Source organism: Podarcis liolepis (assembly GCF_965112155.1).
Source record: "Podarcis liolepis genome assembly, chromosome: Z".
Lineage (NCBI taxonomy): Eukaryota > Metazoa > Chordata > Lepidosauria > Squamata > Lacertidae > Podarcis > Podarcis liolepis.
The window spans coordinates 13,082,950-13,227,128 of record NC_139570.1 but is presented as its reverse complement, the minus strand read 5'-3'; the positions used below and the strand labels follow the sequence as shown (position 1 = coordinate 13,227,128).

Sequence of the window (144,179 nt, the reverse complement as noted above, 5' to 3'; positions counted from 1 at the left end):
TGGTGCTTGCCCTGAGTGATGGCAGCTGCAGTGGAACATATCATTGCCTCTCCATAGCCACCACCGCTAGCAGCTTGTAACAGCTGCTGGAGACAGCGGCGGAGGAATCCGCTCGGGCGCCTGGGGCAGCGCACCCAGGGGTGGGGTGAGCCGTCCATAGGGGTGGGGCAGGGCAGGGCAAGCTGCCCATAGGTGCAGGGCGAGGGCTGGGTGTACTGTGGGGCCTCCGGGGTCTGCCTGTCTCCTCCTACTCAGCCGTCCTACAGCTGGGGGGGAGGCAGCGGGTGGACTGTTTGGGCAGCGCAGAGCCTATGTGTGCTCAACCCACTGTGTCTCTCCCAGGAGAAACGTGAGGCTCGGGCACGCTGCAGACCCTGCAGTGAGTACCGCCCGGCATTTTGTCACCCCCCCCCCAGTGGTGACACCCAGGGCGGTCCCACTCTTCTTCATCCGCCCATGGCTGGAAAGTAGGCAAAGAGGAGAGGTTCTGGCCACTGAGGCCCAGCCCTGTGTGGTGTTATGTGCCAGTTCTGAAGGGGCAAGTAGGGCAGGGCCACCCTGGACAAGAAGAAAGGGGGAGAGGGCAAGGAGTCTTGATTTTTTATTTTTTTTAAATGCTTTGTGTTTCCACATCTAATCTTTCCCCTTTCTTAAATTTATGTATTGGCGTGTGTTTTTCTTTTACCAAAGAATAAAATGAAATCAGGATTGAGGATTTTTCTCAGGACTTGTGTCTTGTTGGTGCTGCATCTCATCGCCTTCTGATAGAAAATGCTCTGCAGTGGGGAGGGGAGAAAAATGGCAGAGCGGGGTTTGTGTGAGAAATGTCGCTATTTTCATCTTGGGAATGTTGGTGGGTGTCAACACAATCCTAAATGTGGATTTGCTCTTAAGGTAGGTTGTTTCAAAAGTGATAGGGAGAAATTTCGATTTTATTAAGATCCTATCAAATCCGAACTTTTCAAAGTAATATGCAAACTGAAAACAGGGGCATGGGGAATGCCTAGGGGTTGTCCTGGCTGGCCCCCACAAAAGGCACAGTCCAGAGGGGACCCACAAAAATCATGCCTGCGAGTGGCTAGAAATTTGCCACCTGTCTATGTGCTCCCCAGGCCACCCCTCCGTGACTCTGGGTGTCTGGGTGGAGGAATCCAGCCACTATGGGGGACCCTCCCCAGTTGGTCAGTGGCACTATTAGTGTGATTGGAGCCCCCAGCAGGGCTTGGAGGGAAGGAAGATGGAGAAAGAGGGTGAGAGTTGCAAGAGGAAGAAAGAAGGAAAGAAGGAGGCAGAAGGGAAGGTGGCAAGTGGGTGGAGGAAGGAAGGCAGACAGATGGACCGAAGGAGGAGGAAGAAGAAGAGGAGGAGGAAGAGGAGGAGGGGAGGAGCAGAGCAGACCTGTTCCTGGTGGCAGTGGAGGAATTCACTGCTTCTTTTTTAGTTTCTGGTCCATGGTCTCTCTTGGCTTCAAGGGCATCCATACAGCGCCATGCCAAGAAGACAAGGGAACTTAGGTAAGCCTCTGATGGAGGCAGCTGTCCATCAAATTCTGCCCTTCTCCAAATTTTACATGTATTAAAGGAAAGTGCATATAAAAATGTATATTTGTAGGGGAAAGCATGTAACATGCATCATATCAGGGAAAACTGCTTTGCAAAAAATCCTTATAAAAATGTGTGAATTAGGAGAACATTGCACTAAAATGCTGATAGATTTTCATGTGGATTTTTTTTTTTTAATGGCAAACTGATGTGGAAATGTGGTGAACTGATCTGAAGACTGGAAAACTGAGAAACAGTTGGGGGGGGGGAATAGACAGATGTGTCAATCCATATAAGTGAGACAAATCAAAAGGTGCCTGTTTTCCTTGTTGATGAACAGCATGGGTTTCAGAGAGCATGAGAAGCTAATTCCCTTAGGGCAAAGCATGTAGACTGTTTTCCAATTTGGGGCTCGATTCAGTGCTTTGGAGTGACCCCAAAACTAGATCAGAGTCCTGAACCAATTCAGCGGTCTTGTACAGTTAGGTGGTCAGAGATGGGGGAGGTAGGTTGTATTCAGCCCGATTCAACTATGGATATGAGATTCAATCAGATCCGGTGCACTGCCCAAACTTCCTGTTGCAGAGTGAAAAAAGGATAATGGTATGTGAAGACCAAAAAAAGACTAGTACCTACTTCAGGCAATTAGCCACGACACATGTAGACAAAAGTATCCAAAGTCTCTGAGTATGAATGACATTTCTGTCTCCACCCCAAATAACTGGGTAGGCCTTTTCCATTCCCAGCTTTTGTGTGCTTAACACAAAGGTCCAAAAGAGCTCCTAAACATGAAAAGGTTGAGCAGAGAGGTTGCATTCAGCAGCAGTTTTACAGGAACAGTGTGTGTGTGTGTGTGCCATAGCACTCACTCCCTACCACCACAGCCCAAATTCTGAAGAGAGTCTCTGATAGGTGCCATCTGCATTTTTAGGAAAGTCACTCTTCAGATCTCTTCAGATCGTATAAATCTTTCGCCTATTAAACCACATTTCTAATGCCATGTGTCATTTGGCCCTGAGTCTTCCTGAAAGGAGGTAGAGTTCCAGGTCCCGGACCAAGCATCTCTTGCCAGAAGCTCCACTAGGAAGGAACCTCTCTAAGCTGCCCTGAGTCTATTCAAGAGGATACTTATTTGAATAAAGATACTTAGCCAGATGAAAATCTGCGGTTGCACAAACCTTGTTTACATGACAAATCAGATTCCTCCGATGCTTTGCAAACAAAACCATCAATTTAGTTTTGCAGAATAGTCAGAATGCCATTAATTAGCAAAAGAGCTGATGAAGCACAAAACATAGATCTCTCCACAATGTGAAGATGACAGTAAGCTGATCTTGCAGGTTTGCTGTGTTTTTAATTGTCGGCTGGTGGCAGGTTGGGCCAATATTGCTGCAGACGATACACATTGTGCAGAAGGCATTTGTTCTATTAATATATTAAGATGAAACTTGCCGGGAGAGGTGAGTATAACTATGGTGCAACTGGTACTGCAGACAAGCTGTTGCAAATCTCATTGGCTTGCTGTTCCTTTTGGGTAACCTTGGCAGAAGGTGTTAGACGGCTAGGAATTGATCAAGCAAATCCCATGCTGGGTGAATACCATTCCCTCCTGGTGTTGTACTTTCAAAAATCCACAGGTTTTTTTGCTGACTTGCTGCTGTGAAAAGCCTGCTATAATTTGGTGGCAAGCATTCAGATAATACCTTATTATGCAGTAGTTTGGAGTGTTTCATAAGTAAGCTGCTAAGCACAAAATAACAGGTAGGAGCTAAGCCAATAATGCAGGGCCACTCTAAGGCATATGCTCAAACTGACCCTTTTCCCCAGGAGCTGCCCTTGTTTTCTGGTACCTTCCCATGGAAAATTGCTGTCCCAGTGGTGCCTTTTTAAAGTTTTGCTGGAGCGAGATATACTAAAGTCTTCATTCTTCAAAGTTTAGGCCCTCCTCAGAGTTCTTAGAATTTTTTGTTGCAAGCCTATATGCCCTTATAAAATAGGATTGAGTTAGGCAAGCATAGGATTGTGTAGGTTAAGTGTTTAATAGTGTTTAATGCATATGAGCTAGTAGCCATATTCTACTCTGATTCAGTTGTGTCCATTAATTTCAGTTGTTCTACTCTGAGCAGAATTAGTTTTGGATACATGCAAATGCATGCTAAAAGATGGCGCAGCACATTGCTGCCATTGCACAGAGTGCAGCTGTCAGGGGTGGGGAAACATTTTTCAGCCCCAAGAGCCACACTCTCTGCTAAACAACCATCTGGGGCTCACGTGTCAGAGGTGCGTGGTGTTAGCTATGTTGTATTTATCTGTCTGAAACAGAGGTGAGGAACATTTTCCAGGGACACATGAGAAATCTTAAGTGAACAACTAAAAGCTGTTAAAACAATTAAATCACAATTTCAGTTTCAATGTTTGCTAAACAGATGTTGTCTGCAGATGTTGGAGGAACACCAACACTAAAGCAGCCCCTTGTATTCCAACATCGAAGGCATTCCTCAACACAGGTGCCCTCAGTGAAAAAACTCACTTCTGTGTTACAAGAAGCCAATCATCATCAGGCTGGGGCAAAACTAACTGAGTTTCATTAGCAAAGAGGAAGTTCCAGCAAGGGCAGGAAACCTGCAGCCTTCCAGATGTTGTTGGACTCCAACTCCCAATAAACTCTGGACAGCATGGTAATAGGGGTAATGGGAGTTGAAGTCTAACACCTCTACCCTGGTTTAGAGCCCTGACCTCCAAAGTGGAAAGCACCCAGGGATGCTGTCGCTTCCACACATGTCAATATTATAGGAATGGCAGTAACTCTTTATTAAAATGCAAGGATGGGATAATGGCCTTGCTCACATTCAGTGCATGTACCAATGGATTTGATGGATTGTATCATTATTCCTGGAAGGTACCTTAAAAAGTGACATTTAAGAAGCACTGGATTAGCTTTTATAGCATGGAAATGTCATTTGCAAAGGCACTATGTTTTATATGATGGACATGACTGTGTCTTTGAAGAAGATGCTGTCCAGGCATTGATGTGGGTTGCAAAATGCCGCCAGGTTTTCCTGAATACTTGTAGCCCTTCAGTTGTTGATTGTGTTGCATTTGCTGAGTCAGCTGCTGACTGTGACACATTGGGGTGTCATATCACTAGCGCTTATCAATAGGAGGGGCGTCTTACCCATAGACGTTAGTGGCACGGGGCGCCAGATTTTGGAAGGCGCAACAGGCTGAGTGTCCAGAGAGGAGAGTCAGGGCGTTCCCTCCTGCTGGGGCTGCCTGGGTGCCTGGGGGTGCAATCGGGGGTGGGCACGGAGCAGGCATGTCTGCCTGATCTGCTTGCTGGCCCTGGAAGGGGGCAGGTAAGGGGCGCCAGGCGCTTAGAAGGAAGCTTTACGGGAGGACGCAGGAGGCCGTCTTAGCTGCGATCCGGGCACCTCTTACGTGCAGCGCCGAGCACACGTTGGATCATGTGTTGTAAACGAGCCGGACCGAAGTCCCGTCTCCCTCCAAAAAAGGTTAACAACTCTGGGAAACGGGGGGGGGGGCGGGCGCTGGAGAGATATTTGCACCACGGTGTCTGATATGCTTAAGATGGCCCTTGTTTTTGTTTGTAATTTTTGTTATAATTTTGCACTGAAAATAAAATATTTTTTAAAAAGATGGCCCTGATCAATAGACATCCTTCAGCTTGTTCCAGTGCACATTCCCAAACCCTTCTGAGCCCCAAAGATTCTGATCTCGACATTTTATTTTATTTTGCAATCTTCAAGGCTAGCTTCTCTTAATATACAGATTTTTATTTGCAGTTTCCACTAATATAATGAAATGTTCTGTAAGCTATTTTCACAAATACAGTGGTACCTTTGGTTAAGAACTTCATTCGTTCCAGAGGTCCGTTCTTAACCTGAAACTGTTCTTAACCTGATTCTTAACCTTTAGCTAATGGGGCCTCCCGCTGCTGCTGCGCTGCTGCACGATTTCTGTTCTCATCCTGAAGTAAAGTTCTTAACCCGAGGTACTACTTTCGGGTTAGCGGAGTCTGTAACCTGAAGTGTTTGTAACCCGAAGCGTTTGTAACCCGAGGTGCCACTGTATATGCATTTCATGCACATTTTTCCCAATACATGTATTTTTGTCCACATTACTTGGCTGGAGAAATACATTGCAAAAAATGTGAATTGGAGAAGGGTGAATTTCAAAGGATGGCTGTGTTTGGATACACACACAGTTTTAGGAACTGCAAAATAGGTATGTTCATCATTGAATGTAAACTGAGCAGAGTTTCTCCTCCATCCCTAATTCTGACTAATGGCAATCATACATTAGTTGTGAGGTGTGCCTGACACTGAGGTAGGGCTGCCATATGTTCAAGAAACATGTGGGAATCGCTCACGAAAATTGTGTCCGGGCAGATTTTTGCTGAATCGGCAAAATAAAAATGAAAGAAAATAAAAGAAAAATCCCCAAAACTAATTCTTTTTGAGGGAGATGTTCCCAAATTAAGCCCAACAACTTTAACCAAAAAGGCTCTGTCCGGATTTTTACTTTTTGGAATATGGCAACCCTACACTGAAGGGAAGGCTCACCTTCTTGGCCCTTCATATAGTCATACTGAATCCCTGAGGGCCCTCAGAACTGAAAATTCCATAATTCAAAATGGGAGGTCTTCTGAAGCAACCCTAACTGCACCCACTTTGATTCCCATTTTGAATTCCTGCTCAGGTGCTAAGACAGACTTAGTCAATGAAGCAACGGTTTCTATTTTTGTACAATTTGTTTGTTTGGTGGTGTTGTGGAGGCATCTGAGGAAAGCTTTATTTCCTAGATCTCGAAGATCATTTTTGCAGGGGTGCAGAATCAATGGCACAACTGTTGCTGAATTCCCATCATACCTTTCTATTGGCCATGCTGGTTTAGCAGTTGGGACTCCAAAGTAATTTACAGCAGCGGTTTCCCATTTTTTTCAGGCCATCTCTCCCTTTGCTCCATCATCTCATCCCAAGTGCCCCCTACCCTATAGAAAGCAACATTCTGAATAGCAGTGTCCATGATCCACTGATTGCATATTTATTCAAAATTCATTTAAAACTAGTTTAATTAATTCCACAAAATTGATTACCTGGATCAATTGATACTATCTTTTCAAAGACTGATAGCCATTTACACCTCTTGCATCTCCCAGGGGGAGGTATTGCCCATGTTGGGAACCACTGATCTAGAGAGCAGAGTTTTCCATTCTCTAGTTTCATGGTATAATCCTATCTACTCCAGACATAAACCCCAGTGTTTTCCATTCTTTTTATTCCCTACTCCAAGTAAATGTGTATAGGGCTGGAGGAATAGAACTACATAAGAAAGGGAGTATACAACTATACCACAAGCTTATTCCATAGAAAATTAATGCTGCTAGTATTTTTAATCTATTCTTTTAGCAGTCTTCTTCTTGTTTATTATTTTATTGGGTAAATTCCCCCCTGCTGCCACCACACCACACACCCCCACTCCCCATCCCCGGTGAGCTGTTCTGGAAACATTTAAGTTGAAGGGTGTTACATAAATTCATTTTTAAATAAATTCATTTCCTTATGTCTCACTTATATTTGGAAAGATTTATGAACACGTTTTTTCCTTCGCTCAGAGGGAAATTGATGATGGTAAATATGTAGCATCCTTTTTTCTTTGTTTAAATAAGCAACCATCAGGATTTGCCAATACAGAATCCATTTGAGTGCAAACAACCCTTTTCTCTCTCTGTGTGTTGTGTGTGAGTGTATGTGCGTGCACACTAAAAGTAAGTAACATTGATTCAGGCTTATTTTAATACCACAACAGGGATGGGAGAGGGGAAAGTCCATTTCAGGTGCCCATTCTATTGAAACTTGTGTGATTCAGTGCAAATAGAAACTTGCTTTATTGATTCGACATGTACTATCCGGTGGCAGATTCATTGCCAGGGTATTCAATACACAATGTTTTTAATTTGACATTTGCCTCTTGGAAGCACAGAAAAAGCACTGTTAACTGATTTGCACATTTCCAGACTAGACCTTCTGTGTACTGTTGCAAATGTAAGGTTGAAGTGGGGAAGGTAGGAAGAGAAAATGCCTGGCTTTTGTGCTGACTTTCAAACACAGCTATGGATTCTTAAGTTCTGTTAAAAAGAGAGAGGAAATTTACCATCCCTGCAAGCTCTTGCCTGGAATGATTGTTAGGCTGACTATGTATCCTTCTTTATAAACAAATGTTCTTTATCTGAATAAATCCTCTGTTTGATGGACAATTCTGTCTGAGGCTGGCTTAAAGACTTGGAAAGGAAGAATAAGGAAGTGTTTGGTGCTAGCCATCAAATGTTAGCACCTAGTCAGCAGACTGAGCAATTGCAGTGCACCTGGCCACAGACCTCCCCAACTCTGTGTTACAAAAATGGGCAAAAATATGACATGAAGGCTGGCAACATCAACCCCACCGTGTGGGCAATCCCTTGCAGATGACCACAGTGCAGAGACAGACAGGTCGTGATGGCAGTGACCAGAGGAGGAATAACTGCTCAGATGAGTGCAGAGAGAAGAAATGCCATGGTGCATCTGCAGCAGCACAACCAGATGCCTTCATATACCCCAGTTGCAACAAAAAAATATGTCTCTCCTATATCGGACTCTGAAGCCCCAACCAGAGCTGTAAGTTTACAACAGTTTTGTTTGTTTTTCAAGCTTACAACTGTTTGACCCCTCCATTGTCTCCAGAGACAGACAAATGCCAACAAATGGTTCAGTGATCACTAGTTGCAATTCCAGCAGCCAGGAGTGCCCATGACCAGTTGCAATTATCAGGAGTGAGCACATTTGGGCACCTGTTCTGTCTCATGCCCTAGCAAGAGACTACCCCTGGACTTGCTCCTTCTCTTCTTCATTGCTACTTGCTTGCTAACCTGCCCTCTTAGGAGAGGTGAGCAAATAATGAATGGCAGAGGTGAAAAAGAGGAGTTGCATTTTTCCTGCAAGTCTGTGCCATGCCTTATTCCAAGTTGCGTGTCGAGACCCCGCAGCCACCCCCTCATTGGAAATAACTCACACAAGGACACAGATATTAGGTTTATGTTATTGGGCAAATTTTAGCCGCAACTTTGTTGAAATTACAGAATGTGAGTGGTATTGGCTTAGGCATTGATTGGACCTGACTATATGTGACTCCTGCCCATTGTGCAGGAAGTCCAGTAAGGGTAAGCCACTGGTAGGGAGAGCCCTGTCGATATGAACCAACTCAAGCTCCCCCTGGTGTTCCTGTCAGGGTCATGTCAAGGCCTTAGCCCCCCAACCGGGCTTCAGACTAGATCAACACTCCCGGATTCCTTTAACGGAATACCCTTAAGCATAGAGGGGCAGGTGATGGCCACACCTCCCCTCCCCCACACAAGGTCAAGCAGTGTCTAACCGCAACCCTAACAAAGTTGTGACGATTGCTACGAGGTAGGCAAAAACCAAGTGGCCAGTGCAAATTTGCCAAGTGGAAAAATTCCTACCAGGCCCCTCAGACAGCCAAGACGACCAACCGGAGTCCATAGCAAGTCCTAACCTGCAAAATAGGGAGTGAGGGCAGGTGATAGAGGAAGTGAGCCAAAGAGGAAGTCCTCTGGCTCGCTCCTCTGTTTTAACGGCCCCAGCCATGCCCCCCCCCTGGCCAGCCGGTTGGCTGGCCCAGCTCTGACGTGGTTGGGATCCCCCAGGCAATGGGGGACAAAGTCCCCCGCCCCCGGTGGGGAGTGGGTGGCCACGCGGTCCACCGCAACTCCTCCCCACTGAGAAGTGGAGCGGATTTGCCATTTTATGATCAAAATTTTTGTAGCAACAGAGTTGGATTTAGGGAAGCATGATGGCTTCCCCTGCACAGGATGCAAAGCTGAGTGGATGCCTTCCTGCACCCTTCCTAAAGCCCAGTTAGCAGTTGCCCAACTTTGGAGGAAGATAGGAGGGCTCTAGGACCCTGCCAGAGCTCTCCCGACTCCTTCCCAAAGCCTGGCATCTCAATTATCCAGCTTTGGGAATGCAGCACAAGGGCTGGGGTGGATGTCTAATTTTGGCCTCGCACAGAGTGCCATATTACCAGGGCCCTCCCCTGCTAGCAAGAAAGTGTGGATCTTTCAGATCCACTAGGCAGGGCTCAAGAAGGAATAAAAACTGATCTGGTGTGGCTTTGCTCTGCTCACAAAAGAGAGTCACATGGTAAGCAGCAAATGCATGAAATGAACCTTGTAACTCTCAAATAGGCAAGTGTTGTTTTGTGTACAATGCTGTCAAATGCACACTAGATGATTTAGAAAGTAACTCTTGGCAAAATGTGTGTGTAGCCAATATGAAGTACAATTGTAGCGTATTGATGATTAACCTTGAAAGACAAGTTGGTAGAATCCAAAAGGATGTATTCATTTTCTGACCTGAAGCTTTCCTTCCACAATTGCACCCAAAGCAGAACCTTGCTCTCTTCAGACAAATGGACTACACTGCGTTGGACAAAAGGAAATGATAACCTTTGTGTGCTGCTTCTGAAGCATAGCAGGATTAATTCTCTCCAGCTTTCCTTTTGTGTGGCATACACTTCCCTGTTTTTCCCCCACCTGAGAGCCACAGTAAATAGTTCCTTTATAACATTTGTGTGCTGTTCTTCATCAGAAGACAAAACTGTACAACAAGAATGACTTTTCATCCGCTGAGGGATGGGGGGGGGGGTGAAGTTTGACCTCTCTAGTTCTGGTCTGAATTTCCAACCATTTTGCCATAGGAACTCCCACTATTTACTAAAATAGCCTTATCAACTGGCTAGTATCTTATCATATAGCAACTGTGTCAATAAGCCCTATATTCTACCAAGCTGTCTGTGAGCAATCAAAGATAGCCCACAATTGTCCCCCAGATATACCAGGTTCTGCCCTGGCAGATCAGTATTTCCAAAATCTAAAACATGCTATGATCTGCATAAACTTTAATGCACACTGGCAGGAGACGTAGGAACAAATTCAAATCCCTCCCCCCGCAAATTGAATATGGTGGTACTTTAGTACGCATGATCACTCAACAAAAGGGAACGGCAGGCTATGGTAAAAGCAATAGTAGTGGAATTTAGCAAATTCTGGACATCCAAGCCAGAAGAAGAGCAGAAAGCAAAGGCAACCATGCCACCATATGTCCAGACCTCAGTCAGGGTGGGGCAGAGGCACTTACCTGACCTCTGGACAATGACACTGCTACTCCTTATCAGTGGGGGAAATCAGGAAATCCGCCCTGAGTGCTCACTGGAAGGACAGATCCTGAAGCTGAGGCTCCAATACTTTGGCCACCTCATGAGAAGAGAAGACTCCCTGGAAAAGACCCTGATGTTGGGAAAGATGGAGGGCACAAGGAGAAGGGGACAACAGAGGACGCGATGGTTGGGCAGTGTTCTCGAAGCTACAAACATGAGTCTGACCAAACTGTGGGAGGCAGTGGAAGACAGGAGTGCCTGGCATGCTCTGGTCACGAAGAGTCGGACACGACTGGTCATGGGGTCACAAAGAGTTGGACACGACTAAATGACTAAACAACAACAAATCAGGGGGGGGGGGCAAAATGGCAGAGAGGCCAATGCCGTGCTAACACACCAGTAAAAGTGCCATATTAGCTCTCCCCATGCATATACACACTGCTGACTTCCTCAATGCTTTACCACTCCTACTCTCCTGGTAATCACAGCAGCAGTGTCACTACTGAAGTCAGGTAAGTGCCACCATCCCACCCCATTGTCTGTTACTGTGCTCAGAACAAAGTAAATCTGAAAGGCTAAGTACAATGGGAAACGCAGTCAGGGAGATTCGGAAGCATCCTTGCATCAAGAACCAGGATGTGCAAAATCTAAAAGGATTTGTACAGTTCCTTGTTATTTTTTAAGAAGGAAATGTGGTAGTGCATTAGTAATTACTGCTGGACTCCAGATAGGAGACATATAAATGAGAATGGATAACAATTTGTGGAAACCATTTGGGCATTTTTCAGACAGCCAGTGAACCACACAGGCTTGACATCTATAATTGCAATGCACTGCTTTTCAACTCACAATGGGTAGGTGCGGCTACTTTGTGCTGCCTTATTGTATATCCAACAATAGATGACATTTCTTGCACTTGGCATATTATACCCTTAGGTCACTGACAGCAGACTTCTTGTAGATAGCGTCTTTATGGCTTTCCCCCTACCTTTAATTATTTCAAATTTTTAACCTTTATATTCATTGTGGACTTTAAGTGAACTCTTCTTCTCTCCCCCGCCACTAGAGAAAAATTTTCCAAGATAATAAGATCCTCCACAGTACAGTATAAACTTTATCCATTTAACGAATGATAGAGGTTATGCTTGTGGTAACCAGGGGTAGAAGGAACCCTGGTGTATAAATCGCTCTGCTAGGGATCCCTGTCAGGCACAATTAGTTGGGCTCCAACCCACTTGGTTTGGTTGGTTACCTGTGGAGTTCTGTTATGGGTGTCCACTTTGACTACCTGATGCTGTTTCCAAGTTCAGTTCTGCCCCATTTCTATAATGCAGATTTTTACAAACTCTCCATGTATAGGTTACCTAAATGACATATAATAAGATATGACTATGCATTTGTGAGGGACACAGGTGGCGCTGTGGGTTAAACCACAGAGCCTAGGACTTGCCGATCAGAAGGTCGGCGGTTCGAATCCCTGCGACGGGGTGAGCTCCCATTGCTCGGTCCCTGATCCTGCCAACCTAGCAGTTTGAAAGCACGTCAAAGTGCAAGTAGATAAATAGGTACCGCTCCAGTGGGAAGGTAAATGGTGTTTCCGTGTGCTGCTCTGGTTCGCCAGAAGCAGCTTAGGCATGCTGGCCACATGACCCGGAGGCTGTACGCCGGCTCCCTTGGCCAATAAAGCGAGATGAGTGTCGCAACCCCAGAGTCGGTCACGACTGGACCTAATGGTCAGGGGTCCCTTTACCTTTACCTTTATGCATTTGTGAAACCCTGAACCATTAACACATCTTTATCTCTACATATTTTCATCCCTTTTGCACTCTGACCTCTTCTATCAATTCATACGAACTAAGACTTGATCTCACCTCTTCTCCCCAATATCAAATCCCAGGAGTGAACTAATAGCCAAATAGGAGGCCCCCTGTCAGAACTGCTGCATGAATTCATGAAATTTAGCCTCTGGGAATTTAGGCAAGGTTTTCAGCCAAGAGGCTCAATTCCCACATTCAACATTGCTATAAAGTCAGTTGATGAGGGGGAGGGGAGTCTCTCCACCAAATGGCAGTAGAATTTGATTGATAGCAGTTTCCTTTCCCTTTGACGTTGTTAACAGGGTCTCATTAGGCCTGCAATGAAACTGAATTGCCATCGTAATATTACATCATAAAGGCATATTAACAAGATCTCCGTAACTTTCTACTGGAATTGTTACACACATGCAGATACCTCCTATAACCTTGAGACTCATCATGTTATCTATAGCTAGAAAAGCTCTCCATCTATCTATATATGCAACTCAATCAAAGGCTGTAATTCCCATTTGCAAAAGATGAACTGGATAAATCACAAAGCACAACTTTATTGGAAATGGACAACAGTGATCTTCAGTGGCCATTTCAGTGCTCCATTTATGGTCACAACTAGAGATGGAGCAGAATTTTGTTCGAATCACATTTTATTGTGAACTTTCCTAATCTGCACTTCCTCAACCAATATATGAACCTAAATGCAGTTATCTGTGGAAATGCACTCTTCTCTGTGTTTTGCGGTGCAGTTCTGCGACAAAAGAAGAAAAGCTTACAAAAAAATGTATATTAGGGAACCATTGGTGCAAAAATGTTTGTAAGTGTATAGGATGTACAAAAAATACAACCTATTAGATTAAATTGCTTGCAAAAATGCACATATTAGCAAAATTAGACACAAAATATGTATCTTTATTAAAGTGCATATGGAAATTTGTATACAATTTCATGAGGAGAGAACTTTTTTAAAAAACCACAAACTGATGTAGGAATGTGGAGAACTCAACTGAAAATTAGGGAGGGTATGAGCAATCACTGGCGGAGGGAGAGGAGTGCAGGGGGAGCGCATGGCCCCCGGCAGTGCGATCCCAGCGGGGTGCCATCGTGGTTGCCCCCCCCGGGCACCCCACCCCCAGGACAATTGCTACGTCCCTGCGGGCAGTGCAGTCCGCCCCCGGAACACACACCAGCTCCGTCCCCACCTGCTTTCTGCCCCCTGGTGCTGGAGCAGGAAGCTTTGCCACTGTGAGCAACCGAGAGAAATCAAAATGGATAGATTTGCCATTTTTGTTCTAATGGCAGCCTTTCATCCCATCCCTCTCACCTTTGAGACTGCAGAGAACTAGGAGTGGTGGTGATATTTTCTGACTGGTCTTGAAGACACCCATTTTTGCCTACCCGCGATTGCAAGTGTATGGGACTTAATTGATCTGGTTTAATTGGCTGCCCAAATCCACAAGTGCTGTGGTCAAGGAGGGGCTTAAGTTAGCTGTCCTGGTGAATTCTCACAGGCACAGTGAAGGGATCCTATCTGTCTATCTGTCATTATGATTATAATCTGATTGATTGATGACTGATTGGATTTCTATACCACCTTTCTGCCAAGTAACCCAAGGCTTTTTACAATTTCAAAACACTAAAAAAAATTACAATATATAAGATGTGAAGTGTCAAGAATTCTCTTAGGCCAACTGAGAGCCCGTGGTGTGCATGTGTGCTCCCTGGCCTTTATACCTTCCCTCAGGACACACAGGACTTCAAAAGCCCCAGGGAAGGTGAGGGAAGAGATGCGCCAACATCTCTCTTAGACTACTGATGATTCTGTCAGGAGCTGATGCTATGTATGGTTGCTGGCCTGGACTCACCTGCTTCTGCCTGTTTAACTGGTTTTAATATTGTGTTTTTAGATTGTTGCAGCCCAACCTGTATCCTTATGATGAAGGGTTTATGTATAAGAAATCATCATCATTCCTTGCATGGTATGGTGAAAAGACCTTCCTTCCTTCCTTCCTTCCTTCCTTCCTTCCTTCCTTCCTTCCTTTTTTCTGATAAAAACACCTTCCCATCCTAGTTTAATCAAGCATGACAAATGCTTCTGAGCATTTCAATGAAGTTACCTGCCTGACATGTTTCATTTATTTTATATTTTAAACACACACATGAACCTCTGCCATTCTTACCAAAATGGGCATCCTTCTGTATTTATAGAACTGCTTTTCTTTGATCCATTAATCAGTGTTAATTGTGAGCATTCAGGGAGGGGTAGCTTCTTAAAATATGAATCAATTTCCTGCTCCTGCTGAAACATTTCAACTTGACAAAAATATGCTGTTCAAGGGCAGAGAGTAACTTCATGTTAAAGTTAAATGTGTAGCAGGAGAAACTTCCCTCTTTTTTGCACATTAAAACGCTGTTGGCATAGTCACAGCAGGAGGTTTTCCTGTGTTTGGGCTGCTGACAATATATAAGAAGAAGCTTAGAGGCAGCTCTGGAGTTATGATGGGCTTCATCCCTTTTTCAGTTACTTATCCATTACTCCTTTCTCCACTCTCTTCCTCTCTCCTTCCATTCCTTCTCTACTGGACAATCCCTTCAAATCCACAAACAGCAAAATAAAACTAATTTAGGGGGAGTCTGAAAACACTTTATAACAAGAGCTGCAAGTGAATAAAACGTGCAATTATGAGATTGTTATGTTGTCATTGGGAGTGCAGCCAAAACACTTTGTGTGTTCTTCTTTGGAAGTAATTTTAATGAATATATTCCACACACCCTAGCTAAATATCAGTAGCATTGTCTGTGTTCTTTGGGATGTAGTGTTTTGATATGTTTCCCTATGCCCAAAGCACCACAGTAGTAGTGGGGAACAGTGGCACTCCAGGTGCTATTGAGTTGCAGCATCCCATCATCAGTGGCCACTAGCCATGCTGGTTGGGTTTGGATTTGGGTATTGGAGGTCAACAACATTAGTAAGAACTGCAGGTTCCTCAGCAGTGCACAACAAAGAGTTGGAGTATTCAATTGTCATTCATTTAAATGGGGTATACCCTAATGAATATGGAACAACTGATTGGTTCAAAATTGGGAAAGGAGTACGGCAAGGCTGTATATTGTCTCCCTGCTTATTTAACTTCTATGCAGAATTCATCATGCAAAAGGCTGGGCTGGATGAATCCCAAGCCGAAATTAAGGTCCCCGGAAGAAATATCAACAACCTCAGATAGGCAGATGACACAACCTTGATGGCAGAAAGTGAAGAGGAATTAAAGAACCTTTTAATGAGGGTGAAAGAGGAGAGTGCAAAATATGGTCTGAAGCTCAACATCAAAATAGCCAAGATCATGGCCACTGGGCCCATCAACTCCTGGCAAATAGAAGGGGAAGAAATAGAGGCAGTGAGAGATTTTACTTTCTTGGGCTCCATGATCACTGCAGATGGTGACAGCAGTCACGAAATTAAAAGACACCTGCTCCTTGGGAGAAAGGCGATGGCAAACCTAGACAACATATTAAAAAGCAGAGACATCACCTTGCCAACAAAGGTCCGTATAGTTAAAGCCATGGTTTTCCCAGTAGTGATGTATGGAAGTGAGAGCTGGACCATAAAGAAGGCTGATCACCGAAGAATTGATGCTTTTGAATTATGGTGCTGGAGGAGACTCTTGAGAGTCCCATGGACTGCAAGAAGATCAAACACATCCATTCTTAAGGAAATCAGCCCTGAGTGCTCACTGGAAGGACAGATCGTGAAGCTGAGGCTCCAATACTTTGGCCACATCATGAGAAGAGAAGACTCTCTGGAAAAGACCCTGATGTTGGGAAAGATTGAGGGCAGAAGGAGAAGGGGACAACAGAGGATGAGATGGTTGGATGGTGTTCTCGAAGCCACAAACATGAGTCTGACCAAACTGCAGGAGGCAGTGGAAGACAGGAGTGCCTGGCGTGCTCTGGTCCATGGGGCCACAAAGAGTCGGACACGACTAAACGACTAAACAACAACAACATACCCTAATGATGTGTACCAGATCTGACCAAACCCTGAATCCCATACCAAACTGGGCCAAATCAGGGGGATCAGGGCTTCAGCCAACTCTGGGGGAGATAGCTCCAGATTGCCCAAAGTGATAAGGTGCTGAAAGTACTGCTTCCTGCTCTCTGCACTTCCCATAGTGCACTGCGATCAAACTGGGGCTCAAGAGAAAGAATAACCTCATCTATTTACACAGAAACAACAATAGCACATTTTAGATGTCAATTCTGTTGGGGGTAAGAATTAATATGTGCCCTTGGACACAGCTTCTCCTCTAAGTGAAGCCAGCGTGAGATGGTGGACTTTGGACAAGGAGAATTTGTTTCAAGTGTCTGCCGAGCTCTGGAGCTTGTTAAATTACTTTCCTTCTGCTTAACCTATTTCACAAAGCTGCCATGAGAACGTAAATAGCTAACTTCATGTAGGTGCTTCTAATAATCTTGAGGATGGTTGAGAGACAAATGTGATTAACAAATGCCCATTGGCTAGATTCTGGGTTCATCAGCTAAAAACTCAGCTCAAAATCCAACTCATTCCCTTCTGGGCAATAGGAGTCCTTGCAAATTCACATACACTGTGGATCAGTGAAGGAATCAATATAACTCATATTTGAAGTTGGCGTATTGAGGATCTTGACACAAGCCAGGGGTCTGGAATGAGCCTTGAAAGCATGTAGGCTGTTTGGTGTTTTGAAGCAGTTGAGGGCAGCCCTGGAAAGGACTTCTCCTGGTCCCCAAATGTTCCTAATTTCATTAAGCTATTAAACCTGCCATCTGTTGAGCAGCCCTACAGGATGAGACTCATCTGCTGCACACAGATTTTCATTTTCATGCCTTTATGTCTCTGGGCTCTCAAAATTGATCCAAAGTAGGCTTTCTAAGCAGTAAATGAAAGTTAGGATAAAAGACAGCACCAAACAACCAGTATAGATTTCAATCTTATGGACATGTAATCCTCATTTCTTAACTTTGAACAGCAACCATTCTTTGTTGTCTCTTGTTAGAAATACAAAAGCACATTCATAATAAATAACCCAGTTCATGTTTTCGTGTACCGGACACTGGTAGTAAAAATAAAAGAAAAGACTCCTTTAACTTCTCTCATCGTTTCCAAGACATTTTGCCTGAGGACAATCCCTTAGTTTTAATGTGAAACTTGTTGTAAGAGTGGTTTATGTAGAGGTTCTAGTGAAGGTTTTTTTGGGGGGGATCTATGGCCTCCCAAATGTTCAGCTCCATCACCCAACAGTCCTGTCAGCAAGGTCAGTGATCAGGCATGATGGGAGTTATAGTCCAGCAACATCTGGAGATGAGGCAGAGTGAGGCAGCTGCCTCAGGTGGCAATTGCTAAGGGACAGGGAAGGGGCAGAACTGTGAATATCATGTGACCTGCCCTGTACTCCTATGGTAGCTGGCTGCCCTCAAGTACAGTGGAATATACTTTTCTTTCACCGGTACTGGAGTAAGATTCAACTGCCAACCCAGTTGGCTTTGGTATGTACCTTCAGGAATGGCACCAAGTTGTCTTTCGCCAACTGGCAAAATGCCTTGAGCAAGCCATAGTGGAAGGTTATTAAATATTAATGACAATAATGATAATTATCTGAATAAAGCATTATTTCCCGTATAAGTTTTTATCCAGCTAAGCATGTACAATGAGATTATGGACATGCCTAGTCAGTAAGTTTTTAACTGTTCCTTTAAAAAGTCAGCTATTTTTAATCCAAGTCCTAATGGCTAATTTTGAAGGAACTGTCACTCACTCATGAAGTTGTGATTATGAAATATGCATTGGTTTCTTAGCGGCACCAACAAAACACATGTCACAATGGGTTAAACAATGGTTAGCTTGGAACTTGATTGTTGAAAAAGCATCATGGCGAGTGGTGCTTCCACAAGAAAGCCCCAGGTTATTTTTGAACTACCCTCCTAGCTTTTTCACTCATCTGTCTAACAGAGGCTGGAATTGTCTCTCCTATTCCTTCAGCAGATTCTGCCGTCTGTGATGTTAATTAGATTTCCCCCCTTCTTTGCCTTTAGCTACTCAATATCATTCTGCCACACCTGTGATAGTTCCTCCCTGGAGACAAGTGTGTTCTAAAATGTGCGTGTTGGTTTTGTAATATAAGCATCTGTCTACCAGGGCATAGTTTGAAACACTTGGAGGCCATTGACTTGAAAGAACTGCTTAATGTGTTTTCAGAATGTGACTTTTCTCTTTTTAAAAATGCCAACTGGTTTCACTGCCATCTCCTATAGTACATGAAAATGAGAGTCCTTTTTAACATTTCCCATCTCCTACACACAAGATTGGCAAATCTGTCAATTTTATTTCTTTCTCTTTCTCCCCCTCTCTAATCTTAAGTTTGGTTTGCCTGATTTCCATGTCCACTTTTGTCTTGTGTATTTTCCCCAAAAACATTTTTTTTTTGCAGGCCGTTTTGCCAGTGTACACATTTTTGCAAGTAGCTTCCCCATATATAATACGTTTTCATATTGTTCCCCCAAAATTATTTCCACATCTCCTGATATCCAGTTACTAGCCATGTTCTACCTCCACTGTCAGAGGCTGTATGCTTAGGAATACCAGTTGCTAGAAACTGTAGGAGGGAAGAGTGCTGTTGCAGTCATGTTCAGTTTGTGGACTTCCCACAGATATCTGGCTGGCCACTGTGGAGAAAGGATGACAAACTAGATGGACCATTGACCTGATCCATGATGGCTGTTCTTAAGCTCTTATGATGTGCTATCAAATTTACATCTTTCACCACAATGAACAAATTTTATTTTATTCAGGAGGGTGGTATTATTCAGGAGGTGGTGAATGTCCTGTCTAAGTGTTTGTAGGCAGTTGGAGGATTGATGGCAGGTTGAGGTTGAACCCCAATAAGACAGAACTACTGTTTCTGAGGGACAGGGGTAGGCAGGTTGTGGGGACTCCCTGAACCTGAATGGGGTAACTGTGTCATAACTGTGTCCTGAAAGGACCAGGTGCACAGCATCAGGGTGTTTTTGGACTCACAACTGTCAATGGGGGGACAGGTCAACTCTGTGTCCAGGGTAGCTGTCTTCCAGCTCTATCTGGTATGTTGGTTGAGACACTGCCTACCGGCCCACTGTCTTGCCAGAGTGGTACATGCTCTGGTTATCTTCTACTTTGGACTACTGCAGTGCACTCTCTGTGAGGCTGCCTTTGAAGGTGATTCAGAAATGTGTAATCCAGAAATGTAAGGTTATCAAGAGTATGGCTCCTCCTACTTCCTGCTGGCTTCTATAAGGGGCAATAATATGACCGAGGAGGAAGGTTACAGGCAGTGTCACATCTTTAACCAACTGCTAAATAGAAAGGTAGGCAGATCAGGGGCTGGCTGAAGGTAGAATGAGATTGGTGGGGCAGTGCCTCATTTGCCCTATTGGACCAGCCTACAGTGTTGAGGACAACCATTTGACAAATAGTGGAAATTGCTGAGGAACAGAACTAATTCATTCCTGAGCAACCTCCTCAGTTGTCATAAAAAAAGGCTAGTCCCAAACACCTCGTTTAGATGGCTGCTTCACTAATGAAGGATTATTGGCATTTGTGTTTTATGATAATTAATTTAGGAGTTACTGGATGTGGGTGTAAAGAGCTTCACCTGAGAAAAGTGTTAGGGAATGCCAAATAGTAACAGGTGGTGATACAGACACTGTTGCCTGTTTGCTGAAATCTAATGTTCTTGCAGGAAAGACTTGTTTTAACAATTTTCTGCAAATGTTTTTATCTCAGGACATCTGGTAGTTAGATGGTAAGATACTATTTTTTTATTTTATTTTTTTATTCTTTACATTCTCCTCTTAGAATAGATGAGTGCATTTCATGACTTGGGCCTTTACATTTTCTTTCCAGCTAGGACAACTGTAGGATAAAAATGTTTTAGCTGCCTAGATTTAGCAGCTTTGGGGAAGCTAAACATGTGAAGCATCCTGCTAGAAAGAGGGATACAATTGGCAGACCCACCTCTTCAGATTCTACTACTCTCTTTCTGTTTGCCAGAGTAAATTTAATCAGTGTAACTGCAATCTGATTTAATAGTTATTGGACAAGGCAATCATGGTATACACATAACAGTATTGCCCTGCTGAGCTTGGATTTTGCTCCCCCCCCCCCTTCTTCCAAAAACAGAAATCTTACAGGAAAATAACACAATTTGGTCAAATTATGTGGTTCTATTTGGTAGACCAGTAAATTAGGAAGAGTTAGAAAACTCTGAACAGAACATTTAATGGGGCTGCCTTGTGCCCATTGGGACTGGTGAGGCAGAAAGAAGGAAGAGCAACAATAAGGGGAACCAATGACAGGCAGAGCCAGCTAATTCTAGCTTTGTCTCTATTCTCACTGAGAGCCAGTGTGGTGTAGTGGTTAAGAGCGGTAGCCTCGTAATCTGGGGAACCGGGTTCGTGTCTCCGCTCCTCCACATGCAGCTGCTAGGTGACCTTGGGCTAGTCACACTTCTTGAAGTCTCTCAGCCCCACTCACCTCACAGAGTGTTGTTGTGGGGGAGGAAGGGAAAGGAGAATGTTAGCCGCTTTGAGACTCCTTAAAGGGAGTCAAAGGCAGGATATCAAATCCAAACTCTTCTTCTTCTTCTTCTCCCTGTTGAGTTGTCCAAGGGCAAAACTGAAGCTGGTGCTTCCTTCTCTTTAGTGATTTTGAGTAGGAAGAAAAACAGGTAGGGGTAGAATTAGGATGGTGGGGCACTGCCCAGATAGGCCAGCCTCCATTAGCATTTCACTGGCTTGAATATTACTTTATGAGTGCCCAGAGATAGGTTCATATGACTGATTTCAAGGGAAACCAAGAAAATGTATTGCTGAGTGTCATAACCCGGGGCTCAGATTATGCTTATTCAGGGGATGAGATTGGGGAACCCTGAGAGCCATATTTAGATACTCACACCATACATTTAGACTCATGGAATCATAGAATTGGAAGGGACCCTGAGGGTCATCTAGTCCAACCCCCTGCAATGCAGGAATCTCAACGAGATCATCCATGACAGATGGCCATCCAGCCTCTGCTTAAAAGCTCCAAGGAAGGAGAGTCCACCACCTCCCAAGAGAGTCCATTCCACTGTCTAAAAGCTCTTACTATCAGACAAGCTGGAACATGTGCAGACCAGGGTGATCAAGATGATCAAGGGTATGGAAACCAAGCCTGATGAAGAACGGTTGAGGGAGCTGGGTATGTTTGGCATGGGAAAGAGGAGAATGGGAGGAGATATGATAGCCATCTTCAAATATCTAAAGGGACATCACATGGAAAATGGAGCAGCCTTGTTTTTCTCCTGCTCTGGAGAATAGCACCCGAACTAATGGCTTCAAGTTACAAGAAAGGAGATTCCGACCAACATCAAGAAAACGCTATCCATATTTGAACATAAAATGAGAAGCAATTGTGTGCAGCTCCAAGGGATCATACCACATAGAATAGCACCTTACTGATGAAAAATGCAGACTTATTTACCATGCACAATGACAGCTAATCAATGGAGCTTTATGCTGTTCACCTGTGCTATCATACTTTTGGGGTGGATGTTTGCAGGGGGATTAACTTTTCTACAAAACAAGGGGGGAAGAGAGGGAAATGTCTGAAAATTTCAGGAAGGGTTTGCTGCTTACAAGGTGGCCAACAGTTTTATATTTTTCTTGCTTTTTAACTTGAAAAGAGAGAGAATGTTTTCAGGAAATGGAGTGGTGGTGACTTCAGCCCAGCCTTAACATCGAGGGATGGAACATTTGCTTTCAGAGTGGCTATGGAGGAAGACCAATAGGACATCATGAACTCTCTCTTCTCCAGGGCCCCAATCTTCACACAAGATTTATAGCTCATAGATTCTTTTGCAAGAAACACAAGTGTATGCCAGAGTCTCCTGCCTTCAGTTGTGAACAAATGCAATATCAATGCCAAAGTTTTCTTTTTTATATTTCTCTGCCTTCAAGGAAGCATCTATTTCTCTGCAAGCAACAAAAAAGAACAGCTACATCTTCACAACAAAACAAGGGAAACTGTCCACTAGGTATTGATTGTTGGAGAAAGGAGAAAGGGGGAGGGAAAGATACATAGCAAGTTCATCATTGCGGGGCCTGAAAGTCTTGCAAGCTGGATATTTTGGAGAAACTAAATAAAGAAATTGCACGACCTTGCATGATTGTATATTGGGTGTTTGTGTGGTGGAATCAGTTATAACTGCTCATTATGTTGTTGCAATTTGTCTTGCATTTATTTTTAAATTTATTTTTTTTAAAAAAAGAGAGAGAGAGAGAATCCCACCCATCTGCTAGCCAGGGGCTTAAAGGTGGCTTAGGAGTAACTACAGGAATCCGTTTAAGAGAAAAGGTTTGCAATAAGAATGTCAAAATTACTTAGCTATCATTATGTAGGGTTGCCGTATGTCCAGGAAAACCCAGACATGTCCTCTTTTTTTTTGGGGGGGGGGAAGCAACATGCACATCTAGGCAAATTTTTACATTTTAAAGAAAATGTCTGGGTTTGGGGGTTTTTTGGGGGGTAGGGGGGTACGTGCATGCCCAGGAGGGCATTGTGCCCCCAAAGCAGAAACGCTGGAGTAGAGTGAGGCCATCACAGTGAAGATAAGGTAGGAAGTGGGATACTGCCTCCACTTGGGCTGGCAGCGACTTGGGCTGCTCTGCATGCTGCAGCTGCTGCCAGCCCAAGCTGGGGAAAGAGGCCCGTGGGTGTCCTGCATGCTGTGGCCACTGCCAGCCTCAACCATGGAAAGAGATGCTCGTGCTTGGTGGCTGTGACCCCATGCACCCGGACTCATGCGCTCCTTCCCCCAGCTTGGGCTGGCAGCAGCTCAGGCTGTCCACCTCATATGCTTGGCTATATATTTTGTTCTGTAACTTCCTAGACAAGTGGATGAAAATATAGCATCTTTAGATTTAGTCTTGCTTTCCTTATGTGAACAACAGTGTGGCATTTACACCCCTGAACACCTGAACCAGGCACCATTTTGTTCTCCTTCCTAAACAAGACCGGAGTAGGCATCAGTTACATGAGATAAGGAGTCTGTCTAGGGAAGTGGAGAAATTCATACCAAAATGCTGATTGCTATTAAAATATGGATAACTAAATTTAAATGAGAAACTGAGATAGTTCCTTTGTTATAGGATAAAAGAGCTACACAAGATCCCTTCAATGACTGTAAACACTTCTAAGGAAACACAAGTGGAACTGTCAACAAATTGTAATTTTTATCCTCACCTTCCAGCAAGAGTGTTCCTCTCTGGCCAACCATCCATGCCTGCTATATGATACAATGAGTTGTAAGGCATTCAAGAAGGCTTTTCTGCATACCCCTTAAATTTTCTACCACCACCACCCCAAATGACTTTCAAAAGACTGCAGCTGCCAAGCATGCTCAGTCCTCATTACCTTTGTAAGTGGGGATTTTTCAGCTTTTAAAATATTCCTGAAAACTGCAAGGGTTCCCTCAAGCTTGCTGATTTCTCCCTCTTGTTTCTTAGGTCCTATTTTGGTTCCAGTGCTGTGGGCACCCATCACCAGAGTTTTCAATTAAAGAAAGTAGTGTTCATAAGCCAACTTGTATTACGCAGACCAGTATCTGTGAGTGAAAGCCGTTCTCCAAATGGGAAAGGCTAACTTTGGTCATCTGGAGTTTTAGAGTACATTGGCAGCAATATGCTGATGACACACAACTCTACTTCTCCTTTACATCTGCAGCTGTGGCAGTGGATGTGCTGGACCATTTTCTTGCCTTGATATTGGACTGGATGAGAGCTATCAAATTAATCTCAATCCAGATAAGACTGAGGCACTGTTAGTGGGCGGTTCCCTTGATTGATTGGATGTTGTCTGCTCTCATTGGGGTTATATTCCCTCTGAAGGAGTGGGCATGAAGCTTAGGGGTACTCCTGGATCCTTTGTTTTCACTTGAGGCTGAGAGGGCCTCAGTGGTGTGGAGTACTTCCATCAGCTTCAGGTTGTGCCCCAGTTGCATTCTTATCTGGACAAGGATAGCTTAATTTATGTTGTTTATTCTCTGGTGACTTCTGTGTTAGATTATTGCAACACAGTATACATAGATGGTTTGGAAACTTCAGCTGATGCTGAATTCAGCAGCCAGGATGTTCACCAGGATAAGATGGTTTGAGCATGTAAAGTCAATCCTGACCTGAGTGCACTGGCTGCCTATTAGATTCTGGGTCCAATTCAAAGTGCTGGTTTTGACCTATAAAGCCTGAAATGACCCAGGACCGTGTAATCTGAAGGACCACCTCTCCCCATATGAACAGACCCAGACCCTGTGATCATTATCTGAGGCGCTCTTCTATGAGATGTCTGGAGGCTGGCAACACAGGAACAGGCCTTTTCTTTATTGGCTCTTCACTTGTGGAATACTCTCCCCAGGGAAGCTTGCCTGATGCCTTTGTTACATATCTTTAGGCACCAAGCAAAAGCATTCCTCTTCCTCCAAGCCTTTGACTAATTAAACAATCCACAGCCTTTTAAACTGTGTGTGTTAGTGGTCCCCCCCCTTGTTTACTATGGTATATTTTTGTGTTTTTATATTGTAAACTGCCTTGTGGTCCTTGGGTGAAGGGAGGTGCAGAAATATAATAGACAACAATAACAACAACTTTTGATCCAACCCATTGTGACCCAGAATCTAGTAGCAAAGTATAAAATGACTTTGTTTGACTTTGAAACATGCATCCATCTGTGGCACATTCAGCCTCCTTAGCCCTGTCCATGGGCGGATGCTTTCTTAATGGGATTATTCTTGTACTGGAAGATTAAGACCCTTGAAGAGAACAGCTGAAGAGTGAAAATGCATCAGCTTCATCATTCATGGGAACCATTAAGGATGGTTTTTACAGACCAGTGGCACGGTGGGGATATAAATGGCACTTATCATGCCAAAATGTTACATGTGTCGCACTGCTTGTACAATCTTTAATGGTTTCCTGTAATTATGTGGGCACAATTACATATTCCATTTTCAATAAACAACTTGGGATGCACTTCTCTGTAATGCAACCTTTTTCACCTATACCTGAGCACGATCTTTTACAGTGATTGATACATTTCTCTGCATGTCAGTTCACTGCAAATCTTCACAAATTATTTACTGGTTATAACATTCTGTAGGGATACTTTAGGCAACATTTTGATGGTAACTTTGCTGGTCTATTCATGTATCAAGTGCATTCGAAGAGTTGTTCTGGTAAATATCAAGAGATATTGACAATAATTAAGCAAAGTAGGCCCAATGACTTTGTGGTGATGCCTGAATGTCACCACTGCCACTCAGCTCTCTGCCTGCAATCCTGAGGATTCAGCCAGACTTGCTGCCATTCCCTGCAACTCCAAAAGTCATGCTTGCATCCTAGTGAGAGGCTGCGCCCACCTGGCAAGATAGTGTAGTGGGTGATGCTCCCATTTGTCACCCCAGAAGGGAGGGAAAAAGAGTCCATTTTTTCCTGATTCCTAGTTAATCTTCTATCTAATGAAACAAAACATATATATAATTTAAAAGCATCTGCATTGCCTCAGAACATCAGAAGTATGAAATCCAGTGGATACTTTAGGACACTGTCCTTCCGTTTCATTGATTGAATCCATATAACTATTCTTGCTTTCTTTAAAGAAGGAATTTGGAGGGAGGGCATACATACACACACACACTTTGAAAAGTGTTGCATCTGTCCAGTGAGCTATGAACATTGCAATTATCTCTTTCCAGCTTATACCTACATCATATTCAGGTTCCACTGTTTATTCCCTACCAAGATGTGAACCAATCTTCATACACGATTCGTGCCTGATAACATTTTATCAGCATTTATAATGTGCTTATTATCTTTAGGGATACTATGTGACTGCCTAAGCCGTTGTCTAAAGGATTAAAAGCCTAGCAAAATGTTGAAACTTTTTTTTAAAGCTGAGATCTAATAGCTTTAGAGATTAGTATTAATTGAATTAGACTTTGATCTTGGGTGTTAGCTTAAAATAAAAAAAGACAAGCTTGGTGTAAAAATAAGAGAGTGTATCTAAAGAATGATTATCTTCTCTAAATGGAAAGTGTTATGACAACATCATTTCAGAATATACTGCAGAAGTAACAATAAAGTTTTTTAACAACTCCAAGTCCTGTGTGTGTGTGTGTGTGTGTGTGTGTGTGTGTAAAAAAGAAGGGGTTCAATACAGACAAAAAACATCAAGAAACAAACATCATCTTGCTTCATATTGAGACTTAAGGTCTATGAACTGAACAGGTTTTCCACTCATGGCTCATACACACCTCCATTTGCCCCAAGGGAAAGTGGATCTTTAGTGCGGAATCAGAACAAATGGCAACTGGGTTTTCCACAGCGTTCCATTGGTTCCAATTTAGTGCTAAAGAGTGTGTTTTCTGTGGGAAAGTAGTGGGGCAAAGGCAAAACCACTGAGACCCATGCCTAGAAAGCATGGAACCGCGACTGAAAAAGTTCTCTTTCCAATCACTACCCTCTGCACTTCTGATGGAGAGTCATTCTGATGAGCTTCTTAATGCATTATCTTAAGATCCTAGTAGGTTCATATGGGAAGAGACATTCTTTCAGGCACAGAAACCCTAGTTCCAAGTCCTGTAAAGTCTTAAAGGTTACCACTAGCAACCCAAATTCAGCATAGAAATGCATGGCAGCTTTTCTAGAGAGCTATGACATGTGGGTGCTTAAAAAAAAAAACAAGTGCAAGTCCAGATTGGGTGTCATCCTCACCCAGGCATGAAGGTGCTTTATCAGCCCCAAAACAACATTCTCTTCTAAACAACGTTCTGTGGGTCGCATGGCAGTGAAGGGTTGGGCTAAAGGCAAACTGGGTGAAGCGATGAATATGAACTCTCTTCAGACACTAGGCTAATTTCTTCATGCATGATCAGGCACTACTCTCCCACCTCCATTCAGACAAGAAACAATTCAAGGACACATTTTAGCCAGACAGATATGTTTGGGGTGTGTGAAGCAAGGACAGTGAGGGGTGAGACTTAGAGCAGTGAGTTGCTTCCAAGGGCCAGGTAGAGAGGCTTGGGGGGCAAGAATTGGCTCTTGGGCCCCGGGCCAGCCCAATCATAAGACAAGGTGAGGCGACCGCCTCAGGTGGCAGGATTCACAGTGATTCCCCTTGCTCCTGATGTAGATATTCACGTACCCCTTCTCCCTTGGCAGGCTGGGAGGCACCATTTTGTGGTTTGCCTCAGGTGCTAAAATGTGTTGGGCTGGCCCTGCCTGGGCCTGAGGTTCCACCTCTGTGCTCTTGACTTTTTCTATCTCTGCGGAGGAGAGGAAAGTTTCTTACATATGAAGATTAACTTGCCAGGCAAGTTACAGCCGCATTTCATAATACATTTTCTGAAGCCCTCACACATTGTCTTTACTGTGCCATTTCTAATTGGGGAGATGTTTGCATAACATTTTCCCTGTATGAAAATCTCTGGATTCTGTATGCTAGAGAAATCACAAGGTCTGTGTTACCTCAGATATTAATGTATGGATGCATCATATATAGAAACTAACAAAAAATATTATATGGTTGGGCAGAACCATATGTTTCTGTTCCAAGTTAATTGTGAATGTGTTCCTTTATGTAAATCTTCTTCCCATTTCTGCATTATGTGATGGTTTTTTAAAAACACAAAATCCATATGAAAGTTCATATTCTAATATCTATTTTCTTACAAAATACCTATCTAAATCCATATCTTATCTCAATGTACACATTTCTAAATGCATTTTATTCCAAAATACACCTTTTTTAAAAAAGGTCCACATTTGAGCCGAGACCTGCATCACAAAACTTGCAGAAGTCCAACTCAGAATTTCTTTTGGTTACCTGTGAGGAGACTCTTGAGAGTCCCATGGACTGCAAGAAGATCAAACCTATCCATTCTTAGGGAAATCACCCCTGAGTGCTCACTGGAAGGACAGATCCTGAAGCTGAGGCTCCAATACTTTGGCCACCTCATGAGAAGAGAAGACTCCCTGGAAAAGACCCTGAGGTTGGGAAAGATTGAGAGCACAAGGAGAAGGGGACGACAGAGGACGAGATGGTTGGACAGTGTTCTCGAAGCTACTAACATGAGTCTGACCAAACTGCGGGAGGCAGTGGAAGACAGGAGTGCCTTGCATGCTCTGGTCCATGTAGTCATGAAGAGTTGGACACGACTAAATGACTAAACAACAACAACAAACCTGTGAGTTACTGTAGGAGGTTTAAACTAGGCCAATCCATTTGCAAGTGTAGACTGTACTAACTTCTCCTCCATCCCTGTATGATACTCATCTCTGTCAACACTTGAAACACTGAGCTTATATTCAGCTATTTATAAATGAACTGTTTTGCTTCATCTTCATTCCTCCTCCTCCTCACTCTAAACCAAGATAGTTTGAAAGCATAACACTTAATTGCTGAGTGGAGCCAGGCAAAGTAAAGAATCAAGCTGTGAATGCCACTGCTATCCTTAGCACTCAAAAGATAATCAACATGCCATGGGGTCTTCTTGACTGCCTGTTTTGCTACAAGGTATGTTCTTGATGAAAACTTTGTTCTTACAATTTGGTTGCATTTTATTATTCAGAAAGGCAAAAAAAAAAAAAAGAGTGGAAGCAAATGCAAAAATAGCTAATTATCGGGTGCTATAAGAATGCAAATTCCTAATCAAACACCCTTGACTGTCATTGGTGGCAGTATTCTGTCTGCAAAGGGTTACAATTACTGACACACACAAGACAAATATATTTAAAGATTGTGTTCAGGTATTTGTGGCTAGCCAAGAGCTACCTGCTGGTATCTTAGCAACTCCTACAATTTATTAAGGCAACTTTAATTATAGTTCTCAATCACTGATGTCTGTTCAAAAAGAAGAGGTTCTTCAAGCATCGCTTTGGACTCATAGGGTACTTTACTCACTGCTGTTTGTTAAATCATCTGCCATTTTGATTGTGATAGAACTATTCACTCATTACTTCTAATTATTAAGTAGCACTCCCAAATTTAGTCTCTGTCATTAAGACACAGTCAAAAACAGATCAAGTTGAAATGAAAGTGTGTAGTCAACAGGTGGATATCATAAATTTATTTTTATTTAGACAACAACTTTTCTTCCATAGGCTTCAAAGCAGTTGTATAAATGCCCATCTTAACCATGCTCTGAGACCTGAAATAGAGCATCCATTAAGAAGCCATCATTTTCTTGGGAGCATTATCTATGCATTACCTGACTTGGAATGTCATGGAATGTATATGAACATCCTAAGTACTTTTGAGACCTTCCATCAGTAGAACATTGGCACACAATGAAACTAAATTCACTAAACAATTGGTTGTTAGCAGGGAGTGGCAGTCACAAACGTTTACTCAGAATCAAGATAAGATGGAGATAATAGCCAGGTTTGTGCAACATGCAGTGAAGATTAAAGGTAAAGGTAAAGGTACCCCTGCCCGTACGGGCCAGTCTTGACAGAGTCTAGGGTTGTGCGCTCATCTCACTCTAGAGGCTGGGAGCCAGAGCTGTCCGCAGACACTTCCGGGTCACGTGGCCAGCGTGACAAAGCTGCTCTGGCGAGCCAGCGCAGCACACACGGAAACGGCATTTGCCTTCCTGCTAGTAAGCGGTCCCTATTTATCTACTTGCACCCGGGGGTGCTTTCGAACTGCTAGGTTGGCAGGCACTGGGACCGAGCAATGGGAGTGCATCCCACCGCGGGGATTCGAACAGCCAATCATGCAATCGGCAAGCCCTAGGCTCTGTGGTTTAACCCACAACGCCACCCGCGTCCCACCCGCAGTGAAGATTAGTGAATGCCATACAACAGTATTTTAATTGTTAGATGCAGATTCTGCTGAGTGATTTTATTGTACTGAGTCTTTCAATATTTTGTCTATATGCCAATAAAAGTTTGAGATCGATTGAGATTGATTTATTGTGTTGAATAAGAGAAATTTACACTCAAATGCCACCTTCCCCATACATGTCCATTACAGATGTTCTGAATGTTTGAAAAGGGCTGATATGTTCCCTGTTTGAGTCTTGTTCTCCTTTAAAAACAAAAACAAAAAATCTTGGGCACCTAGAGTTCCCACTGGGTAACAGGCACACCAGTATGTTAATACCATTAATTTCCAGTCAGAATAGAACAGATCTTTCAAACTTCAGATCAGATTAAGTCAGTCTGGGAAGTTGGGTGTAGATTTGCTCATTAGGGAGTAAAATGTGAAGACTCTGTTATCCTTTTTCCCCCCTTCAAGATAAGAAAGTGAGATTAGAGGGCCTGACCTAAGGATGCCTTTGATCATAAAATGACTTATTCTTCAATTGATAGAGGTGAAAGGCTCAACGCTGGCAAACTTCCTTCACTGATTGGCAAATATAATAGAATACACTGCAGAAAGATTGAGGTCAGCCATTGATGGATGTCCCTTCAAGGTCTCATAACAAGACATGCACTTAAGGCCCAAAAGAAAAAAGCCATAGATATCTGCAGTATACCCACTGTTATCTATTATGCTAACATTAAAGATCATAGAAGGTCTATAAGAAAAGCACATGATGCTAAAATACTCTTATTTCAACCTTCACCATAGTTTTCCTCCTTTTGGTCTTGTAAAAACTTGCCATAGTTAGATACAGAAAGTTTTGAACCAAACAATTAACAAACAAAAAATACACCAATTATGGTTTTAAGAGTCGCAGATTGTTATACCACGGGGGAATGTTGGTCCTTGCCAATGAAGTTGGGGTAATAACACACTTTATGGTATTTTGTTTTGTTTATTTATGTTGGATAGGGTCTAAAGTGAAACCCTAGGATTCAATGAAAGGGGGTGGAACCAGAAGGTGTAGGTCATTGATTTTGGCAGGTCAGGGTACAAAGCCTAGTGGGTTCTTTAAAATAGGTGCAGTGTTGGATCCCTAGCCTAAGGTTCTAACATGGAGAAGGACCATAGTTCAATCAGTAGAGTGCATGATTTCCATGCAGAAGTTCCCAGGCTCAGTCTCTGAGCAGGAATTCTGCTTGGCCTGTCATACTTCCATGTTTGATACACACGGATGTGCCAGGCAAGGCATGCCCACCTGCTCTGCACCTGACATCATATTTGAGATCAGATGTGCAGAGCTCAACTGAAAGGGGCTTTGCAAGCACCACCAGCATATCTCCTTACACAGTGCTTATCAAGCACCCAAGAGCCAGCTGACTGTCACATGGTTTAGAAACTTCCTAAGCACCAGAGGGTTTGCAAAGCCTGTGAGCAGCACTTCTCAAGTGCCCTGCAATCAGTATGCAGGGCTGAGCAAAGCCAGCAATTACATTGTATATTTATGATGTCACAAGATTGACAGGTAGGTGGTCCTGGCCATCTGCCAAAGATGCCTTGCAGAGATGAGGGGAGATAAAAAATCTGGCCCCAACCCTAAAGCAGAAGGTGATTGCAATGATGTTTTTCTTTCTGGGACTGTGGAAAGCTTCTGCCAGTCATAACAAGCAGCTGTAGGCCAGTTGGATCAGGTATAAGGCAGATTTCTGCATTTGATTCAAAGCTTTATGCACTGGAACTTACTGTATGCTGAAAAATGGGCTGGGCTATATGGGTACTACATTCAATTCAAGGCATGGCTGCGACAGTGCCTCTGGAGCTCTGTTCAGGAGATAGATGGAACTTGACCCTGAAGACCTGCAACGTTCCTTCTCTCCAGCAGCATGCTTTACTCAGCCTGATAAATGTAGGCCAGAACTACCATGTCCTGGAAAGGCATTACAAGTACAAAAGAAGGACAAAAATTAACAAGCTGAAAAACAGAGATTTAGGCCACATTCACACCATATATTTAAAGTACTACGATACCACTTTAAACAGTCATGGCTTCTCCCAAAGCATGCTGGAAGCTGCAGTTTAAGGGTGCTAAGTGTTGTTAGAAGATTCCTGTCCCCAAACTACAATTCCCAGAGCTGTTTAAAAAATAAATATTGTTAGCAGCTCAAGTGATTTATATTGAAGTAATTACTTACAGTTTCTGGAGTTCAAAGGATTTATTCATGCAGGAACTATTTACATGTGAGGGAAGATAGGAGAGAAACAGCAGCCATATTGTCTGGAGAAAACAGGAAACAAAATGTCTAAGTTTTTAGGGGGGAGTTAACTTAGAGAAGCTACAAACAGGGGATAACTAGATCACTTGTCAAACAGTGCCTTCTTCTGGTTCAAGAAGAAGTTCAGGAGAAGGAAATGTATTTGCTTTTCTCCAACAAAGACTCCCTGTCTGAAACAATGGAATACTAAGCTAGATGGATCAATGGTTTGCTTATGCATAAGGCAGCATCCTATATGCTTATGTTCCTAATTTAATACACTTTGAATTCACCAATACAAGTGTTTGTTTGTTTTGTTAGGTGGGGGTTGAACTTGTCTTCTACCACTGAACTTGTATCTCGTAAAATTATAGCTTACATTAGAAGTGTATTAATTAGTCCCCAAATCCTGATGAACATCTTACATCTTGCAGAATGCTTATAGCAGAGGGAAAGTTAATAAATTTAATAGTCCCAATCAGCTCACATGATGCTACTTTAGAATGCTAATGTTAATGCTACCTTTTTAAAAGTGCAAATCACCTTTCCTCCAAAAGTGGGAAGAAGAAGAGTTGTCATTTAGTTTGGGTAAGTCTATTGCTTGAGGCAGTTTGCTTAAACCAGAGAATCTCAATTTTCCACATGATGGGCTACTTTCTAATTTATAATGATGTTTTAATCAAGAGACTTCCATCCATTTTGCAAGGAAAAGGAAGGCAAATAAAATATATTTTTAAACAAATGAAATGGAAAAAATCATTTCTGATGAACAAGACCTGTTCAAAACAAGGGTGCTATTTCTCTGCCCCTTTGACAGGAAGTTCTATTCGGCTGCAAAGTTTCATTTGAGAGAAAGTTTGTGATAAACATTTTCAATGTGAACCAGTAAATGATAGTCAGTTGTGATTATACTTAAGGATGTTACAATCATATTTCTGGCTTACATTACTGGCATTCCACCCCCGCCCCCCTGCCCCCTTTTAAAAGGATTTCAGCTGATTACTTTGTTCTTTTCTTCTTCTTCTTTTTGATTGGAAAGGCCACATCAAATGAAACACCTTGGAAAGATACTGTGTAAAAATAAACATCATGGATTTTGATTAACGTTAACATGGGGCAAACACTTCAGAAACATAAAAGACATCTGTAATATTGCAAAGTATCCTACTGTCTATAGAGCAGGTTAAAAACAATCCTCTACATGTGTTCAGAATATATTCTCAAAACTGAATGGTAAGGAAGGTGAAGGGAGTTCACCACCAACCTGTTTGTATTGTATAGTGTCGCTGAATGCCTTCAGCTATGGAACCTTTCTGAGCTTATTTCATTCCCTGATTGTCAGCTTGCTGATGACCAGTAGTGGGGAGCTTCAGAAGCAAAAGTGGACAGAGCAATTGATGTAGCTCTTGCCCACACATCATGCCTAGAAAGCACAGCTCAGAGTGGTTTTCCCTTTACCCTGCTTCTTTCCCATGGAAAACCCGCTAAATCGGAGCTAACATCAATCCATAGAAAACCTGAATTGTCATTTGCTCCAACTGAGTGCTGAAGTGTGGTTTAAAAGGTAAAGGGACCCCTGACCATTAGGTCCAGTCGTGACCGATTCTGGGGTTGCGGCGCTCATCTCGCATTATTGGCCGAGGGAGCCGGCGTACAGCTTCCGGGTCATGTGACCAGCATGACTAAGCTTCTTCTGGCGAACTAGAACAGCGCACAGAAACGCCATTTACCTTCCCGCCGGAGCGCTACCTATTTATCTACTTGCACTTTGACAAACTGCCGCTGGAGCAATACTTTATCTACTTGCTTTCGAACTGCTAGGTTGGCAGGAGCAGGGACCGAGCAACGGGAGCTCATCCCGCCACAGAGATTTGAACCGCTGACCTTCTGATCGGCAAGTCCTAGGCTCTGTGGTTTAGACCACAGTGCCACCCACGTTCCATAAAATGTGGTTTACCCTGGGGGGAAACATCAGGACAAGAAGAAGTGTGGATAAATCCTTAAAGTCAGTTTCATTCCATCCAGGGCAAGAGACATTATCAGACACATTCCAGCCAGTAAAAATCATTCATTGTGGATGTGGAACAAGACTGGTGGTCTGGGGAGAGTGGGTGTGACTGGGAAGAGTCCTGAGGGTGGACAGAGAAAACTGGAGGGCTGTGTACTCAGCTTGAGAGCTGAATGTTCCTTATTTGTGGTCTTGGGGTTGTGTGCTAGCTGCCAGGTTAATGAAAAAAGAAATGAGAGGCAAATATAATGATGGCTCTGTATCAACTGCAGCTGATAGCTAACTTAGAGAGGATCAACCTGGTTGAAAATTGGAGATCTGGAATGAATGTTGAAGCTTAGAACTGAAGAAGAAAGCAGTGGAGTATTTCCTCTGCTTGGGTTGTTTCTCTCCCAGATTTTCCTGCCATGATAAATCTTACAACAGCATGTGTAGAGGAGTGAGTTCTAATGAACCAGGGGCACCGACTTGCCTCACATGACCCCTCTGCCGTCCTGCCCCTGCATGGCGCATGAGTGCTCACCTGGCAGCAGCAGTGGGGGGTGGGGATCATGGAGGATGATCTTCACCCTCCCTGTGTCCTGCTCCTGCCCACCACGCGAGCACTGCTCGGTAGCAGTGAGCTGTGGAGGATGGAGGCCCCCTCAGTATGGGGGGGCTCAGTCCCCTACTCACAAATATTGTGGTGGCTGAAGCCCCTTCGACCCCTATAGTTGGTGCCCCTTTAATGAATCCATTCCTAGGGATAAGGGCCAAGTATGTTTTAGTTCACACTTGAAGGCAAATCTGCATAATTTGCACTTTTAGAACCAATACATGAACTGAAAAACAGCCATCCTTCGAAATTCATAGGATTTTGAAATGTCAGGTGCAGTTTACAAAAATGATATACTGTACTGGATCAGGAATGCGTATAAATTTCGGTATGCATTTCATGCATTAAAACAGGGTCAATTGCAAAGGTGTGTATATGATTAGGCAACGTTTCACACAAAATGTATATTGTTGCACGTCACCCCAATCTCTAAGCGGTGCAAGATTCAAGGGGTTCAAGGAACTTGTCCAGAGTTTGTGGAATGAGGGACAGTGGAGATTGTGGTATCTTTATTATATATGGTTTATTCCTACATATATACAACCTGAACCCATGATGGAGGGGCTCACAGCATTAACACCCCAAGAGGATCTATCTCACATAGCCGCAGCCTTGGATTGCAGGAAAAATCAGGCATGTCTCTCCCTCACAGATTTTAGCCTGCTGCTTTATCAAGTTTCTATTTTCTAGCTTACACACACACACACACACACACACACACACACACACACCCTCAGCTCCAGCCTTTGTCCAACAAGTGAGGGAGTGGGGGACCACCCTTTTGCCACCTGGCACACATCCACTTCCTTTCTTCCTTTAATGGCCCATTACATAGGTTATCTTCTCATCAGAAAGGTAGCTAGGCTACTCTAGGATTCTTAATCCTTGCTTGAATTTTAACCCTTGCTGGATGATGAAGGAATGTTCCTTCACAGCCCATAAAGAGAGCATAGTAGATGAACAACATCTAGGGCAGGCATAGGCAAACTCGGCCCTCCAGATGTTTTTGGGAATACAACTCCCATTATTCCTAGCAAACAGGACCAGTGGTCAGGGATGATGGGAGTTGTAGTCCCAAAACATCTGGAGGGCTGAGTTTGCCTATGCCTGATCTAGGGGATCAAGGTTCCATACTGATCCCTTTTGCATTAGTCTTCAGGGCTGCCACCTCAAATTAGGTCATTAAGGTATAAGGGTTGTGGCTCAATGGTAGAGCGTCTACTCTGCTTGCCAAAGGCCCCAGTTCAACCCCAAGTATCTCTAGGAAAGGCTGACAATTTTCCATCTGAAACTTTGGAGAGCTGCTGCAAAGCAGCATAGACAATACTGAATTAGATGGACCAATCGTCTGATTTGGTATAAAGCAGCTTCCTTTGTTCCTGAAACATGTTTAGTTGCTTAAATCAAATCATCCATTCTCAATAACTGGTCTGTACACTTTTCACTTGTAAAAATTCTTCTGCTTACTTTGTTTTAGCCATACACTGAATCCACTATTTCAAAAATTTATATGGTTTGAAAAATAAGCTGAATTTCCTGCGCTTCAATATTTCATGAATAAACCCAATTAGCTGAAGACATTGTATATTCAAACTCATTCTCACATTGTCCCCTAATTAGTTTTATTCATGAAATATTGACAAAGAGGAAATCCAAATTATTTTTTCACCATGCATTAAATTTTTGGAGCAAATTCATTGGTTAAAAGAAAAAGAAAAAGAAAAACACCCTACACAAGACAAAATAATTAATCAATTTTTACTCTTAATGCTCACAAAAGTTACTTTCCTGCCCCACTCCAAGAGCATTGTTATTGGCAGGGAGCCAATGAGAATCAGGGACACTCAGCAGCAGACTTATGCTGGGTATTTGTGATGTCATTGAATCAGAAATGCAAGGCAGGAGTAGATCTTCTTTAAAAAGAAAAAAAAATGAGCAGTTTGGGTAGTTCTCATCTTTATAGGAAGGAATTCATTGAGAATGCAGATCATGCTGAGGAAGTCCTCTTGAGCTCTGCTACAAATAAGGATGAGGGAGAAGTTTGATTCAGTTTGCCTATCTACCTAATTTGTGCTTTCTGAAGCTATATGTGAACTGAAACAACTTAATTCCCTTACAAATTCAGAAACACCAGGTTTAGAAATGCATTCAGAAGAATTTAGGTATGACACTGCTTAGCAGTGGTCACAATCTGAAAACCCTTCACTGGTAGCTCTCCTCACTTGTGGAGGATAAACTATAAGGTGGAAGACCTGTTTCGGTGGCTGTGCCCCAGTAATGGAACTTCTTCTCTTGGGAGATCCATATGAAAGAATCCATGCTGATCCTTCTCCAGCCAAAGAGGGCCTATAGGACAAAGCAGAAAGTGTGGCCTCAAATCAACACTGCCCAGAACAGTCATACCTGAACTTTATAAATGCTTCTCTGATTCTGTCGAACAAGTGCTACTGGACTCCTTTAGAAACTGCGTTGAATAGCAACCTACAACACAGCTATATCCTTTTGGGCAAAAGTAAAAGTTCCCCAACTGGTTTGAGGCTGGCATTAAGGACATGGAACCTTTTATCACTGCAAAGGGTTAGGCTCTTGTGAACTAGAAGCATGTGTCTTGTGAGAAAACGCTTGCTGCACTGAGAAAGGCAAGGAGTGATGCCCAGTGGATTGCCAGGCAATGCACCAATGACTACTGGCTAAAGCTGTGTCAGAGCATTCAACCTGCTGCTGACAGCTACACATGTAGGGAGGTGTGATGGGCAGAGCGCTATCAAGAACTGAACTCATGGGAAAACATGGTCTTCAACTGAACAGTTAGCAACTGTGCTTATCTTGGGAGAGCTGGATGTCCCTCTAACAATGAGCTGAAGAATGCCATCAACTCTCAAGTATGTGCTAAATCCCCAGAACAAAGGTTGAATCCCAATAGAAGTGTTGAAAGCCAGTCTCAACACCTCCCTCATGATGCACCTCCAGAGGCCTTCTCTTGCAGTGTTCGTTAACAGGATCCAAACCACAAGGCATGAACAACTCCAGCATTGTGATCCTCTACAAGGGTGACCACCATGACTAACAACTACCATGGAATCTCCCTGCTGAGTACTGTGGGTAAAGCCTTTGCCCCTGTAGTTCTCAACAGATTACAGTCACTCACTGACAGGGTCTATCTCAAGTCACAATGTGGTTTTAAAGCTCAGAGGTGAACAGTGAACATTATTTTCACAACTGTGTCAGCTGCAGGAGAAATGCCAAAAACAAAGATACCCCCTTGTACATTGCCTTCATAGACCTGATGAAGGTCTTCAACCACATTGGCTGAAAAGGACTCTTCATACTCCTCAACAAGATAGGATGCACACCTAAGCTCTACAAGATGATATCCTTCCATGAGAATGGAGCACCTTCTAGTATGACAGTACAACCTCTGGCACCTTCCCTATAAACAGTGGCATGAAACAGGGCTGTGCTCTTACCCCAACTTTCTTTGGCATGTTATTCCCACTGTTGTTCTCATATGCCTTCAGTTTGAATGAAGATACAGTGGTACCTCGGGTTAAGAACTTAATTCGTTCTGGAGGTCCGTTCTTAACCTGAAACCATTCTTAACCTGAGGTACCACTTTAGCTAATGGGGTCTCTCGCTGCCGCCATGCTGTTGCCACATGATTTCTGTTCTCATCCTGAAGCAAAGTTCTTAACCCGAGGTACTATTTTTGGGTTAGCGGAGTCTGTAACCTGAAGCGTCTGTAACATGAAGTGTCTGTAACCCGAGGTACCACTGTAGTGTGGACTTCCGTTCAAGGAGTGACAGGGGTCTGCTCAACCTGGCATGTATCCAAGCCAAGACAAAACTGCAGCAGGTTCTTATCCAATAAATGTTGTTTGCAGACAACAAAGATGACACAGCTTTGCCAGTGCACTCCAAAGAACCTCTATAGAGCCTCATCAACCATTTTGCTCAAGCCTGCATGCCCAAGCCTCACCATTAGCCTGACAAAGACCAACACCCTGAGTCAGGGTGTTGCCAGCACTCCACACATTAGCACTGGTGACCGCACACTTGAGGTGGTAGACAATTGTGTGTACCTCGGCCCACCATAATAAACAACCTTTCCATTTATGCTGAGCTGGACAAGTATATTGGTAAGGCAGCTATAGCAGTGGCTAGTCTAACCAAAAGGATATGGGAGAATGTGATGCTAATGACCAATACCAATATGAAGGTCTACCAGGCTTCAGTGTTTAGCAGGGGTAACCTGTCTCTCCTGTATTATTATCTACAGCCACAGTAGGCATTGTAAGTCTCCAGTGGTGCAACTTTACCCCTGATGGTGCACTCTTCCATTTGTCACTTGAGACAGATGGATACCAACAACACATGCTGAGAAACAGAGAGCATACAGATATCCTCTACCTTTGCACAATTCCAGATTTTGCATTGTGTCTATGTTTTAATTGTCTCTTCAGGGTGAACAGAAAGAACCCCCAAGTTTCAACATTTAAGCTATGCATGTCAGAAAGCTCTTTTTCCTCCCCCCTCCTAATAATTTATATTTTTTAAAGGAAGGGTTGATTAATGATCCTTGATTTATTGGAGTACTGCATGAAAAACCCATCTTGTTAGTCCTTTCAAGAGATAGTGCCACATGGGATGTGAAATTGTTAGCATTTGATATCCCTCTGGTTCTAGCAGGCATGATAGTTTTATTAGAAATGTGCCGATTAGTGGTTTTATTTTCTGCCATTTCAGAGTTCTTTCTTCAGTGACCTTTTAACAGAAAAGAGCTGTGGGTCTGCTGGGGATGAGCAGCCTGTTACCTAGGGAAGGTGAATAAATCGTCATAAATCTTTATAGGTTATTATAAACCAGAGTTATCTTATCTCTAGCCAATCTGATCCTAAATTGTAATGACTCAGATTAGTTTTGATACAGCTGCTGCTAAGGCAGTGCAGGAAGCCTCCTGAGACATAAGAAAGACTTTGAAAGAGCCTTGATTCAGACTACCTTCTAGCTTAATGTATTTGCCAAATGAAGGAACTGAAGGAAACACAGCCCTTAAGAACAAAGGACAGGAACAGCAGCAGGAGCTAATGTGAGCCAGGGTTAAGCACTGGACTGAATTTTAAATGTCAAGATACAAACCCAGAACATTTAAAGCCCATAGTAAATTCCTTTGAGCATGCATAGAGTGACATACAATCACCCAACATCCATTCCAAAAATTGTCCAAGGACTTTGGTTTGCATTCTGCTACTTAATGCTCAGCACAGACTCTCTGACACAATGTGATGCAGCTTTTGCTTGACTGTAAGGCTTTAGAAGAGAGTTAGGGAAGCCAAAGCCCAGGAAGGCAAATGTGGCCCTTCAGTCCTCCCTATCTCGCTCCTGAGGCTCACCCCAGAGCAAAATTCCTCCTCAACCACATTCCCTCCCTAGCCCTGCTTTACACCATCCATGAGTGTCCTTACCTGGCTGAAATGCTCCCTTGAACTCTTGCTTACCTGGATGGAGGAGACAGAGAGGCATGAGTATGTATGAATTAACTAGCCTATTGTACATAAGAAAAAATTCTATTAATTGCCCCACCCATATTTGGTTTCTGGCTCCTCCAGCCACTGACATGTGGCCCTCAGAAGGTTGCTCAGAAATTAATGTGGCCCCACTACTGCTTTAGAATTCCCTTGCTGCAGAATTGCATGTTTGCATACTCCTTCAATTTAAAATCTATTGTATTGAAAATAAATATGGCACAGGGAAGGATTGTCACCTAATTTTTCAATTACCATGCTATGACGTGTGTGTTTTTTCTGTTTAGTTCCTGCCTCCCCTGTTATAAAACAAACCTTTCAAATAAGTTGGCTCCCTCCATTCTCCTCCTAACATGCACATTTTGGAGTGGTAGAATCCAGCAAGAGCTGCTGGACCACATGCCTCTGTTGATCACACAGCTCACAATAGGTCTCAAATCTTCTTAATGCAGCTCTTGCTTTCTGTTCAAGTTGTGCCGTCAGCATCAAATTGCGAATTGCGGGTTGCTAAATGAGGCATACTCACTCAGAACCTAGTGTCTTCCAAGTATGAAGGGAAAATGAAGGCATGGTAGTTTATCACAAATTTGATTCTTCACTTGGTTCACTCTACATTTGACTAATGTCCTTGTTTCCTCATTTTGAGGGCATCAGCACGGGACCCCAACATTTGAAATAAAAATAAATAAATGAGGATTGGATGTTTTGATTCTTTGGAAAGGAAGGGGACGCCTTATCACACCCCCACCCATTCTGGGGAAGAAAATAAATCTTTGCTTCTATTGCTCAGAATTCCAGCTTCAAATGTGCATAGAAGTCCCATGGGCTTAGACCTGGAGAGTCTAAATTGTAAGGAGAACATTATTTACTAGAGAGCAACTGTGAAAAAATTAATGTACCAGGACCTTTTTCGCCCCCATTCCAGCTTTTCTGGATGGATTGCAGCTGTAATGAACCTTATCTGATTTCTATTCATCTGGCTCAGAATGGTTGGAATTGGAAATGAAAATTTAAAAGATTGCCCTTTGTGTTGTCCTTTTGCACCTCCTTACATTTTTAGTGGATTTTTTTAAATCCAATTTTAATTCTAATTTAGCTAGATCATCTGTGCATCACAGACAGTTTCCCATGCAACAGAAACAACATTGCAATGCAGTACAAAGATAAACGAGGTTAACCCCCCAGTCCACTTAATCTGCATTAATAATCATGATGTAGCACCTCACCTGTTCACCTCCAATTTACATACTATTAATAATTAATATTTTTGTTCCACCCTTTTCACCAAAGAGCTCATCACAGCAGCAGCAACCCTATGGGGTAGTTTATGCTGAGAGACAGTGGCTGCCTGAAGCACATCCAACAGACTTTGTGCAATGTAGGCTGGCCCATTAAGGCTGATGTGACACTGCCACATCAAGCTTAGTCTGCCCTTACCTGCCTGCCTTCTTACTTACATCCAGTCCAGGGTGTGGGACTGATTGCCAGCTTGCTTCTCATTAATTTCAATGTTGCCCTTGAATAATTCAGCAGGGAGGAGGATGGGAACAAATCTAGAAATAGTTGGCTCTTTGCTTGTCATCGGCACTGACTCCACCTGCTGCCCTATCTTCCATCCAAATGAGCACCAGCCACCACTGACTTTGTGGCTGGGTGGAGATTTGAACTTGTTCCTCAACCAGACAACTTAACCGCTGTGCCACACCACATTTCCCCTTGTATTTTGTTATGGCAAACGTAACCCTGATACTTACTTAAATGACAAGTAAATAGGGTTCTTTGATGCCAGGTAAATGTTGCAGAAGGAAGGTAGATTTTTGGCCTGATAACAATGACTTCTCCTGTGCACAGAACTCATTGATATGTGGATGTCCCCACTAACTTTAATGGAGGGAACAACTGCACAGATACATTTCTTGTTTGGGGAACTGACCAAAGCTGAATGGTATGCTTTGAATGTAGAAGGTATTGGATAAGGGTATGCAAAAGATTTGGACAAACCCTGAAACAAGGATGGGAGCGAGTCTGCTATGCACAGATTCAGAAGTTTGGGGTTCTTCAGAAACTCAGAAGTTAAAAAAACAAAACAAAACAAAACAAAAAACCAAAACCAAAACCAAAACCCAGCAACAACCCTACAGTCAGTGGGCACCCCTATTGTGGGATCAGCACCCAATATGCAAAATAAATAAATAAATAAATAAAGGCAGTGTCTGCACAACTCACAATAGCAGTCTGTATTTTCCCCATTAATCCATACTTATGTTTTACATGGAAAATCTGAGCATAGCTGTCAACCATCCCTTATTTGGTGGCAAAGTCCCTTATCCCAGCACTGTGTCCCGCTGCTGTCCCTTATTGATGATGTCCCTTAAATTTCCAGGGTTTCAAAGGAAGCAGCTCCTCTCCCTCCCTCCCTGCCGGCCAGGGAGGAGGGAGGCTCCAAATGTGTTGCTTGGCTGCATTGCTCATCCAATAAGGACTCTAAGAACGACTGGGGGGTGGAGCTTGCATGCCTTGTGCTGATCAAATTGGCTGCGTTGCCTGGGAACTCGCCTTTGCTCAGCACTTCCCAGGGGAGAGGTGGCGGTGGTTTTCCTTGCTGCATCCCCTTTGCCGGGTTGCTGCACTGTGGGAACCACCACTTGAGGCTTTGTTTGGCTGCTGGCTGGGCTTTCTGCCTTTGGCTCGGAGGGGCTCAGAAGTTGAACATACCTGTGCTCCGAAAATCCCTTATTTTGGCGGCTGATCCCTTATTTTCGAGGCTGTTGGTCCCTTATTTTCAAATCTGTAAGTTGACAGCTATGAATCTGAGAAGTAAAGATAACAAACAAACACGTTGCCAATGACTCATTAGCAATATCTGAACCATCCATTTGCAATATTAGCACACACAGCCTGTCTGGAAGCACCCACTGTGTCTGCAAAAGCTGAAACATTACTACTCCAAGCTCACCATATAAGGACAACACGGGGGGGGGGAATGACTCTTTTCTGATGGACATATCTATCTTCTAAACAGACAGAATGGTTTCACCAGAACAATCACAGTGCTTGGGAGAAGGGAAGTTTGAGTAATGCATCACCTTGTTCTTGTCTGCCCTGTGCTCTTTGCTTGTTCTTCTAGTGGCTGCCCAGCCTCTGCTTGCAGACCTCCAAAGAGGATGAGCCTATCAGCCCCCACATAATTGGTTCCATTATTAAATGTCTCTTACTGTTTAGATATTCCTTCTAATGTTCAAGACTTAATTCACAAACCCTTAGGTAAGGGAATGGGGAAGGGTCACAAATCACTTGAGAGAGTAAGCATGTCAGATTACTCATGGCCAACATGTGGGATGTTTGCTTCTTTAAAAAAAGTATTTAAAAATCTACCACAGCAATTCCATTTTAATCCCCAAACCAAGAATTAATCTACATTTACTGTTTTAATGTTATTAGAATGTCACAGGGCATAATGGTAAAATAAAAATTTTCCTTATCTTGTTTCCTCCATAACAAAACAGTTTCCTTTTCTGCCAGTTCCTGGTTGCTCTGCAGTGCCCTCTGGTGTCACATTTTAATAACACAAATTTAAATGTTACAAGCAAAACATAATGCAGCCAAATGCGTTATGATAACTGTTCCTTAAAAAGGTAAAGGTAAAGGGACCCTTGACCATTAGGTCCAGTCGTGACCGACTCTGGGGTTGCGGCGCTCATCTCGCTTTATTGGCTGAGGGAGCCGGCGTACAGCTTCCGGGTCATGTGGCCAGCATGACTAAGCCACTTCTAGCGAACCAGAAAAGCGCACGGAAACGCTGTTTACCTTCCCACCTATTTATCTACTTGCACTTTGACGTGCTTTCGAACTGCTAGGTTGGCAGGAGCAGGGACTGAGTGTAGATCCGCCTCAAATAATTCAGAATTTCAAAATTCAGGCAGAAGTTCAGATGATGAAAAAGTCAGAAGCACCCCTTTTTTCAGCCCATGGAGATAAATTATACAAGCAGGTCATCTACCCTGCATAATAAATGTCACACATCTCATGACCCCATGATCCACTTACACAACACAACAATTCAACATACCCAGTATCATACTCCTCAAGCCATTATAATGGAATGGTGTCTGCCACAACTATATCTTAGTTACTGAGAACCTTTCTGGTCCATGTGCATTCTCTCAGATTTGGGAAATTTGACCTTAAATCTAATCTGGATCAATCAGTATCTTTCTGCCTCTGTTTCTTGTCTGTAAAATAAGAATAACTGTATCCATACTTGCAAGAAAGTTAAGTGGGCATCTCTGCCAGAGACTAGCTAACACAGTGGCAGCTAACCTGTGACCTTCCAGATGTTGCTGGAATAAAAATTCCACCACCCCTAGTAATGGGCTGATGGGAGCAAACGTATGACAACACCTGGAGGCCCAAAGCCTAGACACCTTGGCTGCAACACATTAAAAATAGAAAAGTGGCTACCTGGAATAACATATGGTGCCAGACCAGGCTGAATTAATTTGGAATACTCTGCTTTGCATATTCAAATGCAGTGTTTTACATATGCTCACATTCAAACCATAATGCACAAAATGTGATGACACTAGAGCATAATTAACCAATGACTTTGAAAATATGGAAGCAGGGGTCCTCATTTAGGTAGACAGCAAAAGAAATGCAGAACCCTTGCTAAGCATTCCAAGCGCCTCCTTATCATTTGGAAACAAAGCCTCAATTTGCTTTGTTCTCGGCGGCATTATTTCATGACAGAGTTTGTGATCTATAGTTATCTTGCATTACAACAACACTGAAATTCTTCACCCTTTAGTACATGCTTCCGGACTAATTGTTTGGAAGCTCCCAGATGAATTACGCCAAAGCAAAATAAATGGCATGAGCAACGTCAGGAGCAAGTGGGCGGCAGGATACAAATGCTGAAGGCAACTAAGACTTGCTTAGATGAATATCTTTGTCGTTACTTCCCCGAAGAAGACTTGAGGCACAACAATTATGGTACAAGCAGGTTATATTTATTGGAATGTAACAAATTAGAGAATCTGCAGAAACCAAATAAACAGATTAGACAAATCAATGTAATCTGGGCAGCTGCATTCTATGGTCTCACAGCAAGGACTTGGAAAGAATTCTCCTTCCTTGCTACATGTACTTTGGCACGTGAGCATGACATGCACAGTGAATGTTTTTTTTAAAAAAAAATTATTTATAAAATTTTCAAATATAACAATAAAAGAAAAACATTCCATTTGAATTATACATCCAATTCTAATCTTTCCACTTTCAGACTTCCTTCAGTCTATCTGGAAATTTTCATGTTTTCACAGTTATTCACATTTCTTGCATCTGTATTGTTTTGTTGTTGTTGTTGTTTTAACCAAATTAATCTTAGCAATTATTATAAAACAATATTTCTTTCCATTGTTATCACAGAGCTTCTTGAAAACCTACAAACGTTAATTGACCTTCACATAAATTTTTAATATACTCTGTAAATTTATTCCAGTCCTCGGTAAATCTCTGGCCTCACCGGTTCCGAATTCTCCCCGTTAGCTTATCTAATTCTGCGTATTCCATCAACTTCATTCTCCATTCTTCTTTCGTCGGGATTTCTTCCTGTTTCCATTTTTGTGCCACCAAAATTCTTGCCGCTGTTACTGCATATAAAAACAACTTCTCATCCTTCTTTTTTATGTCATTTCTTAGTATTCCCAACAGAAAAGTTTCTGGTTTTTTAACAAAGGTATATTTCAACATTTTTTTCAATTCATTATAAATCATTTCCCAGAAACCTTTCATTTTTTTACATTCCCACCACATATGGTAGAATGTTCCTTCTTTCTCCTGACATTTCCAACATTTATTACTCACTTTATACATCTTTCCAAGTTTTACTGGTGTAACATACCATCTATATAACATTTTCATAACATTTTCTTTTATTGTAGTGCATGCAGTAAATTTCATTCCTTCTTTCCACAATCTTATCCAATCATCAAATTGAATATTATAACCAAAGTCTTTGGCCCACTGAATCATTGCAACTTTAACCTCTTCATCCTTAGTATGCCACTCAAGTAATAATTTATACATTTTTGATAAAATTTTAACATCATTATCCACAATTTCTTTTTGAAATCTAGATTTTTCATCTTGAAAACCTCTTTCCAGCATCTCTTTTTTAAACAATCGCATTCACTTGGAAATAGTGTAACCAATCAAACACATATTCTTTAACCTCATCGTATGGCTTCAATTTCCATTTATTTCCTTCTTTTATAATTAAATTCTCATATGTAATCCAACTCCCCGTCATATTGATCTTTTTTTTAATGAATATTTATTAGCGTTTTCATAAAGAACAAAACATATAACAACAAACACAAAAATAAACAGAAAAAACAAGAAAAATACTAAAATCGAAAACATAAAAAAGAACAATTAAAAACACCTGATTGTTCATATACTTATTCTCTTTTACCCTGTATCTCAGACCTCCTCACACCTCCCCTTCTTGTATTCCAATTTGAATTATTGGTTAAGCAAATCCTTGATCTACTTCTCCATTTTAACTTAATTTGATTTTATTATTATTTAACTTTTTTTCTTTCCTCCATTTCCTCAATTTATATTTACTCACTTTATTTTCATTTAATTTAGACCATTTTAAAAATAAAACAATTTCAGCTTATTCAATTTTACCCATCATTTTCCTAAGATCGACCAAGAGTTTCCCTTCCACGTCTTTCCCCATTTCCATGCCAGTAGCAAAGCAAAATAAAAATAAAACAAACTATATTTATATACCCTTTGGATTCCCAAACTCCACCCACCCTTTTCCCGGTTTCAGTCCCCAACAACAAACATCAGTCCCAATATTCTGTTTAGCCTGGTGATCTCACGTCCGAGGCTCTCAATTCTCTCTCAGTTCCTCTCTGTCGGTCTTTTTGATGGTCTTTAATGTTAAACTCCAAATCTCGAAGAAGCTCCGGCTCAACAGGATCCATATTTCTACCAGCCAGACCTCCATATTAAACAGTAGAGCTTACGAGGTTCTTCAAATCTTGTTTTATATTCCTTTCAGGTCCAAATGTCCCCCAAGTTCCAACTTCCACCTCCAATTCAGGCCAGGCTCTCCACATCAGATTTTTATTTTCCTTTTTTCTCATCTTGTCAGGCAACAAAATTCTGCTCTTCTGTGACTTCTGCAAAATTTCTGCTTCTCCCTCCTTTTCTTCAGGGACAACATCTGTCATCTGCTCCATATTGTCAAAGCTCTTCATTTTCTCTGTTTGTTCAATTGGATAGGCTCCTTGTTTCAAGTTCCTATCAGGTTCAACAATGTTACTTACTGTTAAGCCCAGAGCTGTCACATTTGTAGCCAAAACATCATATTGGCTTTGTAACTTTCCCAAGAGAACAAAAGCTCTGTCCAATTCAGCCTGGACTTTCTTTCCTCCAGCCATTCCTGTAATGTCACTAAACCCCTCTAGGCGGATTTTAGTTCCTTATTATTCCTTTCAGCTCAAGTCCAAAATCAGATTGTTTTGCATCAGCCCTTCCTTATTTTCAACAAATTGTTACAGATTATCCAACAGAAACAACCAAAGCAAAGTTCTCCTTTTCCTTCTCGACAGCCAACTTGACAGCTGTCAAATTTTCCAATCTTTCATCAGCAGGCAATCTCGTGGGACATTTCCGGGTCCGGGGGGGGGGTGAAACTTCAGCTCCCAAAATTTATCCTTTTCTCCTCCAGCAAAGATTCTTGTAGTGTCAAAATCATGGAATTAAAATCTTTTTCTAAAAGAAGAAAATATTCTCTCGACCTTAGCTAGCAGGTCCTTTGCTTTAAATTATTTACAAAGGGGGGGTGGACTTCCTTTTTAACCCTTCCCCGCTCGTTACTAATCCGCAAAATTTTTCTTTAAGATTCCGATTTCCATGTTTACTCACGGGTTGATGTTTCAGAGTCCGAATATTCCAAGGAAAAAGTCAGCGCTCTCCGCCAATGGCTCGCGGCTTCACTCCGCAGATGCAGGAGTACTCTCAGCACCGCGCCGCACCCCGTCCCCGTTCCGAAGCCTTTAAAAAGGCTCCTTCACGGATTGGGGAGCGCAAATGGTGCCCGCTGAGTCACTACATTCACAGGCTTCCACGCCTGTGATTTTAAGGGTCCCCGCGTCGCCGCAGCGGTAAGACCCAGTCTCTGCAGAGCCGATTCCCTCTGGAGCTCGGAGGGAATCCGCCATTAAGCGATGGCGCCAACCCGGAAGTCCCATATTGATCTTCTTAACACTCATTACCTCCAATGGCGACAGCCAGAATGGAGTTTTAAACTCTAATAAATTTTTGTACCTATTCCATACTTCAATCAGCGGACCTCGGAAAATGTGATTTTCAAAACCTTTATGCACTCTTTTTTTCTCATACCATAAATATGCGTGCCAACCAAATCTATTATCATATCCTTCTAAATCCAAAAGTTCTGAATTTTCCAACTTTATCCATTCTTTCACCCAGCAAAGACATGCAGCCTCAAAATATAACTTTAGGTCTGGCAGGACAAAGCCTCCTCTATCTTTTGCATCCGTTAAAATCTTAAATTTTATTCTAGGATTCTTGCCCTGCCAGACATATCTTGATAATACTCTTTGCCATTCTTTAAATATCGTAACACCTTTAATTATTGGTATTGATTGAAATAAGAACAACATTTTTGGTAGCACATTCATTTTTACCGTTGCAATTCTTCCCCAAAATGACAACTTCATCCTTCCCCACACTTCCAGGTCCTTCCTAATCCTGTTCCAGACTGGTACATAATTATTTTGAAAAAGATCAATACACTTGGGAGTTAATATAATCCCAAGATTTCTTAACCACTTAATTTTCTTAACCACTTACATATCTGTTTGTTGCTGAATTCTTTCTATTATCTCTATTATCTCTTGGCCCATATTTTTAACCATTATTTTCGTTTTACTCTTATTTAATTGACATGCACAGTGAATGCTAAGGTTAAAGAGCATCCCCAAGGCTCCCACCCACCCACAATGCCAAGTCAATGAAAGGCAACTCAAGAGTACCCTAACTCAATGCTGCCTTAGGTATATAAGCAATCCATATTAAATTCTCTCATGTGCTTGGATTCAATGCCACAGGAAGCAATCAGCTCTAACTAATTCACTTCCACCCACTCAGACACAAGCTGAGTTCTCTGCAGATCCTAAAAAACAAACAAAAGTCACAACCCAAAAGAGTAAGATCCCCAGTGTTCTACCATGGGGGATATATGTGCCCCCATGGGCCAGAATACTTAAAAAAGAATGCCAGCCTCTTTACCTTATTCTGTGTTCTATAAACTTATTATGGTGCACAGCCTCCCTCCAGTTGTGCTGCTCTAACAGCTCAGACCATACCGACAACATCTTCAGAGTCCTTGTCTGGAGTCATCAGATATCCTTGGTAATCCCAGCCAAACTTTCAGAGCCATCCATTGAACAAAGCCATTCTCACCAGGATGCATACCAGATAATAGGAAACAGCGCCTCCTCACAGCACACCCCACCATGACTCTTCTGAATGTATGCCTTTGAATGCCAAGATGGAGGGGGGGGTACCACTCATCTCCTATTTTTTTGGCCTCTGTGGCAACAGGATACTGGGCTAGATGGGTTTATGGCCTGAAGCAACAGGGAATATATTATGCTTTAAAATTATTTATTAAATTTATATCCCCTTTCCTCCCAATGGAAAAATAAATGCTGCAAGACTATATCCAATGCTTGGAGATTGTTGTTCTTTGTCCAGAGAGAGTGGGAGTGGGGTGGGGGGAGAGAGAATATAATCACCCAACTGTATAATACAATTACATCAACAATGTGATGGGTTAGTCCTTGTGGACAGGAGTAGATAACAGGCATGAATTAGGTTCCCATTCTGAATTGTGTTGCTATGCCATGCCTAATGTGCCCAGATCTCTGAAACAGACGTTGAAAGGGGTTCCTAAGAATGTATGCATCTTTTGCTGTTATAATCTAGATACAAATGTGGGGCTTTTCTTTTGATGTCAGTATAAATGTACTTACACAAATGAGAAGGATATGTGTCATGCTAAGCCCAACAGAGAGATCAGGCACAGTCTTCATTAAAAGAGGTACAAAGGATACACCATCTGCTTCAACCAATCCCAGCTCTCAGTGGGTTTGTTTGCTCGGTCGCTCGTACTAGTTGGAGCCACCTGTTCACTTTAATTATAAACGCTTTCTTAAAACCTTGCCTTTTATGATCTCTGCATCTCACCATAAGTGAAGAAGTGGAGTGGTGAAGATGGGAAAAGGAGCCTTCATCGCAGAAAGGAGCAAAAAAGAAAAAGAGATGTTTCCGTAACATGGACTTGGAGGACAAAATAAAAATGGAAGAATCCAGAGTAAATGTGCGATGCTAGAGCACATCAAAGTTCACACCATGTTTCTTCAATCACAAAGATAAATGGCCCAATTCACTTCTCATTAACAGAAGATTTAGCTTGGTCAAGCGTCATTAACTTTAGTGGGCTTAGTTGTGACTTACTCCAGAATAAATAGGAGAGAAAAGAAGGGAATTGTGTTTTGAGATCTGATCATGAGCAGATCTTTATTTCTGAGAAGCAGCATTTATATTAATGCTTGGAGAACTGACATTTACGTGGGGAGGCTCATTGAGGTTGCTATCACCCATCTGTGACATAAGAAGACATATTTCTTGAAAGCTTAAGTAAGAGGTGCCAAGGTTCCCACTTGACCTCTGATCAGGATGCTCTTTTCTATATTCTTAGATGCTTGGTAACTGTGGATCATCAAGTCAATTTCCAAAGGAAAGAAAGTGGTCACGCGTTCAGTTATGGAAAACTTAATAAATATTTCATACAAAAATAAATAAATAAATAAAATACTCAATGACCTGCCTTTCAAGTAAGTGGAAATGAAGCAGCTGGTTGCCATGGTGAAATTATGATGACACTGTTACTCTGTAGTGGCAGTGCTGAAATCCTAAATCAGATTCAAGGGGTTGATTTAGCCCCAAGGCCAAGCCTACCAGCTAACAGTGACCTTAAGTTTTCCAGTAAAACATGAAATGGTGCACACGCTACATCTTGTTTGTGCGCTTATCAGGCATGTCCAAAGTCCATTTGGGGGGCCTAATCCAGCCCACCGGTCAGTTTAATCCGGCCCCTGTGGCAGTTTATTTCCTGGGGTAAAATCCTAAAAAAACAAACCCTCAACAAATTCAACCCTAAAAAAAGGTTAACAACTTGGGTTGGCTGTTTTGGCGGCCCTCACAGCCCTTCACTTCATCAAATCTGGCCCTCTTTGAAAAAAGATTGGACAGGGTTACAGTCAAAGAGTTCAAGAGAAGCAGAGAAGTGGGTGCTGGATGTCCGGAGTTTCATTCTCTCCCGTGCTGCAGAGTGTGTGTGACTACTGGATCACATACTCTGTGTGTTGACGTTCCATTCTTTGGAAGAGAGGGAACAGAAGGAACTGTGCGCCACTTCCGTCTTCTTTGTTCTGTGTTCTGTTGTTCTCTCTCGGACGGCCCACCCCCCATGGTGCTTCCCTTGGAAGAGGGGTGTGGTTTAAGCAGCCCGGTTGCCCCACCCTTTCCCATTGTGCCCTGTCCCTTTCCCTGCAAGGGTTCAGGTGAGTGCAAAATGCCTACCATAAACGCATGCAGAAAGACAAACGTATTTTGCCACCCTACTTCCCATGTTAATCACAACACTATACAACACAATACAACAAAAATACCTTTATTGGCATTTCAAGTTAAGACCTTCCAAAATGGCTTGAGATACAAAGTCTTCTTTCTGTTTCCTGTTTCCGAGAGATTTGAATTGGGAAATCCTTTCGATTCTTCATTAATAAGAGGCAGTGGGGTGAGGGAGGCCATGGCCACATCCACACCATTTAATGCGCTATGAAGCCGCTTTAAACACTCATGGCTTAAACAACCCCCAAAGACTCTGGGAGCTATAGTTGGAAAAGGGAGCCAAGAGTTGTTAGGGAGCCCCGTTCCCTGCCAAGAGGGGAACCCTACCTCTACCCCTACCCCCACCCCCACCCCTACCCCTGACGCTAACTCTAACCCTAACGCTAACGCTTAAGCCTTAACTACAGCTACAATTCCCAGAGTTCCCTGGCAAAAAGGGAACCCTAACCCTAACCCTACCCCCTAACTAGAGCTACAATTCCCAGAGTTCCCTGGCAAGAAGGGAACCCTTACCCTGCCCCCTAACTAGAGCTACAATTCCCAGAGTTCCCTGCCAAGGGAACCCCAATCCTGCCCCTGACGCTAACCCTAACTCTAACCCTTAACTAGAGCTACAATTCCCAGAGTTCCCTGGCAAGAAGGGAACCCTACCCCTACCCCCACCCCTACCCTACCCCTAATCCTAATCCTAATACTTAACCACCGTAACAAGTCTCCGTCCCCTTAACCATCTACAGTTCCCAGAATCCCTGAGGGGAAGCCATGCCTGTTTAAAGTGACTTCATAGCAGTTCAGTGGTGCACCTAATGTGGCCTAATGTTCCCTCCCTCATTTTCTTCTCTCTCCCCACTGCCCCATCACTTGCAATGCAGCAGATGTCCGCCTGCAGTCTCCTTTCAAAGCTCCTTCTCTCAAGTATGGCCACAGCCTTGTCCATTCCATTTCTGTTTCCTGTTTCCGAGAGATTTGAATTGGGAAATCCTTTCGATTCTTCATTAATAAGAGGCAGTGGGGTAAGGGAGGTCAAGGCCACATCCACACCATTTAATGCGCTATGAAGCCGCTTTAAACACTCATGGCTTAAACAACCCCCAAAGACTCTGGGAGCTATAGTTGGAAAAGGGAGCCAAGAGTTGTTAGGGAGCCCCGTTCCCTGCCAAGAAGGGAACCCTACCTCTACCCCTACCCCCACCCCTACCCCTGACGCTAACTCTAACCCTAACGCTAGCCCTTAAGCCTTAACTAGAGCTACAATTCCCAGAGTTCCCTGGCAAGAAGGGAACCCTCACCCTGCCCCCTAACTAGAGCTACAATTCCCAGAGTTCCCTGGCAAAAAGGGAACCCTAACCCTGCCCCCTAACTAGAGCTACAATTCCCAGAGTTCCCTGGCAAGAAGGGAACCCTAACCCTGCCCCCTAACTAGAGCTACAATTCCCAGAGTTCCCTGGCAAGAAGGGAACCCTAACCCTGCCCCCTAACTAGAGCTACAATTCCCAGAGTTCCCTGGCATGAAGGGAACCCTACCCCTACCCCCACCCCTACCCTACCCCTAATCCTAATCCTAATACTTAACCACCGTAACAAGTCTCCGTCCCCTTAACCACCTACAGTTCCCAGAATCCCTGAGGGGAAGCCATGCCTGTTTAAAGTGACTTCATAGCAGTTCGGTGGTGCACCTAATCTGGCCTAATGTTGCCTCCCTCATTTTCTTCTCTCTCCCCACTGCCCCATCACTTGCAATGCAGCAGATGTCCGCCTGCAGTCTCCCTTCAAAGCTCCTTCTCTCAAGTATGGCCGCAGCCTTTTCCATTCCTCACTGCCAGTATTTCACGTTCACTTCTCCGATGTAAATAGGGATGTCCTGCGGTTCTCTTGATGACTTTTAAGACTGGACTTGGGGAAAACCTCACCGGCTCCAGACATCCCTGTAAGGCAAAGGCAAACAGGTGAGTGGGATGGCCAACACCCGACAGCGTCCCCCCCAGATTCCTCCTCTGTTTGGCTGCCTGTTAACAAACAAGGCTTCCAAACCAGTTTGCACCCATCTCAGCCAGCGTAGCCTCGCAACATCCACTAGCCTGAATGCAAATTCTTCCGACAACCATCCACCAGCTGCAACCTCATCAGGTCCATTGCCAGACATCAACCAGCTTCAGAGCTGAGTGTCAGTCACCTTCAAGTAGCGATCCCACCAGCAAGTAATCTTTGTACTTGCCTTCTCCTTGCTCCACAGCATCCCAGCACCGGGCGATTGCCTCCTTCCGCTTGCCAGCTCCACGGGGCAGGAGACCACCAGGGCCACAGCATCCCAGCACCGGGCAATTGTCTCCTTCCGCTTGCCAGCTTGCTGCCGCGGGACAGGAGACCACCTGGGCTGATTGCCACCGAGCTGCCCATTTGTCTCTGGGGAGGGCAACTGCTGAGGCTTGCGCCTTGGCCCACATTTATACCCGCTCAGCAACCAAATGCTTTTGTCACATCACAATCAACCCACGACAGTGGCAGCAGCTGGGGAGGCATCACCATCACTCCCTCAGCCCTCACAATGGTGAGCACAGCTCAGCAGCCAAAACACACTCACAAACACACACACACACACACAAGTTGTGCCAATGTCTGGGAAGGCCACACCGGGAACCCAAGTGGGCAGGAGGGGGACATTTTTAGGCCCAGTGGTTGCATTTCCCTCCCCACAACACTAGTCAAATGCACAAATGAACAGAGCAATGAAAGCAAGCCTTATCTTTGCACAGGAAGCTGTTCAAGGAATGACATGCAGATAGAAAGTTAGCATCTCACGAAAAAAACACTTTTTCGTCAGTCAATCAATCAATCAATCAATCATTTATTGTATTTGACTAAAACCCATTATAAAGCCAGTTACAAAAGCACCAAACCCAATGACCCAAACTATGGCTCCCAGATTCTTGGGGGGGGGGGGGAGCCAGGTGGATGCCATGTGAAATGAGCGATGTGTCAAGTGATGGCTATGTAGTACCTCCAGGTTCAGAGGCGGCATATTTCTGCATATCAGTTCCTGAGAATCACGAGGGCTGTTGGGGTCAGATTCTGCTTGCAGTTTTTGCACAGGCATCTGTGAGAATGGGATGCTGAACTTGGGCCACTGGCCTGATCCAGGCAGCTTTCTTAGGTTACAAAGGAAGACTTCCAAGAGAATACTTTTAATGTAGCACTCCAAGAAATGCTGCAAGTTTCAGAAAGTCAAAGAATGCACTCCAAAATCGGACTTCCGGTCGGTGCCAGCGCTTAATGGCGGTCCTAGCTCCGAGCTCCGGAGAAGGACTGCTTCGCAAGTTCGGGTCTTACCCGCTACGGCAAGCGGGGGACCCCTAAAATCCCAGGCGCTGAAGCCTGAGAACAAGGAGACTCGGTGGGCACCTTTGCGCCCCCCGGTACCGTGAAAGAGCCTTTTTAAAGGCTACGGATCGACATCGGGAGAGAGCGCGGTGCTGAGAGTCGCTACCCAGCCTGCGAAGTGAAGCCGCGTCGCCATAAGCGGAGAGCGCCGATTCCTTCCTGAAAAGAAAATTTGGACTGAATTCCCGTGAGTAAGAGCTGAAAAATAATCGGGACCCTTTAAATTTTAAAAATTGGACTAAAAACGGGGGAGATCTAAACAAAGGAAGTCTGCCTCCCCCCGACTGCATGAAAGCGAAAGCAACGGAACTTTAAACTTGCATCCGTTTAGACCCGCTTTTTAATCAGCTAAACCGGACATTTGGACCTTTGATCTCCCCTCTAGCTAGCAGGGCAGAGGGGAGGTGAATTGGATTAATAACTGCATGAAATATTGGAAGAAAAAAACCTCTGCCGTCTCACCTATCTGAAAGTAAGAAACGGTCTGCCTTTTTAGCACACTGAACTGACTTTTTCCTGTGAAGCGATACTTTGATACAAAGTTTCCACAGTGCCTGGTTACTGTGTAATACAAGAAGAAATAGTATAAATTGGACAACTGTGGCAGTTTAAAGTAACAAGTTTCCAGCAATACTGACTTTGACTGTGTAAATCTTTTGTTTTATATCCTGGACAATTCCCCTTGTTTTTGTATTTGGAATTGTGCTCTATGGCCATTTTGATTTGCTCCCTCTAGAGGATAAAGTAAAGTTCAGCACAGCCTGATAGTGGAATTTTCCAAGGGAGAATAAATCCCGTGGGAATTGACCTTGACATGAGTGGCTCACAAGAAGAGATAGTCACAAGAGCCAAGACCAAGCAACATCAACAACAACAACAGCTGCAGCAGCAACAGGTAAAGAAAAGAGGTTCAATTTCAGGCGCAACAGCCGGATCAGCAGGAACAACAGGACAAGATAAAGGACCAGCCGTCTCTATGGAAGCTGTGACAGATGCTCTGCTTAAGATAAACCAAACTCTGGAGTCTTTGACAAAACAGACTACAGAGAACACACTAAAATTAACAGAAATTTCAGCAAGATTGAACCAGAATACAGAATCTATAAACAAATTGGTTGAAGAAAACGCCACTACGCGCCAAATTGCGGAAGACGCCAAGGCCACGGCGGGAGAGACACAGGAGAAATTAGAGCCGATCGCCAAGAAGGTCCATGAGCATGATGCAACTTTGGCCTTGTGGGAGTTACAGAGGAAAGAGAGGAACTTAAAATTAAGACTGATTCCGGAGAATGAAAGAGACAACCTTGTGGAATATCTGACACGGGAGTTTGCGGATTGCTGGGACCTTGAGGAAGACGAATTCAAAATTACGACTGCCTTTAGATTGGGTAAAAAGCAAGACAGAAAGACCCCGAGAGACTGTTTGATTACACTCAGATCTAAGGAGGAAAGAGATAAAATACTAAGACTACACTTTGAAAAGGCCTTGCAAATTGGAAATTCAGCTGCACAGATCTTTAAAGACATCCCAAAATACATTTTGGACTTAAGAAATTTCTACAAGGACTTAGCTCTTTTGTTAAAGAAAAATTCTATCCGCTTCAGGTGGGAATTCCCACAAGGACTGTCATTCGACTACAAGTTAAGGAAGGTGAAAATAAAGACAATTCAAGACAAAGACAAATTTTTGGCAAGATACCAGGAGGACCTACAGAAGGGGACAGTGGATGTACTTGCAGAACAGAGGAGAGCATTGGATATCCTGAATCTCTCGATTGGACAAAATCTACCACCATCAGAAGAAGAGCAACAACTTGGAGCTGTTGGAGGTGCCCTAGGAAAATAGCAAGATGGCGTTGCAATTCCTTAGTTGGAATTGTAATGGGCTCAATGGGCCTTTGAAGAGAAGACAAGTATTTCACATATTGAATAGAGAACATTTGGACTTGATATGCCTACAAGAAACTCACATAACCAGAGCCCATAGGAGACTACTTATAAATAAAAGGCTAGGACAAGAATTTATCTCATCAGACAAAGTTAAGAAGAGAGGAGTTGTAATATATGTCAAGGAAAAATGGGCTCCAAAAATGATATTCAAGGACGAACAAGGGAGATATCTGGCAGTGGAGATACAAATACAAGGAGAAAAATTTCTAGTGGTTGGAATCTATGCACCAAATGAAGGCAAATCTGACTTCTTTAAGAGACTCCATGAAACCCTTACTGACTATTTGGATTACAATATGATCATCATGGGAGACATGAATGGCGTGGTCTCCACCAACATGGACAAGGCACAAAGACTAACAGTTAGCAAGGAAGGGAGACTCCCTAAGACTTTTTTCGAAATGACAGAAAATATGGACTTGATAGATATATGGAGAACAAGGAACCCTCTGGAGAGAGAGGGAACTTTCTTCTCCCAAGCAATGATGACCTGGACCAGAATTGATCAAATCTGGGTTACTAGTGGAATGGCCCCAAAGATTAAGAAGGTGGAAATCTGCCCAAAAACTTGCTCCGACCATAATGCCGTGAAGATGGAGATGAAACTTACAATAACTGGTCAATTTAGATGGAGAATGAATGACACCCTCTTTCGAGACAAGGAGATTCTCACGAAGGCCCAAAAGACCCTAAAAGATTATTTTGAAATAAATCTGAGGACCGACGTGGAGAAAAGAGTGATCTGGGACGCAAGTAAAGCGGTTATGAGAGGATTTTTGATTCAACAAAATTCAATAAAGAGGAAAAAACAAAATGAGAAAAAAGAGAAGATTTTGGAAATGATAAAGGAAGGAGAGAGAAAATTAAGAACAAAACCAAAATCTCAGGACATTCTAAGAGAAATCAAACTATATCAAACACAATATATGGAATTGATGAACCAAGAGATTGAATGGAAGATAAAGCAAATGAAGCAAAAGACCTTTGAATCAGCAAATAAATGTGGCAAACTTCTGGCATGGCAACTGAAGAAAAGGCAGAAACTAAATACAGTTACAAGCCTAGAGGTGGATGGAAAGAATATATCTAAACCTAATGAAATTAGAAACTGCTTTCTAAGTTATTTCAAAAAACTCTACACTCAAGGCCCGCAAAATGAAGAAGATATAGATAAATTCCTTGGAAAATATGGATTACAAAAAATCTCTCATCAAAGTAAGATGGATTTGAACCAGAGAATCTCAGAACAAGAGATAGAGGCTGCCATTCAGAATATGCAATTGGGCAAATCTCCGGGACCAGATGGACTGACTTCTAGATACTACAAATCGTTGAAGGAATGGTTGACTCAACCATTAAGAGAAGTGTGTAATGAGATTCTTGAGGGAAAAAGGGCGCCTGAATCGTGGAAAGAGGCATATATTTCACTCATACCAAAGTCAGAGACTGAAAAGACCCAACTCAAGAACTACCGCCCAATATCACTCCTTAACGTGGATTACAAAATTTTTGCAGACATTTTGGCAAAAAGATTTAAAAGAGTTTTGATGGAGAAGATTCATAAGGACCAAGCAGGCTTTCTCCCTAAAAGACACCTGGCAGACAATGTAAGGAATGTAATAGACATTCTGGAAAAGCTAGAGGTGAATATAAACACTAAAGCAGTATTGATCTTTGTGGATGCGGAGAAAGCCTTTGACAATATTTCTTGGAGTTTTATGAAGAAGAATCTTCATGGGATGGGGGTAGGCTGGGGTTTTGAGAATGGTATGGCTGCAATATATTCTGAACAAAAAGCTAAATTGATTGTTAACAATGTTGTGACTGAGGAACTTAAGATAGAAAAAGGAACACGACAGGGGTGCCCGATTTCCCCATTACTTTTTATTTCAGTTCTGGAGGTGTTGCTGAACATGATAAGAAATGACCAGCAGGTCAAAGGTGTGCAGGTCGGAGCTAAACATTATAAGTTAAGAGCGTTCGCAGATGACCTAGTATTGACTTTGCAAGAGCCAAACACTAGTACGAAAAAGGTATTAGAAATAATACAACAGTTTGGCCAGGTAGCTGGATTTAAGTTGAACAAGCAAAAAACCAAAGTTTTAGGGAAAAACCTAACAGATATGGAAAAGGAGAAATTTCAAGAGGAAACAGGATTGACTGTGGTCAAGAAGGTTAAATACCTAGGGGTTTACTTAACATCTAAGAATCAGAATTTGTATAAGGACAACTATGAAAAATGTTGGTCAGAAATCAAAAAAGATTTAGAAATATGGTCAAATTTGAAACTGTCAATGTTAGGCCGAATTGCAGTAATCAAAATGAATGTATTGCCTAGAATGTTATTTCTGTTTCAGACCTTGCAGATTATTGATAAGATGGAATGTTTTAAGAGGTGGCACAAAGACATTTCGAAATTTGTCTGGCAGGGCAAAAAGCCCCGAATTAAATTTAAAATATTGACAGATGCTAAAGAAAGAGGGGGTTTTGCCCTGCCGGACCTAAAACTGTACTATGAGGCAGCAGCTTTTTGCTGGCTCAAAGAATGGATGCTCCTCGAGAACACGGACATCTTGGATCTGGAAGGTTTCAATAACGCTTTTGGTTGGCATGCATATCTTTGGTATGATAAAGTTAACAGTGCCTTTAAAAACCACATTGTCAGAAAAGCATTGCTTAATGTTTGGATAAGATATAAAGATCTATTGGAAAACAAAACCCCTAGATGGGTGTCACCAGTGGAGGCTAAAGCAGTGAAGAAACTCAATATGGAGGTCGGATGGCCGAAGTATTGGGAAATTTTAGAACAGGATGGAGATAAGTTTAAACTACAAAGTCAGGAGAAATTGAAGCATAAAGTAGAAAATTGGTTCCAATATCGCCAAATAATGGAATTTTTTAAACAGGACAGGAAAGTCGGTTTCCAGGTGGAAAAATCAAAATTAGAAACCGAACTGTTAGAACCCAATACTAAGAATTTATCTAGAATGTACAACTTGTTGTTGAAATGGAACACACAGGATGAAACAGTTAAATCGGCTATGATTAAGTGGGCTCAGGATGTTGGACATAACATTATGTCAGCTGACTGGGAATGGTTATGGAACACCGGTATAAAATTTACGGCATGTAATGCCTTAAAGGAAAACATTATGAAAATGGTATACAGGTGGTACATGACCCCAGTCAAGCTAGCAAAAATCTATCATTTGCCCGATAACAAATGTTGGAAGTGTAAAGAGACTGAAGGTACCTTTTATCACCTTTGGTGGACATGCCCGAAGATTAAGGCCTTCTGGGAAATGATCTATAATGAAACGAAAAAGGTACTTAAATGTACCTTTCCTAAAAAACCAGAGGCCTTTCTCTTGGGCATTGTCGGCCAACTGGTGACAAAGAAAGATAGAGCTTTTTTTATGTATGCCACAGCAGCAGCAAGAATACTCATCGCAAAGTATTGGAAGACACAAGATTTACCCACTTTGGAAGAATGGCAGATGAAAGTGATGGACTATATGACACTGGCCGAGATGACAGGCAGAATCCGTGATCAACGAAAAGAGACGGTGGAAGAAGAATGGAGAAAATTTAAAAGCTATCTTAAGGACTACTATAAACTTAATGAATGCTAAAATGTCGTGGTTTTTAGAAACAAAGGGGTACAGGGATATAAGGTTAGACTATAAAAGAGGACTAAGATGATAGAGATTGGAAAGTAACAATTGGGAGTTGCTAGCTGAACTATGGACATTGGGATGCAGAGAGGGGGGGTATGGGGAAGTCCAAGAAAAGAGGTTTATGAAAATATGTTTGAAACTATACGTGTATGTTTGTCATTTTTAGTGTTTGTCTGTTTTTCCTAAAAATTTTGTAAAACCAATAAAAATTTTATAAAAAAAAAAAAGAATGCACTCCAAAATCAGAAATTTTGGAACCATTTCAGCACTGTGTCATTTTACTTTCCCCCTGAATCTCTTATCTGAACTATGTACTTGCAGTTTCTTTGAGTATGGTTTTTCCAATTTATTTTTATTTGGTAGCCATTTCTCCCTTTCTAAGGAACAAAAGCATCCCAAGTTCTCTCTCTTTTTAAAAAATATTTATTGAATTTTTTAAAAAATTACAAAGAAAAAACCAAAACACAACAGATACTTTCTAACATACTTTCAAGAATGTATAATCTGCTGTTGAAATGGAACACTGAGGAAGAAACGGTAAAATCTGCAATGATAAAATGGGCACAAGATATAGGACATAATATTATGTTTGCTGACTGGGAGAAGTTGTGGACCACTGGGATTAAATTCACGGCATGTAATGCCCTAAGAGAGAATATTATGAAAATGATGTACAGGTGGTACATGACTCCAGTCAAGCTTGCAAAAATATACCATTTGCCCAATAATAAATGTTGGAAATGTAAAGAAGTTGAAGGTACTTTCTTTCAACTTTGGTGGACGTGCCCAAGGATCAAGGCTTTCTGGGAAATGATATATAATGAACTGAAAAGGGTATTCAAATATACTTTCCCGAAGAAACCAGAGGCCTTTCTCCTGGGCATAGTTGGCCAATCGGTGTTAAAGGATAGAACTTTCTTTATGTATGCTACAGCAGCAGCAAGAATTCTCATCGCAAAGCATTGGAAGACACAAGACCTACCCACCTTGGAAGAATGGCAGATGCAACTAATAGACTATATGGAGATGGCGGAAATGACTGGCAGAATCCGAGATCAGGGAGAAGACTGGAGGAAATTTAAAACTTATTTGCAGAAATATTGTAAAATTTTTGAATGTTGAGGACATTGAAATGCATTGCAGGGGTTTTAGCAACAAGGTAAAATGCAAGATTGGATTAATAAATAGATAGACTAATAGGATATGAATTTGCTGAACTAACTTTTAAAAGGGATACAAAAATGGGAGACGTGAGAGAGTCGGGAAATAAGTTAACCAAAGAGGAGAAGTTAAGAAAGAAGGAATTTTTCTTTTTTTATATGTGCTTTTTTCTTTTCTTTTTTGTGTTTAATGTCTGTATTTCTGTATTTTGTAATTTTGTATCCTTTTCGTTTTTTGTATTTTTCTAAACTTTTTTATGGATAAAACCTAATAAAATATTACTTTAAAAAAATGAAGCAGCTGGTTGCCATGGTGAAATTATGCTGACACTATTACTCTGTAGTGGCAGTGCTGAAGTCCTAAGTCAGATTCAAGGGGGGATTTCCCCAAGGAAAACTTAAGGTCACTGTTAGCTGGTTGGCTTGGCCTTGGGGGGAAATCATAATAGTGTCATCATAATTTCACCATGGCAACCAGCTGCTTCATTTTTTTTAAAGTAATATTTTGTGGGCTTCCCATAGGCATCTAGGTGGCCGTTGTTGAAACAGAACACTGAACCAGATCGGTCTCTAGTCTGATCAGGCAGGGATCTTTTCTTATGTTTTGTAAATCTTCATATTATTGCTGTCAAAATGTAACCAACAATGCGCAACCCTGTTATGGAGAAGCATCATTTGAACTCTTTGGGCATCTTTTCTTCATGAGAATAGGGAAACTGTTGTTGGAACTCACTCTAAAGTGTGCATTATGTCAGTGTAAAGCAGCCTAACTGGCTTCAGTGCCAGCCCATTGCCTTACTTTGAGCCATGTCTTACCAACAATCTCTTTCCAGTAATTGTGCTTGTCCCCATAAAGTCAAAGAATTCAGGAGAAGCAGAGAAGGGGGTGCAGGATACTGACCCCCCCTTGCCGCTTCTGTTGGAAAAGGGGTGTGGTTTAAACAGGCTGGTCACCACGCCCCTTCCCATTGTCCCCTGTTCCTTTCCCTGCAAGGGTTCAGTTGAGTGCAAAACCCCTTGGGGTGCAGCAAGCTTTTGGGGGGGGCTGGGGTGAGGATGCAAGGCTAGGGATACAATTCCTAGGGAAAGAAAGTGGCCACGTGTTCAGTTATGGAAAACGTAATAAATATTTCATGCAAAAATAAATAAATAAAATAAATACTCAATTACCTGCCTTTCAAGTAAGTGGAAATGAAGCAGCTGGTTGCCATGGTGAAATTATGATGACACTGTTACTCTGTAGTGGCAGTGCTGAAGTCCTAAGTCAGATTCAAGGGGGGGGGGGATTTCCCCCCAAGGCCAAGCCTACCAGCTAACAGTGACTTTAAGTTTTCCAGTAAAACATGAAATGGTGCACACGCTACATCTTGTTTGTGCGTTTATCAGGCATGTCCAAAGTCCATTTGGGGGGCCTAATCCAGCCCACCGGTCAGTTTAATCCGGCCCCTGTGGCAGTTTATTTCCTGGGGTAAAATCCTAAAAAAACAAACCCTCAACAAATTCAACCCTAAAAAAAGGTTAACAACTTGGGTTGGCTGTTTTGGCGGCCCTCACAGCCCTTCACTTCATCAAATCTGGCCCTCTTTGAAAAAAGATTGGACAGGGTTACAGTCAAAGAGTTCAAGAGAAGCAGAGAAGCGGGTGCTGGATGTCCGGAGTTTCATTCTCTCCCGTGCTGCAGAGTGTGTGTGACTACTGGATCACATACTCTGGGTGTTGACGCTCCATTCTTTGGAAGAGAGGGAACAGAAGGAACTGTGCGCCACTTCCGTCTTCTTTGTTCTGTGTTCTGTTGTTCTCTCTCGGACGGCCCACCCCCCATGGTGCTTCCCTTGGAAAAGGGGTGTGGTTTAAGCAGCCCGGTTGCCCCACCCTTTCCCATTGTGCCCTGTCCCTTTCCCTGCAAGGGTTCAGGTGAGTGCAAAATGCCTACCATAAATGCATGCAGAAAGACAAACGTATTTTGCCACCCTTCTTCCCATGTTAATCACAACACTATACAACACAATACAACAAAAATACCTTTATTGGCATTTCAAGTTAAGACCTTCCAAAATGGCTTGAGATACAAAGTCTTCTTTCTGTTTCCTGTTTCCGAGAGATTTGAATTGGGAAATCCTTTCGATTCTTCATTTATAAGAGGCAGTGGGGTGAGGGAGGCCATGGCCACATCCACACCATTTAATGCGCTATGAAGTCGCTTTAAACACTCATGGCTTAAACAACCCCCAAAGACTCTGGGAGCTATAGTTGGAAAAGGGAGCTAAGAGTTGTTAGGGAGCCCCGTTCCCTGCCAAGAGGGGAACCCTACCTCTACCCCTACCCCCACCCCTGCCCCTGACGCTAACTCTAACCCTAACGCTAACCCTTAAGCCTTAACTACAGCTACAATTCCCAGAGTTCCCTGGCAAAAAGGGAACCCTAACCCTAACCCTGCCCCCTAACTACAGCTACAATTCCCAGAGTTCCCTGGCAAGAAGGGAACCCTAACCCTGCCCCCTAACTAGAGCTACAATTCCCAGAGTTCCCTGCCAAGGGAACCCCAATCCTGCCCCTGACGCTAACCCTAACTCTAACCCTTAACTAGAGCTACAATTCCCAGAGTTCCCTGGCAAGAAGGGAACCCTACCCCTACCCCCACCCCTACCCTACCCCTAATCCTAATCCTAATACTTAACCACCGTAACAAGTCTCCGTCCCCTTAACCATCTACAGTTCCCAGAATCCCTGAGGGGAAGCCATGCCTGTTTAAAGTGACTTCATAGCAGTTCAGTGGTGCACCTAATGTGGCCTAATGTTCCCTCCCTCATTTTCTTCTCTCTCCCCACTGCCCCATCACTTGCAATGCAGCAGATGTCCGCCTGCAGTCTCCTTTCAAAGCTCCTTCTCTCAAGTATGGCCACAGCCTTGTCCATTCCATTTCTGTTTCCTGTTTCCGAGAGATTTGAATTGGGAAATCCTTTCGATTCTTCATTAATAAGAGGCAGTGGGGTGAGGGAGGTCAAGGCCACATCCACACCATTTAATGTGCTATGAAGCCGCTTTAAACACTCATGGCTTAAACAACCCCCAAAGACTCTGGGAGCTATAGTTGGAAAAGGGAGCCAAGAGTTGTTAGGGAGCCCCGTTCCCTGCCAAGAAGGGAACCCTACCTCTACCCCTACCCCCACCCCTACCCCTGACGCTAACTCTAACCCTAACGCTAGCCCTTAAGCCTTAACTAGAGCTACAATTCCCAGAGTTCCCTGGCAAGAAGGGAACCCTCACCCTGCCCCCTAACTAGAGCTACAATTCCCAGAGTTCCCTGGCAAGAAGGGAACCCTAACCCTGCCCCCTAACTAGAGCTACAATTCCCAGAGTTCCCTGGCAAGAAGGGAACCCTAACCCTGCCCCCTAACTACAGCTACAATTCCCAGAGTTCCCTGGCAAAAAGGGAACCCTAACCCTACCCCCACCCCCACCCCTACCCTACCCCTAATCCTAATCCTAATACTTAACCACCGTAACAAGTCTCCGTCCCCTTAACCACCTACAGTTCCCAGAATCCCTGAGGGGAAGCCATGCCTGTTTAAAGTGACTTCATAGCAGTTCGGTGGTGCACCTAATCTGGCCTAATGTTGCCTCCCTCATTTTCTTCTCTCTCCCCACTGCCCCATCACTTGCAATGCAGCAGATGTCCGCCTGCAGTCTCCCTTCAAAGCTCCTTCTCTCAAGTATGGCCGCAGCCTTTTCCATTCCTCACTGCCAGTATTTCACGTTCACTTCTCCGATGTAAATAGGGATGTCCTGCGGTTCTCTTGATGACTTTTAAGACTGGACTTGGGGAAAACCTCACCGGCTCCAGACATCCCTGTAAGGCAAAGGCAAACAGGTGAGTGGGATGGCCAACACCCGACAGCGTCCCCCCAGATTCCTCCTCTGTTTGGCTGCCTGTTAACAAACAAGGCTTCCAAACCAGTTTGCACCCATCTCAGCCAGCGTAGCCTCGCAACATCCACTAGCCTGAATGCAAATTCTTCCGACAACCATCCACCAGCTGCAACCTCATCAGGTCCATTGCCAGACATCAACCAGCTTCAGAGCTGAGTGTCAGTCACCTTCAAGTAGCGATCCCACCAGCAAGTAATCTTTGTACTTGCCTTCTCCTTGCTCCACAGCATCCCAGCACCGGGCGATTGCCTCCTTCTGCTTGCCAGCTTGCCACCACGGGGCAGGAGACCACCAGGGCCACAGCATCCCAGCACCGGGCAATTGTCTCCTTCCGCTTGCCAGCTTGCTGCCGCGGGACAGGAGACCACCTGGGCTGGGTGCCACCGAGCTGCCCATTTGTCTCTGGGGAGGGCAACTGCTGAGGCTTGCGCCTTGGCCCACATTTATACCCGCTCAGCAGGCAAATGTTTTTGTCACATCACAATCAACCCACGACAATGGCAGCAGCTGGGGAGGCATCACCATCACTCCCTCAGCCCTCACAATGGTGAGCACAGCTCAGCAGCCAAAACACACTCACAAACACACACACACACACACACACACACACACACACACACGTTGTGCCAATATCTGTGAAGGCCACACCGGAAACCCAAGTGGGCAGGAGGGGGACATTTTTAGGCCCAGTGGTTGCATTTCCCTCCCCGCAACACTAGTCAAATGCACAAATGAACAGAGCAATGAAAGCAAGCCTTATCTTTGCACAGGAAGCTGTTCAAGGAATGACATGCAGATAGAAAGTTAGCATCTCACGAAAAAAACACTTTTTCGTCAGTCAATCAATCAATCATTTATTGTATTTGACTAAAACCTATTATAAAGCCAGTTACAAAAGCACCAAACCCAATGACCCAAACTATGGCTCCCAGATTCTTGGGGGGGGGGGGAGCCAGGTGGATGCCATGTGAAATGAGCGATGTGTCAAGTGATGGCTATGTAGTACCTCCAGGTTCAGAGGCGGCATATTTCTGCATATCAGTTCCTGAGAATCACGAGGGCTGTTGGGGTCAGATTCTGCTTGCAGTTTTTGCACAGGCATCTGTGAGAATGGGATGCTGAACTTGGGCCACTGGCCTGATCCAGGCAGCTTTCTTAGGTTACAAAGGAAGACTTCCAAGAGAATACTTTTAATGTAGCACTCCAAGAAATGCTGCAAGTTTCAGAAAGTCAAAGAATGCACTCCAAAATCAGAAATTTTGAAAGTGCATTTCAGCACTGTGTCATTTTACTTTCCCCCTGCATCTCTTATCTGAACTATGTACTTGCAGTTTCTTTGAGTATGGTTTTTCCAATTTATTTTTATTTGGTAGCCATTTCTCCCTTTCTAAGGAACAAAAGCATTCCAAGTTCTCTCTCTTTTTAAAAAATATTTATTGAATTTTTTTTAAAATTACAAAGAAAAAACCAAAACACAACAGATACTTTCTAAGATACTTTCAAGAATGTATAATCTGCTGTTGAAATGGAACACTGAGGAAGAAACGGTAAAATCTGCAATGATAAAATGGGCACAAGATATAGGACATAATATTATGTTTGCTGACTGGGAGAAGTTGTGGACCACTGGGATTAAATTCACGGCATGTAATGCCCTAAGAGAGAATATTATGAAAATGATGTACAGGTGGTACATGACTCCAGTCAAGCTTGCAAAAATATACCATTTGCCCAATAATAAATGTTGGAAATGTAAAGAAGTTGAAGGTACTTTCTTTCACCTTTGGTGGATGTGCCCAAGGATCAAGGCTTTCTGGGAAATGATATATAATGAATTGAAAAGGGTATTCAAATATACTTTCCCGAAGAAACCAGAGGCCTTTCTCCTGGGCATAGTTGGCCAATCGGTGTTAAAGGATAGAACTTTCTTTATGTATGCTACAGCAGCAGCAAGAATTCTCATCGCAAAGCATTGGAAGACACAAGACCTACCCACCTTGGAAGAATGGCAGATGCAACTAATAGACTATATGGAGATGGCGGAAATGACTGGCAGAATCCGAGATCAGGGAGAAGACTGGAGGAAATTTAAAACTTATTTGCAGAAATATTGTAAAATTTTTGAATGTTGAGGACATTGAAATGCATTGCAGGGGTTTTAGCAACAAGGTAAAATGCAAGATTGGATTAATAAATAGATAGACTAATAGGATATGAATTTGCTGAACTAACTTTTAAAAGGGATACAAAAATGGGAGACGTGAGAGAGTCGGGAAATAAGTTAACCAAAGAGGAGAAGTTAAGAAAGAAGGAATTTTTCTTTTTTTATATGTGCTTTTTTCTTTTCTTTTTTGTGTTTAATGTCTGTATTTCTGTATTTTGTAATTTTGTATCCTTTTCGTTTTTTGTATTTTTCTAAACTTTTTTATGGATAAAACCTAATAAAATATTACTTAAAAAAAATGAAGCAGCTGGTTGCCATGGTGAAATTATGATGACACTATTACTCTGTAGTGGCAGTGCTGAAGTCCTAAGTCAGATTCAAGGGGGGATTTCCCCAAGGAAAACTTAAGGTCACTGTTAGCTGGTTGGCTTGGCCTTGGGGGGAAATCATAATAGTGTCATCATAATTTCACCATGGCAACCAGCTGCTTCATTTTTTTTAAAGTAATATTTTGTGGGCTTCCCATAGGCATCTAGGTGGCCGTTGTTGAAACAGAACACTGAACCAGATCGGTCTCTAGTCTGATCAGGCAGGGATCTTTTCTTATGTTTTGTAAATCTTCATATTATTGCTGTCAAAATGTAACCAACAATGCGCAACCCTGTTATGGAGAAGCATCATTTGAACTCTTTGGGCATCTTTTCTTCATGAGAATAGGGAAACTGTTGTTGGAACTCACTCTAAAGTGTGCATTATGTCAGTGTAAAGCAGCCTAACTGGCTTCAGTGCCAGCCCATTGCCTTACTTTGAGCCATGTCTTACCAACAATCTCTTTCCAGTAATTGTGCTTGTCCCCATAAAGTCAAAGAATTCAGGAGAAGCAGAGAAGGGGGTGCAGGATACTGACCCCCCCTTGCCGCTTCTGTTGGAAAAGGGGTGTGGTTTAAACAGGCTGGTCACCACGCCCCTTCCCATTGTCCCCTGTTCCTTTCCCTGCAAGGGTTCAGTTGAGTGCAAAACCTCTTGGGGTGCAGCAAGCTTTTGGGGGGGGGCTGGGGTGAGGATGCAAGGCTAGGGATACAATTCCTAGGGAAAGAAAGTGGCCACGTGTTCAGTTATGGAAAACGTAATAAATATTTCATGCAAAAATAAATAAATAAAATAAATACTCAATTACCTGCCTTTCAAGTAAGTGGAAATGAAGCAGCTGGTTGCCATGGTGAAATTATGATGACACTGTTACTCTGTAGTGGCAGTGCTGAAGTCCTAAGTCAGATTCAAGGGGGGTGGAATTTCCCCCCAAGGCCAAGCCTACCAGCTAACAGTGACTTTAAGTTTTCCAGTAAAACATGAAATGGTGCACACGCTACATCTTGTTTGTGCGTTTATCAGGCATGTCCAAAGTCCATTTGGGGGGCCTAATCCAGCCCACCGGTCAGTTTAATCCGGCCCCTGTGGCAGTTTATTTCCTGGGGTAAAATCCTAAAAAAACAAACCCTCAACAAATTCAACCCTAAAAAAAGGTTAACAACTTGGGTTGGCTGTTTTGGCGGCCCTCACAGCCCTTCACTTCATCAAATCTGGCCCTCTTTGAAAAAAGATTGGACAGGGTTACAGTCAAAGAGTTCAAGAGAAGCAGAGAAGCGGGTGCTGGATGTCCGGAGTTTCATTCTCTCCCGTGCTGCAGAGTGTGTGTGACTACTGGATCACATACTCTGGGTGTTGACGCTCCATTCTTTGGAAGAGAGGGAACAGAAGGAACTGTGCGCCACTTCCGTCTTCTTTGTTCTGTGTTCTGTTGTTCTCTCTCGGACGGCCCACCCCCCATGGTGCTTCCCTTGGAAAAGGGGTGTGGTTTAAGCAGCCCGGTTGCCCCACCCTTTCCCATTGTGCCCTGTCCCTTTCCCTGCAAGGGTTCAGGTGAGTGCAAAATGCCTACCATAAATGCATGCAGAAAGACAAACGTATTTTGCCACCCTTCTTCCCATGTTAATCACAACACTATACAACACAATACAACAAAAATACCTTTATTGGCATTTCAAGTTAAGACCTTCCAAAATGGCTTGAGATACAAAGTCTTCTTTCTGTTTCCTGTTTCCGAGAGATTTGAATTGGGAAATCCTTTCGATTCTTCATTAATAAGAGGCAGTGGGGTGAGGGAGGCCATGGCCACATCCACACCATTTAATGCGCTATGAAGCCGCTTTAAACACTCATGGCTTAAACAACCCCCAAAGACTCTGGGAGCTATAGTTGGAAAAGGGAGCCAAGAGTTGTTAGGGAGCCCCGTTCCCTGCCAAGAGGGGAACCCTACCTCTACCCCTACCCCCACCCCTGCCCCTGACGCTAACTCTAACCCTAACGCTAACCCTTAAGCCTTAACTACAGCTACAATTCCCAGAGTTCCCTGGCAAAAAGGGAACCCTAACCCTAACCCTGCCCCCTAACTACAGCTACAATTCCCAGAGTCCCTGGCAAGAAGGGAACCCTAACCCTGCCCCCTAACTAGAGCTACAATTCCCAGAGTTCCCTGCCAAGGGAACCCCAATCCTGCCCCTGACGCTAACCCTAACTCTAACCCTTAACTAGAGCTACAATTCCCAGAGTTCCCTGGCAAGAAGGGAACCCTACCCCTACCCCCACCCCTACCCTACCCCTAATCCTAATCCTAATACTTAACCACCGTAACAAGTCTCCGTCCCCTTAACCATCTACAGTTCCCAGAATCCCTGAGGGGAAGCCATGCCTGTTTAAAGTGACTTCATAGCAGTTCAGTGGTGCACCTAATGTGGCCTAATGTTCCCTCCCTCATTTTCTTCTCTCTCCCCACTGCCCCATCACTTGCAATGCAGCAGATGTCCGCCTGCAGTCTCCTTTCAAAGCTCCTTCTCTCAAGTATGGCCAGAGCCTTGTCCATTCCATTTCTGTTTCCTGTTTCCGAGAGATTTGAATTGGGAAATCCTTTCGATTCTTCATTAATAAGAGGCAGTGGGGTGAGGGAGGTCAAGGCCACATCCACACCATTTAATGTGCTATGAAGCCGCTTTAAACACTCATGGCTTAAACAACCCCCAAAGACTCTGGGAGCTATAGTTGGAAAAGGGAGCCAAGAGTTGTTAGGGAGCCCCGTTCCCTGCCAAGAAGGGAACCCTACCTCTACCCCTACCCCCACCCCTACCCCTGACGCTAACTCTAACCCTAACGCTAGCCCTTAAGCCTTAACTAGAGCTACAATTCCCAGAGTTCCCTGGCAAGAAGGGAACCCTCACCCTGCCCCCTAACTAGAGCTACAATTCCCAGAGTTCCCTGGCAAGAAGGGAACCCTAACCCTGCCCCCTAACTAGAGCTACAATTCCCAGAGTTCCCTGGCAAGAAGGGAACCCTAACCCTGCCCCCTAACTACAGCTACAATTCCCAGAGTTCCCTGGCAAAAAGGGAACCCTAACCCTACCCCCACCCCCACCCCTACCCTACCCCTAATCCTAATCCTAATACTTAACCACCGTAACAAGTCTCCGTCCCCTTAACCACCTACAGTTCCCAGAATCCCTGAGGGGAAGCCATGCCTGTTTAAAGTGACTTCATAGCAGTTCGGTGGTGCACCTAATCTGGCCTAATGTTGCCTCCCTCATTTTCTTCTCTCTCCCCACTGCCCCATCACTTGCAATGCAGCAGATGTCCGCCTGCAGTCTCCCTTCAAAGCTCCTTCTCTCAAGTATGGCCGCAGCCTTTTCCATTCCTCACTGCCAGTATTTCACGTTCACTTCTCCGATGTAAATAGGGATGTCCTGCGGTTCTCTTGATGACTTTTAAGACTGGACTTGGGGAAAACCTCACCGGCTCCAGACATCCCTGTAAGGCAAAGGCAAACAGGTGAGTGGGATGGCCAACACCCGACAGCGTCCCCCCAGATTCCTCCTCTGTTTGGCTGCCTGTTAACAAACAAGGCTTCCAAACCAGTTTGCACCCATCTCAGCCAGCGTAGCCTCGCAACATCCACTAGCCTGAATGCAAATTCTTCCGACAACCATCCACCAGCTGCAACCTCATCAGGTCCATTGCCAGACATCAACCAGCTTCAGAGCTGAGTGTCAGTCACCTTCAAGTAGCGATCCCACCAGCAAGTAATCTTTGTACTTGCCTTCTCCTTGCTCCACAGCATCCCAGCACCGGGCGATTGCCTCCTTCTGCTTGCCAGCTTGCCACCACGGGGCAGGAGACCACCAGGGCCACAGCATCCCAGCACCGGGCAATTGTCTCCTTCCGCTTGCCAGCTTGCTGCCGCGGGACAGGAGACCACCTGGGCTGGGTGCCACCGAGCTGCCCATTTGTCTCTGGGGAGGGCAACTGCTGAGGCTTGCGCCTTGGCCCACATTTATACCCGCTCAGCAGGCAAATGTTTTTGTCACATCACAATCAACCCACGACAATGGCAGCAGCTGGGGAGGCATCACCATCACTCCCTCAGCCCTCACAATGGTGAGCACAGCTCAGCAGCCAAAACACACTCACAAACACACACACACACACACACACACACACACACACACACACACACACGTTGTGCCAATATCTGTGAAGGCCACACCGGAAACCCAAGTGGGCAGGAGGGGGACATTTTTAGGCCCAGTGGTTGCATTTCCCTCCCCGCAACACTAGTCAAATGCACAAATGAACAGAGCAATGAAAGCAAGCCTTATCTTTGCACAGGAAGCTGTTCAAGGAATGACATGCAGATAGAAAGTTAGCATCTCACGAAAAAAACACTTTTTCGTCAGTCAATCAATCAATCATTTATTGTATTTGACTAAAACCTATTATAAAGCCAGTTACAAAAGCACCAAACCCAATGACCCAAACTATGGCTCCCAGATTCTTGGGGGGGGGGGGGAGCCAGGTGGATGCCATGTGAAATGAGCGATGTGTCAAGTGATGGCTATGTAGTACCTCCAGGTTCAGAGGCGGCATATTTCTGCATATCAGTTCCTGAGAATCACGAGGGCTGTTGGGGTCAGATTCTGCTTGCAGTTTTTGCACAGGCATCTGTGAGAATGGGATGCTGAACTTGGGCCACTGGCCTGATCCAGGCAGCTTTCTTAGGTTACAAAGGAAGACTTCCAAGAGAATACTTTTAATGTAGCACTCCAAGAAATGCTGCAAGTTTCAGAAAGTCAAAGAATGCACTCCAAAATCAGAAATTTTGAAAGTGCATTTCAGCACTGTGTCATTTTACTTTCCCCCTGCATCTCTTATCTGAACTATGTACTTGCAGTTTCTTTGAGTATGGTTTTTCCAATTTATTTTTATTTGGTAGCCATTTCTCCCTTTCTAAGGAACAAAAGCATTCCAAGTTCTCTCTCTTTTTTAAAAATATTTATTGAATTTTTTTTAAAATTACAAAGAAAAAACCAAAACACAACAGATACTTTCTAAGATACTTTCAAGAATGTATAATCTGCTGTTGAAATGGAACACTGAGGAAGAAACGGTAAAATCTGCAATGATAAAATGGGCACAAGATATAGGACATAATATTATGTTTGCTGACTGGGAGAAGTTGTGGACCACTGGGATTAAATTCACGGCATGTAATGCCCTAAGAGAGAATATTATGAAAATGATGTACAGGTGGTACATGACTCCAGTCAAGCTTGCAAAAATATACCATTTGCCCAATAATAAATGTTGGAAATGTAAAGAAGTTGAAGGTACTTTCTTTCACCTTTGGTGGATGTGCCCAAGGATCAAGGCTTTCTGGGAAATGATATATAATGAATTGAAAAGGGTATTCAAATATACTTTCCCGAAGAAACCAGAGGCCTTTCTCCTGGGCATAGTTGGCCAATCGGTGTTAAAGGATAGAACTTTCTTTATGTATGCTACAGCAGCAGCAAGAATTCTCATCGCAAAGCATTGGAAGACACAAGACCTACCCACCTTGGAAGAATGGCAGATGCAACTAATAGACTATATGGAGATGGCGGAAATGACTGGCAGAATCCGAGATCAGGGAGAAGACTGGAGGAAATTTAAAACTTATTTGCAGAAATATTGTAAAATTTTTGAATGTTGAGGACATTGAAATGCATTGCAGGGGTTTTAGCAACAAGGTAAAATGCAAGATTGGATTAATAAATAGATAGACTAATAGGATATGAATTTGCTGAACTAACTTTTAAAAGGGATACAAAAATGGGAGACGTGAGAGAGTCGGGAAATAAGTTAACCAAAGAGGAGAAGTTAAGAAAGAAGGAATTTTTCTTTTTTTATATGTGCTTTTTTCTTTTCTTTTTTGTGTTTAATGTCTGTATTTCTGTATTTTGTAATTTTGTATCCTTTTCGTTTTTTGTATTTTTCTAAACTTTTTTATGGATAAAACCTAATAAAATATTACTTAAAAAAAATGAAGCAGCTGGTTGCCATGGTGAAATTATGATGACACTATTACTCTGTAGTGGCAGTGCTGAAGTCCTAAGTCAGATTCAAGGGGGGATTTCCCCAAGGAAAACTTAAGGTCACTGTTAGCTGGTTGGCTTGGCCTTGGGGGGAAATCATAATAGTGTCATCATAATTTCACCATGGCAACCAGCTGCTTCATTTTTTTTAAAGTAATATTTTGTGGGCTTCCCATAGGCATCTAGGTGGCCGTTGTTGAAACAGAACACTGAACCAGATCGGTCTCTAGTCTGATCAGGCAGGGATCTTTTCTTATGTTTTGTAAATCTTCATATTATTGCTGTCAAAATGTAACCAACAATGCGCAACCCTGTTATGGAGAAGCATCATTTGAACTCTTTGGGCATCTTTTCTTCATGAGAATAGGGAAACTGTTGTTGGAACTCACTCTAAAGTGTGCATTATGTCAGTGTAAAGCAGCCTAACTGGCTTCAGTGCCAGCCCATTGCCTTACTTTGAGCCATGTCTTACCAACAATCTCTTTCCAGTAATTGTGCTTGTCCCCATAAAGTCAAAGAATTCAGGAGAAGCAGAGAAGGGGGTGCAGGATACTGACCCCCCCTTGCCGCTTCTGTTGGAAAAGGGGTGTGGTTTAAACAGGCTGGTCACCACGCCCCTTCCCATTGTCCCCTGTTCCTTTCCCTGCAAGGGTTCAGTTGAGTGCAAAACCTCTTGGGGTGCAGCAAGCTTTTGGGGGGGGGCTGGGGTGAGGATGCAAGGCTAGGGATACAATTCCTAGGGAAAGAAAGTGGCCACGTGTTCAGTTATGGAAAACGTAATAAATATTTCATGCAAAAATAAATAAATAAAATAAATACTCAATTACCTGCCTTTCAAGTAAGTGGAAATGAAGCAGCTGGTTGCCATGGTGAAATTATGATGACACTGTTACTCTGTAGTGGCAGTGCTGAAGTCCTAAGTCAGATTCAAGGGGGGTGGAATTTCCCCCCAAGGCCAAGCCTACCAGCTAACAGTGACTTTAAGTTTTCCAGTAAAACATGAAATGGTGCACACGCTACATCTTGTTTGTGCGTTTATCAGGCATGTCCAAAGTCCATTTGGGGGGCCTAATCCAGCCCACCGGTCAGTTTAATCCGGCCCCTGTGGCAGTTTATTTCCTGGGGTAAAATCCTAAAAAAACAAACCCTCAACAAATTCAACCCTAAAAAAAGGTTAACAACTTGGGTTGGCTGTTTTGGCGGCCCTCACAGCCCTTCACTTCATCAAATCTGGCCCTCTTTGAAAAAAGATTGGACAGGGTTACAGTCAAAGAGTTCAAGAGAAGCAGAGAAGCGGGTGCTGGATGTCCGGAGTTTCATTCTCTCCCGTGCTGCAGAGTGTGTGTGACTACTGGATCACATACTCTGGGTGTTGACGCTCCATTCTTTGGAAGAGAGGGAACAGAAGGAACTGTGCGCCACTTCCGTCTTCTTTGTTCTGTGTTCTGTTGTTCTCTCTCGGACGGCCCACCCCCCATGGTGCTTCCCTTGGAAAAGGGGTGTGGTTTAAGCAGCCCGGTTGCCCCACCCTTTCCCATTGTGCCCTGTCCCTTTCCCTGCAAGGGTTCAGGTGAGTGCAAAATGCCTACCATAAATGCATGCAGAAAGACAAACGTATTTTGCCACCCTTCTTCCCATGTTAATCACAACACTATACAACACAATACAACAAAAATACCTTTATTGGCATTTCAAGTTAAGACCTTCCAAAATGGCTTGAGATACAAAGTCTTCTTTCTGTTTCCTGTTTCCGAGAGATTTGAATTGGGAAATCCTTTCGATTCTTCATTAATAAGAGGCAGTGGGGTGAGGGAGGCCATGGCCACATCCACACCATTTAATGCGCTATGAAGCCGCTTTAAACACTCATGGCTTAAACAACCCCCAAAGACTCTGGGAGCTATAGTTGGAAAAGGGAGCCAAGAGTTGTTAGGGAGCCCCGTTCCCTGCCAAGAGGGGAACCCTACCTCTACCCCTACCCCCACCCCTGCCCCTGACGCTAACTCTAACCCTAACGCTAACCCTTAAGCCTTAACTACAGCTACAATTCCCAGAGTTCCCTGGCAAAAAGGGAACCCTAACCCTAACCCTGCCCCCTAACTACAGCTACAATTCCCAGAGTCCCTGGCAAGAAGGGAACCCTAACCCTGCCCCCTAACTAGAGCTACAATTCCCAGAGTTCCCTGGCATGAAGGGAACCCTACCCCTACCCCCACCCCTACCCTACCCCTAATCCTAATCCTAATACTTAACCACCGTAACAAGTCTCCGTCCCCTTAACCATCTACAGTTCCCAGAATCCCTGAGGGGAAGCCATGCCTGTTTAAAGTGACTTCATAGCAGTTCAGTGGTGCACCTAATGTGGCCTAATGTTCCCTCCCTCATTTTCTTCTCTCTCCCCACTGCCCCATCACTTGCAATGCAGCAGATGTCCGCCTGCAGTCTCCTTTCAAAGCTCCTTCTCTCAAGTATGGCCAGAGCCTTGTCCATTCCATTTCTGTTTCCTGTTTCCGAGAGATTTGAATTGGGAAATCCTTTCGATTCTTCATTAATAAGAGGCAGTGGGGTGAGGGAGGTCAAGGCCACATCCACACCATTTAATGTGCTATGAAGCCGCTTTAAACACTCATGGCTTAAACAACCCCCAAAGACTCTGGGAGCTATAGTTGGAAAAGGGAGCCAAGAGTTGTTAGGGAGCCCCGTTCCCTGCCAAGAAGGGAACCCTACCTCTACCCCTACCCCCACCCCTACCCCTGACGCTAACTCTAACCCTAACGCTAGCCCTTAAGCCTTAACTAGAGCTACAATTCCCAGAGTTCCCTGGCAAGAAGGGAACCCTCACCCTGCCCCCTAACTAGAGCTACAATTCCCAGAGTTCCCTGGCAAAAAGGGAACCCTAACCCTGCCCCCTAACTAGAGCTACAATTCCCAGAGTTCCCTGGCATGAAGGGAACCCTACCCCTACCCCTACCCCCACCCCCACCCCTACCCTACCCCTAATCCTAATACTTAACCACCGTAACAAGTCTCCGTCCCCTTAACCACCTACAGTTCCCAGAATCCCTGAGGGGAAGCCATGCCTGTTTAAAGTGACTTCATAGCAGTTCGGTGGTGCACCTAATCTGGCCTAATGTTGCCTCCCTCATTTTCTTCTCTCTCTCCACTGCTCCATCACTTGCAATGCAGCAGATGTCCGCCTGCAGTCTCCCTTCAAAGCTCCTTCTCTCAAGTATGGCCGCAGCCTTTTCCATTCCTCACTGCCAGTATTTCACGTTCACTTCTCCGATGTAAATAGGGATGTCCTGTGGTTCTCTTGATGACTTTTAAGACTGGACTTGGGGAAAACCTCACCGGCTCCAGACATCCCTGTAAGGCAAAGGCAAACAGGTGAGTGGGATGGCCAACACCCGACAGCGTCCCCCCAGATTCCTCCTCTGTTTGGCTGCCTGTTAACAAACAAGGCTTCCAAACCAGTTTGCACCCATCTCAGCCAGCGTAGCCTCGCAACATCCACTAGCCTGAATGCAAATTCTTCCGACAACCATCCACCAGCTGCAACCTCATCAGGTCCATTGCCAGACATCAACCAGCTTCAGAGCTGAGTGTCAGTCACCTTCAAGTAGCGATCCCACCAGCAAGTAATCTTTGTACTTGCCTTCTCCTTGCTCCACAGCATCCCAGCACCGGGCGATTGCCTCCTTCCGCTTGCCAGCTTGCCACCACGGGGCAGGAGACCACCAGGGCCACAGCATCCCAGCACCGGGCAATTGTCTCCTTCCGCTTGCCAGCTTGCTGCCGCGGGACAGGAGACCACCTGGACTGAGTGCCACCGAGCTGCCCATTTGTCTCTGGGGAGGGCAACTGCTGAGGCTTGCGCCTTGGCCCACATTTATACCCGCTCAGCAGGCAAATGTTTTTGTCACATCACAATCAACCCACGACAATGGCAGCAGCTGGGGAGGCATCACCATCACTCCCTCAGCCCTCACAATGGTGAGCACAGCTCAGCAGCCAAAACACACTCACAAACACACACACACACACACACACACACACAAGTTGTGCCAATGTCTGGGAAGGCCACACCGGGAACCCAAGTGGGCAGGAGGGGGACATTTTTAGGCCCAGTGGTTGCATTTCCCTCCCCACAACACTAGTCAAATGCACAAATGAACAGAGCAATGAAAGCAAGCCTTATCTTTGCACAGGAAGCTGTTCAAGGAATGACATGCAGATAGAAAGTTAGCATCTCACGAAAAAAACACTTTTTCGTCAGTCAATCAATCAATCATTTATTGTATTTGACTAAAACCTATTATAAAGCCAGTTACAAAAGCACCAAACCCAATGACCCAAACTATGGCTCCCAGATTCTTGGGGGGGGGGGGAGCCAGGTGGATGCCATGTGAAATGAGCGATGTGTCAAGTGATGGCTATGTAGTACCTCCAGGTTCAGAGGCGGCATATTTCTGCATATCAGTTCCTGAGAATCACGAGGGCTGTTGGGGTCAGATTCTGCTTGCAGTTTTTGCACAGGCATCTGTGAGAATGGGATGCTGAACTTGGGCCACTGGCCTGATCCAGGCAGCTTTCTTAGGTTACAAAGGAAGACTTCCAAGAGAATACTTTTAATGTAGCACTCCAAGAAATGCTGCAAGTTTCAGAAAGTCAAAGAATGCACTCCAAAATCAGAAATTTTGAAAGTGCATTTCAGCACTGTGTCATTTTACTTTCCCCCTGCATCTCTTATCTGAACTATGTACTTGCAGTTTCTTTGAGTATGGTTTTTCCAATTTATTTTTATTTGGTAGCCATTTCTCCCTTTCTGAGGAAGGAACAAAAACATTCCAAGTTCTCTCTCTCTCTTTTTTAAATATTTATTGATTTTTTTTTAAATTACAAAAAAACCCAAAACACAACAGATACTTTCTAAGATACTTTCAAGAATGTATAATCTGCTGTTGAAATGGAACACTGAGGAAGAAACGGTAAAATCTGCAATGATAAAATGGGCACAAGATATAGGACATAATATTATGATTGCTGACTGGGAGAAGTTGTGGACCACTGGGATTAAATTCACAGCATGTAATGCCCTAAGAGAGAATATTATGAAAATGATGTACAGGTGGTACATGACTCCAGTCAAGCTTGCAAAAATATACCATTTGCCCAATAATAAATGTTGGAAATGTAAAGAAGTTGAAGGTACTTTCTTTCAACTTTGGTGGACGTGCCCAAGGATCAAGGCTTTCTGGGAAATGATATATAATGAATTGAAAAGGGTATTTAAATATACTTTCCCGAAGAAACCAGAGGCCTTTCTCCTGGGCATAGTTGGCCAATCGGTGTTAAAGGATAGAACTTTCTTTATGTATGCTACAGCAGCAGCAAGAATTCTCATCGCAAAGCATTGGAAGACACAAGACCTACCCACCTTGGAAGAATGGCAGATGCAACTAATAGACTATATGGAGATGGCGGAAATGACTGGCAGAATCCGAGATCAGGGAGAAGACTGGAGGAAATTTAAAACGTATTTGCAGAAATATTGTAAAATTTTTGAATGTTGAGGACATTGAAATGAATTGCAGGGGTTTTAGCAACAAGGTAAAATGCAAGATTGGATTAATAAATAGATAGACTAATAGGATATGAATTTGCTGAACTAACTTTTAAAAGGGATACAAAAATGGGAGACGTGAGGGAGTCAGGAAATAAGTTAACCAAAGAGGAGAAATTAAGAAAGTTTCTAATCTCATTGGGTTTATATATATTCTTTCCATCGACTTCTAGACATGTAACAGTGTTTAGTTTCTGTCTTTTCTTCAATTGCCAAGCCAGAAGTTTACCGCATTTGGCTTTTTTGAGTTATTTCAAAAAATTATATTCACAAGGACCACAGACGGAGGAAGATATAGATAAATTCCTTAAAAAATATGGATTACAAAAAATCTCTCATCAAAGTAAAGTGGATGTAAATCAGAGAATAACAGAACAAGAAATAGAAGGTGCCATTCAAAATATGTAATTGTGCAAATCTCCAGGACCAGATGGACTGAATTCCAGATACTATAAAACCTTGAAGGAGTGGTTGATACAACCATTAAAGGAAGTCTGCAATGAGATCTTAGAGGGAAAAAGGGCACCAGAATCGTGGAAAGAAGCGTATATTACACTCATACCAAAAACAGAGACTGAAAAGACTCAGCTTAAGAACTACCGCCCAATATCATTACTTAATGTGGATTACAAAATCTTTGCAGACATTTTGGCAAAAAGATTGAAAAGAGTGTTGATGGAGAAGATTCATAAGGACCAAGCAGGCTTTCTCCCAAAAAGGCACTTATCAGACAATGTGAGGAATATAATAGACATTTTGGAACTATTAGAGGTGAATATAAACACTAAAGCGGTTCTGATTTTTGTGGACGCGGAGAAAGCCTTTGACAATATTTCTTGGAATTTTATGAAAAAGAATCTTCATGGGATGGGGGTAGGCCATGGATTTGAGAATGGTGTGGGTGCTATATACTCTGAACAAAAAGCTAAGTTGATTGTAAATAACGTGATAACTGAAGAACTCAAAATAGAAAAAGGGACACGACAGGGGTGCCCAATTTCCCCATTACTTTTTATCTCTGTTCTGGAGGTGTTGCTTAATATGATTAGAGATGACCAGCAGGTTAAAGGTGTGCAGGTCGGAGCTAAACGTTATAAGTTAAGGGCCTTCGCAGATGACTTAGTACGTACTCTACAGGAGCCAGACACTAGTACAAAAAAGGTGTTGGAGTTAATTCAAGAATTTGGTCAAGTGGCCGGATTTAAACTGAACAAACAAAAGACTAAGGTTTTGGGGGGGAAATTAACAGTCATGGAGAGGGAGAAGTTCCAGAACGAAACAGGTTTGACAGTGGTTAAGAAGGTGAAATACCTAGGGGTTCATTTGACATCTAAGAATTTGAATTTGTATAAAGACAATTATGAGAAATGTTGGTCAGAAGTTAAAAAGGATCTTGAAATATGGTCAAATTTGAAACTGTCAATGTTAGGCCGAATAGCAGTTATTAAGATGAATGTATTGCCTAGAATGTTATTTTTGTTTCAAACATTGCAAATTCTTGACAAGATGGACTGTTTCAAGAGGTGGCAGAAGGACATTTCGAAATTTGTCTGGCAGGGCAAAAAGCCCAGAATAAAATTTAAAATATTAACGGATGCAAAGGAAAGAGGGGGATTTGCCCTGCCGGATTTAAAACTGTACTACGAATCAGCAGCGTTTTGCTGGTTGAAAGAGTGGATGCTCCTCGAGAATACAGATATCTTGGATCTAGAAGGTTTTAACAATACATTTGGTTGGCATGCATATCTATGGTATGATAAAGTTATGGTATGATGAAGCATAGGGCCTTCAAAAACCATATTGTTAGAAAAGCACTATATAATGTTTGGATAAGATACAAAGATCTGTTGGAAAACAAAACCCCTAGATGGTTGTCACCTATGGAGGCTAAAGCGTTGAAAAAACTCAATATGGAAGCTGAATGGCCGAAGTATTGGGAAATTTTGGAACAAGAGGGAGATAAGTTGAAGCTACAGAGTTACGAGAAATTGAAAGCAAAGTACGAGATTGGCTCCATTATTATCAAATAATGGAGGTTTACAAACAGGACAGGAAAATTGGCTTCCAGGTGGAGAAATCAAAATTAGAAACTGAACTGTTAGAACCCAATACTAAGAACTTGTCAAGAATGTATAATTTGCTGCTGAAATGGAATACACAAGACGAAACAGTTAAATCAGCTATGATCAAGTGGGCACAGGACATTGGTCATAACATTATGTTTGCTGACTGAGAATGGTTGTGGAACACCGGGATAAAATTTACGGCATGTAATGCCTTAAAGGAAAATATTATGAAAATGATTTATAGGTGGTACATGACCCCAGTCAAGCTAGCAAAAATCTATCATTTGCCTGATAATAAGTGTTGGAAATGTAAAGAAACTGAAGGTACTTTCTATCACCTTTGGTGGACGTGCCCAAAGATTAAGGCTTTTTGGGAGATGATATATAATGAAATGAAAAAGGTACTTAAATGTACCTTCCCTAAGAAACCAGTGGCCTTTCTCTTGGGCATTGTCGGCCAATTGGTGTTAAAGAAAGATAGATTTTTTTTTATGTATGCTACGACAGCAGCAAGAATACTCATCGCAAAGTATTGGAAGACACAAGATCTACCCACCCTGGAAGAGTGGCAGATGAAGGTGATGGACTATATGATACTGGCCGAGATGACTGGCAGACTCCGTGATCAGGGGAAAGAGACGGCGGAAGAAGATTGGAAGAAATTTAAAATTTATCTTAAGAACTATTATAAAATTGATGAATGCTAAAATGTCGAAGTTTTGAGAAAGAAAAGGAGATTACAGCGACATAAGAATAAGTTAAAGAAAAGAATAAGAAGAAATATACTTGATAAAATTATTTAGAATTTGCTGAAATAATTTTGGAAATTGGGATGTAGGAAGGGGAGGTTTGGGGGAGTCCGAGAAGTTAGGGATATGAAAAAAAAGGTTATGAAATTATACATGTTTGTATGTCTTTTTATTTGTTTGTATTGTTTAAAAAATGTTGTAAAACCAATAAAAATTTATAAAAAAGAGAAATTAAGAAAGAAGGAATTTTTGTTTTTTTTATATGTGCTTTTTTCTTTTCTTTTTTGTGTTTAATGTCTGTATTTCTGTATTTTGTAATTTTGTATCTTTTTTGTTTTTTGTATTTTTCTAAACTTTTTTATGGATAAAACCTAATAAAATATTACTTTAAAAAATGAAGCAGCTGGTTGCCATGGTGAAATTATGATGACACTATTATGATTTTCCCCCAAGGCCAAGCCAACCAGCTAACAGTGACCTTAAGTTTTCCTTGGGGGGAAATCCCCCCTTGAATATGACTTAGGACTTCAGCACTGCCACTACAGAGTAATAGTGTCATCATAATTTCACCATGGCAACCAGCTGCTTCATTTTTTTAAAAGTAATATTTTATTCGGTTTTATCCATAAAAAAATTTAGAAAAATACAAAAAACGAAAAGGATACAAAATTACAAAATACAGAAATACAGACATTAAACACAAAAAAGAAAAGAAAAAAGCACATATAAAAAAAGAAAAATTCCTTCTTTCTTAACTTCTCCTCTTTGGTTAACTTATTTCCCGACTCTCTCACATCTCCCATTTTTGTATCCCTTTTAAAAGTTAGTTCAGCAAATTCATATCCTATTAGTCTATCTATTTATTAATCCAATCTTGCATTTTACCTTGTTGCTAAAACCCCTGCAATGCATTTCAATGTCCTCAACATTCAAAAATTTTACAATATTTCTGCAAATAAGTTTTAAATTTCCTCCAGTCTTCTCCCTGATCTCGGATTCTGCCAGTCATTTCCGCCATCTCCATATAGTCTATTAGTTGCATCTGCCATTCTTCCAAGGTGGGTAGGTCTTGTGTCTTCCAATGCTTTGCGATGAGAATTCTTGCTGCTGCTGTAGCATACATAAAGAAAGTTCTATCCTTTAACACCGATTGGCCAACTATGCCCAGGAGAAAGGCCTCTGGTTTCTTCGGGAAAGTATATTTGAATACCCTTTTCAATTCATTATATATCATTTCCCAGAAAGCCTTGATCCTTGGGCACATCCACCAAAGGTGAAAGAAAGTACCTTCAACTTCTTTACATTTCCAACATTTATTATTGGGCAAATGGTATATTTTTGCAAGCTTGACTGGAGTCATGTACCACCTGTACATCATTTTCATAATATTCTCTCTTAGGGCATTACATGCCGTGAATTTAATCCCAGTGGTCCACAACTTCTCCCAGTCAGCAAACATAATATTATGTCCTATATCTTGTGCCCATTTTATCATTGCAGATTTTACCGTTTCTTCCTCAGTGTTCCATTTCAACAGCAGATTATACATTCTTGAAAGTATCTTAGAAAGTATCTGTTGTGTTTTGGGTTTTTTTTGTAATTTAAAAAAAAATCAATAAATATTTAAAAAAGAGAGAGAGAGAACTTGGAATGTTTTTGTTCCTTCCTCAGAAAGGGAGAAATGGCTACCAAATAAAAATAAATTGGAAAAACCATACTCAAAGAAACTGCAAGTACATAGTTCAGATAAGAGATGCAGGGGGAAAGTAAAATGACACAGTGCTGAAATGCACTTTCAAAATTTCTGATTTTGGAGTGCATTCTTTGACTTTCTGAAACTTGCAGCATTTCTTGGAGTGCTACATTAAAAGTATTCTCTTGGAAGTCTTCCTTTGTAACCTAAGAAAGCTGCCTGGATCAGGCCAGTGGCCCAAGTTCAGCATCCCATTCTCACAGATGCCTGTGCAAAAACTGCAAGCAGAATCTGACCCCAACAGCCCTCGTGATTCTCAGGAACTGATATGCAGAAATATGCCGCCTCTGAACCTGGAGGTACTACATAGCCATCACTTGACACATCGCTCATTTCACATGGCATCCACCTGGCTCCCCCCCCCCCCCCAAGAATCTGGGAGCCATAGTTTGGGTCATTGGGTTTGGTGCTTTTGTAACTGGCTTTATAATAGGTTTTAGTCAAATACAATAAATGATTGATTGATTGACTGACGAAAAAGTGTTTTTTTCGTGAGATGCTAACTTTCTATCTGCATGTCATTCCTTGAACAGCTTCCTGTGCAAAGATAAGGCTTGCTTTCATTGCTCTGTTCATTTGTGCATTTGACTAGTGTTGCGGGGAGGGAAATGCAACCACTGGGCCTAAAAATGTCCCCCTCCTGCCCACTTGGGTTCCCGGTGTGGCCTTCCCAGACATTGGCACAACTTGTGTGTGTGTGTGTGTGTGTGTGTGTGTGTTTGTGAGTGTGTTTTGGCTGCTGAGCTGTGCTCACCATTGTGAGGGCTGAGGGAGTGATGGTGATGCCTCCCCAGCTGCTGCCATTGTCGTGGGTTGATTGTGATGTGACAAAAACATTTGCCTGCTGAGCGGGTATAAATGTGGGCCAAGGCGCAAGCCTCAGCAGTTGCCCTCCCCAGAGACAAATGGGCAGCTCGGTGGCACTCAGCCCAGGTGGTCTCCTGTCCCGCGGCAGCAAGCTGGCAAGCGGAAGGAGACAATTGCCCGGTGCTGGGATGCTGTGGCCCTGGTGGTCTCCTGCCCCGTGGTGGCAAGCTGGCAAGCGGAAGGAGGCAATCGCCCGGTGCTGGGATGCTGTGGAGCAAGGAGAAGGCAAGTACAAAGATTACTTGCTGGTGGGATCGCTACTTGAAGGTGACTGACACTCAGCTCTGAAGCTGGTTGATGTCTGGCAATGGACCTGATGAGGTTGCAGCTGGTGGATGGTTGTCGGAAGAATTTGCATTCAGGCTAGTGGATGTTGCGAGGCTACGCTGGCTGAGATGGGTGCAAACTGGTTTGGAAGCCTTGTTTGTTAACAGGCAGCCAAACAGAGGAGGAATCTAGGGGGACGCTGTCGGGTGTTGGCCATCCCACTCACCTGTTTGCCTTTGCCTTACAGGGATGTCTGGAGCCGGTGAGGTTTTCCCCAAGTCCAGTCTTAAAAGTCATCAAGAGAACCACAGGACATCCCTATTTACATCGGAGAAGTGAACGTGAAATACTGGCAGTGAGGAATGGTCAAGGCTGTGGCCATACTTGAGAGAAGGAGCTTTGAAGGGAGACTGCAGGCGGACATCTGCTGCATTGCAAGTGATGGGGCAGTGGGGAGAGAGAAGAAAATGAGGGAGGCAACATTAGGCCAGATTAGGTGCACCACCGAACTGCTATGAAGTCACTTTAAACAGGCATGCCTTCCCCTCAGGGATTCTGGGAACTGTAGGTGGTTAAGGGAACGGAGACTTGTTACGGTGGTTAAGTATTAGGATTAGGATTAGGATTAGGATTTGGGGTAGGGGTGGGGGTAGGGTTCCCTTCATGCCAGGGAACTCTGGGAATTGTAGCTCCAGTTAAGGGTTAGAGTTAGGGTTAGCGTCAGGGGCAGGGGTAGGGTTGGTGTTCCCCTGGCAGGGAACTCTGGGAATTGTAGCTGTAGTTAGGGGGCAGGGTTAGGGTTCCCTTCTTGCCAGGGAACTCTGGGAATTGTAGCTCTAGTTAAGGCTAAAGGGTTAGCGTTAGGGTTAGAGTTAGCGTCAGGGGTAGGGGTGGGGGTGGGGGTAGGGGTAGAGGTAGGGTTCCCCACTTGGCAGGGAACGGGGCCCCCTAACAACTCTTGGCTCCCTTTTCCAACTATAGCTCCCAGAGTCTTTGGGGGTTGTTTAAGCCATGAGTGTTTAAAGCGGCTTCATAGCACATTAAATGGTGTGGATGTGGCCATGGCCTCCTTCACCCCACTGCCTCTTATTAATGAAGAATCGAAAGGATTTCCCAATTCAAATCTCTCGGAAACAGGAAACAGAAATGGAATGGACAAGGCTGTGGCCATACTTGAGAGAAGGAGCTTTGAAAGGAAACTGCAGGCGGACATCTGCTGCATTGCAAGTGATGGGGCAGTGGGGAGAGAGAAGAAAATGAGGGAGGGAACATTAGGCCACATTAGGTGCACCACTGAACTGCCATGAAGTCACTTTAAACAGGCATGGCTTCCCCTCAGGGATTCTGGGAACTGTAGGTGGTTAAGGGGACGGAGACTTGTTACGGTGGTTAAGTATTAGGATTAGGATTAGGATTAGGGGTAGGGTAGGGGTGGGGGTGGGGGTAGGGGTAGGGTTCCCTTCATGCCAGGGAACTCTGGGAATTGTAGCTCTAGTTAGGGGGCAGGGTTAGGGTTCCCTTCTTGCCAGGGAACTCTGGGAATTGTAGCTGTAGTTAGGGGGCAGGGTTTGGGTTCCCTTTTTGCCAGGGAACTCTGGGAATTGTAGCTTTAGTTAAGGCTTAAGGGTTAGCATTAGGGTTAGAGTTAGCGTCAGGGGTAGGGGTGGGGGTAGGGGTAGGGGTGGGGTAGAGGTAGGGTTCCCTTCTTGGCAGGGAACGGGGTTCCCTAACAACTCTTGGCTCCCTTTTCCAACTATAGCTCCCAGAGTCTTTGGGGGTTGTTTAAGCCATGAGTGTTTAAAGCGGCTTCATAGCGCATTAAATGGTGTGGATGTGGCCATGGCCTCCCTCACCCCACTGCCTCTTATTAATGAAGAATCGAAAGGATTTCCCAATTCAAATCTCTCGGAAACAGGAAACAGAAAGAAGACTTTGTATCTCAAGCCATTTTGGAAGGTCTTAACTTGAAATGCCAATAAAGCTATTTTTGTTGTATTGTGTTGTATAGTGTTGTGATTAACATGGGAAGAAGGGTGGCAAAATACTTTTGTCTTTCTGCATGCGTTTATGGTAGGCATTTTGCACTCACCTGAACCCCTGCAGGGAAAGGGACAGGGCACAATGGGAAAGGGTGGGGCAACCGGGCTGCTTAAACCACACCCCTTTTCCAAGGGAAGCACCATGGGGGGTGGGCCGTCCGAGAGAGAACAACAGAACACAGAACAAAGAAGTGAAGCACGGGAGAGAATGAAACTCCGGACATCCAGCACCCGCTTCTCTGCTTCTCTTGAACTCTTTGACTGTAACCCTGTCCAATCTTTTTTCAAAGAGGGCCAGATTTGATGAAGTGAAGGGCTGTGAGGGCCGCCGAAACAGCCAACCCAAGTTGTTAACCTTTTTTTAGGGTTGAATTTGTTGAGGGTTTGTTTTTTTAGGATTTACCCCAGGAAATAAACTGCCACAGGGGCCGGATTAAACTGACCGGTGGGCTGGATTAGGCCCCCCAAATGGACTTTGGACATGCCTGATAAGCGCACAAACAAGATGTAGCGTGTGACCATTTCATGTTTTACTGGAAAACTTAAGGTCACTGTTAGCTGGTAGGCTTGGCCTTGGGGGGAAATCCCCCCCCCCTTGAATCTGACTTAGGACTTCAGCACTGCCACTACAGAGTAACAGTGTCATCATAATTTCACCATGGCAACCAGCTGCTTCATTTCTACTTACTTGAAAGGCAGGTCATTGAGTATTTATTTTATTTATTTATTTTTGTATGAAATATTTATTAAGTTTTCCATAACTGAACACGTGGCCACTTTCTTTCCCTAGGAATTGCATCCCTAGCATTGCATCCTCACCCGAGCCCCCCCAAAAGCTTGCTGCACCCCAAGGCATTTTGCACTCACCTGAACCCTTGCAGGGAAAGGAGCAGGGGACCATGGGAAGGGGCATGGTGACCAGGCTGTTTAAACCACACCCCTTTTCCAACAGAAGCGGCAAGGGGGGGTCAGTATCCAGCACCCCCTTCTCTGCTTCTCTTGAATTCTTTGACTTTATGGGGACAAGCACAATTACTGGAAAGAGATTGTTGGTAAGACATGGCTCAAAGTAAGGCAATGGGCTGGCACTGAAGCCAGTTAGGCTGCTTTACACTGACATAATGCACACTTTAGAGTGAGTTCCAACAACAGTTTCCCTATTCTCATGAAGAAAAGATGCCCAAAGAGTTCAAATGATGCTTCTCCATAACAGGGTTGCGCATTGTTGGTTACATTTTGACAGCAATAATATGAAGATTTACAAAACATAAGAAAAGATCCCTGCCTGATCAGACTAGAGACCGATCTGGTTCAGTGTTCTGTTTCAACAACGGCCAACTAGATGCCTATGGGAAGCCCACAAGTTGGGCATGCGCACAATAGTGCTCATTTCAATGCAGCCACTACATATGACTCCTCCACAGTATGTTAAAATTGTTACTAAAATCACCCCCTTACTGTACTTAAAGCAAATTTGTGGAGGTGCGCTTGTAAGTTCTGTGGGAGCGATTCCATTATTAAAGGAATATATGTTCCTGAGTATGTTTGCCTGACTGAAAGGTGTCCTGGAAGTCTGATTTAGGCCTCTTACTTGTCTGGATGGAGGACAGAGAAGCGTGAGTAAGCATGTGCAGAAATTAGCCTCCAATACACATTAAGATCTATGTTAGTAGTTCCACCCCCTTTTGCCTCGGCACCACCCACTACTGTACAGGCATTTATTTTGTTTTTTATCTCTTATTTATATGCTATGAACCACCCTGAGAACTACAGATGAATACAGGTACACAAATTTATTTGTTCGTTTGTTTGTTTGGTGGCTGTTTGAAGATTGCCTGAAAGGGAATGTGGCCCTGGTTAAAAACCAAAATAATATCAGGAGCTACAGTTAAAACAGAGGCAAATGTGGTCATTCGCTTGAGTGAAATAATCAAGAAACTTCAAACAATACCCCCTCCCTCTGAAATATTTCCATCTGTGCCCTCTCTCTCTCTCTCTCTCTTATATGCACACACAAAGAAAGAGAGAGCGAGAGAGATAGAAGGAAGGAAGGAAGGAAGGAAGGAAGGAAGGAAGGAAGGACCTACTCAGAAAGGTACCATCAAGCATATGAAAGCTCTGAGTAACATTCAGGTAATGGAGAAATAACTTCTCCCAGGAAGCAAAGACTTCTTCGCTGCTCTTATCCAAAACTAGCCAAGCCTTCCAGCAGCTGTTCTTGCTGCATTTGCAGTTTGCACATCTGATTCACACTCCCAGAAGGCAAGATACACTATTGATTAAAGATTAAAACATGATCTGGGGTTCTACTGGGCAAACTCGAAGAAACCCAGATGGAACTTTTTTTTTTAATGCTGGGAGATATGGGAATTTCAAGAGCAGATGTGACAAGAAACAGATTCTGCAAAGGCCTCCAGGTAATTCTAGCCTGTGTGTCATCGTCCCCCGCCCCCACATTTTTCACTGAGATCAACCCATTATGTGCAACCCTTTCAAAAACTACTTTTCTTCAACACACATGCACACAAATATTGAGACATTCCTAGACTTTCAAAAGGTATCTCTACTATTATGTCTAATATCTGGCTTCCTCTAATAGCAGACTATACCTTCAAATCACTCTTCAGGGACTTGCTTTCACTTAAGACTTGACATTCTCTTATTGCTTATTTCAGAAGCGGCTCAATTTAGACCTAGTAAGAAAAGCAGAACAGTCACTCACCATTGTGTTTTAGTCAAGTTCACAATAAGGGAAAGTGGCTTTCAGCAAAGCCACGAGTGCTGCCCAAAAGAGAGTTAAGTCTCTCTCTCTCAATCTCTCTCTCTCTTTGGCATCATTGAGTAAAAGAGATGAAATTATGAAAGAATTGTGTGCTAAGAGGTCCAATAATAACCATTCCATTATGGCTTTATATTCCTAATCAGCACCTTAAAAAAAAGCTTTTTATGGTTGTTGCAGTGGGGAGCAGAGAAAAGAAAAGATGCCCCCGAGAGATGTTCAGGAAAACTAAGACCTTCTGTGTACCTCACTATCATGCTCTGCTTTGAGCTCTATTGCAATTATCTCTGTAAATCAGCTGGTGGCAGCTTTTGCCCGGCTCCTTCAAAGTGGCATTCTTTTTGCCTTCACTCTTATGTACCTTAATTTCCCCCTTCTGTGACATCGTCACATAGCCAGACCTCATTTTGTGACCTCCTTTGGAATTCTCTTTTTACTTCAACTCAGTTTTTACTTCAAACCATCATTCTTCTTGCCCCTGCTCTCGATTCACTTTGCTTTTTACAATGTGACATCATCACATGGCCAATAGTTATTATATGCGACGATGTCGTTGTTTCTACAAAGAGGACGGAAGTTAAAATTTTAAAATACGGTATGGAAGCATTTAGCTGAGAAAGCTGTAAATATTAGTGAACAGTCATGAAAGTGTACACTTTTTATTATCTTTGAAGAAACACTTTGACCTCACCCAAGTCCATAAAAACTCTTTTCCCTGCCCTACACTGAAAATGTTCTCCAAAAAATACTTTACTCAGTCCGAACTTGTTCCTGTGCAGTTGCTCAAACTCTGTGCTGAAATAATGTAAGAAAATGGTTTGACTTCACAATAATTTACTTAGGAGCATCCCAACATACTACATAGTGAGATCACCCATGTGGAGGCAGACCAATGGAAATGGCCATTTCTGTTACTTATTTATTTACTGAATCATGACAACACTTCACCTTACAGAAAGCCCACCATTTATTCAAGGTTTTTTTCTCTAGGGTTGTGCTAAAATCACTGCAAATAACAAGGACATAAGTTACATTTCAGAGGTGGAACCCAATGAAGCACTAAGTTAAAGTCACAGAGCAGTAAACCGATCCTGCTAGTGAAATGTTTTGCACAAGTAGAACGTCATTGTTGCACACGCGCACACACACACACAAATGCATAAGCAGGTTGCTGATTACTTTGTTGCACAATAGATTGTGCAATCTGTTGCTCAACAAGTTTCTGCTTGTGCGACCATTGTATTTGATTCCTCTGTTGTGCAACATTTAAACATCAAAATTTACCCATCACTAGCACAAGATCCCTTGCACTAGTAGACAATGTTGCATACAGCCCACTTTGTAGAAAGGAGAGGAAAATGATGTCATTATACACAATAATTACTCCAAAGTGCCACACCACTGGCTAGAACAAGATGAATTATTCAGCATAATTTTCCCCCATTCTAGATAATGTGCAAATTTGCTTCAATAATATTCCTGGCATGTGTCAGGCTGTTATCACTGTTGTTGTGGAAAAATAAACACTGCCTATAAATACTAAAGTAGACAGTCCTTTTTACCCACCTTCATCTTTGAGTGAAAGGAAAATGACAGGAACCATCTTATATCCCAATCACATGGATAGTGGAGCATCATTACCAGCACATGGACTTCTTCACTACTACTGGAATACTGTCATTAAGCAGAGGAAGAAGGATGGACAACAAAAAGAAATACTGCAATATGAAGGTGCTGGTGACAAGTTACCATAAATATTTCACTATAGATTCATATAGCCTTTTCAAGATAATCGGCTTTGAAGGCTCCTACTGGATCCAAAAAGAGAATATTTAAGTGTAGGCCTTGTTAAAAGACTTTTAAGAGGAATGAATAGTGTGCATGTGGATGGGGGAGACTGGGGCATATGCTCACACTGCTGGGTTTAGCTGGAGAAGGAATGTCAGGCTGGCTGATTGAAAAAGCAAATGAAGTTTAGTTCTAAATATAAGGGAGGGGGAGCACACATTCCATGTTCTTTTGATACTGCATCACAACATTTTGAAATTACATTCTTTGAAGTCATTCAAGAGACTCATCAGATTACTTGCACTCTCTGATCAAAACTGATATTTTTGTGTCGTGTGTTCCAGGACCAGCAAAGGGAATTTAATACATTGGAGTGTTCTCATGTGTTAAAGTACATTTTGGACTTCTACCACTTTACCTGTTCGTCAGTGGCTCCTAGTGATGATGGCTATATTACCTTCAGTATCAGAGGCAGTGTCACTCTGAATACCAGTTGTAAAGGACCACAAGAGAGCTATTGTGCTCATGTCCTATATGTGGACAGAGGTATACCCAGTGTCCCTTGCACCCTTCACAGGGAGCTGTATTGGTTGGGCTTCCCCCCAGAAAAAAAAAAATATTTACTGCAATAGCCACATTACAAACTACTATATTTTGCGCGTCAAGGTCCCCAAGACACCCCCCTAAAGAAAAGCACAATTGACACTTAATTTTTGTTTAAGGTTTTTGGCATAATTTTGGTCACAACTTTATTCAAATACAGCAATGTGAGTGGTTGCTTAGGCATTGGTAGCACTAACTGACCCCGCACGGGGACAGCTCTGACATTCGCACCCCCTGCAAAGTCAGCAAGTGTAAGTCACCTGGGGAGAGAGACGGGATGGGGAACTATGCCTCACCTCTCCCCAGAATGCTCCCAGGGGCTTGCATGGCCCTAGCCCCTTGCCAGGGGGTTTCGGACAAAAGCATGGGGAACTTCTGGGTTCCTTTAATGGTAAAACCCTTCAGCAGCAGCAGCATTTTGGAGGGGCAGGCACAGCCAAATCCATACCCCTCCACCAGCAGCAGCATTTTGGGGGGCAGGCACAGCTGAATCCATACCCCCCAGCAACCAATTCCAGACCAATGCCTAACCGCCAACTGAGCACTGAAGCTCACCGCCAAACCATTCACAAATGCAACCCTTCCTTCAAACCCAAAGCAACCGCATCCAGCCAGGTGTCGTTCCCCATAGGGGAAATATGCACCCCATCTGCCCTAAAGAGGGCAACAGCCTTGAAGGAAATAGCAGGGTGCAATATCACAGAACCACTGTTATTTTATTTTATTTATTATTTTATTTTATTTATTATTTTATTTATTGTATTTTATTTTATTTTCCACCGCCTTATTAACATGCTTTCTGGCCTGCTCGGTGGTAGTTTGTCTAGGCATTGGTTCCGACTATCTGCACCTGACCTCAGCAGGGCAGCACTGACGACTGGGCCCCACCATATCGTCAGTACAAGCAAATATTGTGGGGCAACAATGAACCAGGATCAGACTCAAGCGCACCCCAAATGCTCCAGGGACCCTTGCGTGGCCCTAGCCCTCGAAAGGGGTCGACAAAAGCATGGCGAATCCTTTGATTCCTTTAAAGGATTACCTTTGCACATTGGAGGGGACAGGTGCTCCGACCCCCCCTCCAGACCACCTTGAACCAATGCCTTAAATTATTTTGAGTCCAGGGAGAGCTGCCATCAACTCATCTAAGTCCTCCTGCATGCAGGAACGCAAACTTAGAAGACAGCAAGTCATTCTCGTCCAGCTGCACCACTAGCACTGCGGGCATTCACCTGGCTTCTTCCCCCAAAGAATCTGGGAGCCATAGTTTAGGTCACTGGGTTTGGTGCTTTTGTAACTGGCTTTATAATGGGTTTTAGTCAAATACAATAAATGATTGATTGATTGACTGATGAAAAAGTGTTTTTTAGCCCTGAGATGCTAACTTTCTCTCTGCATGTCATTCCTTGACCAGCTTCCTGTGCAAAGATAAGGCTTGCTTTCATTGCTCTGTTCATTTGTGCATTTGACTAGTGTTGTGGGGAGGGAAATGCAACCACTGGGCTAAAAATGTCCCCCTCCTGCCCACTTGGGTTTCCGGTGTGGCCTTCACAGATATTGGCACAACTTGTGTGTGTGTGTGTGTGTGTTTTGTCTGCTGAGCTGTGCTCACCATTGTGAGGGCTGAGGGAGTGATGGTGATGCCTCCCCAGCTGCTGCCATTGTCGTGGGTTGATTGTGATGTGACAAAAGCATTTGGCTGCTGAGCGGGTATAAATGTGGGCCAAGCTGCAAGTCTCAGCAGTTGCCCTCTCCAGAGAGAAATGGGCAGCTCGGTGGCACTCAGCCCAGGTGGTCTCCTGTCCCGCGGCAGCAAGCTGGCAAGCGGAAGGAGACAATTGCCCGGTGCTGGGATGCTGTGGCCCTGGTGGTCTCCTGCCCCGTGGTGGCAAGCTGGCAAGCGGAAGGAGGCAATCACCCAGTGCTGGGATGCTGTGGAGCAAGGAGAAGGCAAGTACAAAGATTACTTGCTGGTGGGATCGCTACTTGAAGGTGACTGACACTCAGCTCTGAAGCTGGTTGATGTCTGGCAATGGACCAGCAATGTCGGAAGAATTTGCATTCAGGCTAGTGGATGTTGCGAGGCTACGCTGGCTGAGATGGGTGCAAACTGGTTTGGAAGCCTTGTTTGTTAACAGGCAGCCAAACAGAGGAGGAATCTGGGGGGACGCTGTCGGGTGTTGGCCATCCCACTCACCTGTTTGCCTTTGCCTTTGCCTTACAGGAATGTCTGGAGCCGATGAGGTTTTCCCCAAGTCCAGTCTTAAAAGTCATCAAGAGAACCACAGGACATCCCTATTTACATCGGAGAAGTGAACGTGAAATACTGGCAGTGAGGAATGGTCAAGGCTGTGGCCAAACTTGAGAGAAGGAGCTTTGAAGGGAGACTGCAGGCGGACATCTGCTGCATTGCAAGTGATGGGGCAGTGGGGAGAGAGAAGAAAATGAGGGAGGCAACATTAGGCCAGATTAGGTGCACCACCGAACTGCTATGAAGTCACTTTAAACAGGCATGGCTTCCCCTCAGGGATTCTGGGAACTGTAGGTGGTTAAGGGGACGGAGACTTGTTACGGTGGTTAAGTATTAGGATTAGGATTAGGGGTAGGGTAGGGGTAGGGGTAGGGTTGGGGTTCCCTTGGCAGGGAACTCTGGGAATTGTAGCTCTAGTTAGGGGGCAGGGTTAGGGTTCCCTTTTTGCCAGGGAACTCTGGGAATTGTAGCTGTAGTTAGGGGGCAGGGTTAGGGTTCCCTTTTTGCCAGGGAACTCTGGGAATTGTAGCTCTAGTTAGGGGGCAGGGTTAGGGTGAGGGTTCCCCTTTTGCCAGGGAACTCTGGGAATTGTAGCTGTAGTTAGGGGGCAGGGTTAGGGTTAGGGTTCCCTTCTTGCCAGGGAACTCTGGGAATTGTAGCTCTAGTTAAGGCTTAAGGGTTAGTGTTAGGGTTAGCGTCAGGGGTAGGGGTGGGGGTGGGGGTAGGGGTAGAGGTAGGGTTCCCTTCTTGGCAGGGAACTGGGCTCCCTAACAACTCTTGGCACCCTTTTCCAACTATAGCTCCCAGAGTCTTTGGGGGTTGTTTAAGCCATGAGTGTTTAAAGCGGCTTCATAGCGCATTAAATGGTGTGGATGTGGCCATGGCCTCCCTCACCCCACTGCCTCTTATTAAGGAAGAATCGAAAGGATTTCCCAATTCAAATCTCTCAGAAACAGGAAACAGAAATGGAATGGACAAGGCTGTGGCCAAACTTGAGAGAAGGAGCCTTGAAGGGAGACTGCAGGCGGACATCTGCTGCATTGCAAGTGATGGCGCAGTGGGGAGAGAGAAGAAAATGAGGGAGGCAACATTAGGCCACATTAGGTGCACCACTGAACTGCTATGAAGTCACTTTAAACAGGCATGGCTTCCCCTCAGGGATTCTGGGAACTGTAGGTGGTTAAGGGGACGGAGACTTGTTACGGTGGTTAAGGATTAGGATTAGGATTAGGGATAGGGTAGGGGTGGGGGTAGGGTTCTCTTCTTGCCAGGGAACTCTGGGAATTGTAGCTCTAGTTAAGGGTTAGTTAGGGTTAGCGTCAGGGGCAGGGGTAGCGTTGGGGTTCCCTTTTTGCCAGGGAACTCTGGGAATTGTAGTTGTAGTTAGGGGGCAGGGTTAGGGTTCCCTTCTTGCCAGGGAACTCTGGGAATTGTAGCTGTAGTTAAGGCTTAAGGGTTAGCGTTAGAGTTAGCGTCAGGGGTAGGGGTAGAGGTAGGGTTCCCTTCTTGGTAGGGAATGGGGCTCCCTAACAACTCTTGGCACCCTTTTCCAACTATAGCTCCCAGAGTCTTTGGGGGTTGTTTAAGCCATGAGTGTTTAAAGCAGCTTCATAGCGCATTAAATGGTGTGGATGTGGCCATGGCCTCCCTCACCCCACTGCCTCTTATTAAGGAAGAATCGAAAGGATTTCCCAATTCAAATCTCTCGGAAACAGGAAACAGAAAGAAGACTTTGTATCTCAAGCCATTTTGGAAGGTCTTAACTTGAAATGCCAATAAAGGTATTTTTGTTGTATTGTGTTGTATAGTGTTGTGATTAACATGGGAAGTAGGGTGGCAAAATACGTTTGTCTTTCTGCATGCGTTTATAGTAGGCATTTTGCACTCACCTGAACCCTTGCAGGGAAAGGGACAGGGCACAATGGGAAAGGGTGGGGCAACTGGGCTGCTTAAACCACACCCCTTTTCCAAGGGAAGCACCATGGGGGGTGGGCCGTCCGAGAGAGAACAACAGAACAGAACACAGAACAAAGAAGACGGAAGTGGCGCACAGTTCCTTCTGTTCCCTCACTTCCAAAGAATGGAACGTCAACACACAGAGTATGTGATCCAGTAGTCCCACACACTCTGCAGCACGGGAGAGAATGAAACTCTGGACATCCAGCACCCCCTTCTCTGCTTCTCTTTAACTCTTTGACTGTAACCCTGTCCCATCTTTTTTCAAAGAAGACAGCAAGTCATTCTTGTCCAGCTGCACCACTAGCACTGCGGGAGGACCTGCACAGGTCACGCTCGACCGCACCAAAGGAAGGAACTCCTCCCAAAGCATTCCCCATCTGGACACCCAGTATATATGTTTACATGGGCAGGAAGACGAGATGGCGCCCCAGTCCAGACTCGTCAGCACGCTTGCCAGCTCAGTGTACAATGCTTTATTTTTTATTTTATTTTATTTATTTATTTATTTATTATTTTATTTTATAAAATATTTGGCTCAACCGCCAATCCAAATGTGCCCAGCTGCTCCTATGAAAAAAGGAAATAACAGACAGGCATCAGCACAGACATCATTGGTGACACTTTCTGATGTAACCCTTGTCAGCATCAGACTTCCAATGACCCGTATTCACAATCCTGTCTACTGACAGGCCCCCAAGTGTGCAGCCTTTGCAGCAGCCCTATTCGGAAGGAATGAGGCGTGTTCAGCGGTAGGCACACCGCAGGCCGTAATAACTGGTGCACGATGTAAGTACATTGATGCCTGGCTAACGGGAACCCATTTCCATGCACTAGGACCAGGCCAGCCCCCAGGGGAACGAAAAGCCAAATATTTCTGGTATCCATAACTGGGCAAGGGCCCTCCTCACCTGTGAGGAGAAGCATGATGGTGGCACTCCTGCCCACTAGGTCTGTTTTAGAGTTCCCCACTCTAATGACCAGCTCCAAAGCAGATAAGGAAAAGTCCTGAAGCAATAAGCCTCCAGACTCTCAGCCCCGTGCTGGCTCCAACACAATTTCCCCAACCCTCAGTGCACCAAAAATGCAATGGAATACTGAAAGGAGTCTCGCCTTGATCTTTTACCAGCAGACAAGTTTTAACTTTATCTATGCAGATACTGCATAGGTAAAAATTGACCGACTTCCTGCCCACTGCCGTATGAGGTTGGAGCCTCTTCCACGACAGACTTTATACAAGGGTCTCTGCAAATTAAAGCTTTACTATAACACACATTGCAGCGGACTGAATACTGATAGTTTTAATAGCACATCCAATCTGCAGCAGGTGGACGAAATACTGCAGGATCTGCTCAGAGGATGGGAGCCAATTCTTCTGAATGGCCGAGGACTGCCAGCTTAAGGCTAAGAAATCCATCCAGGCCTTCTCATAAGAGCTAAAAGCAGAAGGGGAAATGGAAGCTGCTGCTTTCTGTAATTGACAACTAATTGTTGTCAAAGTGCCACAGGTGGTCTGGAAAAGTCTGGCAGTAGCTGAGTGTCTAGAGCCCAGGATCTGAAGCGCTCCATCTGAAAATGGGATAGAGTGTCAGTGACATCATTAGAGGATCCCGTAATCAGGAGAGCAGAAAGCACAATATTAAACCTTAAGCGGCGCAGCTCAAAAGCGTGAGCGGAGGGGCGGAGACTGCTGGAGCGTGAGGACTGTTTTGCCAAGACGCTCACCACTGCCTGGTTATCAGACCAAAAGCAGATCTGATGGTCACTGAACTCCTAGGGCCACATGTGAACTGCTACTACAATGGGGAAAACTCAAGAAAAGTTAGGTCACATGATTGCTTCACCACACCGGGCTTGAGGCCATGGCTATGCACACCAGCAGCCCCTGAAATAAAAAACCAAAGGGCAAAGATCCAGCAGCAGCATCATGAACCTGAAAATCCCTGTGCAGGTTCAAGGTATCCTTCCATGGCGAACTACTATTGCATTCATTTTGGAATTGCAACCATCGCATGAGATCTGCCTATCACCTCACTTGGTAAGCGTACACGAAGGTAAGGGGACCTCAGGCCGCAGGCAGCCTGGCCTAGCGGGAATGGAAGGCAACCACTTCCAGAGTGGGGCAACCACTCTGCATGCAAGATTAATTAAGTGACCCAGCAAGATCGGATCTGATGAAGCATTACTTGCTACAGAGGAAGTATTACAAAATAACTTCCTTCAAGGCAGACAGCTTCTCCATAGGCAAGTGGTATGTTTTAGCAACGATATCCATCTGGATCCCTAAATAAAATGTGAATATGGGCAAAAGGTATTGAGCTATTGCTTGCCAGCTTCCAGTCCCCGCTTGGGCAGGGGGCATCTTGTGCTGCCATCATGATATGTACAGGGCCGATGCTGGCCAGAACCCCTAAAGAAGTCCCGACAAAGCTGCTACTGAGCCAGCTTCCTTTTCAGACACACACTTTGTGCAATGCAACTACACACTCCGTGCAATGCAAAAACACACTCCATGCAATGCACACACACTCCATGCAATGCAACTACACACTCCGTGCAATGCAACTACGCACTCCGTGCAATGCAACTACACTCTGTGCAATGCAACTACACCCTCTGTTCAATGCAACTACACCCTCCGTTCAATGCAACTACACACTCCGTGCAATGCAACTACACACTCCATGCACTGCACATACCCTCCATTCAATGCAACTACACACTCCGTGCAATTCAACCACACCTTCCGTACAATGCAGCAACACACTTCGTGCAATGCAACTACACACTCTGTGCAATGCAAATGCAGCCCGTGCAGCGCCGTGCCCTGCAACGCACAGAGCAAACTGCAGTGCAGGCACGCAAAGATGCTTTCTCCCGCTTGCATATTGCAAACGTGGTGCCCGTTACATCCATCACAGTGAGGGAACCACCAAAAGGCCCTCAATACTGGACCTAAGTGTCCAGGTAGAGCAATGGGGGGCATGTAGCTGTCCCATACAGGGACCAATCCTGCAACCTAGGCATTACCGGCACTATGCGCTGACCAGCTGAGGTATCCAGGATGATCCCTAAAGACCCAGGACAGCCTCACCCTGACCCCTGTAGAGGTCCAAGGTGACATCTGAATTATCATCCCTGCTCCTCTTTGCCCTCCTCCTGGATCGCAGCCTCCAAAGATGCTTCCTTATGGAAGAAGGCACCTGGGGCGTCCGCAAGTCATCCTCTGCAGGAGAGGCAAGCTCTTGAGGCATCTGCAAAAGCCCTGTCATAGTCTGCAAAAAAACTAAACAATGTAAGGAACCAGGGAAACCAATGCTTCATGCACCACATGGGAACACTATTCAGGCCGGAAACGCTTCCAGGCCATCGAATTCTAGGGCAAAGCCCTAGGATCACCTGCCAGGCCAGGCATAAATGTTTCCAGTGAAATAGCAGAGTTGAGGTAGCCCACAGCCTGTCCAGGTACCCCTGCTTGCCCTTTTAGAGGGAAGCACCCCTTCAAGAAACCCAAAGTTCTTTTATCACAAATGGGCCGAACTATAGAATAGCCCAAAAGGAGCAGTTTTGTTTTGTTTTGTTTTGTTATAACAATGGCTAAGAGGGGGATATGAACCCTGTCTCCCAGGTCCTAGTCCTGTACTCTAGCCACTAAGCCACAATGGCTCGTCTCTAAAATGGCAGTCGCCAATATCAGGGCAAAACAAACTTAAAGAAAATAAACTTGTTCAGAAACAGCATAGTTCAAGAGCATATACAGAGTGCCCATAGTCCTTGGAGGCACAGGGAACCTCTGGGGCCCTCTGTCTGCCTCAGATATACATTAGCAGCAACTGAGCCTGCAAGCAGATACATTCCTATAGCGAGAATGAGTCAGAGACTTAACAATTTACTGCTAACTGTAGCAGGCTTAGGCCTGAATGTAGGCCTCACTGCTTCTGTTCTTAAAATTCTTTGACTCGTTGCAATATTAAAGGAAGCTCAAAATGGTGCTCCTGCCCAAGGCTAGATTAAAATTCGGCCAACAGCGCTGCACACATCCAAATAAAGTCACCTTTGGGGATACTATAAACGAAAGTGATTCCAGCTAAGCTGGGAACAGTCCTGACTAGCCCCACAATTAACAAACAGGCAAAATGAGGGAAACTTTTCTGCAAAAGCAAGCCCCTAATGGGGGCTCTCTCCCTATTGGGAAAGGCAAGCCAAGGAGGATTATGCACAGGCAGCGCTCACAGGTACAGGGAGAATCTTCTCAATGGGCAGGGTAAGTGGTGGGGTGGGAAATCAAACAGGAAAAGAAAAGGGGTGGAATTAAATTAATTAAGGGACTAGAGAGGATTAAAGAAAAGGGGGAAATAAAGAAATGTAACCAGACAATGAGAAGATAACTCCACAGTCCAAGTCCTCCTGGTGATCGGAAGCATGCAGCGAAAGAGGATGTCCGTTGCTGCATGCCTTGTATTTAACAAATAAGGCTGTCAATCACTAATTGGCAACATCTAAATTCCCCCAGTAACAGCCCGCCCCTGCTTACAGGATGGCCAAACCATTTGCCTAGTAACAGTGAGGTGTCTTGTCAGCCCCGCCCGCAACCTGTGCTCTCCATGAGGGAGAACACACTTTATGCAACCCAAGTACTTGAAACATCTGGAGTAAGGGCAAGGCAAGAAAGAAGGGCATTTTTATTTATTTTTTGCAAGCCTTTGTGCCAAGGTGCGAGATGGGAAGCTTCTCTCACAGTGACAGCAGCAGCACATACTCTCCATTGTCTAAGAGGTGGGGTTATTTTTGTTTGTGTGTGTGAACACGTGCACACGCACGTGCACACACACTGGGCCTCTGCCACCACTGGGGTCCAGTTTCACCAACCCCTAGTTACACATCTGAATGTGAGATTCGCATGATCGGCCTGCTTGAAGAAAGAATGCTGGGCTTTGCAGACTTTGGTCTGAGGTACCAGGGATCTTCTTATGTTCCTTTGCCTTTGCATTGATGATATCCCCATTGCTCTATATACCATGGGTAGAAAAACATGTGCTTCATCAGATGATGTGGGGCTCCACCTCTCATCAGCCCCAGCCAATGCTATCAAAGGCCATGGATGATAGGAGCTGAAGTCCAGCAGCCACATGGGTCTCCCGTTTCTGCTCTACTGTACGTCATTACTGCACTTACTGGTGTCAAATGCAGATATGTATTTTCAATTATAGCTGCTACATTTACTTAGAGTTGTTACATTTACATTTTCCTTAACTGATCATCATGTTGGACTTCAGGTTTTCCTTTGGCTGCTTAAACGAATGTATGTTGGGAGGTGACTAGACAAGGTCCCATCCTTGTCTACTTTGGACAAGGTCTAGAAAGTATGAAGTGCCTATGCATCTTCTACTGATCTGAGGCTCAAACCTATGCATAGTGGACATACTGTGAGTTTTATCAGAATTCAAGATAACCACCAATTCAAGTGGCATGCATAGCAAGATCTGTGTGCTTCACATTCACTGAAATAATAGTGTACACTGGAAAGGCAGGTATAATTATGTTTTTAAAGGTTACTGAACAGCTTTGTGTGAAGTCATTCATAGGTCAGCCATGTCATAGAACCCATTATTAGCTGTCATTATTGCGTAAAGTAGGCTGAAGGAAGGTTTCTCAGGTAATTGCTAATGAGGGCATGTGTAATTTGTTCCACATTGTTTGATGAATGATGTACTGTAGTTTCCTGCTTAGTCTTCAGCCGTGGGAGGTTGTTAAAAAAAAGGGACTCCTTTGAAAACCCTGCAACAATGGATTTTTGAGTTCTGTACATGAAAAGCATACATATTCAACTCAAATCAAGCTAATTTTCAAAGGAGAGTGCGTTCCACAGGATTGCCATGCTTAACCTCTATCTGAGGGCCCTAACTTTCCCCTGGGTAAATAGCCATACAGCCTAAATGTTGTTGTGCTTTATAGTGACAGACACACTAAACACAGTCTCAAATTAACAAAAAGCTTGGTAAAACAAAGTACTGGAATCACGTCATGTCATGGAAAGCCTGGATGTTCTCAAACATGCCTCCCTTTCTAAGGCAAGTTCAACCTTAGTTGCCTATGTAAGCTTTTCATGCAAGCAGATCGATAGTCCATTGTGGGAGGTTCCAACAAATGCATTTTAAAACTCCAGGTGATCTGGATGGTAAATGTATCATTGTATTTCTTTGTTTTTATTTTGCCCAGAAATATTTTGACAACTTACCCCAACGAAATACATCTGTTTGGAATTGTGATGCAGAAATATTGGCAGCCCAGGGAACTAGCAAGGATGCATACCAGGGGGCATGAATCCATGGCACCAGGGCCTGAAGGGAGTCTACCAAGCAGCTGCCTTATACCAAATGTGACCATTGGTCTATCAAGCTCAGTCTACACTGACTGGCAGAGGCTCTCCAGGATTTCAGAGAGAGGACAATCCTAGCTCTACCTAGAGATGCCAGGGTTTGAATCTTCTGCATGCAAAGCTGATGCTCTATTAATATCTTACTATCCTTCCCCAATGTTGTTGGACTCCTCAGGTAGCATGGCCATCAGACAGAAATGATGGGAATTGTAGTCTAAAGACATAGCCCTTTGATCTGCATCCCTGAGTAGCTCGCTACAGGAAGTAGCAGAGTTCAAACCTGTAGGTTCCCCACTTGTAGCCCCAGCAGCTGCTAGCAACGTGGAGGCCCTTTCTGACTACATACTCCAAGGTATACCTAGAGAATTCCCTCCCAGATGAGGGAATGGAATTTCGGTTTCTATTTGTCTCATATCCTCACTGTCTGATCTTGGTGTATAACTTTTGGTGTACCTTCACCCATATCAATACTGTCATAATTTTATTTTTAAGTGAAATAAACTATAGCAACTTAACAGCTAAAATATTCCTGATAGAGGTATAGTAATAAATTCAGTATAACATTATAATAATCTGAGTAAGCTAAAAGGTAAAGGACCCCTGGACAGTTAAGTCCAGTCAAAGGCAACTATAGGGTGCGGCGCTCATCTCGCTTTCAGGCCGAGGGAGCTGGCGTTTGTCCACAGACAGCTTTCCGGGTCATGTGGCCAGCATGACTATACCACTTCTGGCGCAACAGAACACTGTGACAAGTGCCATAGCGCACAGAAATGTTGTTTACCTTCCCGCCACAGTGGTACCTCTTTATCTACTTGCACTGGCGTGCTTTCAAGCTGCTAGGTTGGCAGGAGCTGGGGTAGAGCAACAGGAGCTCACCCCATTGGATGTATTTGAACTGCCAACCTTCTGATTGGCAAGCTCAAGAGGCTTAGTGGTTTGGACCATGGCGCCACCTGTGTCCCAGTCTCAGCATAAATTCAGTATTCTCAGTAAGAATGTTGTGGCATCAATATTTGATTTGTAAAGATGATTTTTCAGTCAATAGCCAATAGTATAATCTCAGTATAGATGGTACTATTGGCTATAGACTGAAAAATCATCTTTACAAATCAAATATTGATGCCACAACATTCTTCCAGTCACAAATGCAAATGCTGACACTTTCTGATATATCTTAATTACTACTAAAAGTAATCATACCCGTATGACTACTAGTCATGGCAAAGCATCTTACATGATTTATCAATAACAACAATCTGTCTGAAAACTGATGTTCAGATATCTCTTCTTAGAACTTGATATAGTGGACTGGAAAGACTTCAATATCCCTACAGCCACAAATAGAGAATATTTATACAGAAATAGCAACTTTCTAGTGCTTTACAACCTATCTCCAGGAATCTCCTAGACATCTTAAATCACAGGAAGTTTCTAACAGATAGTGAACATGGTTTAGAACATGGTTTAGAACATGGTTTAGACCTCCTAGATTCCAAGGTATTGACACTGATTCAACTTGTTACTCATGTCTCGCATTTTAAAAGGTGGTGGCTGAACTACAGAATGAATCCATATCATGCATGAGATGAAATAGGCTGATGCTTATGACATGTCACTATCTATGAAATGGTTAAAATGTCACAGAACTTTTTTTGAATAATTGGGATACAGGTTGAACTTTCACACTAGCAATTCCCAGGCTAAATTGATTTATTCATCCCTCCACCCCTTCTTTTGGTGCCATTTCTACGGCATCTTTTAAATGAATGGTCTACAGCAACCTGTAAACATCAAACACAGCTCTATCCAACTTGCTGCAACAATATATTATTTCATTTTTGGTCAAGCCAAGTTAATGACGCCTTTCCATCATGATCATTTCATCCAGGTTGCACAGAATGAATTATAATGCATGCAGGCCTTAAGGTATTGCTTTTCGCAGCTTAAAGATTATACCACAGGATAATTTATTATTTCAGCTCTCTTTTGCTTATTTCTCTTCCCCTCCCCCAAAATAGAATGGGGACATCAATATGATGAATGTCTTGAATGGATCAGAAACTGTCCACATCACACATATTTTAAACAATGTTGGATGGAAATGCGAACAACTTTCCTCTTGGACGATTAACAAGCAGTTCTTAAAAAGTAAAATGCAAAATAGTTTGCAATATCAGAGTATTTAAAGATGACATATGCTTGTTATTGAAACCTGAGTCTATACGTAATCTAATCTAATTTATTAGACAACTTGGTTAAGACAATGCTTGACATTAACTTTCATGCTGAAAATATTAACTTATATTAAATTGCTGTTGACTTGTTGATAACCGAGGCTATGAAAGCAAATCAGTTAATGTAGTTCAATCTGGAATACCATATTTTTTCATGTATAAGATGCCCCCCTCCCTGTATAAGGCGCCCCCTATTTCTGGGGACTCCAAATTAAGAAAACACCCCTTAGCACTACCCGTGTATAAGACGAGCCCCCATTTCAAACCTATTTTTTTGGTAAAAAAAAAAACTAGTCTTATACACGGGAAAATATGGTAATCACAATGAGGTGCAATAGATTTTATCAGAACCTTAATTTGATAGGATTTCAAACCAGGAAATCTCCATTCTTCAAAGGAGTCCACTGGCTGCTCTTGTTTCCCTTTCTCCAGAGGTGTTTCTCCTTAGGTAGCTCTCATATGGAGCTTGCACTCATAAGGAAGCAATGGTGAAAATACATTGCAATTGGTATCTCAACAAGAAAAGACAGCAATGTGTGGACAAGGATGGAGGAATCTGTTAGTTTTGGGCATTTCATTTCCCCAATATTCAGTTCTCTCTATTTCCTTATCAATTTGCATATGCATTTCAATTAATATGTGCAATTTCTCCAATATAATGCATTTTGTACATTACCTTTGCAAAAGTGTTTGTTTACTTATTTAATAAATTTGTATACCGCCTTTCAGCCAAAGATCACAGGGCAGTTCACAGCATAAAGATACAAAATGAAAAGTACACAATAAAGCAAAAACAAAATAAAACATTAACCCCCACTCCCACAGACCCATTTCAAGGTTAGAAAATGTTAATTAGCCAAATGCCTGGTTGATGAGAAGCATTTTTGCTTGGCAACTAAATATATGTAATGAAGGCACCAGGCAAGCCTCCCTGGGGAGAGCATTCCACAAGTGAGTAGCCACCACAGAAAAGGTCCATTCTCACTTTGCCATGCTCCAGACCAATCATGGAGGAGATGCATGAAGAAGAGCCTCAGATGAAGATCATAGGATCTGGGTCCGTTCATATAGGAAGAAGCAGTCCTTAAGGTAATGAGGTCCTGAGCCATTTAAGATGTTATAGGTCAACACCAGCAAATTGAATTGGGCCTGGAAACTTACTGGCAGTCAGTGTAGTTGGGCCAGGATTGGTGTAATATGTTCAAATCATCATGTCCCAGTGAGTACGCTGGCTGCCAAATTCTGCACCAGCTGGAGCTTCTGAACCATCTTTAGTGGCAGCCCTATCTATAATACATCAAAGTAATCTAACCTAAGAGTTATAAGAGCATAAGCAACAGAAATCAGGCTATCCCCGTCCAGATGGAGGCGCGACTGGGATACCAGCCCAAACTGATGGAAGGCACTCTGAGCCACTGAGGCCACATGAGCCTTGAACGACTGCAAAGGATCCAGGAGTACCCCCAAGATGTGTAACCCTATCAAGAACAGGCAACCTCCCATTTTTATTTGCTTTTCATTTAAAAAGGGGACAGGAAGCACTGCCTTCATTTTAATTTTGGTCTTACAATTTGGGCAGATCTGATTGGCTTTGCAAACTGTGATGTCATAACAGTGGCTAGATGATCCATTATTGCTTGGATCACATAGCTAACCATTGGAACAATATATATATATATATATATATATATATATATATATATATATATATGCAGGTTTTGGTGTCTTCGGGTGTCTTCCCGTGTAAGAGTTGGGGTGTCTAGGCGACGTTTCGACGAGGTCTCACTCGTCATCTTCAGGCTGGTGCTTTCGGCTTCTTGTTACTGGAACAGAGCAGGATCTCAGTGTTTGAGTTCCTATAAATACTGTTGAGGGGGTGTGGTGTATAGCCTCCAACGTTCTGGGCAGAGAGGAAGTACCCAGGTTAGTGTGCCTTTTCTTCTTTTGTTCCTTAATTACTTGAGGGATATCTTGAGTGATTTCTTGAGTGATATTCTGAGTACCACTTAGGTGGGTCATTAGGTGTGGATTAGTTGCTAAAGCTTTCGTGTCTTGACCTCTTGAGCTTGTGAAGAGTTTTTTCTGAGAAGATGGCTGTACTGCACTTAGTTGTGCTCTGGCTTGGCTTCGTGTATAGGGGCGAGCTGTGGTTTTGTGCCCTGTGCCAGCCAGATCTGTGTAGGGATTGCAGGGGGGTGCAGCATCCGGAGGTGCCACTATGGTTTGGCTACTGGATGGTGTCTGTAATTTATCTGTGGAGAGGGTCTGGGTTTGGGTCTGGTGTGGTTGATTGGTGATGGCGTTCTGTGTGCCTCTGGTTCTGGTGTCGGTTTTTGTGGGGAGGGCTAATTTCCAGATGTCTGGCAGGCGGGACGTGTCGTCACGCTTGTTCATGTTGTGAGGGTGTTTCTCTATCTCGATGGCTTCCATGATTATTCTCTTGTGGTGATGTTCCATGTTAAAGAGCAATTTGGAATCTGCAAAATTAATTTCGTGTCCTGTTTCTTTCATGTGTTGGAAAAGAGAGGAAGTTTTTTCTTCTTTTTTGACGGCATTCTTGTGTTCTGCGATACGTGCATTTATTCGTCTGTTTGTTTGTCCAATGTACGTGGCTGGGCAGACTTTGCAGGGTATTTCATAGACCCCTTGGTTTTCCAACTGGATTTTATCTTTGGGGTTTCTGAGGATATTGGCTATTTTTTGGTTGGTGCAAAAGGCTGTTTTGATATTGTGTTTATGGAGGATTTTGCTAATTTTATCTGTAGTGCCCTTGATATAAGGAAGGAGGGCCATGCCATTGTTTTCTTCTGTGTCTTGGTTTTTGGGGGGTGTTTCTTTTTGGATTAGCTTCGTAACCCTGTTTTGCTGGTATCCAAACCCAGACCCTCTCCACAGATAAATTACAGACACCATCCAGTAGCCAAACCATAGTGGCACCTCCGGATGCTGCACCCCCCTGCAATCCCTACACAGATCTGGCTGGCACAGGGCACAAAACCACAGCTCGCCCCTATACACGAAGCCAAGCCAGAGCACAACTAAGTGCAGTACAGCCATCTTCTCAGAAAAAACTCTTCACAAGCTCAAGAGGTCAAGACACGAAAGCTTTAGCAACTAATCCACACCTAATGACCCACCTAAGTGGTACTCAGAATATCACTCAAGAAATCACTCAAGATATCCCTCAAGTAATTAAGGAACAAAAGAAGAAAAGGCACACTAACCTGGGAACTTCCTCTCTGCCCAGAACGTTGGAGGCTATACACCACACCCCCTCAACAGTATTTATAGGAACTCAAACACTGAGATCCTGCTCTGTTCCAGTAACAAGAAGCCGAAAGCACCAGCCTGAAGATGACGAGTGAGACCTCGTCGAAACGTCGCCTAGACACCCCAACTCTTACACGGGAAGACACCCGAAGACACCAAAACCTGCATTCCTGTACCCGTGAAAATCTACGAAAGCATATTTCGTAGATTTTCACGGGTACAGGAATGCAGGTTTTGGTGTCTTCGGGTGTCTTCCCGTGTAAGAGTTGGGGTGTCTAGGCGACGTTTCGACGAGGTCTCACTCGTCATCTTCAGGCTGGTGCTTTCGGCTTCTTGTTACTGGAACAGAGCAGGATCTCAGTGTTTGAGTTCCTATAAATACTGTTGAGGGGGTGTGGTGTATAGCCTCCAACGTTCTGGGCAGAGAGGAAGTTCCCAGGTTAGTGTGCCTTTTCTTCTTTTGTTCCTTAATTACTTGAGGGATATCTTGAGTGATTTCTTGAGTGATATTCTGAGTACCACTTAGGTGGGTCATTAGGTGTGGATTAGTTGCTAAAGCTTTCGTGTCTTGACCTCTTTGACTATATATATATAGTCAAAGCAACTGCTAAAAGCTGTAGTGAAGTGGAACAAAATGGTATAAAAATGGCAATATGTATGGGGATCTGAAACTCCCATTTTCACTCTGGAAATATATGCCCACATAAATTCAACCCAGCCCTTAAAAATATTCAACATCACTTTAGGAGAGTATATTGTGCCTAGCACTGTTTTGTGAGACTCTTTTTTTGCGGCAATTCTAACTGCTGTGTGGATATATTTTTTGAAAGCTGAGCCCACATAAATGTAGTTTGTGAAAGTGGTAGTCTCCCCCCCCTCCAACTCCGCCACACACACAGCTGAGATATTCCTTCTTTATCACTGTGAGTGACATTTCTTTAGAAACTTCTCCCTTGGGGAATCATTGCAGGAAGTGCATTTTTCAGCCTATTGTAGAGTGTTTCGGGGGGGGGGGATATATAGAAATATTGCCATGCCGGGTTGAAATGATGGGTTAGCTGTAACACAGTTTTCATTCTGCTAACCATATTGCAGAACAATGGGAGTTACATATTTTGGAATTTTGGGTCCTCCTTCCAATCCTAGTCTCTTACTTTTGAAAACAATGACACTGGAGAGGAGAGGGCAATAACTGCTGATGACCTGGGATAAATGATGCCTGGAGCACCCCCAATCTGTTCCTTTATGTCAGGGATGGGAAATCCATGGCACTCCAGATATTTCCTTGGAAAATGCTCCTGGCTTATCTCCTTGGTAGAGCACATCTAAATGCTGCCGATTTAATCATTGGCACCTATAGGTAGGGATGGGAATTTCCAGTCATTGCAGGCCAGTGTGGGAACCTGTGCCTATTCACATATTGCTGGATTTGAACACACATCCAACCCAGCCACCATGACCAGCGGTCAGGGATGCTGAGGATAACACATTGGCTGTCAGGAACGTGGCCCCTCAGGATGCAGCAGAAGAGTCAGCCCCAGAAACTGAACTAAGCGAACAAGGGGCCGACTCTGCAGAGGAGAGCTGTCTGTCAGAGTTTAGAGAAGACAGCCCAACCCCCCTCCTTCCCATGGAAGACACTGCTAGCTCCCTGGGAGAGGAAGAGTTGGAAGTCAGCCAGAGCATTGCCAGGCAACCAGCAGATAAGCCAGAGTCAGGGGCTGTGTCTTCTGGGTGTGGGGAAGAGACAGGCCAGCATTTCAGTCCCTGCACTAGGAGATTAGAGAAGCTCAGAGAGCAGTGGAAGGGAAGGAGGAGAAAGGCAAGACTTTGGCATTCTTCTTTCTGGGGGAGGGACGATGAATCAGATTGAACAACTACTGTTAATGAGAGCACCCTGTTCTGGGTGTGTGTGTTTTGTAAATAAACTTACATAAAAGTGCTGGAGAGCCATTGCTGCTTATCAGGATGCTTGCCTGCCAGTGATTGTTGGATTGGTCATCTTTGCTTTATATGAAAGCTGTAATATACCAGGTCAGATTGTGTGTCCATTGAGTCCAGTATTCAGTTGGTTAGAGCATTCTGATAATGCCAAGGTTGCTGGTTCGATCCCCATATGGGATAGCTGCATATTCCAGCATTGCAGGGGATTGAACTCAGCATCCCTCCTGATTCTATGATTCTACTTGTGTCTTCCAGTTGTTGAGAAACCCTCATCCAAGACAGCCAGCAAGGATAATTTATGGTCAATGACTGCCAATGGCTGGAGCGATACAGCTTTCCCATCCCTGCATTATTTGTGTGGATGTTTACCATTGTATCCCATTCCTCGATTCTGTTTCAGCTTTCAACTAGAGGGGTTCTGTTCACATGTTACATTCAATGAGTGTACAATCTCTGTACCTGTGTACACAAATAGTTGAGCAGTACACCAAAATGTTATCCACTTTCTTTGTTTATTGCATTTGTATCCCACCCTTTTCTCCAAGGAACTTAAGGTGGTGTACATGGTTGTCCCATTCCTCATTTGAACCCCAGAATAGCCCTGTGAGATAGGTTAGGCTGGGGTAGCGACTGGCTCAAGGTCTCACAGTGAACTTCATGGCTGAGTGGCTATTTGAACCCTGATCTCTCAGGTACTAGTCCAACACTCTAACCTCCTCCCCACACTAGCTCTCAGTGTGTAACGTTCAAGGGATGTACAGTTCTTGATCTGTAGAAATTAAGAAGCACACACTCTTTCAAATGAGCACTTTTAACAGCGTGGAATCAGCTTATACTTTTGTCAGAATGACATGTGAAAAAGTATTGGCATAATTTCTAATATTAATCCGGGAACTGAAGTAAGTGCCATTTGGTGCAGTTTCCAGTTCCTTCGTTTTATTTACACTTTCCAAAACAATATGGAAACCCAAACACAGCCATTCCTCAAAATTTGTACCTCTCCACTTTTTACAATGCAGTTGTTTGGCCAGCTGTTGTTGTTGTTTAGGGTAAGTGTGCATATATATGTGCATATATTAGTGAAAATATACAGAAATGCATTATATATTGGGGAAATTGCTTTGGAGAAGCAAAATTGCATACAAATATTTGGTAGATTGGTAGAAATTCCCACAAAAATGTTGCTGTGCAAATGTAGGAAACTGAACTTAGAATTGGGGGTGGGGAGAAACTGAGAGAAACCAAAATTAACAGATCTGTCCTTCCCTATTCCCACCCATACATGTACAGCAGAGAAATATCTCCCCCTAGAAATAATAATAAAAAAGCAACCTGGATGTGGGCCTCAATATGACCCTTCCCCATTTGGATAGCAGTGGGAATTCTCTGTTGCTCATTGAGCACCGTCCATCTCCTATGTGTTTTGTTTTTGTTACCCCACAAATGTCTCCTTATCTGCCTCTATTGGTTCCTCTGCTCCCAGCCCTCCCAGTCTGTTAAGAGGAGGGTCAACAATGAGCAGAAAGGATGGATGAATCAATCAATCAATCAATCAATCAATCAATCATGCCAGCGTTAACAATCTTTGATTGTTCTTGGAACATGCCTCTTTATAGCCTGGCCCTTGGCGTGAAGAAGATCAGAGCATCATAAAAATACAGCATCACTTTTGGGTAGTGTAAATTATTGCTGTTGCTAGAATAATCCTCAAATTATTCAGTGCCTTAAAGTTTTATGCCCTTTATACACGTCGCCGTGTTTATTTGATCAATTATTTTTTATCCTGTTTGGGATTTCTTTATGAAAAAGAATAAAAGATGTGAAGCTGATATGTGATGTCAAGTTTTTTTTTGGTTTTTTTATCAGCATGTCCAAACAATTTTATATTGGTGATTTTTTTTAGATCAAAGGATGCCAAGTTATTTCTTACTTGTTTGATTTGAAAAATCTGACCAAGAATAACAGTGCATCACAGAAGAATGACTAGAAGAGAGCAAAGAGGGAAATTAGATGCTTGTTCTAACATGTATTGAATGATTTATTTCAACAGGAGGATTTGTATCATCATCATCGTCATCAATTCATTTATTTACTGCATTCCCCCCCTTTTGACCTCACTGTTTACCACCCGTGTGTGTGTGTGTGTCATTTCCACACTTAGCATTTAAAATGGTATTGTCAGGGACTGGGCAAAGGAGGAATGGCAGAGACCGTCTCCCCATCATGACCCTTCCAGGAAGGAGGAAGAGGAAGACAGTATAGATTTACAACAGGTGTTTGAGGGAGGTCGCAGCTCAGAGGTAGGTGTGGGGGGAAGTTGGGAAATCATGGGAGAGCTGGAACAATACCCAGCTGACATGTTGTCTTTAGAAGTCACTCCAGAGCCTCCATTTCCCAGAACCCAGCAAGCCTTAAAAGTAGGAGAGAAAAGAGCTTGAAGACAGAGGGCATGTAGCAGCACCCGTAGAGGAGGTGATGAGAATGATGAATGAGAAAGTGAGAGAGACGGGGTGGAGATTCACTTGGGACAATACCATTATCCAAGAGGCTGGGTTCTATAGCCTCCCTCTGTAAAGACTGAAATAAAAAAGATAGTAATAAACTTTTCCTTGTCTTTATACTTTCCTGGGCAAGCAGCCACTGACAGCATCCTGGCAGGTATGTAGTTCCTGGTTTTTCGGATATGTTTGGCATGCTGCCACAGAGTGTTATCATTATTTAGCTAGTATTCTAGAATAATGTAATACCCCCCCCCCCACACACACTTTTTCTTATACTATAAAAATAAAAATTCAGCTTTTTCAGTAGACCCAGAATGGATCCTCAATGTTTTCATTTGTTGGGCATGTATACAACCATCATCCTGGTTTCAGGGGGGGGGGAGAGATTGGGGTTGGTGGACGTGGCTTGGGAGACATCTGTTTAATGCCTGTGAGCTGTCACTTTGTGAGCTCAGTTCAGAGGAGAGATGTGGCAGACGGAGATGATGGTACTAAGTCCAAGTGCTGTGCATGAGAGCAACCATTAGCTGCTGAAAAAGTTTCATCACAATAGCCAGGTTTGCTCAGGCAGACATTTAGTTCCTCTTCTAATCTAGGTAAAGGTAAAGGGACCCCTGACCATTAGGTCCAGTCGTGACCGACTCTGGGGTTGTGGCGCTCATCTCACTTTATTGGCAGAGGGAGCTGGCGTTTGTCTGCAAACAGCTTCCACTTCATGTGGCCAGCATGACTAAGCCACTTCTGGCGAACCAGAGCAGCACACGGAAACGCTATTTACCTTCCTGCTGGAGCGATACCTATTTATCTACTTGCACTTTGATGTGCTTTCGAACTGCTAGGTTGGCAGGAGCAGGGACCGAGCAACGGGAGCTCACCCCGTCATGGGGATTCAAACTGCCGACCTTCTAATCTGCAAGTCCTAGGCTCTGTGGTTTAAACCACAGCGCTATACTCCTGCAAAAAAAGGCACTGGAGGGAGACCGGAGCGAAGCAAGCAAAGAGCAGGGTGAGTCCCCCTGGCCCGTGGGCTGTGCTGCCTTACACCCTCACCCAGCACTTCTGAGGACTGGACTGCCAGGCTCCAGGTGTGGGAGGCAGCACAGCCTTGGGTGGGGCCGGCACTGAGAGGCTGAGTGGGGGGGCTTGCCAAGGGACAATATGCATCGCCCATCCTCTCCCCAGCTGGATGCCAGCAAGCGGCAGCCAAGTCCCCTCTGTGGCGGGGGACTTGAGGCGTGTTGGGTCTGTGCTAAGACACCAGAAGGGAGGCGATGAGGGAGGGCACTCCAGGAGAGAGAGAAGTGGGTAGGCAATTAGGCACCTCACCTGCACTCTCACACGGTGGCTGCAGTGGAGGCTGGGGCAGCTTGGCCCAGTCAATTTTGGGAGTGCCTGCCCCCTCCTAAAATATTTTTTTCGTGGGAGTAGAAGGGGTCTGGGTCCCTTAGAGTTGGTGTCTATGACTAGCTGTCACACATTGACTCATGCCAACGAGGAGTCGTGTCTTTAGGGTCGTGAGCCTATCTCTACAGAACTCCCTCCCACGTTAAGCAGGTACTGTCCCTACTGACTGCCAGGCTGTTTCATTTTGGGAGGCCTTTGCACCCTGCATGCTTCTCAGATGTTTTACTTTTTGGGGAAAGGGGATTTAGATTCTTGAGGTTTTTAGCTCGAGGGGATTTGATTTACAAAATTATTTATTTATTGTATATTGCAATTTTTATTGTTGTAAGCTGCTTTGTAAGGGATGCGGGTGGCGCTGTGGGTTAAACCACAGAGCCTAGGACTTGCTGATCAGAAGGTCGGCAGTTCGAATCCCCGCGACGGGGTGAGCTCCCGTTGCTCAGTCCCTGCTCCTGCCAACCTAGGAGTTCGAAAGCACGTCAAAGTGCAAGTAGATAAATAGGTACCATTCCGGCGGGAAGGTAAACGTTGCTCTGGTTCGCCAGAAGTGGCTTAGTTATGCTGGCCACATGACCCGGAAGCTGTACGCCGGCTCCCTTGGCCAATGACGCAAGATGAGCGCCGCAACCCCAGAGTCGGCCACGACTGGACCTAATGGTCAGGGGTCCCTTTACCTTTACTTAAGCTGCTTTGAGATCCAAATGGTGAAATGTGGGACAAATTTTTAAAAATAAATAAATCAATGGGCCATTGACCAGAACCAACAGGCTCTTTTTACTTCATGCATCCGGTCAAATGGACAACAGTCCCCAAAGGCTTAACCCCATAATAAATGTGTTAAGTCTAAAGCACCACAAGACTCTGTTATATTTCAATGCCATTTTAAAAATACAGATTTTATTTGCATATTAAATTCAGATTAATGGGGAAATGGGGAAGTATGAGTTCATGAATTAAGACATGAAAAAGTGACACCAACCAGAAATAGATTGATCGGCCCAAATGATATGGTCTTTCCTCAAATTGAGGAATCAGCTGCATGATTTGTGCTTTCGTCCATTGGGGCTAATATGAGTGCACTTTTTCCTAAATATTATGCCACACATTTGTAGGCATTTGAGCTTGGAGAAGCAGGATATTGTAGGATTAAAATAATGTGCATATATCATGTACTGATATATCATGTATTGATTGATTAAAGGAAAATCAATGGGGTTCAAGATTATGGAGACATGGAATCCTAAGACACACACTCTATTAAAAGCTGAGAGTAGTTAGGACTTCATGACATAAGCAGAAGTTACCAATGCTTTGCTAACATTTCAAATATAGAAACTGATTAGCATAGTATTCCAATAGTGAATATGCTTACATTACAGAGAAAAACGCTTAGTGGATGAGATTTTAGAGGTATAGCAGTTTAATGAACGTTTCAGAACCAGGCCAGATAGACTGTGACAGTAAAAGGAAAAGGGCCAAATTGTGGAAAACCAGCAAGCAGAACCCAGTCACAAACGTACTCTCCTCTCCTCTGGTTTCTAGCAACTGGCAGTCAGAAGCACGCTGTCTCCAACCATGGAGGCATAGCATAGCCATTGATAGCTATGCTATTGATTTGTCTAATCCTCTTTTAAAGCCGTCCAAGTTGGTAGCCATCACTGCCTCCTTTGGGAGTGAGTTTCATAGTTTTAACTATGTGGTGCAGAAATAAGTACTTTCTTTTATCTGTCCTGAGTCATCCAACATTCAGTTTTATTGGATGCTCTTGAGTCCTATTGTTATCCAAGAGGGAGAAGAACTTCTACCTACTTTCTCCATGCAGTGCATAATCTTATAATCCATCAGGTAACCAATTTCTCACTCATATTTTCTCTAAACTGTTAAGTCCCAAATGCTTCAATGCTGCAATCTTTTCTAATTTTCACCGTTTTGGCTGCCCTTTCCTGAGCCTTTTGCAACCCTACAACACACTTTATGAAGTGAGGTGACCAGAACCATAAACAGTATTCAAATGTGGTCACACCATAGATTTGTACAACAGCATTATGATATTGGCAGTTTTATTTTCAATTCCTTTCCTAACGATCGCTAGCATGGAATTTGCCTTTTTCACAGCTTCCACACACTAGGTCAACATATTCATCAAACTACCACTACAACCCCAAGGTCTCATTCCTGGTCAATCACTACCAGTTAAAAGCCCATAAACATATTTGTGAAATTAACACACACACACACACACACACACATTTGCCCCTACATGCATTTATTTACACTTGTTTACACTGAATTTCATTTGTCATTCACTCATTTTGGACAGGTCTTGTTGGAGCTCTTTGCAATCTCTTTTTGTTCAAACAACCCTGAACAATTTAGCATTATCAGCAAACTTGGCCACCTCACTGTGCACACATAATTCCAGATTGTTTATGAACAACTTTAAAAAGCACAAGTCCCAATGCTGATCCTTTCTGTCTCTCAGTTTATAGAACTGTCCATTTATGTGTACTCTCTGCTTCTTTAAACTTAACTAATTCCTGATCTGCAAGAGGACCTCTCCTGTTATCCCATGATTGTCGAGCTTACTCAAGAGTCTTGGCTGAAAGCTTTTTGAAAGTTCAATAACATTATGTTAGCCAGATTACCAATGTCTTGCAGTCCATGGACCAGGGGAACTAGGATAGTCCCCTAAATGTTTCCAGTAAATTAGAGTATTAAAGTATTAAAGCCTGGCACTTCCTTCCCAAAGCCCAGGAAGCTTCTTCCCAGCTTAGGGAATGAAGCATAATGTTCATGCTTGTGATGTCACATGCAAGACATCGTCACACAGACAACATCACCCTCACAAGCTGGTCCTCTGGCTCTAACTGCCATTCCGCTACACAAAATTTCACTGCACACCACTGCACATCACCTCTATCTATTTGCTTGTTGAAGAATTTTGGAGTCACATTCTCAAATATCTCATAAAATAAAATTCATTAAGTGGAGTATCACACACACACCCATCCCTTGAGATGGTATCATCTAAGCCAAGCCATTGCGCAGGGCTTCCTAGCCTCTGGCCCTCTAGATGTTGTTGGACAGGCCCAGCCAGCAATATACAGGGTTGATTTAAGTTGTAATCCAGCAAAATGTGGAGGGCCATGGGTGTCCCCCCCCCCATCCCTACAACAAAGAATCACAGGAGACTGCTGCCATATCATTTTTCTGCTGATGCCTGCTGCATGCTTGCTGCAAAAAGAATCCAAATTTCTGTAGCAGGCTCTCATTGCCTCATAGTTTCAAACCCATTTGTTTGTTCTTTTAGAAAACTAACACTATTCAATATTTAAAAGATGTATATTGACATTTTAGAAAGTTAGCTTGAACTCATTCAAAGAAAATTGGATCAAATTGAAAATGGTAATTAAGCCAATTAAAAGGCGAAGTAAAATAAAACACTGTGTACCTCTTAGAAAGCATTCACATCTAGATAGTCTAATTTACATACAAGTGACATCATCATTAAAGAGAGCGACTTTTTTTAAAAAGGGGGGGGGTTCTTTTTGCTACATGATTTACTGCTAAGGAGGGGCTGATTTCCACGAGATTGATGGTGCCCTTAATGCAAGTTGATATGGTTTTGTTTAGAAGTCATCAAATGGCATGTGATTGTATGAGGTTTCGTTGAGATGAATTGAACTGCAGCAGGATTGCCATTTGGTTTGAATTATCATGGAGTGTTCTTTTTCAGAGTATCATTTAATGCACATTACACTTTTCCTGCAAGGAATAACTGTCCTTCTTTGGGATAAAGATTTATTCAAGGAGGGATAGGTATTTCCTAAATATATAGAATCAAGCAGGGGCAGTCAAGCCATTGAGCTTGTGGGGCCAGTCTCCTTAGAGATGTGGAGCCAGTTGCTTTGGGAGCAACTACAGCCAACCCACCACTACAATAAACCAGCAGCCTATGGAATTGGGTTGATATTTTCCTGGGATTCAGCCAAGTAAATCACATTCATTAGAACCTTGGGTTCACTAGGGTTGTGTGCATAATTAGAGAAGCTCTCAAGTTCCAATGTGGGAAGCAGTTTAGGAATCCTTTGGGAGAATGTATCCAGCAGTAACAAACTCTTCCTACAACATGCTGAATATAGGACCCTGCTAATTCAGTTTAGGGTCTAATCCAGCACATCAGATTAGGCCTGATTTGATCTGGGATTGCCCACACCTATATGATGCATTTTTGAATGTGATCTTAATTAATATATGCATTTTACACAAACTTTGTCCTAGGTCATAGGCCATGACTTGGCTGAAGAACAGAATTTCCAACTCAGTTTTACTCAGGGTAGACCCACTGAAATTGATGGGCATGACTAATTTAGACACAATAATTTTAATAGGTCAAATCTAAGGTAGTTACATACAACCCAAAGTATATATGCTCTACTGGTGAGATATGAATTCACCCATGGTGCATTGGTCTATTGCCAGTAGATTGATTTCAGATATTTTGATGAACTTCAATTTTATATACAATAAGAAAGTTCCCTTTAATAATAGAAAGGGTCACCAAGAAATGTCTTTCAATGTAAAATACTTGGCTTGGATAATGTGTTGCATTGGGACTCTTAACATTGTATATCTGCCTTGTTAAATTCCTGTTACAAGCTTTCAACAGCTGTCTTAATTAGGTGTCCCATAATTAAGGAGATTATTACACTGATTGAATCGAACTCCGTGTTTTTTGAACTGGCAAAGATTTGCCATGGATTTGCACACAAAATCTGCATTTTCTGTTTATAAAGAAACTGTTTCAGTTTGAAGTCAGACAAACTAGAATGCAAGGTGGAGAAGGAAGCTTGTCAGGTTCTAACTGAACCACAGTTCAAAGCTTGTTACTGAGTCAGTTCTGTGATGGTGGCATAGAAATAGTTTTTCCCACTGCTGTTGCATCTTCCCAGGGTTGTTCAGTGGAGCTTTTTCAAGTAGGTAGAGGCCTTTTGCAATCTGGCCCTAAGAGAAATGTAACTCTCAGTAGCATGCTGTGACATATTTTCAAGGCGCTTTGAAGACTCCACCATTACTGAAGTTCCATTGGTGGAGGTGCTCAGTGCGCTGTCAGGTCCTCTTTTATTGAATGAGTTTCATTGATTGCAGTGTAAGATGGGATGGGCTAAGTAAGAAGTTTGGTCCTGTTTTGGTCTTGCTAGCACTCAATCATATGTCTGCTCCATCCCATTGTGTGCTGTTGTGTCTCATTTCCACCGTGTTGCATGCAATTCTGTGCCATTCTGTCCCTTTGTGTGCACCCTGTATGCAACTTGTGCATACATTTAAAATAAAATATGAACTTTTTATGTAAAATAGGTGTGGCCATATATCAGCAGCCATGTGAACATCAGCATGATGACAATTTTTCTCCCAAAAATGTAGTACAGAGAGAAATTACATGAATAAAACTTGCATTTTTATACATTTAAAAACATAAAATACATATTTTTGTACAAACATTTTGTTCACTGAAAATGCAACCAGGCCCTCAGGACTCTCCCCAAGCCACTCCACTGACCAGACCTGTTCCATGCCCACCTTAAGTGCTTTTCCCTGGCTAGACTATGCTGTTGAACACCTATTGCTTTGGAAGGGGATGGAGAGGTATATCTGTGTGTCTAGAAACCTCTGACCTCTCTCTGTGGCTAGAATGTATAAATGCAAGGATTGCATCTATTGCACTCCCTCCTTTTGCCACAAACCTTTGCCTCTAGTACCACCCACTTTTACCTCTGACTCTGCCAGCCACGGGCTTGAGACCCCAAAGTTTTTGTATAAGTCAACAACATTACCCTATGATTGAAGATTTGAACTCAATCATTTTCCTCAGGCCACATTATGCAAGACACACTATTCCATCCTAATACTGAGACTTTAAAAAAAAATATGTGTGTGCTTTATGGAAGATGTTAGGAGCACTAGCAAAGCTGCATATAAATGATTTAAATACGCTTTTAAAAATAAAACTCTCCTTCTGTTGCTTTTACTACAGCATAGCACTTTTTAATTATTATTTTTTTTTGCTGAAGTGTATCCTCATTCCATGAAACAGCTTACTGTCTATTGAGCTTTATAATAACTGAGTTATTCTGATGCACACCCTATTAAAAACAGCATTAAAATCAGAAAATTGAGTGTTTCACAATATGTCACCTTTATCATGAAGACATAATAATTACACACATACCCCTGGAATGTAGAAAGCTGGCCACAAAGCAACAAACATTTACTGAAGCAAATGTGGTGATAATGAGAATTATTACCCTATTCGTTGCCGAAGAGAGTTGCTGTTACTCCCACTCTCGACACTCACAACTTTGTTATAAGAGTATATAGTGGTGATAGCATCCGTCTTTTTTAAAAGTGCTACCAAAAGCAAATATGATTTGGCTTCTTAAAGTGTGAGATACATCTCAAACAACCTGTGTACAAATTTGGTTCCTAACAAAACAGGCGCTGCATAGAAGACGTTTTGAATGTGATACTTTAGTTTTTGGTAAGCATTTTCACACACACTGATTTCCAGTGGCAGCTGGTAACTATTGGGACTGCTAGGGCAGAAAGCAGTTAAAAAACAAACAAACTGGGTGACACCAGAGCCCATGATGGGCAGAGCCAGAACCAATGACAGATGGAACCAACTATCCTATCCCTACCTTTCTCTCTGCACTGATACCCCCTAGGCTAGTGTCTCAAGACAAAAGCAAGGAGAAAGGCAGATAGGGGCTGACTGAGAGCAGGCTAAGATTGCTCACCATAGATCAAAAACCACAAGAAGAACTTAAGTGTCACTTCACACACATTGATTGATTTATGAATTCATATATATATATATATATATATATATATATATATATATGGACGCGGGTGGCGCTGTGGGTAAAACCTCAGTGCCTAGGACTTGCCGATCGTAAGGTCGGCGGTTCGAATCCCCGCGGCGGGGTGAGCTCCCGTCGCTCAGTCCCAGCTCCTGCCAACCTAGCAGTCCGAAAGCACCCCTAAGTGCAAGTAGATAAATAGGGATCGCTTTATAGCGGGAAGGTAAACAGCGTTTCCGTGTGCGGCACTGGTGCTGGCTCGCCAGATGCAGCTTCGTCACGCTGGCCACGTGACCCGGAAGTGTCTGCGGACAGCGCCGGCTCCCGGCCTCTTGAGCGAGATGAATGCGCAACCTAGAGTCGGTCACGACTGGCCCATATGGGCAGGGGTACCTTTACCTTTACCATACACACACACACACACACACACACACACACACACACACCTCACTTTTTCTGTCTATATAGGAGTTTCTTAAATTGACTTACAAATAAAAAAGTTGTGTTTGTGGCAACCTAAGATGAGACAGAGAACCTGAGATAGGTGTATGTGTGTGAGTGTGTTACTAGACATGGAGGGGGGAATCTAAGGATGGGGGGAAAGTTTTATTCATTGCACATTTTAAAATAAGCCAACACAATTCAGAGCTGTGCACAAATTGGAACACACACAGTTAAGAAATTGATTGTGCACTTATCAAAAAATTGTACTGCAGTTTCAGTTCTTAAAATGCATGCAAAATGAGAATTTTATGTGGAAAAGGCATACAAATGTGTGTATAATTTAAATGTGAAGTTTGTGGGTGGGTGTTGTGGGTGGGGATAATTAGCAGACAATGGGATGGAATACGCTTATGACTGAAGACGTGCAAAACTGACATGGAATGTATGTCAGTCTGATTCACCCAATCCTAAAAGGAACTGCTAAGAGGAGGGAGGAGGGAGAGAAAGGTCATGCACTGAAAAAAGAAGCATGCAGACGAGAGGCAAGACAAGACACGAGAAAAAGAGTTGAGCAACACTGAGATCACGTATTAGAAGAAGGGAGGCTCAAGAGAGAAATATATATTCTTGCACAGTCCACTGATTAGGTAGCTAAGGGGAAGGGTAGTGTGTGGGAATTTACTAGCCAAAACATTGGCTGCAGGCCTCCAGTTATTTTTAATGGAGCTGAATTACACCAGCACTTTATAGGATGTATGCACAGTCACCTGTGAGTTATGGAAGTATGAGGTATTGAGGGATGTGTTTCTGAGTGATATACAGGCATGTGTACATCATCCATAAATCCATGTCAGTGTCGTTTTGTAACAGCTATTGATAGGTCTGGGCTTCTTCAGATGGAGACAAATTCTTATACAAGAAGCACTTGTTCCCTGCAAGAACTAGTACGGAATGCAACCTATTTGTAGCTTGTCAACTACAGTGGACCAATATGTGTTTGCTTTTTGTGTAGATTTGTGTGTGTGATGGGAACAAACAGCCAGTCACAGCTTCCCAGGATATGTATCTTGCATAACTATGGAAAGGCGGTATACAAATTTGTGATGAGATAAACCAAATGTGATCATTCTATATAATGATCACCACACAGGTTGAATGAAGCTCTTTCCACAGAGAACTAATTCCCATGTGCAGCTTCAGAACTTGTTCACACATGCATATATATTCCTTCATGTCTCATTCTTCAGTTAAGAAACATGCATTGTCATCTGAATGTCAGAACCAAATCCGTGAGAGGAACTAAATCTTAAACAATATGAAAATTATTTTAGTTTTGATGTATGTGATGGATGATCCTCATGTGCAAGTTGTCACTTGATGGTTGAAGCCATCAAGTGACAAATATGAATGACATCTTTAAAAAGCCCTGTTTATCAAGTAATTTATAAAGCAAGGTTCACACTTATATTTGTTTGCCATCACTTTAGAGAAAGAGCAATGCTGAACTTACGAATGGATTCCACACATTACCTGATCAAAATGTGCAAAGTCTTCAAGTGATGTTGGAGGGTATTCACAAGTAAGCAGTGACTCTTGCATTCTGTGTGCATTAACCCATCAATGCACTTTTCTACCTTTCTACATTTGGGGACTATGCATTGTGGGTAATGCACAAAAAATGTCATGGAGGTTGTGCATCTCTGATCAATTCACATTCTCTATTCACTGTTAATTATCTGTAGTGACAGATTAACATGGAAAACCCCATCAATGGTCATTGGTCACACTTCCCACACTTGCACACATTCACTTGTCGAATCACACTAGCCCCAGTATGCAACCAGCATATATGAGCTCCATTCTTTCCCACAAAGTCCCCAACCCATACCAGATAATCATATATATATATATATATATATATATATATATATATATATATATATGCAGGTTTTGGTGTCCTCGGGTGTCTTCCCGTGTAAAAGTTGGGGTGTCTAGGCGACGTTTCGACGAGGTCTCACTCGTCATCTTCAGGCTGGTGCTTTCGGCTTCTGCTGGAAGGTTTCCTCCCCGTAGAGGTGAGATATTTGTTTTCGTAGATTTTCACGGGTACAGGAATGCAGGTTTTGGTGTCCTCGGGTGTCTTCCCGTGTAAAAGTTGGGGTGTCTAGGCGACGTTTCGACGAGGTCTCACTCGTCATCTTCAGGCTGGTGCTTTCGGCTTCTGCTGGAAGGTTTCCTCCCCGTAGAGGTGAGATATTTGTTTTCGTAGATTTTCACGGGTACAGGAATGCAGGTTTTGGTGTCCTCGGGTGTCTTCCCGTGTAAAAGTTGGGGTGTCTAGGCGACGTTTCGACGAGGTCTCACTCGTCATCTTCAGGCTGGTGCTTTCGGCTTCTGCTGGAAGGTTTCCTCCCCGTAGAGGTGAGATATTTGTTTTCGTAGATTTTCACGGGTACAGGAATGCAGGTTTTGGTGTCCTCGGGTGTCTTCCCGTGTAAAAGTTGGGGTGTCTAGGCGACGTTTCGACGAGGTCTCACTCGTCATCTTCAGGCTGGTGCTTTCGGCTTCTGCTGGAAGGTTTCCTCCCCGTAGAGGTGAGATATTTGTTTTCGTAGATTTTCACGGGTACAGGAATGCAGGTTTTGGTGTCCTCGGGTGTCTTCCCGTGTAAAAGTTGGGGTGTCTAGGCGACGTTTCGACGAGGTCTCACTCGTCATCTTCAGGCTGGTGCTTTCGGCTTCTGCTGGAAGGTTTCCTCCCCGTAGAGGTGAGATATTTGTTTTCGTAGATTTTCACGGGTACAGGAATGCAGGTTTTGGTGTCCTCGGGTGTCTTCCCGTGTAAAAGTTGGGGTGTCTAGGCGACGTTTCGACGAGGTCTCACTCGTCATCTTCAGGCTGGTGCTTTCGGCTTCTGCTGGAAGGTTTCCTCCCCGTAGAGGTGAGATATTTGTTTTCGTAGATTTTCACGGGTACAGGAATGCAGGTTTTGGTGTCCTCGGGTGTCTTCCCGTGTAAAAGTTGGGGTGTCTAGGCGACGTTTCGACGAGGTCTCACTCAGATGACGAGTGAGACCTCGTCGAAACGTCGCCTAGACACCCCAACTTTTACACGGGAAGACACCCGAGGACACCAAAACCTGCATTCCTGTACCCGTGAAAATCTACGAAAACAAATATCTCACCTCTACGGGGAGGAAACCTTCCAGCAGAAGCCGAAAGCACCAGCCTGAAGATGACGAGTGAGACCTCGTCGAAACGTCGCCTAGACACCCCAACTTTTACACGGGAAGACACCCGAGGACACCAAAACCTGCATTCCTGTACCCGTGAAAATCTACGAAAACAAATATCTCACCTCTACGGGGAGGAAACCTTCCAGCAGAAGCCGAAAGCACCAGCCTGAAGATGACGAGTGAGACCTCGTCGAAACGTCGCCTAGACACCCCAACTTTTACACGGGAAGACACCCGAGGACACCAAAACCTGCATTCCTGTACCCGTGAAAATCTACGAAAACAAATATCTCACCTCTACGGGGAGGAAACCTTCCAGCAGAAGCCGAAAGCACCAGCCTGAAGATGACGAGTGAGACCTCGTCGAAACGTCGCCTAGACACCCCAACTTTTACACGGGAAGACACCCGAGGACACCAAAACCTGCATTCCTGTACCCGTGAAAATCTACGAAAACAAATATCTCACCTCTACGGGGAGGAAACCTTCCAGCAGAAGCCGAAAGCACCAGCCTGAAGATGACGAGTGAGACCTCGTCGAAACGTCGCCTAGACACCCCAACTTTTACACGGGAAGACACCCGAGGACACCAAAACCTGCATTCCTGTACCCGTGAAAATCTACGAAAACAAATATCTCACCTCTACGGGGAGGAAACCTTCCAGCAGAAGCCGAAAGCACCAGCCTGAAGATGACGAGTGAGACCTCGTCGAAACGTCGCCTAGACACCCCAACTTTTACACGGGAAGACACCCGAGGACACCAAAACCTGCATTCCTGTACCCGTGAAAATCTACGAAAACAAATATCTCACCTCTACGGGGAGGAAACCTTCCAGCAGAAGCCGAAAGCACCAGCCTGAAGATGACGAGTGAGACCTCGTCGAAACGTCGCCTAGACACCCCAACTTTTACACGGGAAGACACCCGAGGACACCAAAACCTGCATTCCTGTACCCGTGAAAATCTACGAAAACAAATATCTCACCTCTACGGGGAGGAAACCTTCCAGCAGAAGCCGAAAGCACCAGCCTGAAGATGACGAGTGAGACCTCGTCGAAACGTCGCCTAGACACCCCAACTTTTACACGGGAAGACACCCGAGGACACCAAAACCTGCATTCCTGTACCCGTGAAAATCTACGAAAACAAATATCTCACCTCTACGGGGAGGAAACCTTCCAGCAGAAGCCGAAAGCACCAGCCTGAAGATGACGAGTGAGACCTCGTCGAAACGTCGCCTAGACACCCCAACTTTTACACGGGAAGACACCCGAGGACACCAAAACCTGCATTCCTGTACCCGTGAAAATCTACGAAAACAAATATCTCACCTCTACGGGGAGGAAACCTTCCAGCAGAAGCCGAAAGCACCAGCCTGAAGATGACGAGTGAGACCTCGTCGAAACGTCGCCTAGACACCCCAACTTTTACACGGGAAGACACCCGAGGACACCAAAACCTGCATTCCTGTACCCGTGAAAATCTACGAAAACAAATATCTCACCTCTACGGGGAGGAAACCTTCCAGCAGAAGCCGAAAGCACCAGCCTGAAGATGACGAGTGAGACCTCGTCGAAACGTCGCCTAGACACCCCAACTTTTACACGGGAAGACACCCGAGGACACCAAAACCTGCATTCCTGTACCCGTGAAAATCTACGAAAACAAATATCTCACCTCTACGGGGAGGAAACCTTCCAGCAGAAGCCGAAAGCACCAGCCTGAAGATGACGAGTGAGACCTCGTCGAAACGTCGCCTAGACACCCCAACTTTTACACGGGAAGACACCCGAGGACACCAAAACCTGCATTCCTGTACCCGTGAAAATCTACGAAAACAAATATCTCACCTCTACGGGGAGGAAACCTTCCAGCAGAAGCCGAAAGCACCAGCCTGAAGATGACGAGTGAGACCTCGTCGAAACGTCGCCTAGACACCCCAACTTTTACACGGGAAGACACCCGAGGACACCAAAACCTGCATTCCTGTACCCGTGAAAATCTACGAAAACAAATATCTCACCTCTACGGGGAGGAAACCTTCCAGCAGAAGCCGAAAGCACCAGCCTGAAGATGACGAGTGAGACCTCGTCGAAACGTCGCCTAGACACCCCAACTTTTACACGGGAAGACACCCGAGGACACCAAAACCTGCATTCCTGTACCCGTGAAAATCTACGAAAACAAATATCTCACCTCTACGGGGAGGAAACCTTCCAGCAGAAGCCGAAAGCACCAGCCTGAAGATGACGAGTGAGACCTCGTCGAAACGTCGCCTAGACACCCCAACTTTTACACGGGAAGACACCCGAGGACACCAAAACCTGCATTCCTGTACCCGTGAAAATCTACGAAAACAAATATCTCACCTCTACGGGGAGGAAACCTTCCAGCAGAAGCCGAAAGCACCAGCCTGAAGATGACGAGTGAGACCTCGTCGAAACGTCGCCTAGACACCCCAACTTTTACACGGGAAGACACCCGAGGACACCAAAACCTGCATTCCTGTACCCGTGAAAATCTACGAAAACAAATATCTCACCTCTACGGGGAGGAAACCTTCCAGCAGAAGCCGAAAGCACCAGCCTGAAGATGACGAGTGAGACCTCGTCGAAACGTCGCCTAGACACCCCAACTTTTACACGGGAAGACACCCGAGGACACCAAAACCTGCATTCCTGTACCCGTGAAAATCTACGAAAACAAATATCTCACCTCTACGGGGAGGAAACCTTCCAGCAGAAGCCGAAAGCACCAGCCTGAAGATGACGAGTGAGACCTCGTCGAAACGTCGCCTAGACACCCCAACTTTTACACGGGAAGACACCCGAGGACACCAAAACCTGCATTCCTGTACCCGTGAAAATCTACGAAAACAAATATCTCACCTCTACGGGGAGGAAACCTTCCAGCAGAAGCCGAAAGCACCAGCCTGAAGATGACGAGTGAGACCTCGTCGAAACGTCGCCTAGACACCCCAACTTTTACACGGGAAGACACCCGAGGACACCAAAACCTGCATTCCTGTACCCGTGAAAATCTACGAAAACAAATATCTCACCTCTACGGGGAGGAAACCTTCCAGCAGAAGCCGAAAGCACCAGCCTGAAGATGACGAGTGAGACCTCGTCGAAACGTCGCCTAGACACCCCAACTTTTACACGGGAAGACACCCGAGGACACCAAAACCTGCATTCCTGTACCCGTGAAAATCTACGAAAACAAATATCTCACCTCTACGGGGAGGAAACCTTCCAGCAGAAGCCGAAAGCACCAGCCTGAAGATGACGAGTGAGACCTCGTCGAAACGTCGCCTAGACACCCCAACTTTTACACGGGAAGACACCCGAGGACACCAAAACCTGCATTCCTGTACCCGTGAAAATCTACGAAAACAAATATCTCACCTCTACGGGGAGGAAACCTTCCAGCAGAAGCCGAAAGCACCAGCCTGAAGATGACGAGTGAGACCTCGTCGAAACGTCGCCTAGACACCCCAACTTTTACACGGGAAGACACCCGAGGACACCAAAACCTGCATTCCTGTACCCGTGAAAATCTACGAAAACAAATATCTCACCTCTACGGGGAGGAAACCTTCCAGCAGAAGCCGAAAGCACCAGCCTGAAGATGACGAGTGAGACCTCGTCGAAACGTCGCCTAGACACCCCAACTTTTACACGGGAAGACACCCGAGGACACCAAAACCTGCATTCCTGTACCCGTGAAAATCTACGAAAACAAATATCTCACCTCTACGGGGAGGAAACCTTCCAGCAGAAGCCGAAAGCACCAGCCTGAAGATGACGAGTGAGACCTCGTCGAAACGTCGCCTAGACACCCCAACTTTTACACGGGAAGACACCCGAGGACACCAAAACCTGCATTCCTGTACCCGTGAAAATCTACGAAAACAAATATCTCACCTCTACGGGGAGGAAACCTTCCAGCAGAAGCCGAAAGCACCAGCCTGAAGATGACGAGTGAGACCTCGTCGAAACGTCGCCTAGACACCCCAACTTTTACACGGGAAGACACCCGAGGACACCAAAACCTGCATTCCTGTACCCGTGAAAATCTACGAAAACAAATATCTCACCTCTACGGGGAGGAAACCTTCCAGCAGAAGCCGAAAGCACCAGCCTGAAGATGACGAGTGAGACCTCGTCGAAACGTCGCCTAGACACCCCAACTTTTACACGGGAAGACACCCGAGGACACCAAAACCTGCATTCCTGTACCCGTGAAAATCTACGAAAACAAATATCTCACCTCTACGGGGAGGAAACCTTCCAGCAGAAGCCGAAAGCACCAGCCTGAAGATGACGAGTGAGACCTCGTCGAAACGTCGCCTAGACACCCCAACTTTTACACGGGAAGACACCCGAGGACACCAAAACCTGCATTCCTGTACCCGTGAAAATCTACGAAAACATATATATATATATATATATATATGCGCTTCGGCACTTATTAGACAAAATCAGCCTAAGTCTATTTTGCTTATAACAATTTGCAGAGGCACACCAGACAATTCCTGTTCTACTGCATTGCCAAGACAGCAGATTGAGTTAAGCATAGAATTAGACCTGCATTGTCAGCATTTGATAAATATGTAATATGTGTTGCTGGCAGCTCTGTACAAGTTGAACAATGACACAAAATGTCTGCAGTGTCGGGGCTGACTATATCGGAGTGACGGATGAGAGATCATTGGAAACATCTCGTCTATAAAATTTTAAAATTCCATTCAATTTGAGGAAGCAAGCAGCCGGAATACCATTCTTTTCCCATCTTACTTTTTTCACTCTGGTATAATTCACTGGTGGTGATACAGACCTATGAATCTCACCCCATCCTTAACATGCTTAAATCAAATGGTTACAAAACGAATCCCTCTCTCTCTCTTCCCCCATACACATGTTCAATCTGTCTTCACACCTTCTGAATCCAGTTCTCTGAATGTATTAGCACATTTCAGTGCTAAGCCTCTGCATTAGCACTAACTCACTCATTTAATAAATGAAAGTACATTCTACCTCTCCAGAGTGTCATTCCTGTAATTTATCTAAGCAAAATCACTTTCATTATCCATCACCGTTTGATGGCAGTTTTTAAAATGAGTACCATTAGGATATCTTACAAACTTCCTTTCATACACCCCCTTTTCTATTCGGTCATCTGTCTGTCTTCACAGCTCAGGGAAATTAAATGTTCAACAGTTTTGTCATAGGCTTATCACTGAACGTGATCATCTGCTGCGAAAAATAATTTAATAATCCCTTCACAATTGCCCCCTTCTGTAGGAGTGAATCTGTGCTTGTTTGTCAAAGCTTTTCTTTGAAGCAGGCAATGGTAATGAGAAGCAGGAATTGGTGGAGGTGTGCGTCCTCCTCTGTTTGGTGTGCAGATTTTAGCCATGGGAAGTCATAGACTAATGGAAGCTGGCACTCATTAGAGGTGGTAGGGCAGAAGACAATGGAAGCCAGTATTTCGTGGAGACATAACAAAGGAAAGCATAGCCACTAATTCTGCATTTGTCATTGTGGTGTTTGCCCGTTTGTTTGAAAATGTCTGTACAGGGGGAGAGAAAGGGTTAATATGTAGACCAATAGGAAAGCCAGAGGCAGAGCCTACCTGTTCATAAAAGGGCTTCGTCCGAGGTTTGGGTTAGGTGGTTAGTTGGTTGGTTTTAGTGGGTTGGTTGGTTGGGAAAGGCAGTTGGGAAAGCAGTTGGCAGACAGTTGGAATTAGACAGTTAGTGCAGTTGGTTCTTGTGTGAGGGGAGGTAGAAGAGTTAGAGGCAGGATAAAAATAAGACTAAGAAGGTAAAGAGTAACAATGTTTTGAATGCAGTTAAAGTTTATTTGTGTCTGCAATAAACTACACTCTTCTTTGTTAACTTAAGAACCTGCCTGAGACTAAGTGATTTACCGGGGAGGACCTGGTTGGTGGCAGCGGATTAGTGGTGTATAGCTCAATAATCCATGAGACGAATGGGGGCTCCGTACGAATGCCACAGTCATCCTCCTACTTCTTGAGCTCTACCAAAGCAACACTGACTGTAAGGAGGAGTAAGCTGACAGTCAGGACAGCATCCTCTGGACTAAGTTGACCTTCACAGCTTAGGACCCTCGTACCTATGGGACTGCCTCTCCCGGTATGCCCCACGGAGGGCCTCAAGGTCCATAAATAGCAACACCCTAGTGGTCCCGGGCCCTAAGGAAGTTAGATTAGCCTCAACCAGAGCCAGGGCTTTTTCAACACTGGCTCCGGCCTGGTGGAACGCTCTGCCTCATGAGACCAGGGCCCTGCAGGGCCTGATTTCTTTCTGCAGGGCCTGTAAGACAGAGTTGTTCCAACTGACCTTTGGCTTGGAGCCAAGTTGATTCCCTCCCCCTCTTTCTTTTTTCTTTTTCCTTTCTCCTCCTGTGGTGAGGCTGAATTTTAATATTTTAATGTTTCAATTTTTTAAATGTATTTTAATCTGGTTTTTAAGTTGTATTCATTCAACTTGTTTTTATTATTGCTTGTTAGCCGCCCTGAGCCCAGCCTTGGCTGGGGAGGGTGGGGTATAAATAAGAATTACTATTATTATTATTATTATTATTATTATTATTATTATTATGGAGGTAGGCAGCTGGCAGCTGGCTGCAGACTGAGCTTGGTGGGATAGTGCCTCACTTGCCGTAAGGGAGCAATTTCCATGGTCAGTGATAGGCTCTGAAAATTCAGAATCATCTAGTTCATCCCCTCACTGCAGGATGCAGCTTCAGGATCTCTGAAAGGTTGCCAAACCAGCTTGGCTGGCGGTGGGCGGAGGACATAGCTCATTAGTAGAGCATCTGACTTGCATGCAGAAGGCCCCAGATTCATTTCACTGGATCTCCAGGTAGGGCTGAGAGAGACTCATTGTCTGAAATCCTAGAGAGCCACCATTCACTACTGCCATTCAGGGTAGACACTCACTCACTGGATCATCACCTTGTTGTGGTGACTGGGCTTGCACGTTCCTATGATCCTTGTGAGCAAAGCCATCTGGAGTCTTATACTCCCAGTAGGGTCACCCAAGGAGGTAAGGTCAAGGGGCAGAAGCTAGACAAAGAATGATCCAAGAAATCCTCAATGGCAGAACAGGTGGAAGATTAAGTGCATTATGTTACAACGGCTGTGAAGGTGGATGAAGGCTGCAGCAGATAAAAAAACTACTGTTTGTAGTGATACTCATGCCATTGGAATAGACCCTTACTGCAAAGACTGTGTGTTGATCAGCGTTCATTGATCTCCACACATATTCCACGCATATTCAAGGTAGAAACTACTGAGCTAGATAGACCCAATGGTAGAACACACTGTAAAGCAGTTCCCCAGGTTCCTATAACATTGCTACAACACAATTCCTTCCTCTACCCTTTCTCTGATTATGACAGCAACCCAAGGCCACTTTGGGGTTGCATTTACATTTGGCCAGGCTGATGACATTTCAGCTCTAACAAAGGGCATTTGGTCACCCTCACTGTGTGTTTCAAGGACTACATCATGATCTCCTAGTTCAGGGGATGAGTTGGGAATTTGGAGTGGGGGCCCCAGAGCCAGCCTCAAAGGCACTTGTCTAACAGGAGCGTATCATTCCACATTACCTGCCTCTGACTCTGACTCTGACAGTTCCAACTCAGAAGTCCTAACAGAACTGCATTTTCCCCTGCATTCTTCTCTGTCAGAATCAAATATTGCTAAAGGTGGCTATGCCCCAGCAAATGAAGAGACTCCTCTAACAGAAGGCATGACTTGCTTTTCAGACAGAGCTACAGTTCCTATTTAAGGCTTAGCCTGAGAATAGCCCTATCCACATGTGATGTGTAGGACATTTCCATGGTAACTGTGGTGTGGAGATGCACTTTTAGCCTCATGTGCAAATGCTTTCTGCAACAATTATGTGTTGCATGTGGTTGCCTGTAGAGAAATCTCTATATGTGAACACCTATTCCTGTAAAGCAGTTTCGTGTGACCAGTACATCCTGATGTTCAGGTGTCAGAGTCACTTGGAGCCCCTACACCTGTGTAGCTGCTTGTGCATTGGGATTTCTTTGCAGACAATTATCATTCTACTGCTCCCAACCAATGGCAGGTTAGATATCCATTCCCTATACTCACTAGACAATGGGAAATGCAGTCTGGAAAAGATAACTTGAAGGAGCAGGAAGTTATTGAGCCAAAAGACTTCTGTCTGATAATACAGTGGTACCTTGGGTTACATACGCTTCAGGTTACAGACGCTTCAGGTTACAGACTCCGCTAACCCAGAAATAGTGCTTCAGGTTAAAAACTTTGCTTCAGGATGAGAACAGAAATTGTGCTCCGGCGGCGCGGCGGTAGCAGGAGGCCCCATTAGCTAAAGTGGTGCTTCAGGTTAAGAACAGTTTCAGGTTAAGTACGGAACTCCGGAATGAATTAAGTACTTAACCCAAGGTACCACTGTAATAACTTTGTGACACAGAGAGTGAATCTCTACGTGCTGGTTTCAAAGAAAAAACAACAAAAGGAATTAGATAAAATCTCTGAAAACTGTTGTGGTGATTCAGAGGTTTAACCTGAAATCAAGCTAGATTTAAGTTTGTTAGTGTCTCTGGTATCTTCTGTCTCTTACATCACGGATGTTGGCTTGTGTTGTGGATGGATGATCTGTATTATTTTGTTGATGCTATTGCTGTAGGTTTTTCCTGGTCTCTTGCTAAAACAATATACTTATGAACTATAGATGGACATATGGGTGCATATGTGTTACCATATGCATCAGGATTTCTCTTCAGAGAACTGTATGCAATATGCAATTTTCTCAGAAGGCAAGTCTAATGTTGGTGACAGAGCTAAAAGTGCAGCCCTATTCTGTAGTCACAGCTGAATTTCCCTACACATAAGAAACATTTGAGTGGGACTACAGACTGCTACTGAAACAACACCTGAGCTCTGTCTCCAGCCTCAACCTTGCACAGAACTGTTCAGAGTACTATTGATGGCTCATCATGCCTCACCTTTGCACTGCTGAGGCCATCACTCAAAACAGAACAGCGTAAACTGTCTCATGGAAATCATAATTATAGGCATGCATCTCATTATTCCATCAGCAAAAGTGTGTTTGCAGTCCCACAACAGACTCCACAGCTACAGATGTTTCGCTGAGATCAGAATTTGGATTAATTGTCTGCCACAATTTGAAATATGCACCAATTAATATAAATGATTATTAGCCTCTTCAGCAACAGTTTTGGGGTAATGAAATGTCACAGATTCATTTTAATGAAATTATTTTTATATTTGGCTTGCAAGAGAAATAGAGCTGACAATCAGCGAAAGAATGAGTTCTAATTTTTTGTGTTAAAAAAAAAAAAGCTCACGATTATGACAGCTGCACCAAATTAGCCAAGGCATATGTGAAGCTGGGTTAGAACAAAATCCATTTGTCAGCTAAATCTGATAAAGTATGTATTATCCCTCTTCATATTTGGATTTTTTTATGATAAGGTTTCACAGAATAGTCACAAACATCAATTTATTGCTATTAAGACAGGTTCCCCCCCAAGGTGCTTTTGCTTTAGGGATAGGCAAGTAACTTTCATGTGACATTGGTTGCTTCTAGACAGTTGCCTCTTTTCAACTGCTGACAAATCCAGGTTGCACAGGTAAAACTGATTTGGAGCTTTTGTGCAACTAATTTGCTCCCCCCCCCCAAAAAAAATGACTTTTAGTGATAAGAAAAGCAGTGGGGAAATGCATTGGAGTGTGTGAGATAACAATTATTTGGTGCACTTTCATATAACCTCCCACACAACCCCTCCCACCCCCAAAGAATGCTCTACAGATTTGTTGTTTAGTCATTTAGTCGTGTCCGACTCTTCGTGACCCCATGGACCAGAGCACGCCAGGCACTCCTGTCTCCCTCCCGCAGTTTGGTCAAACTCATGCTGGTAGCTTCGAGAACACTGTCCAACCATCTCATCCTCTGTTGTCCCCTTCTCCTTGTGCCCTCAATCTTTCCCAACATCAGGGTCTTTTCCAGGGAGTCTTCTCTTCTCATGAGGTGGCCAAAGTATTGGAGCCTCAGCGTCAGGATCTGTCCTTCCAGTGAGCACTCAGGGCTGATTTCCTTCAGAATGGATAGGTTTGATCTTCTTGCAGTCCGTTGGACTCTCAAGAATCTCCTCCAGCACCATAATTCAAAAGCATCCATTCTTCGGCAATCAGCCTTCTTTATGGTCCAGCTCTACAAATAGTCAGCATCATATAGCCTAGCCACCCCCTGACTGGTTTTCTTTTCTGTCTTAAACTATCCTATGACATTGTTCTGTCTGAAGTATAAGGACCCCAATGTCAGAGTTGGAGTCAGTACTGAAAGTCTGGATAGAAAAATAATAATTCAGGGCTATGTCATGAGATTGACAAGCCACAAGCCTCACTAGCTTTAGCTAAGTCATGACCTCTGTATCCTTCTGAATATGGTAAGTAGAATGAAATTAATAGCTATTCGCTCCCCACCTGTGGAATGCTCTCCCCAGAGAGGCTCTCTTGGCAACTTCATTACATATCTATAGGTGCCAGGCAAAAACATACCTGTTATTCAAGGCCTTTGGTTAATTAAGCAATCTATGGCCTTTTAACCTGGGGGAGCATTGTGTTTTTTTGTTACTACATTGTGTATTTTTATATTTTTATACTGTAAACCACCCTGAGATCATTGGATGAAGGGCAGTATAGAAATTTAATTAATAATAATAATAATGTGTGTGTGTGTGTGTGTGTGTGAGAGAGAGAGAGAGAGAGAGAGAGAGAGAGAGAGTGCGTGCGTGCTGATGGAATAGAGAATTGTCTGCCTGCCTATCCATTATCAATGCATTCAGAAATATATGAGATACTGTTGCCAATATTGACACAATGATTTCTGAGATGGAGGGTACAGTTTCCATCTATACTTGAATACCACACTGGACACCATTTTGAGTCCTTGAATATCATTGGACACCATTCTGAATCAAGATGGTGGACCAAACCATCTGATCTGGACACCTTTTAAAAATATCAATACCAAATGTGGCATGATGGCCCCTATGATTCAGTTGCAAATTTTGGTCTATGTTTAGATACCATGAGATGCCCCTTTGGACCAAGATGATGGACATAACCTATCACAACTGCACTGATTTTGGACACCTATTATAACTGCCATCCCCTGCTGGAGGAATTCTAATCAGAGGAGGATCTGGCATTTCTGAAAGCAAATGTTACAGAGAAGCAAAACAGAGAGGTAAAGCAGGGGAATCTGGGGCCTTCATGGGTCACAGCAGCCCACCCTTCTCCACAAGACACAAGGGATCCCTACACAGCATTGGAGCAGAGATTGAACCACTACCAAGTTTTGGGAGGAACCAGCACCTAAAGGTGTAGATCCAGTCAGCTGCCTGCCTGAAGAACGACTCCTCAGAAGTATGTGGCTACTTGTGATGACCAAATTCTACAGATGGCCCAGAGGTGGTTAAACGCTTACAGTTTCTAGCAGAGAGTGCTCAAATAACATTAACCCTCTAGTGTGTGTTGTGGTTTGGACTTCCTTGTGTTTTGATATTTTGATATTGGGCAGTCACATGTTTTGGGTTGCTCCTGTGAGTTGACTTTGGATCACTGGATTTGATTTTATATGAAGTAGGATAGTAAACAAGCTTTGCATTATGGCCCATGAAATTTAAGAGGAGCTTTGTCCCAATGTTTGGAAACAATTGGATTGTGTTTTGAATCAAGACGACAAACTGACTCTTTCAGAAATGCAATGATTTTAACCAAAATTGGCAGGGTTATATATATTATAGTTCACCCTCCAGTGCATAAGAATGAAAATACTGGGTTTGGCTGTATCCTGAATAGGACTGGGTGGATTGTGGTGGACTGGAGCTTCAGCAGAGTTGTCTGAGACTGCCCTGGATTGCCCATGTGATGTGACCTAGGACTGTCAAGGGGTGGCAGTGTGTGCCAGTTTGCAACAGGATTTTCAAACATCCCTGCACTGTGTTTTGGCTATGCATGACTTTTGTAGCACTTTTGCTCATGTAAGGCTGGGCATATCACCTGTCTGAAACCCTTAAGATCTGTTGCTAAGCAGTGTAGACAATACTAAACTAGATAGGCAAGTGCTTTGACTTGGGTATAAGGCTGCTTCCTATGTTCCTATTTAAATCTGAGCTGGCAAAGAATTCCTTTCACCCACTCATTTTGATTGCCCTGCCTTCCCACCCACCTACACCTTCTTGCAACTCAGTTCCTTAGCCAATGAAGCCCCACTTACCTGAATGGCAAAGCTTAAAAATGGGGAGCAGTGAAAAGGAGGAAATCTTCTCTAATGTGCTCTCTCTCTCTCTCTCTCTCTCTCTCTCTCTCTCTCTCTCCTTTCTCTGTGTTTTGTAGCCTTTTTATCCTTATGGGATAAAGCCACTGACCTTGCAATAGCCCTTGGGAAAATTAATTTCTCAAGATACTTGGGGAAGGTGTCCTTGAGGCCTGGCCTTCACACAATTGTGAACACTGGGCAGGGACCCATGGATACACAGCTTGAGATTCCATTACCCAAGTAAAAAGGTAAAAGGTAAAGGGCCCCTGGACAGTTAAGTCCAGTCAAAGGTGACTATGGGGTTGTGGCACTCATCACACTTTCAGGCCGAAGAAGCCGGTGTTTGTCCACAGACAGCTTTCTGTGTCATGTGGCCAGCATGACTAAATTGCTTCTGGTGCAACAGATCACCGTGATGGAAGCCAGGGTGCACAGAAACGCTGGTACCTTCCCGCTGCAGCGGTACTTATTTATCTACTTGCATTGGCATGCTTTTGAACTGCTAGGTTGGCAGGAGCAGGGACAGAGCAATGGGAGCTCACCCCGTTGCAGGGATTTGAACCGCTGACCTTATGGCTGGCAAGCTGAAGAGACCCAGTGGTTTAGAACACAGCGCCACCTGCGTCCCTTCTCCCTTACCCAAGGCTCACTTAGCAAGGATGGAGACGCTTCTCACAATCCTTGAATGGGGTGCAAATTAGGTGATGGTTCACCTGGCCAGGGTGGGGGGAGGGGCAGATATAACCATTGGTTCTCCTGCCCACATTTGAGCATTTGGCTAATTGGCAGATCCTCTGATTCATTATATTTTAATAAACACAGCCTTTCCCCAATGTTGTCTTGAGTCTTCTTTCTAGTTATGAGGGGAGAACCATATTCCAGAAATCCTGTATCTTCTTACAATCCCACCACATTCAGAAATATGTTCCAAGTGAGGTGCAGCTGACCCATCATTTTACTGAATATGTTCCATTAATGTATGAAATCTTCCTGAGTGTGAGGTGTTCTCAGTGTGCAAATTCTCCTAATATACTGGTGTTTGTCTTCAGTTTTGACTTTTATATATTTTGGGGCAAGCAGTCTTCCCAAACATAATTCGCTTTCTATATTATTTTCATAACTGTTTCTTAACTTCTGTTTCTGCCCTGGCAAGTCTGTGCAAAGGTGATATGGTAATGCCACTCAGCAAGTAACTTCCAAACCTTAATATGACTGAGGGTGCACCTGAGAAATCATACCAAAATGCCAGCCCTCAGAACACCAAATTCAGAGGGCTGTGACTGTCACCAATTATACCGGTTATGTCTTGCGGATGTCACGTCCCTGCACAGAATGTCCTGGTGATCAGTCTTTTATTTTAAGTCTGAGTGCTCAAAGCCCTTGTCAAAGGTTCAGGCCTTTTGTCATTTGCTTTGGGTTGAGATGCTTGGGAGATTTATTAAGGGCCATGTTTAATGATGCATGCCCAGCTCTTTACAAGAGAGTCACTCAAATGTCAAAAACAAATGCTAGAGCAGAGCTGTAAAAACCAATGGGCTGAGTGCTCCCTCTCCATCCCTCCCCCCTTCTCTTTTTCTATTATGGAGAACTGCTCGCTTCACACTTGAGTAAAGATTGGTTAAGCCCTTTCTAGCTTCAATCAAAGTGTCTTTCATTTGTATCTATTTGGAGAATAAGACACTGCTAATTAGGCACTAACAACACGGCCAGGACAAATTAGAGCTACTTTAATGAAGGCAGTTGGTGATGTAGACATCCCACATTTTGTCTGTCTGTGTATTTGTGTGTGCTTCTTGTAGCAACAGGTCAAAGCAGTCAAATCTATCTATATCTATCTATCTATCTATCTATCTATCTATCTATCTATCTATCTATCTATCATCTATCTTTCTATCTATCTATCTATCCATCCATCCATCCATCTATCTTTGATCTATCATAGTTTCATCGGGCCTTTCAGATAACCTGTCCCCCACCCTGCAACGATGGCTGTCCATAAAAGAAATTGCAAACAGTTGGGTAAAGAGACAAGAATAAAGAAGGAAGACATCAAATATGGGTTGTAAACTAGGGCTACTGTAATGAATACAATTTATTACCTACTTGAGGAACCAATGTGCAAGAAAAGACTTCAACAAGCTTTGAATGAATGATATAGGTTAGCCCAACAGTGGACTGTAAGCCCCTAACAGAGTCCCACTAGCCCTGTGTGCATGCCTTGGGAATCACAATTTACCAGAAAAGTGTCTCAGGGCATTTGCCATTTGTGCCAACCTGTTCTTTTTCCTGCATATTCCTGCATATACCTGCTAAGATAGCAAGGCAATTAACATACTTACTGAATAGACCTTACTCCTGCAAATGATGCAACCCGACTAAGAGTTTCATTTATAGATATAGATATATTAAAATACATAAAATGTGCATATGGAACCAACCTTTATCATCTTTAAATACCGTACTTCCCTTCCTCAACTGTATCTGAGAAATCTACCTCCAGTATCACTGAAACTGAAGTAAATAATTTTCATTAAAGAAAGGCTTATTCTCTGGAAAGTGATAAACAAGTAACCTTATTGATTTTCTTTTCATGCATAGCTTAATCTCACAATTTGAGAAAACAGCAATTACTGTTCCAACCTGTCTTTATCACACTCAGCACTGTTTCTGTTCCACTGCAATTTAGCTATGTAATTTAGCTTTGGAACAAAGTTGAAATGTTGTTGTGGCTGCTGGGGATGTGAGAAAGTTCCAATGAATTTACCAAAAAAAAAAAAAAAAGGTGTGAATTGAACAAAATTACATAATTATTTCCACACCATTCATTTCAATGCAAAGGAAGCATAACCGAAAGGGGAAAAAGAGAGTAAATAAATATGTATCATTTGCAGGCTAAAAACAACAATGGTGAATACCACTTGGCATTTGTTGGATTGATTTCTACAAAATGCATGGGATAAAAAAGCTCAGAACAGCGATTCTGCTTCTATTCCCATTTTCTTTGGAATTTTCTGGCATCCCTAACAGTCACAACAATGCTTCAACTGGGTTTCATAGCTCAGTTACATAGGCAAATAAGTCATTCCATGAGCCTAAAGCCAAAAACAGTTGCATAGCTAGGGGGTGGGGGGAGTGTGCTGGGAGACACTTACATTGGGGACGGCATGCTGGAGCCCAAGGTGCCACCCAGGTCCCAAAGCAGCACAGTCCGAGGCTGGGCTCACAGGGTGCTGGGCTGCTGCATCTCCTGCCAGAGGGCAGCTGAGAAGGACGCAACTGTCATGCGCTGGCCCCATGAGTGGCACTGGGCCCGCAGCACACCTAAGCCATGGTGTCTCTCTTGGGAGTGACATGGTGGCTCGGGCACCTGCAGGCACCATGCTACCTGAAAAAGCAGCAAGGGGCTGGCCTCTGCCCACTGCCTCCCCCTCAGCCGCCCTCCAGCTGAGGGCCTGCAGCGCACCCGAGCGGAACTCGGCGGCTTGGGTGCTGGGATTCCGGCAGCCAACCCTGCCCCATGCTGCCCCAGAGGTGGCTCACCCTGCCCCCAGGCACAGTGTGTGCATGCAGGGCACACACACCACCCTAGGCCCCCAAGGGGCTAGCTACCCTGCTGCCCAAAAAGGAAGAGAGGAGAGGAGGGGCCAGTCTGTTAGTGCTGTTAATAGACTGGCAATGTCTCCTTATCTCTTTGTAATGATTCTATCTCACTTGGCCAGCAGAAGAACTTGCAGTTAAGAACTGGTACCTGAGATTTATTTCCTCCTTCCTCCAACCAATTTTCCTTTCGTGCCATGTATTTTATGTTTCAAGGCTGGTGGCAGGGAATGTTGTTGTTTTTCCCGTAGCATTTTGTAACCCAAACCGTTTGTGTGGTGGGAATTGGGTGAAGCTAAAGACCAGAGAAAATATTATTTCAATCTATCAATCTATCTTTTCTCTGCTCATCTGACAATGTAATTGGCATGACTGCCTTTCTGCACCCATACCCAGGTTCTCAATCCCCATTATTCTTCATCTTTCAGGTGAGATATGTTTTGTCCATTCCTTCTTTAAGTTGGCTTTCCTTGTGACATCAGAGAAGTTGGGGTTGTGGGCAGAAAGCAAAATCTGTCTTATGAGTGTTGAGCATCTGTGATTCTTGGGAGCAGGGATAGAATGGAATGTCCTGTAAGAGGGGAAGGCTAGCTGGCTGCAGACAACAACACACCTCACCACAGTGTTTTGATGTTGGTTTTGCTTACAAGCTCTGTTGGAAGAGCATCAGCAGGAGGGGCTCTATTGCATGGACAGGCGGAGTCCCCCCAACCCCAGGCAACCCCCGAGCGGAATAACGACTCAAGACAATGTGCTATGGGATTAAAATTGGCCACAACTTTATTAAGTTTCAGATGTAGGGAGACCTTGGCTCAGGCACTGGGCGTTCATCCCTCCCAGTCCCCAGCCGGGAATCTGAGAGACATCAGGGTTATCCAGAATGTGCAGGGATTGGGCTGGCTCTGGAGAACATATGTTCAAGCAGAGAGCCGCCCCCCCGTTTTGCCGCCATTGGAGGGGAGAGCAATGACAACCTCTTGGCATATGGCCAACGCCTCCCCTCAAGACCCCTTTAACGGGGAACCCTGGTATCACTGCCTCAAGGGAGCATGGGTCACCGCTTCAGCCCCCCCCCCCCATTTAGGAAGATAGACTAAAGGATTCTGCCCAAGGCCTGAAACCGCCAAAGTTGTGACGTTTTGCTATGGGAAAGGCAAAACCTGCCAATGCAGGAAAATTCCTTTCCGGCCCTTCAACAACGACCCTGACATAGCAGCGCCTGCGTACCTGTAGAGAAGAGGTTAACCTGCAAAAGAAGGCTTAACTGGGGGAGGGGAGGGTGGGAGAAGCTCTGAAGCCCACTGCAGCTTTGCAAGCAAGAGTCACCTGTTGTGTGGGCAAAACGGTCCCTCCCCTTACCTGACCAATCCCCTGGCGATGCCTCCCCGGGCGGGATTGGGCGATTGGCTGAGGTAGGTGGAGACTTCCAGGTATCCAGCCTGGGGAGGATGAAGCCAGCCCAAACTACCTGGAGTCACACTGGGATCGCGGTGGGGGGTGGGGGCTGCATGCAACCATGCAAAAGGTGCCCCCATTTGATGTGGGGAGCGGTCCTTCCCAAATTACCTCAGCATTAGCTGAGCACTGCAGCACCACCATTTCCTCCAACTCCTGTTTGAAAGGTAAAAGATTGGGATGTCTGCCCCTTTAGGAAGCACAAAACTGTAATCTGGAGACTGCAAATCAATCAATAGTGTGTATTTCTGAACTGTGAATCCCGCTAAGATGAAAATCACAAAGATCTCTTTGAATACCATGCTAGTGCCAGATGTAAATTTTATGTAAATGTTATGGATTTGGAGCAGTCTTAGGGAGTATAACAAATAGGTCTGATAACAAAACTGTATCCGGCAAAGATTGGTTTAT

The 144,179-nt window shown here is 43.8% G+C and overlaps 3 long non-coding RNA genes across 5 annotated transcripts; 1 reads left to right on the top strand and 2 right to left on the bottom strand.

The window, feature by feature from the left end:
• Positions 1 to 25,645: 25,645 nt before the first annotated feature.
• On the bottom strand, positions 25,646 to 43,673 carry LOC310698898. Its single transcript, XR_014521799.1, has 9 exons — positions 43,584 to 43,673; positions 41,184 to 41,408; positions 40,809 to 40,841; positions 39,754 to 39,800; positions 37,599 to 37,692; positions 33,747 to 33,813; positions 32,684 to 32,766; positions 27,828 to 27,948; positions 25,646 to 26,139 (listed from the first exon to the last, which is right to left on the bottom strand). It is a non-coding gene; the product is annotated as an uncharacterized lncRNA (long non-coding RNA).
• A 22-nt stretch (positions 43,674 to 43,695) lies between these two features.
• On the bottom strand, positions 43,696 to 132,429 carry LOC310698890. 3 transcript variants are annotated; one of them, XR_014521783.1, is made up of 5 exons: positions 131,981 to 132,429; positions 93,040 to 93,147; positions 91,304 to 91,387; positions 89,562 to 89,729; positions 43,696 to 44,414 (listed from the first exon to the last, which is right to left on the bottom strand). It is a non-coding gene; the product is annotated as an uncharacterized lncRNA (long non-coding RNA). The 3 variants fall into 3 exon arrangements; XR_014521784.1 differs by lacking the exon at positions 93,040 to 93,147 and having other exon boundaries at positions 131,981 to 132,426; XR_014521785.1 differs by lacking the exons at positions 89,562 to 89,729; positions 93,040 to 93,147 and having other exon boundaries at positions 131,981 to 132,422.
• LOC310698896 lies at positions 96,596 to 97,581 on the top strand. The gene is made up of 3 exons (XR_014521794.1): positions 96,596 to 96,649; positions 96,710 to 96,811; positions 97,353 to 97,581. It is a non-coding gene; the product is annotated as an uncharacterized lncRNA (long non-coding RNA).
• Positions 132,430 to 144,179: the final 11,750 nt, after the last annotated feature.